Source organism: Oryx dammah, unplaced genomic scaffold, assembly GCF_014754425.2.
Source record: "Oryx dammah isolate SB20612 unplaced genomic scaffold, SCBI_Odam_1.1 HiC_scaffold_23, whole genome shotgun sequence".
Lineage (NCBI taxonomy): Eukaryota > Metazoa > Chordata > Mammalia > Artiodactyla > Bovidae > Oryx > Oryx dammah.
The window spans coordinates 53,705,366-53,837,171 of NW_024070207.1; the positions used below are offsets into that span (position 1 = coordinate 53,705,366).

A 131,806-nucleotide genomic window follows, 5' to 3' on the forward strand; every position below is an offset into this window, starting at 1 on the left:
GTGATGGTGTTTGGAGGTGAAGCCTTTGGGAAGTAATTAAGACTAGATGACATCATGAAGGTGGAACCTCATGAATGGGACCCTTATAAGAGTCATGAGGGGCTTCCCTGGTGGCTCAGCAGTAGGAATCTGCCTGCCAATGCAAGAGACCTGGGTTCCCTCCGTGGGTCAGGAAGATCCCCTGGAGGAGGAAATGGCAACCCACTCCAGTATTGCGCCTGGCAAATACCATGGACAGAGGAGTCTGGCCAAGGTAGGGAGAGGTCAAGAGGCTTAGTTAGCATCATTTGCCTTCTTCCAGAGGCATCAGGAAATACCCTGGAGCCTCCCCTGCAGCAAGTACAGGGGCCGTGGGGAGAGGTGAATAGACCCATGGCACCACTGGGAGGTGGGAGAAGGAGGTTCTCCTAGTCCAGCTCTCCCAACACTGTATGATCCTAAGTACACTATGAAGGTCTCCATGCCCAGCTCAATGCCTCTATGATAGTGGGTGCCCGACAGAGACATGTCACACGTGTAAGAGGATGGGTGGATGCAGAGATGGGGAGAGAACACAGGTGATATGAAGCAGGCTGGGCAAGGGTAGGGGTACCTACAGAAAAAGTGGGCTTTCACTCGGAAAGGGTCCTCAGAATGCAGGGAGGAGTGCCAGGCAGCCTCCCTGAGCACACCAAGCAATGCTCACAAAAATCCCTGGAGGCAAAGACTCTCCCCGCTCTCCCCTTCCCATCTAGTTACAGATGGTCCATCAGAGGCTTAGGAAGCCAAGGCCACTTTCTCAGGGCACCAAATGACTAAGTGGCAGAGATGAGATTCGAGCACAGGCTGAGAGCCTCAGGGTCCATGGAGCATGAGATGGGGAGCTGAGAAGGCAGAGCTCTTGTCCCCAACTCCCAGCTATAGCAAGTCCTGTCATTCATTTTTCTACAGGGACGCACCTAAGATTTCCCTGGAAAGAGGGCCCTGCAGCTTCGGTACTGCACTGCACTCTGACTTGGGCCCCAGAGTTGCCACCCCTCAGGCAGCGGCCCCTCTGTCTGAAACCCCAACCCATCGCCCTCTGGGAATCTGGGTGATGACTCTTATATCACTGCACATCTGGGAAGAGATGCAGGGACTGGCACAGGCACGTTTAACATGACCCTGGAGTATTATTCATAACCAGAGGGCGCCAGTGCATGTCAAATTCAGAGGGTGACACAAGGACAGGCTGGAGAAGGAGGGGTGAGGTCTGTGGCCAGGAAAGGCCAGTCTGAGAGAGGGGGGAATGGGTCAGACCTGGTGTGGGCCCAGCTACTAAAAGGAGCCACACCAACCCGACCTCTGGTCACCCAGGGCTCCCTGTGGCTGCAGCTCAGGACTTCCAGATGGGAGGATAGTGCTAGGGACTTTAAGCTGCTGCACGCACTCACACACAGGCACATTCCACTTCAACTCTGGCTTCTGCACACCCCCACTCCTTCCTAGCCCCAGTATTCTACCCACCCAGCCACTCACTTATCCTCTCCTTCATTCAGCAAATAATACAAAGCAGCTCTTCTGGGGCAGGCCCTAGGGCCCCAGAGCATTGGAGCAAGCCCCCACCTCTGGGTCTCATCATCCCAGAGAGAAAGTGAGAAAAAACCTCCATGAACAGACAGTGGCAGCAGTGCTGTGATAAGGTAGCCCAGTGACTGGGGGAGCCCCAAGAAGAGAAGGCCTGACTCAGCCCAGGGCTGGGTAGGGGCCTGGCCACATCTGCAGTTGGGAAGTTCAGGTGAAAAGCGGGAACCTAGATTCAAGCCAAATGGCACATGGCATTTCCTTCCAAAACAGTCATTGATCCAGGTGTGAGCCTGTGAACTAAGCAGGCCCATCAGAACCTTTATTGGCTCTTTCATCCATGGATGCAAACAAGACATCACAGAGCCAGAGCTGCTATCTGCTGCCATATGAGGGACCCTGGGGGAGTCAGCCTTTGGATGAATGCTACGGCTGACAGCGAAGAAGGGCAGAAAAATCTGAATGCTTGTGGGGCCTGCCCTATGTTTGGACTTCCTGTTATGAGTTAATAACTTTCCTTATTGTTTACATTTTTTCAAGTGGGTGTAATGACATTTTAAGTTTAGGTGGTAGACAAAGGCCAGGAAGCCATGGTCGGGGATGCTTCATGGCCCTGAGCTGTTAGTAGGGTTACAGGGCCTGGGTGGACTCTTATGCCAAAGCCTAGTGATTCCTGGCATGAAGCTGCCTACCATTTTCATACCTTTGCCTGAAACTGAACCCTGATGTGGACTTGCCATCCTGAGAACAAAGGGGCATTGGGTAGAGAATTTGCTTTTTTAAAAATTCATGACATAAAATCCACAATTTAAAACAAATCAGTGGCATGTAGTATATTCACCATATTATTCAACTAACATCTCTTCCCATTTTCAAAACATTTCCGTCATCCCAAAAGGAAACCCTGTGCCTATCAAACCATTAGTCCACATCCCACTCCCAGTCCTTGGCAGCCAGTAATCTACTTCCTGTCTGTTTAATTGCCTGTTTTGAATATTTCACTTAAAGAGAATTATAGAATATGTGGCCTTTTATATCTGATTTCTTTCACATAGCATAATGCTTTTAAGGTTCATCCATGGTGAACCGAAATAGTCTAGTGGTTTTCCCTACTTTCTTCAATTTAAGTCTGAATCTGGCAATAAGGAGTTCATGATCTGAGCCACAGTCAGCTCCTGGTCTTGTTTTTGCTGACTGTATAGAGCTTCTTCATCTTTGGCTGCAAAGAATATAATCAATCTGATTTCAGTGTTGACCATCTGGTGATGTCCATGTGTAGAGTCTTCTCTTGTGTTGTTGGAAGAGGGTGTTTGCTATGACCAGTGCGTTCTCTTGGCAAAAGTCTATTTGCCTTTGCCCTGCTTCATTCTGTACTCCAAGGCCAAATTTGCCTGTTACCCCGGGTGTTTCTTGACTTCCTACTTTTGCATTCCTGTCCCCTATAATGAAAAGGACAGCTTTTTTGGGTGTTAGTTCTCAAAGGTCTTGTAGGTCTTCATAGAACCGTTCCAGTTTAGCTTCTTCAGCGTTACTGGTTGGGGCATAGACTTGGATTAGGGTGATATTGAATGGTTTGCCTTGGAAACGGACAGAGATCATTCTGTCATTTTTGAGATTGCATCCAAGTACTGCATTTCAGACTCTTTTGTTGACCATGATGGCTACTTTATTTCTTCTAAGGGATTCCTGCCCACAGTAGTAGATATAATGGTCATCTGAGTTGAATTCACCCATTCCAGTCCATTTTAGTTTGCTGATTCCTAGAATGTCGATGTTCACTCTTGCCATCTCCTGTTTGACCACTTCCAATTTGCCTTGATTCATGGACCTAACATTCCAGGTTCCTATGCAATATTGCTCTTTACAGCATCGGACCTTGTTTCTATCACCAGTCACATCCACAGCTGGGTATTGTTTTTGCTTTGGGTCCATCCCTTCATTCTTTCTGGAGTTATTTCTCCACTGATCTCTAGTAGCATATTGGGCACCTACTGACCTGGGGAGTTCCTCTTTCAGTATCCTATCATTTTGCCTTTTCATACTTTTCATGGGGTTCTCAAGGCAAGAATACTGAAGTGGTTTGCCATTCCCTTCTCCAGTGGACCACATTCTGTCAGACCTCTCCACCATGACCCACCCATCTTGGGTGGCCCCGCAGGGCATGGCTTAGTTTCACTGAGTTAGACAAGGCTGTGGTCCATGTGATTAGATTGACTAGTTTTCTGTGATTATGGTTTCAGTGATTGGTTTCTGTGATTATGGTTTCCTTATTGCCAAATTCAGACTTAAATTGAAGAAAGTAGGGAAAGCCACTAGACCATTCAGGTGTGACCTAAATCAAATCCCTTATGATTATACAGTGGAAGTGAGAAATAGATTAAGGGCCTGGATCTGATAGATAGAGTGCCTGATGAACTATGGAATGAGGTTCGTGACATTGTACAGGAGACAGGGATCAAGACCATCCCCATGGAAAAGAAATGCAAAAAAGCAAAATGGCTGTCTGGGGAGGCCTTACAAATAGCTGTGAAAAGAAGAGAAGTGAAAAGCAATGGAGAAAAGGAAAGATATAAGCATCTGAATGTAGGGTTCCAAAGAATAGCAAGGAGAGATAAGAAAGCCTTCCTCAGTGATCAATGCAAAGAAATAGAGGGAAACAACAGAATGGGAAAGACTAGAGATCTCTTCCAGAAAATTAGAGATACCAAGGGAACATTTCATGCAAAGATGGGCTCGATAAAGGGCAGAAATGGTATGGACCTAATGGAAGCAGAAGATATTAAGAAGAGGTGGCAAGAATACACAGAAAAACTGTACAAAAAAGATCTTTATGACCCAGATAATTACGATGGTGTGATCACTCACCTAGAGCCAGACATCTTGGAATGTGAAGTCAAGTGGGCCTTAGAAAGCATCACTATGAACAAAGCTAGTAGAGGTGATAGAATTCCAGTTGAGCTATTTCAAATCCTGAAAGATGATGCTGTGAAAGTGCTGCACTCAATATGCCAGCAAATTTGGAAAACTCAGCAGTGGCCACAGGACTCAAAAAGGGCAGTTTTCATTCCAATCCCAAAGAAAGGCAACGCCAAAGAAAGCTCAAACTACCGCACAATTGCACTCATCTCACAAACTGGTAAAATAATGCTCAAAATTCTCCAAGACAGGCTTCAGCAATACATGAACCGTGAACTTCCAGATGTTCAAGCTGGTTTTAGAAAAGGCAGAGGAACCACAGATGAAATTGCCAACATCTGCTGGATCATGGAATAAGCAAGAGAATTCCAGAGAAACATCTATTTCTGCTTTATTGACTATGCCAAAGCCTTTGACTGTTTGGATCACAATAAACTGTGGAAAATTCTGAAAGAGATGAGAATACCAGACCACCTGACCTCTTGAGAAACCTATATGCAGGTCAGGAAGCAACAGTTAGAACTGAACATGGAACAACAGACTGGTTCCAAATAGGAAAAGGAGTAGGTCAAGGCTGTATATTGTCACCCTGCTTATTTAACTTTTATGCAGAGTATATCATGAGAAACGCTGGGCTGGTAGAAGCACAAGCTGGAATCAAGATTGCTGGGAGAAATATCAATAAAGTCAGATATGCAGACGACACCACCCTTATGGCAGAAAGTGAAGAGGAACTAAAAAGCCTCTTGAAAGTGAAAGAGGAGAGTGAAAAAGTTGGCTTAAAACTCAACATTCAGAAAACGAAGATCATGGCATCTGTTCCCATCACTTTATGGCAAATAGACGGGGAAACAGTAGAAACAGTGTCAGACTTTATTTTGGGTACTCCAAAATCACTGCAGATAGTGATTGCAGTCATGAAATTAAAAGACGCTTACTCCTTGGAAGAAAAGTTATGACCAAATTAGATAGCATATTCAAAAGCAGAGACATTACTTTGCCAACAAAGGTCCATCTAGTCGAGGCTATGATTTTTCCAGTGGTCATGTATGGATGTGAGAGTTGGACTGTGAAGAAAACTGAGCACCAAAGAATTTATGCTTTTGAACTGTGGTGTTGGAGAAGACTCTTGAGAGTCCCTTGGACTGTAAGGAGATACAACCAGTCCATTCAAAAGGAGATCAGTCCTGGGTGTTCATTGGAAGGAATGATGCTAAAGCTGAAACTCCAGTACTTTGGCCACCTCATGAGAAGAGTTGACTCATTGGAAAAGACTCTGATGCTGGGAGGGATTGGAGGCAGGAGGAGAAGGGGATGACAGAGGACGAGATGGCTGGATGGCATCACCGACTCGATGGGTGTGAGTTTGAGTGAACTTCGGGAGTTGGTGATGGACAGGGAGGCCTGGCGTGCTGTGATTCATGGGGTCACAAAGAGTCGTACATGACTGAGTGACTGAACTGAACTGATGGTGAACCTTGAAATAAAGTAATTCTTTATTGTATGTGTGTGCTTAGCCGGTCAGTCATGGTCAACCCTTTGCAACCCCATGGAATGTAGCCTGCCATGTTCCTCTATCCATGCAATTCTCCGGGACAAGAATACTGGAGTGGGTGGCCATTCCCTTCTCTAGGTTATCTTCCCGACCCAGGGATTTAACCTAGTTCTCCTCCATTGCAGGCAGATTCTTTACTGTCTGAGCCACCATGGAAGCCAGATACTTTACTACTTTTTTAAAATTTAGATAAAATTGACATATAACATTATATTGGTTTCAAGTGTACAACATACTGTTGTATTTATAAAAGAATTCATTCTTCTTCTATATTAAAAAGAGAGGGAGTAGGGTTGGTTGTTGCAGACTTCTCAGTGTCAGAATCCTTTGTTCTTGCAGCTGTCAAGGTAGGTCAAGTCATGATGTTCCTATAAGCCTCCAGCAAATATTATTCTCTGTTCCAAAACTTTTTATCTCTATATGAATGGGTAAGTGTTATACTCTTAAAGGTCAGAGCCCTGAGGATGGGCCATTCTGTATATCTCAAGCTATAGACAACATTCTTAACTTGTAGCAAAAGCAATAGAATACAAAGGTTAAAGTAAAAGAAGCAGATCCAATATGGAGTCACATTTGTTCTTCCCTATTACACCTCCCCTACCAGGCAGTGAGAGGAGTTCCCCATCCCTGTGGTTGCAACTGAGAGATAATTACCAGAAGCTCCAGCTAAAGAGATGCAGTCTCCCCAGGCTGTTAGCCCAGAGTCTGGCCTCCAAATCCCAAAGGGCAACATGAGATGGGGAAGCCTGGCCAGAAGTAACATTCCAAGGGGCTGCTACAAGCAGAGTTATGAAGAGGGACTTCCCCTTGTGAACCAGTGCTTCTGGGGGTGCTGCAGCCTTGTTTACTCTTGTTCACCTCTCTGAAATCTGTCACTTGGAACAGGGATCTTTGTCATGGACTGAGCCCCTACTCCAGTCCCCGCCTTGTTACTCCAGGTCCCATGGGGGCAGGACCACCACTCTGAGCCCCAACCAACAAGGCTGGGATCCTTCCCTTTGGGTGGTCCTCACAAGCCCCTTCTCCCAGGGGCCAAACCACATCACAGGGCCACTGCATCAGGACAAAAACACACAGCCACTGCTGGCCTTCTCTATGCCAGGCCCTGTGAGTGGAGGATTCAGCGAGAAAAATTTTACTCATGCAATGACTTGACCTCTGGGTGCTAAGAACCTTCCTTGTGCCAGGGCCAGGAGCTGGGTATAGCAAAAGACAGGCCAGATGTGACCCTTGGCCTCGTGAATCCCACATTTGGGAGGGAAGCACAGAAGAAATTTAAAAATACCACAATGATCTACTACTTCACACCCATAAGGATGGCTATAATCAAAAAGACAAATAATAACAATTGTTGGCAAGGATGTAGAGAAATTGCAACCCCTGTGCATTTCTGCTGGGAATGTAAAGGAGTGCAGCCACTTGGGAAAACAATTTGGCAGTTGTTCAAAAAGTTAAAGATTGAGTCATGGTTTGACCCAGCAACTCCACTCCTTGCTAAAGACCTAAAATAATTTAAAACAGATGTTTACACAAAAACCTGTGCACTAACGTTCATAACAGTAAATTTCACAATAGCCAAAAGGTGAACACAACCCAAAGTCCATCTGCTTGTGACTAGGAAAAACAAAATGTGTTAGATACATGCAGTGGAATATAATACAGCCATGAAAAGGAATGGAGTACTGGAGGCTACTATAATATGCCAGAATCTTGAAAACACTGTGCCGAGTGAAAGGAGCCAAACAAAAATGTCACATAATATATGATGTCATTTATGTGTATTGTCCAGAAGAGGCTAATCCCTAGAGACAGGACAGCAGATAGTGGTTGCCAGGGGCCGGGGACAGGGTAAAGGAGTGTGATTGCTAATGGGGATGAGGTTTCCTTTTCGGGTGATGAGAATATTTTGGAACTAGTAGAGTGATGATTGCATAGCATTGTAAATATACCAACTGTCACTCAACTGTCCAGGTTAAGATGGTTATGTGAATTTTACCTCCATGAAAACAAACACATGCCTTGATTTCAGTAATAGCTAGTACTATGTAGACATTGAAAGAGAACAACCAGGGTGGGGTGGGCATTAGCCAGGGAGGTCAATAAAGGCTTCTTGGAGGAGATGATATTTAAGCTAAGACTTGAAGGAACACAAGTTCTTGTGCCCGATGCACGGTGAGGCCAAACAAATTGAAATGCTAGAGTTTGGAAGAGAGAAAGGTCAAGCAAGGAGGTGGGTGACTCATGCACCCCAAACTCTGACATTCTCAAAGGGTTTCAGCAAAGCATTGTTAAAGGCCAGGGGAGGGATGGGCGAGTTTGGTTGTTGCAAACTTCTTGGTGTCTGAATCAGGTCAGGATGTTCCTATAAACTTCCAACAAGAATAATAAATGTTCTTCTCTGTACTGCAACTTTTTGTCTCTATAGGCATGGACTGTTAAAGGTCAGAGTCCCAAGAAAGGACTATCCCATATATTTCAGGATATGGGCAACATTCTTTTATGAAAGGTGCTATAGGGGGTGGGGAGTTACTGGCTAATTTTTGCAATATGAATGTTTGTCAGTCTTTTTGCTCTAAGACTGTTATGGAGATTAAATAAATAGTCTCATTTAGGATTCAGAGACAATGCAGAGCAGGCCTTTGACCTTGCTTCTAACCTGCTTGCTGTGAATGCAAGACTTGCAGCACCTTAGATAAGATGGGGGAGGAATCTTGAGATTGTTGAGCCCCTGAAGGGGACCTGGCCAACAAGGGACCTGGCAAATCAAGCCCCAGGCTTAACAACATTCCAAGTTTTACAAGCTTCCCTTGTGGCTCAGCTGGTAAAGAATCTGCCTGTAATGCAGGAGACCTAGGTTCGATCCCCTAGAGCATCAAATAAGTCAATCCTAAAGGAAATCAACCCTGAATATTCATTGGAAGGAGCGATGCTGAAGCTGAAGCTGCTATACTTTGGCCACCTGTTTGGGAAGATGCTCTGGAGAAAGAAAAAGCTACCCACTCCAGTATTCTGGCCTGGAGAATTCCATGGACTGTATAGTCCATGGGGTTGCAAAGAGTCAGGCATGACTGAACCACTTTCACTTTCACTTTCAAGCTTTACAAGACAAAACAAACAGCATTAACAGGAAACCAGGCTTGCATTTTGGTCACAGATTGATGATGATATCAGTTCGCATCCGTCCTGGGATTATAAGCAGGAACCCAAACTGCAAACTTTGAAGTCTCACCCATGGAGAGGATGTGCTGCCTGGGACCCTCTTCCCAACTGGGACCCCAGATGTGCTGTGACACGGGACTTCCCAGCGCTGATTAAGACTGGATGTTGGTCAAAACCCAATTTGGTGATGTATCTTCTCTCTTTGTATTTCTCTTTTCTTTTAATGTTAGTATGTTGAAAGTAAGCTAGATAATTATCTAATAAATAACTGTATTATTTATTTGTATATAATGAGTGGCTTATTTTGTTAACAAATCCCTTGAACCTGAGACGAAAGTGAAAACTTTCAGCAAAACAAAGACAAAGGACAACAACCTCAGAAGTCTTTTCCAGCAACATTTGTTGTTCAGTCGCTAAATCATGCCCCATTTTTGTGACCTCATAGACCATCAGACTCTATCCTCCAATATCTCCCAAAATTTGATTTGACTCATGTCTGTTGAGTCAGTGATGCTATCTAACCATCTCATCTTTTGCTGCCCCCTTCTCCTTTTGCCTTCAATCTTTTCCATCATCAGAGTCTTTATCAGTGAGTCAGCTCTTAGCATCAGGTGGCCAAAGTATAGCAGCTTCAGCTTCAGCATCGCTCCTTCCAATGAATATTCAGGGTTGATTTCCTTTAGGATTGACTTATTGGATCTTCTTGCAGTCCAAGGGACTTTCAAGAATCTTCTACAGCACCACAATTCAAAAGCATCAGTTCTTTGGCACTCAGCCTTCTTTATGATCCAGCTCTCACATACATACATGACTACTAGAAAAACCATAGCTTTGACAATATGCACCTTGGTTGGTAAAGTGATGCCTCTGCTTTTTAGTATTCTGTCTAGGTTTCTCGTAGCTTTCCTTCCAAGGAGCAAGCATCTTTTAATTTCATGGCTGTAGTCACCATCCTCAGTGGTTTTGGAGCCCAAGAAAAGAAAATATGTCACTGCTTCCACTTTTCCCCCCTTCTACTTGCCACGATGTGATGGAACCAGATGCCATGATCTTAGTTTTTTTAATGTTGGGTTTTAAGCCAAGCAACTAGCAAATGCATGAAAATGGTAAGTGAAAGACAATCTTTGCAAAGACGTCAAGAATCACTTCATCTGCCCCCCCCCCATCATTTACTAAATAGGGAAACCAAGGCCTGGAGCATGGATTCAGAAAGCTGGTGGGCACAAGGGTCACAGAGCAGGGTGATGGATGGGGTAGAGTTTGGGTGCTGGATTCAGAGAGAACAAAGTCTGAACCACAGCTATACCTCTCACTTCCTATATGACCCCACACAAGGCTTTTTTCTTGAGGGGCCTCAGTTTCCCCATCTGTCAAATGGGAATGATGGCATGGCCTCTCAGAGTTGTGACGATTAGAACTTGTGTGATATAAAAGGCCTGATGCTTCAGAGGTGCTCGGGAAATTGAACTACCCTTCTTTGTTTTATAATATCTGTTCCTGAGCCTGCCAATCAGGCCACTTGACCAAGTAAGTGGTCTTTGTACTTGGAGCATCCGAATAGCTCAGCAGAACAGGGACCTGTGGAGAGGCAAATGGCCACTGCACATCCCATCCCGAGCATATTCCAAACGGGCCACGGGGTGGTGGGCACCAACCCTAAGAAGGCGAGGTGCAGAGAAAGATGAAAGAGCCACTTGTCTAAGAGTCAATATCCCTTTCAGAGTCTAGGCATGTTCTGGGTCAACATCAGTCGAGCAAGGCAGAGCTGCAATCCACCACTCTGTTTTCTTTCTGAGTGACATGGAATGCTCTTTTTCTATACAAAGAAAAACAGAACAACCCCTGCCATTGTTCTGACATCAATTCAAAGTGCCTTGGGTGGGAGCCGTCCCTTCCCTCTCCACCCCCCCACCCCCGCCCCAAAATTGAATCCCTTCCAGTCCCCAGCGTCTGGACAAGCTCCAGCTAAGTTTGCCAGGGAAAATGCAGGGAGTCCAGTTACATGAGATTTGCAGAGAAACAATAAATAATGTCGTAGTGTAAGTACATCCCAAAGATGGAATGGACCATACTTACCCTACAAAACTATTCCTTGTTTATCTGACATTTAAATTAAACTGGGCATCTCGTATTTTTATTTGCTAAAACTGGAAACCCTGGATCCAGCCAAACCAGCCAGGAGTGAGACCGGCACCTGGCCACAAATCTAGGTCACTAGGAAAATAGCAGGAGGGTTTCAAGGCTGCCTGAGCTCCAGCCCCATCTGCTCAGCCCTCCAGAAGCAGCCATCTTGTGGATGTCACTGAACTAGGGGGATGGCCAAGCATGCTGATTCCTGTCTGTGGGTTCAGCACCCAGGAAAGGAGTTCTCCACACTCAGCTCTAAAAAAGACCCAAACTAGGCTCAGTGGTGGGGACTTTTGGAAATACTACCCTACATGGATGAGCCTCCCTTCTTTCCTCAGCCCCAGCTGCAGCCTGCAAGCTCAGCCCTGCCCAGTTTGGGAACCGCAGCTGGCCAGGCAAGGCAGAACTGCCACAGCTCACTCAACACCTTTCCAGGGAGTGCCCATGAGGCCTTGGAGCACCACAGGGCAGTGAGTGAAGAAGATCCAGCTCCTGCCCTCCAGCAGCCCTCAGACTGCCATTTGCCGAGGCCTGTTTCTGTACCAGATATTTTGTAGGAGTCACTGCGTTCAGACCTTGTCATGATCCTAGTGCTATTATGAACATCCCATCTTACAGGTGCAGGTACATCTGTGCCCAGTCCCTCCAGGCATGTCCGACTCTGTGTGACCCCATGGACTGTAGCCCATCAAGCTCTTCTGTCCATGGGATTCTCCAGGTAAGGATACTGGAGCAGGTTGCTATGCATCTCCTCCAGGGGATCTGACGGACTCAGAGATGGGACCTGCGTCTCTTAGATTTCTCGCATTGATAGGTGGGTTCTTTACTGGTAGCACCACCTAGGCCCACAGGTGCAGATGAAGAGGCTCAAAAACAGAAGCTAGGAAGCGGGGATGCCAGGATGTCAACCCAGGTTTCTTAGATTCTAGGTGATGGGACATACCCAGGGAGTGGCACCAAGACATAAAGTGCAGGAGGTCCAGGGGAGGGAGGGGTCCTCGCTTCTGGTGGAAGGAGGAGGCTCCCACAGTTGATTTGCTGAACTGGGGGACCCCTAAAGTGTGGCTGTGTGGACCCCATGAGTGTCCCTGCCTGGGAACAGTGGTGCTGGAAGAAGCGGACATTAGGACAAAAGGGAGAGGTATCATCATCACATTGTTCAGACTTGCGATGTCCCCCCAGAGTGGGCACTGTGGCTATTTGGCTCGAGGTCATCCCTTTAGGGAACAAGAGAATGGCAGCTTCCTCTCACTGCAGAATGCTCACAGCCCCTCAGACCCAGACACTCGTGATGACCCATAGCATCCCCCCAAGAGGCCAGCCCTCAGCCTCTGCAACAATTGCCAGGCCTCATTCATTCAATCAACCCGTGTTTCTTTCAGCAACACACACTTGGGTCCACGCACACCTACCTACTAGGCGCTAGGTGTGAGGTGTGGGCAAAGTGATCCAGCCCGCCCTGCCCACAGGGAAAGGTCAGGGGTGTCCCTTCAAGAACCATCGGGTACCTCTCTTCCATTCTTTCAGGCTCCAGGTATGTGAGACAGGTAGGAGGGGACCCTCAGAAGCTGTCCCCCAGCACAGCAGACGGGGGTCCCAGGAGGGACGGCAAGCCTGCTCCTGAGAGGCCGCCTCCTGGTCGGGCCGCCCTGGGAGTCGCGTTCCCAGCGGACTCCGCTCGACCGGTAGTCCCAGCCCCATCCCGGGCAGCCCCTCCCCTGCCCACCCCCTCCTCCCCGCGGCGCTGCCACGGAAAGCCCGGCCCTTCCACGCCTTGCCGCCCCCACGCCCCATGCCCTTGACAGCGGATCTCCTTGCCTCCCTATTGGCCGGCGGGTCACGTGACCAGGCCCAGCGGGCGACAGAGCGGCCGCAGAGCGGGGTTCTCTGAGTCCCAGGCGCGCTGCCGCCCCGTTCCTGCCTTTCGGGGCCCCAGCCTCGCTCCGCGGCCTGCTCGCTGCTCGCGCCCGCGCCCCCGCCCCCCCCGCCACGTGCGCTCCTCGGCCTTCCTCCCGCTGCCCTCTAGCCCGCGGACTCACAGCCGATCACTGTCAACTCAGTTCCTCCAGGGGCGATGGAGACCAGGCAGCTCTGACATGTTAGCGGAGGTGGGTAGGAGACCCGGTGGGCCAAGTGTGTCTACGGAGCACCTGCTGGGTGTTGGACACCTACTGGGGGGCAGAGATAGAGTAGGGTTGGAGACAGGTGAGAATCTTGCCCTTAGGGACCTGCCATTTTAGTGGATAAAAGGGGCCCACGGGCCTTTCATTACAGCCCTTTGTATTGAGATGCCATCAGAGGGTCTTTTATCTCTGTGGGTGTTCTTTTGAGCTGTTCCCAGCCTGAGTTCTGAATTCTGCCGGGCACTTTATGGGGGACTGGCTGGAGAGAGTGAAGGGCTGGAGTCAAGATGAATCAGTCCCAGCCCTCAAGAAGCTCTGAAAACCCAGTGAAGACTAAAAGGAGAAAACCCCTAATTATACTGGAAGCCAGTCCAAACGCAGTGTGAGTGGGCCTGGGTTTTCTACGGAGAGTGAAGCAGAATTGTTTACTGAGAACTCTGGGGAACTCCCAACTCCATCACTAACACCAGTCATTTCAGGCTCCAGCATGAGCTACCAGCCAAAATTGCTGCCCTGTGCAAACCCCAGCAAGGGGTGTGAGTCATTGGGCTGCCGGGCTCAAAGTGTCTGGTTAAAAACAGGACACCCAGGTACATTTGAGATATAGATAAACAAACAAACAGGGGAGGAGGGATCACTCTGGTATAAGTATATCCCCAATATTTTATGGAATGTACTTATACTAAAAATAGTCATGGTTTACATGAAATTCAAATGTAAATGGGGGATCTCTTTTTATTTTCTAAATCTGGAAACTTTGCGAGGGTGGGGATGTGGGAATGGCCCAAAGGGACACTGTCTGGGAAGAGCAGGGGGTGAGGCATTGACTAGAGTCCCCAGTCTGGAACTCCCCCTAGAATGAAACTGTGTCAGGAGCAACTTGGAGTGACTGGTGATTGGTACCCAGTAGTTCCCTGGACCCTGTGTGATAAGCAGGGACAGCCCCAAGTGGGGAAAAGGGGAGAAAAGCATTAGGATGAGTCCCACCCGAGGAATAAAGGCCTAAAGGCTAGAGGCTTCCTGGAGACGATTTTTAGAAGGGACTCCAACCTCCACGCCAGGCACGATGCCCAGAGAGCCTGAGAAGCTGTGGAATTCATCATCTCCCCCTGCAGGGCTTGGGTTCAAGTCGGGGAAGGGCTACCAGGGTGCCGGGGTGGCCCCCAGGAACTGCAACAGCTCTCTAAACCCAGAGAAGCACTGAACATGGACAAAAGGGGTATCCAGCCTCATCAGTCGGCATCGATGTTGTCTGGATGTGGGTTATACAAGGCCTGGAACACACAAAATGAACACAGCCTACAGAAAACCAGAACTTATTGTGGCCTAGAATAAAGATACAAACAGGAAGAAGTTGAAAACTAGCAATAATTTTGTTTGCTTTTGCACACGTTAGAAATACTTTAGAGGTGGATGGTATTTTAAAGGTCTAGATCACTCCTGAAACAGGCACAACCCCCCCAGGAAGGTAGGGGCGTTTTTTCTAGTTCCCATAAATTTATTATAGGAATTGGAGGCCTTGGGAAGTAGTGCATCCATCTTAGAAGGGACTGCTAAACAACCACAATGAACACACAAATGGGGCAGCCACCCAGGGTAGGTTGGGGTGCCAAGCTTGCGCCCCAACCTGCCCTGTCCACAACAGGATGGAGGGTACACACGTGGGCTCTAGATGGGGTCATCATGGCTACAAATCACTCTGTGTGCCACTTAAGAGCCATATGACCTTAAGATGGTCCCCGAACCTCTCTGAACCTCTGTTTCCTCATCTCTATAACGGGTCTAGTAATCATCCAGACCTTGCAGGGTGTTTGTGAGGGTTTCATAAGGTACTATATGGGAAGCTATATTCAGGGCTCAAGAAATGGACACTCGGAGTCAGAGCAAATAAATGGCCTTCAGACAGGAAGCTGTGGGCCGCGGGCTGGGGACACTGTGTTTGCACCATGACTATTCACTCTGCACGTCTCACCGAGACAGATTTCTCAAAAGGTGTTTCCCAACAACAGCTCCCACAGTTAGAGCACTCTGACCCACCTGGCCTGGGCCTGACTGCCCCCCTCCTTCCTGTCAGCCTCCTGGATGCTGTGAGGAGGAGAGTACAGGAAGGATGGGTTGGTGGGGGGAGAGAGGGGTGGGGCTGTGCTGGTTAGTGTTTGGCCACCCTAGGTTGGTTGGGCCAGGGTATGCAGAGGGCACCGTGAGCAAGACGTGTTTGCCCTAAGGAGGGAGGTGGGGGAGTGGAAGTGATCCAGACCTCCCTCCCTCACCCTCATGTAGACTTCTCCCCACTGCCTTCTGGAGCCCAGGGGCCCCCCAGCACTCTGACCATGCATGGTACATGGATCAGCTGTGGTCCGTCCCTCTATTTTTGAGAGAAGTCTAAATAAGGGGTCTGCAGAGACCTGCTGGAAGGCCTTCCTAGAGCTGCCAACACGAATCTTTATTAGCTATCATTAATAGTTATGAAAATATTTTTAATTGACAAAGTGTGCTTCAAAGTGGCTTCCATTATCACCAAAGTGCCCTCTAACAGCATTACCTCAGAAACATACCCTGACCACTGCTGCATGCTACGCCCCTTCACTTCAGTCACTCAGTCATGTCTAATTCTTTGCGACTCCATGGACTGCAGCACGCCAGGCTTCCCTGTCCATCACCAACTCCCGGAGCTTACTCAAACTCATATCCACTGAGTCAGTGATGCCATCCAACCATTTCATCCTCTGTCTTCCCCTTCTCCTCCTGCCTTCAATCTTTCCTAGCATCAGGGTCTTTTCCAATGAGTCAGTTCTTTGCATCAGGTGGCCAAAGTACTGGAGTTTCAGCTTCAGCATCAGTCCTTCCAATGAATATGCAGGACTGATTTCCTTTAGGATTGACTAAAGGTATACAGTAGTTGATTAATAAACGTTTGCCAGATGAATAAATTTAATAAAATTCATTTAATAGACCAAAGGACTTGCCCTTCGGCTGAGAGAAGCCAGTCATGGGCACAAAGTCCCAAGTTTGCCCGGTTTCTAGCAAAAGAGTACAAGGAATTTTTTTCAGACAAATCTGACAAGTATAAAAGGGTCCAAGATGAGCCCTTCCTGGGCACCAGGAGCCATGTGGAAACCCTGGTCATGGGACTTCCCTGGTGGTCTAGTGGCTAAGACTCCACACTCCCAGTGCAGGAGGCCTGGGTTCAATCCATGGTGAGGGAACTAGATCCCACCTGGCACAACTAAAAGATTCTGCATACCACAAGGAAGAGCAAAGATCCCAAGTGCAGCCAAATAAATAAATAAATAAAGGCGAAACAACTCTGGCCTAAGTCAGGAATCAAAGGCAGATGAGATTTTTCAGTGCTAGTTACTACATCACACACAGCACCAAGGCATTGACAACTAGCACTAAAATTCACCCTGTAAAATGACACAGCTTTTTATTCTACAATCCCCGCCCCCACTAGCATTCACAGAGTTGGCCTACACCTGTACTTTAACAGAGGGGGCAACTGTTATTTTGCAAGGCAGGTGGTGAAGATGGTTGGTGAGTGAGGAACTACCCTTTTTCTTTTAGATTTTTTTTCATGTGGACCATTTTTAAAGTCTTTATTGAATTTGTTACAATGCTGCTTCTCTTTTATGTTTTGTTTTTTTTGGTTTCCAGGCATGTGGGATCTTAGCTCCCCCACCAGGGATCAAACTCAGACACCTTGCATTGGAATGCGAAGCCAGGAAAGCCCCAGGAATTACCCTTTCTATTAAAGGGATCCTGTTTTTTTTCAGGATGCATTTTTTGCTTTCTTTGATTTCCCAAAGGAAAGTGCAATACGGCAAAAAGGTATTTTTATGGATGTGAGGATAATAACGATAAAAAAAAAAGCCTCAAACGCATTGTCTAACTCTAATTGGACTAAATTGAAGGGCTGGGCTGCCAGGGTGACTGTTCTGAAATGGACTGTGCTACATGCCAGCTTACCAACTGGTAGTAATTCCCTATGACCTTCGGGATGGCCTAGACTCTTTAGTGTGGCATTTTCACAGCTGTTGCCATCTTCTGCCTCACTGTTAACGACTTAATTGTGTTTTCCCCCAAAGATGTTGCAATTCTGATCCCTAGTGCCTGGAATGTGACCTCATTTGTATCTTCACAGAGGTAACACGATGAGGTCTTTGGAAAGCAGCTCTTCACCCAATGACTGGTGTCCTCATGAAAAAGGGGATGTTTGAACACAGAGACAGACACACATAGGTAGAATGCCGTGTGGAGGTCTGAGTGATGCTGCCAAAACACGCCAAGGGACCCCCAGAATCTGGGAGAAAGGCCTGGAACATATCCTTCCATGGCACCTGCAGAGGGAGCACAGCCCCACCAACAGCTTGATCTCAGACTTCTGGCCTCCAGGGCTGAGAGGATACATTTCTGTTGCTTAAGCCACTCAGTTTGTTGTATTAATATTTGGACCCAAAGCCTTAACCTGGTAATGCGCTTGCCTTCCCCAGATCCACCCCTCACCCCCAAGCCCACACTCTGATTCAGGGGTCCCCAGCCTCTGGGCAGCAGACCAGTGCGGCTGTGAGATCAATGCTGGTATTAGGTTAGAAATCAAGTGCACAATAAATATAGTGTGCTTGAAGCCATCTGCCCCACCCCCAGTCCGTGGAAAAATTGTCTTCCATGAAACCAGTTCCTGGTGCCATAAATGTTGGGGACTGCTGCTTTAACGGCTCTGTTGCCTACATGCTCCCAGCACCCTGACCACTGCCATCGTGTGCTTTGGCTTGGAGGAATCACGTATCTGGGTTTCTGAGGACAGTTCCAGCTTATACCCATCATGGCAGCATAACAGTGAACACTGCCCCCTTTCAAAGGCATCCATATTTGTACCCTGTATCTGTGGTCATGCTAGCATTCCTCTGTTCTCACTCCAGCCTCCTGTCATTCTCTACCTGGTAAACTTCTCCTGGTTGGTAGAAGCCCACGTCCAACATCACTGCTCCTGTGAAATGTACCCAACCTCAGTCAAGTTCTCATTAGTTTGTCCTCTGGGTCCCCAGGGAAGTTTGTACATTTCCAGTGCACAATACTTGTCACTATGTCATGTCAGCTCATATAAGCTCTTCTCAGGGGTACCCCCCTGATGTCCTGACTGGCCCTGGCCATTGCTTTCATGGCCCCACGGGCTCCCCTCCGTTCATGGTCTGTACCCTGTGCTGTAATGAGATATTTAGCTGGGTATTATCATAATGGTAATTCAGTACTTGCTCCAACCCAGTGGTGGCAGGGACCAGGTCTGTGTCCTGCACACAATTTGAATGAAGAAACATCACAAGTGATTCCATTCCTGTCCTGCCTGTAAAGCTGTCATCTTTTGCTGATCTTGGCTGTGTCTTCATCCTCTCTCTCCCCTTTAGCACCTGCTACTGTGTCTAGAACATCCAAGGGCTCAATGACTGCTCATTGAAATCATGTTTAATTTAAGAACATAACTCAGTGGCTGAACAATACTAGGAGTCATAAAAGGATATTGTATGTTCTTCTTTCCCTGAAGGAATACCATGTGATGCTGGGGGCTTCCTGAACAATAAACACAACTGGAACAATTGTAGGTCTCAGATTATCTGTTCTGCTGAGATGGACAAGTGAAGTAGTGACAGTAGCCTGCTGTCCAGCAATAGCTGCAGTGAGGGGGAAGGTGCAGGAAATGGCCCATTTTGATCCCTGATCCAGATGATTTCAGGCAACAGGCATTGTAGAAACCCAAGACTAGTGACTCCCCATGTGTATTTTAGTCCTTGAGAGTTTATAAAATGTTTTCACTTAAATGAGCTACATTGACTATCCCACCTGTATAAATGAGCCAGAACAGCGAAAGGAGCTGTGGAAGCTGCATTTATTTCGAAGGGTCAAATAGCATGTCTTTAAAGTCTCACCATTTAAAGAGAGCTGGGCTGTCCAGGAGAGAGCTTGAGTTTATAGTCAAAAACTGGTTTGTGGTCCCAGCTCTGCCGTCTACCTGCACAGTTACCTTGAGCTACCTATAGCCTCTCTGAGCCTTGGTTTCTTCATTTGTAAAAGAGGGATAATCACCTAATTTATTTGTCTTTGTGTGCTGTTGTGTGGACCAGAGAAGAAGGTTTGAGAGGGCCTGGGGAAATTGAAAGCACTGGGTATATTAGGTGCCATCCAAGGTGGCCTTCCCAGTGATCCTAGAAAGAAAAGAGAAAGAAAGAAGTATGCTACTGGCATTAGGCTAGACATGCAGATCAATGGACTAGAATTAAGTATCCAGAATGAAACACATACTCAAGATCAAGTGTCATTGATTTTCAACAAGGGTGCCAAAACCATTCGGTGGGTAAGAATAGTCTTTTCAACAAATGTTGGTGAAGCCACTGGATATACACAAGAAAAAGTATGAAGTTGGACCCCTCCCTCACATCAAACACAAGTTAATTAAGAGTGCCTCACAGAGCTACATGTGAGAACTAAAACTCTTCTAAGAAACCATAATGGTAAATCCTCATAACTTTGGATGTGACAATGATTTCTTAAATATGGAACCAAAAGCATAAGGGACAAAAGAAAAAATAGACAGATTAGACTTCAAAATGAAAAACATTTTTGTTTCAACAGAAGCCTTGCAGAAAGTGAAAATACAACTCACAGAATGGGAGAAAAAATTTGCAAATCATGTATCTGATAATGGACCTGTACCCAGAATATATAAAGAATTCTTGCAACTCAACAATAGAAAAGTGAATAATTCCATTTTTTACTTTTATTTTTTAAATTTTTTGATATAAATTTATTTATTTTAATTGGAGGTTAATTACTTTACAATATTGTATTGGTTTTGCCATACATCAACATGAATTCACCATGGGTCTACACGTGTTCCCCATCCTGAATCCCCCTCCCACCTCCCTCCCCATCCCATCCCTCTGGGTCACCCCAGTGCACCAGCCCCGAGCATCCTGTATCCTGCATTGAACCTGGACTGGTGATTCGTTTCACATATGATATTATACATGTTTCAATGCCATTCTCCCAAATCATCCCACAGAGCCCTCTCCCACAGAGTCCAAAAGACTGTTCTATACATCTGTGTCTCTTTTGCTGTCTTGCATACAGGTTATCATTACCATCTTTCTAAATTCCATATATATGTGTTAGTATACTGTATTGGTGTTTTTCTTTCTGGCTTACTTCACTCTGTATAATCGGCTCCAGTTTCATCCACCTCGTTAGAACTGATTCAAATGTATTCTTTTTAATGGCTGAGTAATATTCCATTGTGTATATGTACCACATCTTTCTTATCCATTCATCTGCTGATGGACATCTAGGTTGCTTCCATGTCCTGGCTGTTATAAACAGTGCTGCAACAAATATTGGGGTACATGAGTCTCTTTCAATTCTGGTTTCCTCAGTGTGTATGCCCAGCAGTGTATGCCCAGAAGTGGGATTGCTGGGTCATATGGCAGTTCTATTTGCAGTTTTGTAAGGAATCTCCACACTGTTCTCCATAGTGGCTGTACTAGTTTGCATTCCCACCAATAGTGTAAGAGGGTTCCCTTTTCTCCACACCCTCTCCAGCATTTGTTGTTTGTAGACTTTTGGATAGCAGCCATTCTGACTGGCGTGAAATGGTACCTCATTGTGGTCTTGATTTGCATTTCTCTGATAATGAGTAATGTTGAGCATCTTTTCATGTGTTTGTTAGCCATCTGTATGTCTTCTTTGGAGAAATGTCTGTTTAGTTCTTTGGCCCATTTTTTGATTGGGTCATTTATTTTTCTGGAGTTGAGCTGCAGGAGTTACTTGCATATTTTTGAGACTAATTCTTTGTCAGTTGCTTCATTTGCTATTATTTCATTTTTTTTAGTGGGCAGTAGATCTAAATAGACATTGCTCCATAAATGATGTGCAAATGGCCAGTGGCTAATGAAAATATGGTAAATATAATTAGTCACCAGGAAGTGCAAATCAAAACCACCATGAGATACCATTTCACACCCACTAGGAGGTCTAGAACAAAAAAAGATGGACAATGACAAGTGTTGGTGGGGATATGGAGACACTGGAATGCTAATGCATTGCTGGTGGGGATGGAAAATGGTCCAGCCACTTAGGGAGACTGTAAGTCCCTCTAAATGCTTAACATGAGAGTTATCATATGACCTAGAAATTCCAATCCTAAGTGTGTATATCCAAGATAAATGAAAATGTAAGTTCACACAAAAAACTGTGCGCAAGTATTCACAGCAGTGCTATTCATAAGAACTAAAAAATGGAAACAACCCAAATGTCCACTGATGGATGAATGAATAAGCAAAATAAGGTAGGTATGTATATGCAATGGAACATATTTAGCCATGAAAAGAAATCATGTACATACCTGAAACTAATATAATATTCTAAATCAACTGTTTCAATTTTAAAAAGTACTGATTTATATTGCAACATGGATGAAACTTATAGTAGGTCAAAGAGGCCAGAGACAAAAGGTCACAGATTGTATGATTTCATTTCTATGAAATGTACAGAACAGGCAAATCTGTATATAGATAAAATTGATTGGTGGTTTCCCCGGGATGGTTCAGTTCAGTTCAGTCGCTCAGTTGCGTCCGACTTTGTGATGCCATGAATCACAGCACGCCAGGCCTCCCTGTCCATCACCAACTCCCAGAGTTTACCCAAACTCATGTCCATCGAGTCGGTGATGCCATCCAGCCATCTCACCCTCTGTCATCCCCTTCTCCTGCCCCCAATCCCTCCCAGCATCCCTCCCAGTCTTTTCCCATGTGTCAACTCTTTGCATGAGGTGGCCAAACTATTGGAGTTTCAGCTTCAGCATTAGTCCTTCCAATGAACACCCAGGACTGATCTCCTTTAGAATGGACTGGTTGGATCTCCTTGCAGTCCAAGGGACTCTCAAGAGTCTTCTCCAACACCACAGTTCAAAAGCAGCAGTTCTTCAGTGCTCAGCTTTCTTCACAGTCCAACCCTCACATCCGTACATGACCACTGGAAAAACCATAGCCTTGACTAGATGGACCTTTGTTGGCAAAGTAATGTCTCTGCTTTTCAATATACTATCTAGATTGGTCAAAACTTTCCTTCCAAGGAGTAAGCATCTTTTAATTTCATGGCTGCAATCACCATCTGCAGTGATTTTGGAGCCCCCCAAAATAAAGTCTGACACTGTTTCTACTGTTTCCCCATCTATTTGCCATGAAGTGATGGGACCAGATGCCATGATCTTGGTTTTCTGAATGTTGAGCTTTAAGCCAACTTTTTCATTCTCCTTTTTCTCTTTCATCAAGAGGCTTTTTAGTTCCTCTTCACTTTCTGCCATAAGGGTGGTGTCATCTGCATATCTGAGGTTATGGATATTTCTCCTGGCAATCTTGATTTCAGTTTGTGCTTCCTCCAGCCCAGTGTTTCTCATGACGTACTCTGCATATAAGTTAAATAAGCAGGGTGACAATATATAGCCTTGACGTACTCCTTTTCCTATTTGGAACCAGTCTGTTGTTCCATAATGGGGAGGGAGAAATGGGGAGTAAATGCTCATGGATATGGGGATTCTTTGGGGGATGATGAAATATTCTGTACTTACTGGTGATGACTGAACAGCTTTGTGACTACTCTAAAAACCATTTGATTGTACCTTTTACATGGGGCTTCCCTGATAGCTCAGTTGGTAAAGAATCTGCCTGCAATGCAGGAGACCCTGGTTCAATTCCTGGGTCAGGAAGATCCCCTGGAGAAGAGATAGGCTACCCACTCCTTCTTGGGCTTTCCCTTGTGGCTCAGCTATTAAAGAATCCGCTTGCAATGTGGGAGACCCGGGTTCAATCCCTGGGTTGGGAAGATCCCCTGGAGAAGGGAAAGGCTACCCACTCCAGTATTCTGGTCTGGAGAATTCCATGGAGTATCCATGGGGTCACAAAGAGTCGAGCACGACTGAGTGACTTCACTTCACTTTACGTGGGTGAATTTTATCATGTATAAATCTCAGCTTATATCTTAAGCTGTTACTAGACAGAGAGCCTGCTCCGTGTTCTGCGTTGGTGGCAGTAGTGAGGGTTGGGAGAGGGTGCTTAGCCCAGGCAGGTTCCCATGTGCAGCCCTGAGGCCGGGGCTTTCCTGGTGCTCCCTTAGCAGTCTGAAAAGTTGTCAGCCCTCTCATTCCCCAGCATGTCGGCCTAGTTCACAGCCCTATGGTGTGAGGAAGGGCAGGTGGGTGGTCTGCAGCTGTCACTAGAAACACCCCGTGTTTTACTCCCTCCAGGCCCCACAGGGACAGCTGTAGGACTGAGACAGCAGGGGCTCCATCCTGCTCACAAAGAGCTAGCCCCAGAGGCCTCGGCTTGAAGACTCAGGGCTAACAGTCTCCTTTGGGGGGATGCACATTCCCCGCCCACCCCCCTTGGCTGATGATGTCTTAGAAGTGATCCCTGGAAGCTCTAACTGGAAATGGAGCGCCTCTCTCAGACTCTCAGAGGCACTTTCCCAAAGAACTCCCTCAGTTCCCCACCCGTGATGGGTGTGATCCTTAGGAAGCCACTCTAGGGCCGTTCCATTGTATCCTGCCCACCCCAGCCTTCTCCCTGGTGTTTTTCCTCCGGAGTGGAGAAGAAGAGTCCAGAAGACACTCTGGGAAAGGATCTCCCTCTACAACTCCCACGAGTTTTTGGCAGTGACACAAAGAAGAGGTGGTAGTATTTATTTTGGAAAGGACCTATGTGCTTGCTTCCCTCATCCTTCCAGTCGCCTGGGACCGGGGCTCTTGGTTAATTCTGGCTCCCTGTGGGAGGCTTTGTTTCTGAAGCAGGACATGGGACCTCCGGTCCTGGGTGGAAGCTGATCTTGGAAGTATGCAATCCCATCTGAGATGGACCACAGAGGACCTTGTCAACAAGTCTAGGTTTCTGGTCCCTTGAGCTCAGGCTACTGTGAAGGTTTAATTAATCTTTAAATAAATTGTGTCATAATACTCATAACATCAAATTTACCATCTCAACCATTTTTAAGTGTACAGTTCAGTAATGTTAAGTACATGCACATTGTTGTGCAACCAATCTCCAGAACACTTCATCTTGAAAAACTGAAACTGTACTCATTAAGCAATAACTCTTCATCCCCCTCCCCCCAGCTCCTGGTAATCACCATTTCAACTTTGTCTCTGTGAATTGGATTACTCTACGTAGGTACCTCACATAACTGGAATCATGCAATACTTGTCCTTTTGTATATGACTTATTTTCCTTAGTATAATGTTCTCAAGGTTCATCCGTGATGTAACAGATGTCAGAATTTCCCTCCTTTTTAAGACTGAATAGTACTCTGTAGTGGGTATAAACCATATTTTGCTTGTCCATTCATCCATGGATGGGCACTTCAGTTGCTTCTACCTCTGGCTATTGTGGGCTTCCCTGATAGCACAGTTGGTAAAGAGTCCTCCTGCAATGAGGGAGATCTGGGCTTGATCCCTGGGTTGGTAAGATCCCCTGGAGAAGGGAAAGGATACCCACTCCAGTATTCTGGCCTGGAGAATTCCATGGACTGTATAGTCCATGGGGTCTCAAAGAGTCAGACATGGCTTTCACTTTCACTTTTCACTGGCTATTGTGAAAAATGTTACTATGGGCATTGGTATACAAAACTCTATTTGTAATTCTGTTTTCAATTCTTTTGAGTATTTACCCTGAGAGGTGGAATTGCTGCATCATATAACAATTCTGTGTTTAACTTTTTGAGGAGTCACCATACAATTATATACTTTTCCTTAGTAGCTGTACCACTTTACATTCCTACTGACAGTGCCCAAGGGTTCCATTTCTCCACATCCTCACCAACACTGGTCATTTTCTGGAGTTTTGTTTGTCTGGTTGCTTTTTTTTTTTTTGATAGTAGTCTAATGGGTGTGATGTGAGATCTCATTGTGATTTAGATTTGCATTTCCCTGATGATTAACGACCTTGAGCATCTTTTCCTTTGCTTATTGGTCTTTTGTATATCTCCTTGGGAGAAATGTCAATTCAAGTTCTTTGCCCATTTTTTTATTGGGTTGACTTTTTTCTTGTTGAGTTGTAGGGGTCCTTTGTGCATTCAGCATATTACTCCTTCACCAGATATGCTATTTGTAAATACTTCCTCCCTTACCATAGGTTACCTGTTCACTCTGTTGATTGAGTCCTTTGATGCACAGAAGTTTTAAATTTTGATGTAGTCTAATGGGCTTCCATGGTGTCTCAGAGGTTAAAGCATCTGCCTCCAATGCGGGAGACCCGGGTTTGATCCCTGGGTTGGGAAGATCCCCTGGAGAAGGAAATGGTAACCCACTCCAGTATTCCTGCCTGGAGAATCCCATGGATGGAGAAGCCTGGTAGACTACAGTCCACCAGGTCACAAAGAGTCGGACATGACTGAACAACTTCACCTTCACCTTCACTTTTGTTTCCTGTGATCTTGTTGTCACATCTAAGAAATCATTACTAAATCCAATGTCAAGATTTCCCTCTGTTGTCTTCTAAGAGTTTTATAGTTTTAACTCTAACATTTAGGCCTTTAATCCACTTTGAGTTAATTTTTTTGTGTGGTGTAAGATAAGGGTCCAACTTCATTGTTTTGCATGTGGATATCCAGTTTTCCCTGCACCATTTATTGAAAAGATTGACCTTTCCCCATTGAATGATCTTTGTACCCTTGTTAATAATCATTTGACCTTATATGTGAGGATTTGTTTCTGGGTTTTCTATTCTCTCTCTTGGACTATATGTCTCTCTTTATGCCAATGCTACATTGTTTTGATTACTGTTTTAAAATCAGGAAGTGTGTGTCTTCCAACTTTATTTTACTTTTTCAAGATTGTTTTGGCTATTTGGGGGTCCCTTGAAATTCCATATGAATTTTAGGACTGATTTTTCTATTTCTTCAAAAAGAATGCCATTGGGATTTCAATAGAGATTGCATTAAATCTGTATATTGCTTTGGGTACTATTGATATCTTAATAATATTCAATCTTCAAATCCATGAACACAGATGTCTTTGCATTTATTAGTATCTTTAATTTTTTCAGCAATGTTCTGTGGTTTTCACTGTATAAGTCTCTCATCTCCTTGGTTAAATTTATTCATAAGTTTTAAAAATTCTTTTTGATTAATTCATCTTCACTAACAAAATTTTATTCAGGTTCAGTGGCTAATTGCTGAGATTCATGTTCTTCGTCTGTCGTTTCTCCCTCTCATATATTCTCGCTCAATTTTGATCTTGGATCTCTAAATTTCTCAGTGTTTGGAAGGTAGCATGCTATTTTCCTCAACATAAATCAGCCCAGCCCCTTTAAATAAAAAGATAAAGCTCTTTTTAAACATCTGTTTTGAATAAAACACACTTTAATGTATCATGAAACAATTCCTCATGGGACTTACTTCCTCAAAAAATTTTTAGTGTACGAAACTGAGATTTGTAAACAAAATTCATAATTGGGGGCCGAGGGAGGGTATCTTGTGAGTTGACCTTTCTTCTGAATGGCTTTGTTTGGCTGTGTGATCTCACTGGGGCCTGGGGCAATTTTCTCACCAGGCTGCTTGTGGACTAACCTCAAAGCCATTCCTGAACACCCTCTATTTGCCTAGTGATGATGAGGGAGACAAACAGGGCTGGCCCATGGAAACATTGTGATGTCATAATCCCTGCATGTCTGGTCCCTGTATCCAAAACGCCCTGGGGAAAAGAAGTCTGAGTTTCTCTCTGTGTGTAAGTGTTTTCCTGTTCCATTCCTTGGCTCAGACTCCACCCAGCACCTGGGAAAATAGACACTGTGGACCAGCGGGGCTTCTCTAAGGAGGCCCCGACTCAGCACTGAGTTAGGTGGGAAACTGGAAGGGAAACAGCAGCACTAGCGCTCTGGTCTACAGATGAACACAGGTTCTGGGTGGACTCCACAGTGCCCTGGAGTCCCGTGTGCACCCCAGCTCACTGGTAAGAAAGAAAGCACTGCAAACTTCCTGTCCCTGAGCCCACGAACATCATGTCTATTTCTCCAGGCTCAGCTCTCCGGCCTCCTCCATCCAGGTAAGCACTCCCCATCCCACACCTGCAGAGCTGGGCCATCATCCTCTCCTGGTGATGGCTGTTCCCTAGCCTCACCCAAGCTTTTGCCTTACAGCTCACCCTTGGTATGTGTAGGGCAAGCTTCACCACCCGTTCCCCTTCAAGGCCCTGGGCCTTTTGAAAACAACCAGCCAACCAACCAAACAAAAACAGATGAACAGTTGTGGACAGCTTCAGGAACCTTAACTGAGGCTACTTCCTCCCACTCCTTAAACTTCAACTTTACTGAAGTATAATTTCTCTACAATGAAATTTACCTAGTTCATGTTTAGAGTTTAATGAGTTTGGGGCAATTATATACAATCATGTAATCACCATCTCGGTCAAAGCATAAAACATGTCCACCACCCCCAAGACTCCCTTCTTTGCCCTTTCACAGTCAATCCCCTTCTCATATCTCTGGCCCCACAAATCTGCTTTCTGTTAGTATAGTTTTGCCTTTCCCTAAATGTAACATATGTGGAATCATACAGTATATTACATTTTGTATATTATTTATTCTACTTAGCATAACATTTTTGAGATTCATTTCTATTGTAGCATGTTTCAGTGGTTCTTCCTTTTTGTTGCTGAGTAGTATTACATTGTGTGGACCTGTCTTTGTTTAGTCATGCATCAGTTGGGAATCTGAGATGTTTACCTCTGGACAATTATTTTTAAAGGCTACTATGAATATTTGAATACAAGTCTTTTTAGGAACATAAGATTCCATGTGTCTTGGATAAATACAGGAGTGATATTGCTTGGTTGTGCATACATTTAACTTTATAAATCACTGCCAAACTTTTCCAAAGTGCCTGGACCATTCTCCTGAGGCTACTTTTTAAATAAAGGGCAGGGGTGGGGAGGAGGAGACAGAAGGACCTCGTGGTTCTTTTAGAAGCAGAAGTTAGTCCTAGGCACTCATGTGTTTATACTGCTCAATAATCTTATGAAGTAAACATTAATATCCCCATTTCACAGATGAGGAAATCCAGGTTTAGAGAGATGTACTTGCCCAAAGTTACACACTCAACAAATGGAAGAGCTAGAATGAGCCCAGGGGCCTTCATGCGGATGCCCAGGGGCCTGCCTCCTCCCTCTTCTGCCTCTTGCCAGCAGCCACCTGGCAGCTTGGGCATGCTGCTGCCTCAACACTGTACAACACCCTCACCTCTGTCTTTGATGAACTAGAACACAGCAATCCTGGGAAATGGCCTTCAACTCCCTTTTTCAGAGGAAGCAGCTAACAATCGGAGAGGTGAGGTGACATTGCCAAGGCTAACAGCTTGTCTATAAAATTTCTGGGACTGGGATCCAAATTTCCAGACTCTAGGCACTCTCTGCCAGAGCCCAGGGCCCTGCAGCTACACTGAAAAGTATTCATTTCTAACCACTTCCATCTTGAACTTTCTCGTTTATAAGGATGTCTTTCCCTTTCCTCCACCTTCCACCACTTCAGGCCCAATATAGGGAACCTGGCAGAATAAGGTGGTCACAGTCCCCAGCCTGCATCAGGCCGAGGCAGGGTGGGGACTGGAGGGGGTCAGAGCACCAGCACCAGGGACCTTGGGATGAGTGTGCTGAGGGAGAGAGGTAGGAAACAGGCCATTTCCTCTCTCAGGACTGCTTCTCCCCAGGAGGCTGGAGGTGGGGAGGGGCACACCTAGTCAGCCCAAGGGTGTGGGCCCCTCCTGGTCCTGCCTGCTTTACTTCTCCCAACTTGGGAGAACAGGATGGAGCCCCAGGGCATAGGCAGCTCTGTGTCTTAGCAAAAGCAGGCAGCCTTTGGTAAGGATGGACGTGGGATGTTATGCTCCACCCAGAAAGGTTCCGATGGAGCAGCCTCTGTCAAGTCTATGGCTGCCCCTCCCTCTCCACAGGGCCCTGGATTAGAGATGTGTGCCCCTGTGAAACAGAAGGAAGCCTGAAGAACCCCCAATACACACACACACATACACACACACACACACACACACACACACACACGTTTGAACTGACCAAAAAATTCTTTCGCGTTTCCCATACCAGCGTACAGAAAAACTCGAACAAACTTTTTGGCCATCCCAATACTTTGGCCTGTGAGTTGCCACCCCAACCTGAGCCAGGGCAGATCTTGGTCAAGAATACCACCAGCTCACCAAGGGCACGGTGGGAACTCCTCTGCAGGGCTCCAACTTGGCAATTTTCAAAGTGCTTTCACCTCTCTCCCCTAGTGATCCTGCACCAAGGCCATGAGGTGGGAAGGCAGGAAGGAGTCCCCGCTTCCATTTCACAGGCCAGAGACTGTCCTTCTCTATCGGGCTGCCTCCTTCTCCAGCTGAGGCTAGGTCAGGGCTGGGCCCAGGCTGGAGGTGGTGGTGAAATCTTCAGTCACCACCTCCTTAGGACAAGGAGTGTCTTTGCTCTGTACCCTGACCCCTCCTTCCCACCTCCCCATCCCCAGTGAGCAAAGGGCTTCAGCCTCATCCTGGGGTGCAGTGCTTACAATAGGCAAGGCTTCCCACCCAGCTGCTGCCCTCACTCCACCCAACCACAGGGTCCTTCTCCCTCTGCTCCAAGACTCACAGATTTGGGAATCTGGTTACTTGGTGGCCTGCCAGGGAGCCTGTGGGGCATGCAATACATGCAGTCAAGAAGCTTTTACTGAGCTTCCTTTGATATCTGGTACAAAAATGAATGTGCTTCAAAGAAGTTCACAGTCTGGGGAGGGGAGTTGACGGGGCAGACTGGTAAGCAAATAGTAACATCAGTGCTATGAGAAGGGCCCTGGGAGGAGCTTCTAGTTCTGCCTGTCCTGGAGCAAGCGCTGTTCTGCTGCCTTTCTAGGAGTATGGCCAATCCAGGAGAAAGGAAGACAAGTGGAAGGGGCTGGAGGGAGGAAAGAAGAGCGGTGCATTCAGAGAAGAGAAAGAAGTTGGCTGTGATTAGACCAGAAGTTGGAGTGGATAGGAAAGAGACACACTGGGAGAAGTGGCTGATGAGTAGGTGGGGTTAGGGTTTGAAGGGCCTTGTTATTCAGATGAGAAGTCTTGAATCTTCAATAGGGTTAATATGTGTGTGTATATATATATTGATATAATGATATATGCTTATTTACACACACACAGTGGTATCATGTTTTTGATGCTGGAGTAGTAAGAAAGAGGCAAAAAGTTCGTGTTAAACTAATCCTATTTACCGTCACTTACCTGAGCTGTTTAGTATAATTATAGTTTAACCCAAGGACTATTGCAGTAATAATAATACTCTTTTACTATTTTTTTGTTACACACTGAATTCTCTTCCTGAAGTTGTCATTTTTTCTTTTCCTTTCTTTTTGCTGAATTAATGATCGCCTTTCCTGGACCTCAAAAAAGTAGAGGGAACTTTGTCCTGAAATGTTTCCTTTCACTATGTCTCTAGAGAGATCTTGGAAAGGTGCTGGCGTGGCATGAAGTCAGTGAATTTTTTTTCCTTTATAGGATCTCAGCTTCACACAGCCAACCCTGAGTCCCCAAAAAGCTCAGTTTAGCGACGCCCAATGAAGTTTTATCTAGAGAAGTTTTCCCTCTGAATTTCCCCTTTACTGGGGAAAAACAGCGAGACGCAGAGAAAAATTCTGGGACTACACTACCCAACAGCCTCCGCTCGGAGTCTAGCCCAACTTCTTTCAACAGGGTGGCCCCTAGCATCTTGGTCCCGCCCATTCCCGGTACTGTATTTAGAACTACAACTCCCAGCTGCTTCCACGCACCGGGCCCCTCAAAGAGGGTTTCCCAGCAGCCTCCTGGGCGAACAGGAGCTGCTCCCCGGGCTTAGCCGGCTCCCTTTACTGGCCCCGCCCCTGGCACGTGACACACACCCACCAACCCGCTCGCGGAGGAGGGCGGCGGGCGGTGGCCAAGGGCGGGGAGGCCGCAGGGGGCGGGGCCTGGAGGGGGCGGAGCAGGGCCCGGGAGCCGAGCAGCCTGGCAACGGCGGTGGCGCCTGGACCCCAAGGTGGGTGCACGCTCGCGGCTAGCCTGGCTCGGAGCCGGGTACTGCGGGAAGCCGTGGTGGTGGGACAGGGAGAACGAAGTTGTGACTCCTGGGGCCGGCAGGTCCCATGGGGCCTTGAAGCACCCTCAGGAGTATGCGGAGGGGGGCGGTTAGCCCGAGTGCCTTCGCTGTCCCGGCCAGCCAGGGCTGGGGCCGGGGAGCAGCAGGCAGGTGCCTCTGGCTTCTCTTGTTCTCCCTGCCCAAGGGCCGGCAGCGGGCGAAGGTCGGGACAGGAATCGGGCGGGCGGGCCGGGAGGGTGGGGAAGTGGGGGCGTCGCGGCCGCTGCCCGGACTTTGCTTCCCCGTCCCGGGGCGGCAAACGGGCTGGGCAGCCGCCCTGCCTCCCCCGCGCTGCGCCGCGGCTGGTCCTCGCCCTGACCCTCCGGGCGGGGCGGATGCCTGCCTGCCTCATCCCCCGTGGGTCCGGCGGAGGGGCCGCCGGCCGGCACTGTCCGCGAAGCCTTGATCGGCGCTCCCGACTGGTGTTTCTATGTCACACACGGGAGCTTTATCTGCTTTTGCAACAGTTGACGGGAGATTTGAGGAGCAAACGGTTAGTTCCTTGATACGCAGTCGGAAGTATATACAGGCACGATTGCAAGCGCCCTTTGCTGAGTGGCCTCCCTTAACTGTCTTGCTGCGCTCAGGAAGTGAAAACTAATTTTAGTTTTTGCCTAAGCAAATATGAAATCAGTTTGCTGCAAAAACTAAATCACAGGCTTTATAGAGGCATGCAAAGTATGAAGCGAAGTGGATTGGGACGGTTTTTAAACAGACATAGTAGACCTGCACAAGAATGGAATCAGGGTATATTAGAATTGACTGGGACCTTTAGGTGTGTATAGTTCACTTGTTTGCTCGATAGGGAAGCTAAAGCCCAGAGAGGTTAACTAACGTGGCAAAGTTAATGGCAAAGTTTATATCACAAGTCAGGTTTCTGGGGGCAACATAGCATCCCTCTAGCCTGGGTGGCTTTTATCACAGCTCAGTTTTGTTCTTTGTAAAGTATCCACCCTAGAGTCTATGGAGACTGAGCTAGCGACTTTGCTGTAGTTCAAATCATTTTTTTGAATTGCCTTCAAAACCAGTTTACTAGACTCTTAAGGCTTCTTTTATAGACACATTTTCCTTTCACCCAACATATATATTGGGCATGATCACTTGTTCACTAGATTTGACTCTGAATGACTTTTTGACTTTCACAAAACCCAGCCAAGAGATTCCACAGCATGGAGTAAGTTCAAACCAGAGATCCTGCCAGTGTGTAACAGTTTCTTGAGGTACTTGAAAGTGGAGAGCATTCGAAGAGGCTTTTAGAGTCTAGTATGGTCAAGTCTGGGGCTTCCCAGGTGGCACTAGTGGTATAGAACCCGCTGCCAATGCAGGAGACATGAGATGCAAGTTCAGTCCCTGTGTCAGGAAGATCCCCTGGAAGAGGGCATGGCAACCCACTCCAATGTTCTTGCCTGGAGAACTCCATGAGGTCACAGAGTTGGACACGACTGAGATGACTTAGCTGACCATGCATGCATGGTCAAGTCTAGTATGACTTACTAGAGTCTACTAAGTCCAGTAACCATTGGTCTCCTTACCTTAGAGTTCTAAGTTGTATTGATTATCAAGTTGTCATTGGTTTCATGCATTAAACCCAGATTGCCCATGCAGTGCCTGTAGAGTGCTGAGTGCTAGGAAAATAACAGACAGCACCACTGACAAGGTCCCTGCCTTCTAGAGCTTCTGTGTGGGGAAGCAGACAATAAAAAAATAAACAGTGATATATTTTCCTCCAGAGATGAGCACTGTGAGGAAGAACAGAGCTCTGAAACTCTGAGATGACCATTTAGCAGGCCAGCATGCTTGTGAGGGGGTTGGGTGTTACTTAGCATCGCTAGCGTTAGATGGTCAGCTGCTGCTCCATTAAAGCAAATCACCATATCTAAAAGTAAATCTGTCTGAACCCAGAAGATCCTTTGGGAGGTCATCATTTCTCCAGTGATTGCCTCTTGGATGGCAAGTTTGTCACAGCCTCATTTTTACTTGCATTCCCTCTGCCCCACCCCAGGCAAATAGTAAGTGGTTTCAAACACCCAGGGAAGTGAGCTTCTAATCCTTCATTGTCTCAGTAGCTGCCTTACTCCTGCTACGAAAGGCCCTGCTGACTGAGGTAAGGGTTGGGTGTTAACCCTATGCCAGTGTCTGCTGGTTGGGAGCTACCTGACACAGCTGTCTCTTCCTGCATACTGGTTTGTACTGGGAACCTACCTTGGGAAGGAGACCTCAATCCTTGTGTTGTGCTTAGTAAAGAAACTAGTTCATTTTGAAATTAGCTCTGGAGTCAAGAGGCACCCAACTTCCTCAGAAGAAGAGTGCCAATAAAATGGTAACTTAACAAAGTTCATCTGCTTAGTACCCTCTCAGTTCTTTCCTTTTCTGTATGTTCAGTGGCGTCAAAGAAAAGGTTTTCATTTTTACAGGTTCCAAAAAATCATTAAAGTTACCAAAAAATACGCCAATATTCTTTGTTCCTAAATGAAAGGATTAACAAAATGTAGTTACTTTAAAAACCACTGAAAGAACATGGGGTTCTCACTCTTATTGAGGACTGCAAAATAAGGAGAAAGCAGAGCCTCTTCAAGGCTTCTGCAACAATCTGAAGTGGTGGCCAAGGATTTCAAAAGGCCAGAGTTTCTCGTTATTTCTAAAGTTTTTTCAACTTTATAAAAGAATAAGAAGTTGTTTTCATTACTAGCTAGTAATTGCCCTTCCCTGTTTCTGACCTCTTTGAAGTTCTGCTTTCTTTATTTTCTAGTTTCTCGGTTCATTATTCCTTTTTGGCAGATAGGGGACAGCCCCTGTTGTTCGCCTTTAAGGTGTTGACTCAGGATTTGGGTCCTGGCTGTACTATTGGCTTTGTAACTTCAAGTGAGCTCCTTACCTCTGTGCCTCAGCTTCCCTATCTGTAAAATGAAGATAGTAACAGTAGTCCCTTCCTCCCAGGGTTGTTGGCAGCCCTGCAGGATAAGATATATGAGATGCTTATAATAGCATCTTACACATAGTAGGCACTTAAGAAATGTTAACTGTTACTGGCGTGAGCTACATGGGACTTCTTTATTTTTATTTAATTTTTTTAAAATTTTACTTTATTTTACTTTACAATACTGTATTGGTTTTTCCATACATCAACATGAATCTGCCACGGGTATAAAGAAGAAAAATATTAGCCATGTCTCATTAAATGTTTGGAAATCCGATGTGCATGATTTTCTAGACATTTTTCTGCATTTCATTGTTGACCCCAGCATTGAGTTTAAGGTGACATTGTCAGCAGCACACACAGTTCTTGCCCACCTAAGTTCTGTTTACTATTTGGACTCAGAAATTACTTGAGCCCATATTTTGTTTGTTGCTATAGACAAGAATAAGAGAGGTTTCCTTTCCATTCCTCTGCTTTGAGAGCCAGAGAGGACCAGGAGACCCAGTTGGCATTAGTCAGGTGAGATCCAGTTGCCATCCTGTAGTCAGAGGATAGTTTTTTATATTAAATGTTTATAGTGGATTTATCCACGGGACCACCAGGAGGGTGGCATCCTTTTCAAGAATGTGGCAGGCATCTCTTTAGAAAATTGGCATCATGCATTAGTGCTTTCTATTTCTACCCAAGGAGCAAGGAAGAGTAAAGGAGCCTTGTGTCTGTGGAAGATGGTAGAAAGCCCCTTCTTAGCCCTGTGACACTGGACAAGTCTTTTCTCCTCGCTGCTGTTGGCTCATCTTTGTAAGATAGAGCTAAGGCCGCCTGCACCACCAAGATCCCAGAGCTCTTCAGGGGAGCCAGTGTGCATCAGCATCCTTCGCTGACTGTAGGGCATTATTATTATGGCATCCATGTGTTATGTAAGCCATCACTATTTGGAGAACTGGTGTGAGAGGGCAGCATCCTTCCGGTTCTTGGTGCATCCTCGCTGGGGGTATGATCTCTTTGCCCAACCCCACTTCTGTCAGCATGGAAACATGCATGTGTTTTGTTGACTCTCTCAGATGGACCTGAAGCCACTGGTACACCGTGTGAGCTTCCATTTTGTTGATTCCTAAAATGATAGTGCTGTGTCACCAACAATCCCAGGGCAATAGTGAGGTCATCTCTGCACCAGGGAATATTGCCTGCCTCTTCTGTCTTAGAATGGAAGGCTTTCATTTTTCAAATCAACGGCTTACCTCAGCTTCTCAATGCAGCTTGATGCCCTGCCGAGATCCTCCACTCCTGGGGCTGAGGTTGGAAGCAATCCAGGGACTCATTGCTCTCCAGGTCCACCGCACCTTCCCTTCCAACAGGATGGGGGCCAAGTACTCTTTGAATGTTTCTCAGTATCTTGAGATGACTCCATAAGCTGAGGTTGGAGAGAGTTTTCTGGGCAAGAGAACCCTAACATGCTCCATGCATGAAGGAGATCTTTAGTGAACATTCTTTGACTTGAACTGGACAAGGGCACATAGCTTAGAATTGTTGGGGTGTGTTCATTTCAACAAATTCTGTTGTTGGTCTAAAGATCCTGTTCCTTGGTACTAGACGAAAGGGAGCTCCTGCTTAGTCTTTCTTTCCATGATCAACTAACCAATGAATAAGAAAGCTCTGAGTCCTCTTTGGGGAGAGGTCCCATGGGTTGTTTGCCCACCCATTTCTTTGGGGACTGTTGTCACTGGCAGTTTGAGTTTAGGTTTGTTTTTTTGCTTTGCTTGCTGATGTCTTGTGGGGGTGGGGGGCGGGTAGGGAGGAGTAAGGGAAGTTGAAGGGTAATAATTGAAAGTAAAAATAAAAGTAACTCATTCAGCTCTTGTTCCCTGCCTTCAGACCTTGGCTGCACAGGATGCCTTTCTTCAGCTTGTGATAACTGTTACATGTTGCTATCTTGTCCTTGGGTGTTTTGTGAGAAGGAGGCCACTGTGTGCTTCCCAGAGCCTCTCCCAGTGGAATGGGCTAACCCTCGGGCTGTCCTGCTTTCACCTTCAGGGGGTGGGGTGGGTCATAAAGGGGGATTCTTAGCATCAGGCGGTGGGGCTTGAAATGCCCTTGTGTGACCCTCAAGTTCCTTGTGGCCCTGGGATGACTTAGGTGGGGGCAGAGCTGTCAGGGTTCATTCCAGCAGGCCTGGAATCAGCAAGCTGTTTGACTGGAAGAGGAAATGTCCCTACTGTGCAGCAGTGCCCCTGGCAGAGATGGGTCAGTACCATCCATGCATCACCATGAGAAGAAAGAAAGATTTGCACTTGGTTTCAGTGCACCCAGGAGGGTGCGATCCTTGTTGCTGTGGCAGGAAGGATAGAAGAGCCCTCAGTTGGAGTTCCATTTTGAGCTTCCCGGTCCTGTGTTGCCTCATACAAGGCAGTGCTGCTGGGTCTGTCGGAGCGAGTGGGAGTCCCAGATGGAGGGCAGTCAGAGCTGGCCCTCACCTCTCTGTAGCCCTTGGTGTGAGGCTTAACAACTGATTTTTTCAAGTTGAGGCTGAGTGTGACCCTGATGGCCATTTCCTTTCTTCGCTATTATCAACTCTGAAGTGACGTGATCCTTTCTCCAGAGCCTCCCATCAGGCCTGCTCCACAAAACAGTTTTTCCTTGTTGATAAAATTGTTCTGATGCCCCTGCCCCTGGGAACTTAGGAGATATGCAAACTCTTAGGCCCCCCGCAGACCTGCACAACCAGAATCTGCAGGTGAAGAAGATCCCCAGCTGATCTGTATGTAAATTACAGTTCGAGAAGTGTGGTCTGAGTAGCAGTTCACATCCCGGCTTGCTTCCTGATCCTTTGGGACTGACCACACTGTTCATTTGAAAAATAACTCAAGCCACATGTGTCATCCATTTTCTTAGTAGCCACATCAAAAAAAGACAGATGAAGTCAATTTTATAATGTATGTTATTCAGCCCAATATGTCCAAAATATTATTTCAACATGTAATCAGTATGACAGTGAGATGCTCACCTCGTCTTATTTGCATGAATTTGTCGAAATCCAGCATGTATTTTACATCTGCAGCAGGCCTCAGTTTGGACTAGCCATGTTTCAAGCTCCGCTTGCCAGTGGCTCCAGCTTTGGACAGCGCAGCTTTGAGAGATACATTTTGGCCTTGATTTGCTGATGATGTCATCAGATTTGCTGTCGAGCCTGGAAGAGCAGTTGGAGCCTCCGCTGCCTGGGTAGTAAGTTGCATTGAGGGTCGCTGTACTCAGTGCGGAGCCCTCTGCCTGGTGTGCTCTTCAATCTCATTTGGATCCTCACAACATCCCCACTTCTTTACCGAGACTTCCTCTCTGGGCCTCAGCTTGGTAAGCTATACTGAGAAGTTGTGGTTGGCAGAGGTGAGGAATGCAAACCTCTTTTTTGGGGGCATCTTCAAAGGACTCAAGGGACACTTCTTCTCTGGCTCAGCGGAGCCCCCAGATGGATGCTCCCTTTTGCTGTGGGCCTGCCACCCCATGGTTTGTCCCCCTGGCTGCTTATTAGAATCACTTAGAGAGCCTTAAGGGCCTGATGCCCCAGCCCCACACAGACATTCAGATTTATTTGATGGGGCTGGCAGCAAGGGGTGATAGAGATCAGACCTCCTCATTTTTAAAAAAGTCTTCTGGGAGATTCTGGCGGGCCACTCAGCTCCAGAGCAGCTGTCCCCAGCATCTCTAGCGCCGAAAACCAGCGGCCTTGGGGCTGAAGTGCAGATTCTGACTCTGAGGGACAGGGACGGGCTTCCTCTCGCAGGCAGGTGACAAGGATGCTGGCAGCCGTGCTGGGACTCCTAGGAGCCTGTGCTCCAGAATCACTGGAGGGTGGTTCCCAAACTCCACCACGTTCCCTGGCAGCCAACCTGGAGATTCTGATTCAATAGGTTTGAGGTGGGGCCCAGGATTTGTAGTCGAGAAGGCACGATGTTTTCTGAATTTCACCACAAAGTGTTATGTTGACTTTAGGGTTTGCGTAGGCACATTTCTAGTGCCATTTTTTTCACGAGGGGGGAGGGTGTTTGCTGCAAATGGATGTTGAGTTTTATCAGCCCATTTCTGCCTTTATGGAGATTTGTCCCGACCCTTTAAACCAGTTGATGCGATGGGCTATCTTAAGGGATTTTCTCATATAACTTGGTAGCATTAACCAGGTTTGCATGGCTGGCATAGACGTTATTTCTTACTGCTGGGTTGGTTTGATAATGTTTTCTTCAGGATTTTTATGTCTGTATTTGTGAGTGAGATTGTGCTTTAATTTTGCTTTACTGTCTTTGCCTAGTTTAGTACCTTTTTGCTAGCCTTATAAAGTGAATGAGAGCATTCCCTTTTCTGGTCTCTGGAAAACTGTATAAAATTGGAGTTGTTTGTTCCTTGAATATTTAGTAGAACTTGCCTCAGTGCCAGCCGTGCCTGGTGCTTTGGTGTGGAAATGCTTCAAACTACCACTTACTAGCTGCCATGTCTGTAGTTACATCTGTCTTTTCATTCTTAAATCTTCATTTTGTTTACTTGTGCCTTCTTTTTTTCTTGATGAGTCTTAGCAAAGGTTTATCGGTTGTGGTTATGCAGTATGAGGTTTGTCACTGTGTAGAAAAGAATGAGCATAATTATATTCTCAAGCTTCTTTCTGATTAACTTTAATGAAACTGCATAATCTGAAAGTCAAATTTATATCAAGGTATATTCTGAAAAGCTTTCCTTTCACTCATGTCTCCTGCCAGGCATGCTGTTTCTCCTAGCCACTCTAATCAATGTTATTAGTTTTTAGTTCATTCTTCTATGTTTCTTTTGCAAATTTGAGCTGGTGTGCATGCGTATACATACACACAGACACACACTCATTGCACTTCCTCCTTTTCTTACACCAAAAAAAGCATACAACATACACTCTTCAGCCTCTTGCTTTCTTCACTTAAACCCTGGAAATCTCTTACCTCTACATTTTCTCCTTTCTTCTTTCTTTGGATTTATTTTGCTGCTTGGATGTTTCAAAACATAGTCTTTTTACTATTATTTAGTTCTAATATATTCTGATTTCCATTGTGATTATTTCATTCACCTGTGAGTTGTTTAGAAGTTTGTGTTTAAATTTACAAATACGTTTTCTAGGTAAATTTTTAAAAGTGATTTCTAAGTTAGCTGCATGATGGTCAGAGAATGTGGTCTGAATACTAGTAGTTCTTTTAAGTGTGTCAAGGGTGGGTTTATATAGATAGCACTGTGTGGCTGGCTTCTTCCATTTAGTGTAAAGCTTTTTATATTCATCTATGTTTTGTCATTCGTTGTGTATCAGCAGTTTTGACTTTCTTTTGCCAAGTACTAGTACTATTCCATAGTATGGCTATAACAATATGTCTGTTCACTAGTTCATGAACGTGTGAGTTAGTTCAGCGTTTTTGGCAATTATGAATGTAAAGTTGCCATGAGCATTTGCTTACAAGTCTTTGTGTGGATTCATGTTTTCATTTGTCTTGTGTAAACACTTAAATGTGGCATTGCTGGGCCATATGCTTAGGGTACTTTCTTGTACTTTACAGGAAACTGTCACCCTGTTCTCCAAAGTGTCTATGCCAATTTGCATTCCCATGCCAGTCGCAGAGTCAAGTATGAGAGTTCTGCTTGGGTCACATTTTCACTAACATTTGTTATTGTCTGTTCTGTTAAACTGCAGCCATTCCAGTGGGTGTGTAATAGTAGCTCACTGAGGTTTTATTTTGCATATTCCTAATGACTAATGATGGTGAGTATGTCTTCATGTGCTTTTTGACCATTTGTATATCTTCTTTGATGAAGTGTCTGCTGAGATCTTTTGTCTGTTTCTTATTGGATTGTCCGTTAGTTCTCTATGTATTTTGGATACAAGGCCTTAATTAGGTAATTTGCAGGTATTTTCTCCTGGACTGTGGTTTACTGTTCCATTTTCTTAGCTGTGCCTTTGAAAGAGCAAAGATTTTTAATTTTGATGAAGTCCAGTTATTGGGTTTTTTCTTTTATGGTTTATGCTTTTTGTGTTCTCTAAAAAACTTTTGCCTAACATAAGTTCACAAAGATTTCCCCCTGTGTCTCCCTCTAGACTTTTGCGCTTTTAGCTCTTTGTTTAGACCTGTTTTGGTAGGTTGACCTAAAGGTGGTCCCGCGATTGCTGCCCCACCATGTTTATACCCTGTGTATGCTTCCCTTGAGTATGCAGCCTTCTGAGACTTGAGCAGAGGATGAAGTTAAGACATGCCTGGACTTCTGACCCACCACCCATACAAACCATGAGAAAATTAACATGTTGTTTACAGCTACTAAGTTTGTATGCAACAGTATAAAACTAATACTTATGTGCTTCAAGTTAATTTTGTATGTTGTGTCAAGTAAGGGTCAAGATTCACTTATTTCCATATGAATGTCAAATTGTTCCAGCATCATTTGTGTAAAAGACTAGACCATTGACCATTCCTAGGACCTCCAAAAGATGGACCTAATTCTGGACTCCATTCTGTTCCGTTCATCTCTATGTCTAATATTAGGCTGGAACTACACAGTCTTGATTATTGAAGTATTGCAAGTCTGGAAATTGGGTAGTGGAAGTACTCCAAGTTTGTTCTTTTTTTATTTCCCATCCATCAAGATTATTTTGGCCATTCTTGGTCCTTTGTTTTTTCATATAAATTTAAGAATCATCTTGTCGGTTTCTATGACAAAGCCTATTGGGAATTGATAGAGATTGTGTTGAATCTATGGATCAATATTGATGACATAACAATATTGAGTCTTCCCATCTGTGAGCATGATATGTTTGTCCGTGTATTTAGGCCTTTAATTTCTCTCAGCAGTGCTTTATAGTTTTCAGTGTATGGATCTCGTGTACATTTTGTTAAATATATCCCTAAATATTTCATTTTTATTTATGCAGATGATATTTTTATACTTCAGTGTTCATTTGTTCATTGCTAATGATACAAATGGGGCTTCCTTGGTGGCTAAGATGAAAAAGAAACTGTCTGCAGTGCGGAGACCTGGGTTCAATCCCTGGATCGGGAAGAAGCCCTGGAGAAGGGAATGGCTACCCACTCCAGTGTTCTTGCCTGGAGAATTCCATGGACAGAGGAGCCTGGTAGGCTACAGTACATGGAGTCTCAAAGAGTTGGACATGACTGAGTGACTAACACTTTCACTTTTCAGTGATACAAATATAGTTTTTAATGTTGAAAATGTATATCATGCATACTTACTTATATCATGCAGACTTACTTACTTTACTGATGCTGCTGCTAAGTCGCTTCAGTCGTGTCCGACTCTATGTGACCCCATAGATGGCAGCCCACCAGGCTCTGCCGTCCCTGGGATTCTCCAGGCAAGAATACTGGAGTGGGTTGCCATTTCCTTCTCCAATGCATGAAAGTGAAAAGTGAAAGTGAAGTCGCTCAGTCATGCCCGACTCTTAGTGACCCCATGGACTGCAGCCTACCAGGCACCACCATCCATGGGATTTTCCAGGCAAGAGTACTGGAGTGGAGTGCCATTGCCTTCTCCATTACTTACTTTACTTACTAGTAAATTTACTAGTTCTGGTAGTTTTTCTGTAGTGTTCTTAGGATTTTTTATATGAATGATCATGTTGTCTGCAAACACAATTTCAATTCTTCCTTCTAGTGTTTTATATCTTTTATTTCTTTCTCTTGTCTTATTAAAGTTGCTAGGATCTCTAAAATATATTGAATGCAAGCAATAAGAGCAACTAACCTTGCCTTGTTCCCACACTTAGTGGGAAAACATTGCATCTTTCACCATTAAGTAGAATTAGTTATAGATTTTCCATAGGTTACTTTATCTATTCCTAGTTTGCTGAGATTTAAAAAAATAATTATTAGATGCTGAATTATGTTTGTAGAAGCTATGTCTCAGATATAATCTTCAGGAAGATAGTATACCTCAAGAATAGCCCTGTTGACTACATATCATCACATTCATACTTTTATCAACTACCAGTACCCAGCTTTTTATCCTTGTGTTGATAGTAGAATTTCCAACTAGAGCTTGGGAATTCTTTTTTTTTTCTATACAGCAGCATATGCAATCATTCCTCAGTATTCACAGGGGTTTGATTCCAGGACCTGTTGTAAATATCAGAATCCATGGATGCTCAAGTTGCATAATCAGCCCTCCATATCTGTGGGTTATGCATCCACAGGTATGGAGGGCCAACTATATTGCTCCTTCAAAAGCCATGGCAATTCTGTATCAGATTCATATGTGTCATTTTTAGGGTACTGGAATTTCTTTACCTTCTTTCTTTACCATTCTCTTGACACTGCTTTTGGTTCCTGTTCATCTCCTTGCCTTATTTCTGCCTTTTTTTCTTAGATTATTTCTTCTATATCTAAGCTTTCTACCTGCTAATAGTGCCAAGTTCTTGATGTGTGTGTGTGTGTAGAACAGGGATGGATAGCCGCTTGTATTTGTGGCTGGAATAATAGGTAATTGCCCCTAGTAGGAAGATACCATTGTCCATGCTCTGAGTCACCGCAGGTCTCTTATTTATTTATTTTAATTGGAGGCTAACATTCACATGAATCAGCCATGGGTGTACATGTGTTCCCCATCCTGAGCTCCCCTCCCACCTCCCTCCCCATCCCATCCCTCTGGGTCATCCCAGTGCACCAGCCCCGAGCACCCTGTCTCATGCATCGAACCTGGACTGGCGATCTGTTTTACATATGATAGTATACAACCGCAGGTCTCTCTTTCTGAAATTCCAAGGCTTTTTAATAAAGCCAGTCTTTGTAGATTCCCTTTAGACACTCCTTTAACTACTATGACAAAGGGCCTGTTGCCCAGGCTACTAGTCCTGCTGCTGATCTCTGTTAACTTTCAAGGTCAACCTGCCCTTGTATTGATAAATTAGGACTAATTAAGGAGTATGAAGCCCAGCATTTTTAACAATTGGGAGACCCTAGGCAACATTGGAAAACCCAACTTGCGGCTTTTTCTTCTAGCCCTTGTAGAGAAGGGACAGGTAGCTCCAAATCAAAATTATCCAACCCATTTGGAACTCTTCTTTGGAATTGCCTTCAGAGACCGTGACAACTTTTACAAAATATCCTGTGAGTAAAGACTTGGCATTTGGCTTCAAGATAAAATCATTTTGTGCCTCCTCTATTAAAAGAGAATGGCACTCATGCTGTGGGAAGCATTGTTTTTTGTTTAAAAATTGAGATATGGTAAAAGTTCACGAGATGATGTCTTATGTAGCTTTAAGCTCTAAAAGCAATTTCAAAAGAATTGGAAGAATATTTTTCATAGTGACTGTGTTGCTGGAATAAGTGCATACCATCCAAAGGGACAACTTCATAGAATAACTCATCTAGCTACATGTGCTCTGATAGACATTTTGAACCCTCATTAAACTTTGTCTTTCTTTTTAAATATAGTTTGAAAAGACTCTTTCATGATACAGAGTACTACTGCAGTTAAACAAGAGGGGATATACTGCCTCAGGATCTCACAACATGGATTTGTGTGTGTGGAGGGGAGTTGCTCTTTGGTTAATCATGCTTAAAATGAAGGCTAATGTTCTTTTTTGTGACCATCAAATTTTATTACATAGAAATGGAATTCCAAAAAAATTTTTTATTCAGCTATGTAAGCAGGAGGCATAACATTTTCATTTTTTAATTTGATCATCAATTAGGGAATTTAGAGCAACAGACATCTGTTAGTGGGTATAGTGGGGATGAGGACCAGGCTGCCTAGGTTTGATTTCCAACTGCAGATGTTTTTAGTGGACACATTTAACCTTCCTATTCTCAGGGTTGGGTGTTTTCATATGAAGGAATATTAGTAGTTGGCTTATGAGGTTGTTGGCAGTATCGAAGGAGTTCATCTGTGCTTAGAACAGTGCCTGGCACATAGCAGATAATCAGTAAATGGAAACCAGTTTGCTTTGTGTATTTAACTTATACCTATTCATTGTCTTTATTGCTGTTTAACTTGTCTTATATTTATTCATCTTCCTACCTCAGTTGCTAGCTCCTTGAAGACTTATCTCCATTTTTTTTTTAGAATTTCTCACCATGCTCTGGAGTTGTTTTTGTTGTTGTTGTTCAGTTGCTAAGTCATGTCCAACTCTTTGTGACCCTATGGACTGCAATACACCAGGCTTTCCTGTCCTTCACTATCTTCTGGAGTTCACTCAAACTCATGTCTATTGAGTCAGTGATGCCATCCAACCATCTCATCCTCTGTCACCCCCTTCTCCTCATGCCCTCAATCTTTCCCAGCATGAAAGTCTTTCCAAAGAGTCAGCTCTTCACATCAAGTAGCCAGAGTATTGGAGCTTCAGTTTTACCATCAGTCCTTCCAATGAATATTCAGGGTTGATTTCCTTTAGGATTGACTGGTTTGATCTCCTCGCAGTCCAAGGGACTCTCGAGAGTTTTATCCAGCACCACAGTTCAAAAGATGGGGAACACATGTACACCCGTGGCAGATTCATGTCAATGTATGGCAAAACCAATACAATATTGTAAAGTAATTAGCCTCCAAAAAATTAATTAATTAATTAAAAAAAGAAATTAAAAAAAGAAAAAAAAAAGCATCAATAATTCTTCAGTTCTCAGCCTTCTTAATGGTCCAGCTCTCACATCCGTACATGACTATTGGAAAAACCATAGTTTTGACTAGATGTACCTTTGTTGGCAAAGTGATATCTCTGCTTTTTAATACACTGTCTAGGTTGATCATAGCTTTCTTTCCAAGGAGCAAGAATCTTTTAATTTCATGGCTGCAGTCTCCATCCACAATGATTTTAGAGACCAAGAAAATACAGTCTGTCACTGTTTCCGTTGTTTCCCCATCTATTTGCCATGAAGTGATGGGACCAGATGCCATGATCTTAGTTTTTTGAATGTTGAGCTTTAGGCCAGCTTTTTCACTGTCTTCTTTTACCCTCATCAAGAAGCTCTTTAGTTCCTCTTCGCTTTCTACCATTAGAGTGGTATCATCTGTATATCTGGGGTTGTTGATATTTCTCCCAGCAATCTTGATTATATAAAACAATTCTCCAGATTACCAGCAACCAGCAGAAGCTAGAGGGGACAAAGAAGTTTCCTCTCTGCCTTAGAGCCTTCCAGGGGTTGGGTTGGGTGGGGGGCATGGTCCTGCCAATGTCCTGATTGCAGACTTGTAGCCTCCAGAACCGTGCAGGAAGAAATTTCTGTTTTAAGCATCCAGTTTGTGGTACTTTGTTTCAGCAGCCCCAGATACCCATCCATTATTTTGTCTTTTCCCCGCTTGCTGCTTGAATTAGAGTGTTGACAACCCTGGGAGTTCATTTCATCTCAAATGGTAGCATTGCCTCCATTTCCATCCATTATCCATCTTCTCCACATATTTTAAAACTCTGATCTACCAGAGAGATGCAAAATGTCATCAAATAGGTAAATACTGTACAGCACAAGAAGTGAAATGTTAGGAATTTATGCAGTATACAGAGAAATGAAACATGTGTGTGTTGTGGGTGTACGTGTGTACATGGGCAGACCCGTCCTCTGTCATGAAGCGGGTACCTAAAGACCCGGTGCCAACACAGCTCTTGCTTCTCTTCCCAGTGAACATGCTTGAAAGGAATTGGGCCAAATGGCAGATTGTCATCTCCAACCTTCTCTCCTCTCTTTGTTTTTCTAGAAATTGCACATCTGCTCTTCAGTTTCTTTCTGATCCTTCCCCTCTAGTGCTAATTCCCGTTGGATTCATTGTCAGTGATGCCCTGTCTGGGAAGGTCCGTGGGAAGTTCAGTGTTCTGAACTGGCACCTTCATCACTGATATAGCTGTGGCTCTTCATATGGTTTTTACCTTCAACAATTACCATTTTAACTTTTGCGTAAGAAGGTCCTTTTCAATTATAAATTGAAAATATACTTTTGGGGAATAGTTTCTCCTAGGGGAAAATAGTTTGACCAAATACAGTTCTGTCATGGAGCAGATGGATCAGCTGGGTTCCTGCACGAGTTTGGGAATTGGCAGGTGGATGGGGAACTTGATCTTGTTCCTATTTTAAAACTTTGTTTACAGGCAGGTATTTGGTGGTTACAAAATCCATTGGTGAATTTAATGATCTGTTTAAATGTATGTGTGTTTTACTAGGTTGCCTTTTTATGTTAAAAAAAAGTTAACCTGATGGTAACTGGCTTTCCTAATAGTTGCTTCAGCATACCAATTTCAAGTTATGAAGTGTTTCTAAAGTTACTCTGTTCCCTGGCCACCACACATGCCACTGGAGCCAGTCAGCTGTCTTGAAGATGTGCCATTTGTCATGAGGGGACCAAGAAGTAGGCTGAATGGATCAGCTCAGATCTATCACTAACCACTGGAAAAATGATTCAAAATGCATTCTCACTGATTCTGAATTGTGTATTTTTTTAGCCAAAAGGTCTTTGAAACATTTAAAGAAGTGGAAGTAAGTGTATTGTGATCTTTAAAATGAATAGTAAATATCAAAATGACACAAAGAGTGAGTTTCTAAATGAAATATGATTTAACATTTTGTAATTTCCAAAGAAGAGTCATGAAAACAATACCCCTTGAGTCCTGAAACAAACCGAGAGGCACTAACACATGTATTGCAGGTGTCTATTTGGACAATAAGCCACTTACAATTGATGGGGGTACTCTTTTGGAATAACTGTAGTTGGACCTACTCTGATACCTCTAGTGTATTTCTGTATCCTTGAGTCCGAATAGAAGGTAAACAGGCAAGATCTCCACGTAGGGATCCCTGGGCTAGGAGTCAAGTGTTTTTTTTTTTTAATGGAAGTAGGCATGCTTTGAGAGTAACCTGATTTAAAGCTGTCCAGAGCTTTGTCAAGATTAGATGGATTATCTTAGAAAGCAAATGTGTGTACAGAATGGTTAGGCAGTGTTAGATAGCATATATTTTATGGAAAATCCAGCCTAGTGTGTTAGCACCACTTTGAGAAATGGCTTCAAAGCATCTCTTTCTACGAGGAAGGGACCTGGTGTTTGAGTGCCTCTGCTTTGCCATCTACTGTTCCAGCATTTTACACACTCCTTATCACGACTCCATGAAGGTAGGTAGTATCACCCCACATACAGAGAACTGCAGTCTGTCCAAGATTGAATGACTGTTATTAATTGAGTGACAAAATTGGGATTTGAAAGCCAAACTGGTCTGAACACAGAATCCCTTCCTCTTTTCAACTGTGTCACACAAATTTTGCAGCTGGTCATAGTATGTTTTTGCAAGGTATAAGCTGTGAATGGTGGGGTTAATGTTTAAAAGGGCATGATTATTATTTACTTTGGCTGAAGAAAGTTCATTTGGAAATACTTTAATAGTTGAAGACAGAGTGGCAGCCCATTTTTGTAAATAAAATCATGCTGGAATACAGCCACACACCTGTATTTCCGTATTGCCTGTGGCTGCCATAAAGCCTAAAATAGTTTCTGGCCCTTCACAGAAAAAAGTTTGCAACCCTTGTTCCAAGAAAAATGTATAAAGGGATTTCCCTAGCAGTCCAGTGGTTAAGACTTTACCTCCCAGTGCAGGGACTGTGGGTTTTATCCCTGGTCAGGGGGCTAAGATCTCACATGCCTCATGGCCAAAAAAGTATAACATGAAAACAACAGAAATGATATTGTAAAAAAAATTCAATAAAGACCTTAAAAATGATCCATATCAAAAGAAATCTGTAAAAAATGTATAAGATGAAATAAACTCCTACTTTTGCAGATCATCGTTTGTCTTCATGTGGGATGAACAAGTATAGAGGTTGAATTGATTGTACCTGGTCTCTAAATGGCTGGGGCGTGAACAATTGTCTTTGGTTCAGGGTGGTTTGTTTGAGGGCATCTCAACACATCTTTTTCATTTCTTGCTCTGAGGTGGCCTACAGTCAGAGCAACTTTAATGCAAAAGTCAGCATAACTTAGTCTTGTAAAGCCTATCCTGCATTCAGGTGCAGAACAGAAGTCTGCTAGTGGTTCTCACTGGGGGTGAAACTCCCCCTAGAGGCCAAATTGGAAACGAGGGAGCAGTGTTTTTGTTTCTAGGGTAATTTGTATTTTAAAGTTAAGTTATTATCACTGTCATTTTATTTCTCCTTTATCCTGGAGGTCAGACATTATATTGATGATTTTTTAAAATTGTGGCTTTTTAAAAAAAATTATGGCTGGGTTGATAATATCCATGACTTTCATTACAGGCTAGCCAAAGGGGCTATACAGAAATTGGAGCATTGGGTCTAGGAGTATTGAACAGCTCTGCCCTAAGTATTTAGTGTTTTTTTTTTTTTCAAAATGGACTTCCAAGTCAAGAACGCTCTCTTCAAAAAACCTGGAATTCTGGCCTCAGTAGCTGCTCACACATGACTTCTTGCTCTCTGGCAGCCTTTTGAAGTTGGTTTGCAGACTAGGTAGGTTTCCAAAGCTTTCAAGGGAGCCTCCAGAGAGAGATCATCCTTTAACTTTATTTAAACAGCAATATAGAGTAAGAAAGCACAGCGAATAAGATCCAAAGATGGTGGCCTGCGTGCCTTTCCTCACGGTTTGTACATGGCGAGTGCAGGAAAATCCCTAATCAAGGGCCATTGATGGCAAATTGGTGACCATGGCAACTGAGCTCCCCTTGGAGTTTAGATTTTGCTTACAGAAACCCAATGAGGTGAAGGTCAAATTTATTTTCCAATTCTACTGCTTTGAGATGTTTCCAGTAAGGGTAAAACTGGCCCTCATTTATTTGAGAGTGTTTGTAGTTACATCTGCCACAGGTGTTTTGTGAAATCCTATTTTTCATATGCAACAGAGAGGGGAGCAGTTTCTTAGTCTGGAAGAAGGACGTGGGGGAAGAGGTCTTTGTATCTTAATTTGAAATACTGGGTTGGCCCAAAAGTGCATTCAGGTTTTTTGACACCAGTTTATGAAAATCCCAAACGAACTTTTTGGCCAACCCAATATCTCTTCCAACACAAAGTCTGTAGTGCAGAATGTTAGTTCTTTTTGGTGTAAGTTCTTTATGGTGCTTCAGAGTGTGAGAAGTCAGTGCTGCCGTTTTGATGTGCAGAGCCATGGAGCCTCGAGCATCTTGGTTAACTGAGGGTTGGCTCTACCCCTTTTTTAAGCTTGCATACATTTCTGACTTAAAGGAAATATTACGCAAACAACAGTTCGTTCATTCATGTAACGAATACCTATTGAGTACCTACTGGCTGCCAGGCACTGTACCAGGTACTGTAACTGCTTTGTTGTTTAGTCACTCAGTTGTGTCTGACTCTTTGTGACCCTATGGACTGTGGCCTGCCAGGCTCCTCCATCCATGGGATTCTCCAGGCACCAATACTGGAATGGGTTGCCATTTCCTTCTCCAGGGTATCTTTCCAACCCAGGGATCGAACCCACGTCTCTTGCATCTCCTGCATTGCAGGCGGATTCTTTACCTCTGAGCCACTTGGGTTGGAACTGCAGCATTAAATAAAACAGACCATAATCCTTCTCTTCTGGGGGCTTGTGTTCTGGTATGCAAGAGGTGGAGAGTAATAACAGATTATCTGAAAGGGGGTAAGTGGTAGGGAAAGGAGATGGGGGTGTGTGTGTGTGGAAAGAGCAGAGAGACAGAGGGACAGGGGGAAGAGAGGTGAAGGGACACAGAGGGAGGGGCAGAGGGAGATACCATGAGACCATTGAGGTTAGTTGTCTTAAATTTAAAGAGACACAACTGAGGCCATGTGACTTTCAGGCTTCCTTGATAGGTCAGTTGGTAAAGAATCTGCCTGCAATGCAGGAGACTCTGGTTCGATTCCTGGGTTGGGAAGATCTGCTGGAGAAGGGATAGGCTACCCACTCCAGTATTTGTATTCTTGGGCTTCCCTTGTGGCTCAGGTGGTAAAGAACCTGCCTGCAATGCGGGAAACCTGTGGTTCGATCTCTGGATTGGGAAGATCCCCTGGAGAGGGAAAGGCTACCCACTCTGGTATCCTGGCTTAGAGAATTCCATGGACTGCCGTCCATGGGTTCACAAAGAGTTGGACACAACTGAGTGACTTTTTCACTTTGTGACTTTCAAAGGTTTTTAAATGATGCCACCTTTATGTAGCTTTATTTGAAGGGGTTGGGGGTGGGTCCCAAAGATTGCTTGCCTAGATAAGTTTTCTTAAGTGTTTTTTAGTCAAAAACTCCTTCTCTCCTGAGATTGGGACCAGTCTCATTAACCTGCTTTCTTTAGAAATAGAAATCACTTGGACACACTTGTCTGTGGGTGGAAAGGATACTGCCATGTTAGGAGACCTGTCTGGAGCTCGTCCTGCCTCAGACTCACGCCAGAGCCTTGTTGCACCCCTTCTAGGCTTTGCTGTCATCTTCTCTGTAATGGGAGAGATGCTTAGTTGTTCAGCTGTGTTTGACTCTTATGACCTCATGGAGTCTAGCCCACTAGGCTCCTCTATCCATGGGCATTCTCCGGGCAAGACTATGGGAGTGGGTTGCCATGACCTCCTCCAGGAGATCTTCCCAACCCACAGATCAAACCCAGTCTCCTGCATTGCAGGTAGATTCTTTACCATCTGAGCCACCAGGGAAGCCCAAGAATACTGGAGTGGGTAGCCTATCCCTTCTTCAGGGGATCTTCTCGACCTTGGAATTGAACCGGGGTCTCCTGTATTGCAGGAGGATTCTTTACTAGTTGAGCTACCAGGGAAGCCCAATGGGAGAGGACTGGGCTTAAATCATCAGAAGTTTTTTTCAGGATCAAAAAGGATAGAAATCTACCTTTGGTTAGATTCCTGAAATTAGCATATATATAGGGAATTAAGTGTCAATTTTCACTTTAAAGCCAGGGTAGCTCAGATTCAATGTTTTTTAAAATAAAAAGGATTAAAGCTGATCTTTAGAGGTTTGGGGCAAAATACACTATAACCAAAAGGGTACCTGGCCTTTGTAAACTTTGCTGTAGCTTTTAATTATTATTGAACTCCATTTAGAGCAACAGATATTTTATAGATAAAGATATGGATGCTTGATAAGTTCCATGCTTGATAAGTTAGAGCCAGCGCAGGGCCTGTGCTCATCTGTCTAGCACATTTTCCACAGTACTGCTCTGCTTCCCAGGCTCCTAATGAGACAGTATTTTCATGTACTTTTTGAAGAGAAGCTTTACAGCTAGATCACCACCAGCCATGGCACTATCCTTGTAGTAGTGAGCTTTCTTCCTAGTATTTCCGGGGTCAAGACTAATGTGTAGAAGAATCGCTTATGGCATCAGTATTCAGTTATTATCCTCTCATTATTTAAAAGGATGCTAATAATTTGTTAACAAATATACCAGGCACTGTTCTAAGCCCTTCAGTATATTGCTTCATTTTGCCCAACTGTGCTGTAGTAAGATAGAGGTAATAGCAACCAAAGCCCAGAAAAGTGAAATAATCTGCTCAAGGTCAAATATATGAATTGCAGAGTTGGGATTTGAACGGAGTCAGCTCAATACCCATGCTGTCCAGCATCACGCTGCTCCAGCTTGTGTACATTTCAGAGGTCCATTGGAACCGGTTCCTTCAACAAAGAGAGGTTCACTGATGAGATCTGAAAGCAGATATCATCATGGAACTAACCCATGTTACTCAGACCCTTGGATTTCTCAGTTCTGCACTCAGTTCAGCTTTTAATAGTAGCAGTTTCTAGGATAATGCTACATATGAAGGCTTTAGACATAAAGACAGTACATTATTTGATTCCGTTTATATGAAATGTCCAGAATGGGCAAACCTGTAGAGATACAAAGCAAATTTGTGATCGAGGCCAGGGGAATGGGGAGTGACAGTGACTATTAATGGGTATGGGGTTTTGGGTGGCGGTGGTGAAAATGTTCTAAAATTGATTGTGGTGGTGGTTGTGCAATCCCATTAAGTTGTTCACTTGAAACGGGAGTGTTGTATGGTATATGAGTTATAGCTCAATTAGGTAGTTAAAAATAAAGAAAAAAGGAAGACTTTCCTCTGTTATATTTAGTTCATTTTAAATTGAGGGTTTGTTTTTTTTTTAATGAGGATTGAAGAAAACAGGAAGATTTATCTTTCTTTTATGGTTTAGAAACAGACTGGTGAAGGCTGAGTCGATTATATAGCCCAGCGTTTGAAATGTCTTATATTTACTTGACAGTAATAATTTAACATGTGTTTGAAAATGCTGACTTATAAAAATGTTAGACCATATGATTACTAAAAGTAATTTTATATCTTAATTAAAAAATCCCTGAAATATGTAATATTGTTTAGTTGATAGAAAAATTTCAGGGCAGAAACATCTGACTTTATCTATCCAGTCCATCTCATCGACTCTGCTGTCTCAGAGAATAATGGGTTATTTTGATTGGATTTGAATTTATGGTTAGAGTGGTTTTTCAAGGCTATTTTGTCTGAACTTAATTCATTCTAGAGTTATTCATTAATCTTTTTAAAAAACTTATTTCTAATTTTATATTGTGCTCCCTCTTAATAGTATCAGGTTTTTTAAGCTGAGGATTCCTTTGTATAAAGACATATTTTATTTTCCCCAACTGTTCATGTTTCAGCCTCAACAGTTTTCTAGTTCCAGTGTTCTGGGATTTGGTGAACCAGTATACAAGGTCACAGTGTAGTGATGTTTCACAGTAGTATGTATTTTGCACATAATCAGTCACTCATTCACCAATTAGCTATGTATGTCATTGTGTGCCAGGAGATAGCCATGACCCAAATGGACTCCCACCCTTGCCCTTGGAAAGCTGAGCTCTGGTGGTGGAAGCCCAGAGTCACTAATCTTGAAAGATTGTTCTCACTTGGCTGTCTCGCTGCATCTTTGCCCTGATGGGTATCTTCAGCTGCATCTTTTGTCACCTTTCTCAGGCATTTCTTTAGGACACTGACCAGAAGCACACAGCTATCAAATTTCCAAGTTTTGTGCCAAGTGGTAGTAGTGTTCTCCATGCCAGATTTTGTTAGTTGGTCTTTTAATGAGCCTAGCAAAAAAACTATAAATATTCACAACTGTCTTGCTAAATTGAGTATGGTTTAACCACCAGTGACTTCATATGTATCTCTCTGTCATTAACTTTGATAAATAAAATAGCCAAAGCATTGCTTAGTTTCCTGTTGTTGCTATCATCTTCAAAAGTAACCCTTGGGTTAACAAGGTAATTGTATGTGTTCTGCATATGATGGTTTCGTTTATGTCTAAAAGAAGGAAAGAAAGTGAAGTTGCTCAGTCGTGTCCGACTCTTTGTGACCCCATGGACTGTAGCCCACCAGGCTCCTCTGTCCATGGGATTTCCCAGGCAAGAATACAGGAGTGGGTTGCCATTTCCTTCTCCAGGGGATCTTCCCAACCCAGGGATTGAACCCGGGTCTCCAGCATTGTAGGCACATGCTTTACCATCTGAGCCACTAGGGAAGTCATTTATGTCTGAACTGGGATGAATACGCTTTATTTAAATGAAATATATACATTCCCTAGAAAATGCTGATTAAATCAAATCCTACTAACTTGATTTCCATCAAATCCATGCCACTTTAACTTGCCTTAATTGAGAGAAGACAGAATTATGAAAGGGGAAGGAAGTGTAAGTTCAATGGTCTGTCCTTTTTATCTCTCTGCTTGGCTGTCTGTTAATTGTCTTTACAAATTAAGAAGTATGGATGTTTGAAGCCTGTTGCATAATTAATCAGAGAAGGCAATGGCACCCCACTCCAGTACTCTTGCCTGGAAAATCCCATGGACAGAGGAGCCTGGAAGGCTGCAGTCCATGGGGTCACTAAGAGTCGGACACGACTGAGAGACTTCACTTTCACTTTTCACTTTCGTGTGTTGGAGAAGGAAATGGCAACCCACTCCAGTGTTCTTGCCTGGAGAATCCGAGGGACGGGGGAGCCTGGTGGGCTGCCGTTTATGGGGTCGCCCAGAGTCAGACACGACTGAAGCGACTTAGCAGCAGCATAATTAATAAACATTAAGTTTTCTCTGATGACAGAAACATGTGTGGTGTCTTCTGCTGAACTCCCCCTTCTCTGTTTCTTCACGGTTCCCTGCACCTTCATTGGAGCTCTTTCCCATGAGCTGTGCTGTGGTTGGTCCTTCATGTGTCTCATTCCTATGAGGGAAACAGGGCCTTTCAAGTGTCCTCCTGTTTGTACTCAATTGTAGTATGTTTGAAATTGCATACAATTTTGTTGATTTCTTGAATTCATTGTCTTTCTTGGTAGAGTTTCCAGGATGGCCTCAGCACCAACTTCCAAATATAATTCACACTCCTTGGAGAATGAGTCTATTAAGAGGGTAAGTTGAGTGTTCAGATTTATTTATACCTCTTTCTCTGCATTTCTCTTTTCATATTTGAATATTAGCTGCTCATTCTGGGTTTCTTGAATTATTCATTTCATTATTCATTCACATAATGCAAATTCTTTGATACACATAGTTTTATTTGTTAACCCATCTTGTTCCACAAAAGACAGACTACCTTAGGTGTGTTCAGTGAGCTTTGTTTGTAAATCCTTTTATATAACTTCATTTTTGAGAACCTCTGACTTGTGAACCACTGCCAGACATTACATTTAAGATACTAGGGAATCTCTTGCCCCTGAAAGCTTTCTGAAGATGAGTTCGGAAGACCAGGGCCCACCAAGCAGGATATTAACACCTTCCTCGATATTGAAGGAGGCATTCCTGCCTAAGAACAGTCTGCCTTGCCCTCCTAGGTATAAAATGCTCAACTTGCAGGCACTAAAGCATATTGAAAATTAGCTAGGAATTTTTATTTTGTACCTGAACAAAAAGGGATAAAACCACTAAAAATCCAACAAAGCCCCCCTCTTTGACAGCTTATCCCTCACCTAAATTCACAAGCCGAACTTCCCCTGTTTCATACTACTTTACATTTGCATAACCCCTGATAATTCTCAGAAGTGTGCTTGTGCAGTTTCTTTCACTTAATATTCACAAAACTCCTTTGAGGCAAGGATCACTAGCTTCACACATGAAATGATTGCAGCGTGACTTTGGGAAACAGCTTTAAAAAAAATGAATGAAAAATAGCAGTTTAAAAAACCCTTTTCCCAAACAGATGTTAGTGATGTGTCTGGCACGTCCTAGAGTGGACACAGGCAGCACGTCATTTGCACTTACCCGCTGGGGCAGCTGAATAGATTGAAAGACTCCTTTCCCAGGCATCCAAGTCACAGGGTAAATTAGCCTCGCAGAACTCACCTTGGCTTTAGTGGTTTATACTGCCTGGTTGGCAGAGTGGCTGCAGTTATTGAATGAGGACACCTCTAAAGGCAGAAGGCCTAGACATATAGTAGAGTCACATGAAGAATTTGTGTGTAGATGGCTTCCAAGGCTCTGGTTGGCTCAAAAGTTCAATGACAGGCCTCCTCGTCCTCTTATCTAGTTACTTACATGAGAAAAGATGTTAGTGAAATAGGAAACCCAGTGTGTAGTAACTGTTATTTTCTGACATGTGAGAAGATGCTGTAATTACTGTTGCTTAGCTAAGGCCCCATTGAAATGAAGTTTTCATTCCTTCTCTCAACAAAATAGGACTAAATAATATGGAAGAAAAGCTGCCACAATATATGTGATCTATAGAATATACTCAGTGAATTCTGTCTCTTAGTGGGAGATAGTGAAGGACAGGGAAGCCTGGTGTGCTGCAGTCCATGGGGTCTCAAAAAGTCAGACACAACTTAGTGACTAAACAACAACATAGAATACACTTAATATTTACTTTATCACTTTCCTGAACACTGTTAACTGTAAAGCACTTGGAAGGGGTGTTTAATTAATATCACTAAAAGTGTGCTAATGTTTTTACAGACTAAAAGTTAACACAGCTAATGAATGTTGAATGCTAAGTTGTATATTTTAGTTGTTTTGATTTTCTGTGCCAATTTTCTATAATGATCACTATGTCTCTAACTTTTTTTATTTGCAAACAATATTTCTGGTTAGTTGCTTAACATCCTGTGCAAATGTCATGTCCTTCTTTCTGATGACACCGTTTTGTTTCCAGACTTCTAGGGATGGAGTTAATCGGGACGTGGGAGAAACTCTTCCTCGACTGCCAGGAGAGATTCGCATTACTGGTAAGGCCTGTGAGGTTAGGATGTTCATAGATTCATGAGAGTTCTAGGAGGGCCAGGTGGCTTCAATCCCTCTGACTCTTTCGAAGTCACATTTAGACAAATAGGCTAGCTTTGTTTAAAAGTGTTAATATAGTGAGAACTCTCTGCGTTTGTTTCTTGGTCAAAGAGTTCTCTTGAGCTTCGTGCTCTCCATGACAGTGATATTTTTTTTCCTCTGTACCAGGTCAGAATTATTTTGGGAAAAAAAATGTGGATTATATCTTTCAAGTCTCTCACTGGAGCTATAAGCTCTTATGGTTTAAGGTTATAAGAACAAACTGGTATTAAGATTTTCCAGCCTATCGTGTATCCTTAAAAACGATCAACTTCGAGGCTTAAAGTCCAAGTACTCTCTTCTTTGAAATATAAGGAGACATATTGGTTAAAAATATCTTTTATTTGCCAGATAGCTAAAATTAGAAATGTTGATGTAACATTCTGATTTTTGTTTTACTTTATTCATTATAAGTTCATATTAAGAGGAAGGTATCTACTTTGGAAAGACTAGGTCATTCTGGCTTAATCCAGAAGCACCTGACAGCTTCTAAGCAAAGTGCTAAGATTGTGAGCATTAACATTTTTTTTTATTAGAGTTGACATCCCCATTTCAGATTCCCATTTGGTGATGATACAGTTACCACTGCTTCAGAGAACCTTTTGGTTTATTTACTAAAATCTGGGTTGTTTAGCTTAAATGACTGAGACCATGGTGCTAATCAGATTAAGGTTATAGATATAATACCTGTATGAATGAGTTAGCCATGCACAACGAGGAACTACTCCATGTCCACAGGCTTGCACACATGGTCCTAGTCTAGAAAAGGAAATGGGTGGCATGTTTCCATCCTAATTTGTGGATAAGAACAAAGAGAATATCTTACTTTTGATCATCTTCACATATGAAGTTTTAGTTCTGTATCAGTGTTAAAACCTTCACAGAGGTAGTAACTGATTGAATTAGCGTGAAGTAGACTTACTGGATATTTTTCATTTAGCACCTGAGGAGAAAGGGGTTTCAAAAATTATTGTAAATAAACAAACAAATGCTGTTAACACATTCAAAGACATCCTTGAAAAATAAGACAAAGATACATTTTATTATAATAATTCTCCTGATTTAGTTTCTCCTTATGTTTGATTCTACCAAAGATATACTAATTTCTTGGCCATCTGTTTCATATCACTTAAATGTGTGACATGAATCTAGCTCCACTCTTCTCTGGACTATTAAAAGAGAAAAGAATAGAGTATAGCAACATTTCTGCTGCTGACTTATTAAAAACATCACAATGTTTTGTGTGATTAGAGGTTGGCAAACCTCAAACCCAATCTGGGGGAGAGTCTGTGAGACTGTCCTGTGTGAATTGCCATCCTCTGGTTGAAGCCTGCAGTTCATGAGTTACCTTGACAACCACCAGAGGTAGCAGCACCAGTACCCTTATTCACTTCTGCTCTCTAGCTGTTAGGGTCTTGTCCTTAGGTAGTGGCAGCATGGTGGGTAAGCTCAGGTGATATGTGCCCCGCCCCACCGTTCTCTCTCAGCTCCATTCTACCTAGCATGGTAATGTAGAAACATTGCCAGTGCTTGCTTTAGACATTTTCAGTGATTTTTTTAAATTGTAGTTATTCTTAGCCAAATAGTTTATATTAAAGTAGTGCCATTTGTTGTGTATCTTGGTATATATTTCCATTATTTTAGGGTACTTTTTTTATCTTAATAGACAAAGAAGTTATTTACATATGTCCTTTCAATGGCCCCATTAAGGGAAGAGTTTACATCACAAATTATCGTCTTTATTTAAGAAGTTTGGAAACGGTAAGTAAAATCTAAGACCATAAAGATGACCCTAACTGTTAAAGATAATGCTAAACTGTTTCTCTTCTACCTTGCAAGATTGACTGTGGATCAGATTAACATGGGGGATATATTTGCTTCTCAACTCTTAATTTTTGGCTTATGCAAAGCTCATGTAACACTAACACCTGTAAATGTAGGAATAGAGTGAATTAAAATAAGTTTTGTCCTTCATAATATGGGGAGGGGGATTTCGTAACTGTACCTGTTTGCTCGTTTGGAGAGATTCCTTAGGTGGAGAACAGTGGTTCTTTACCAGAAGCACCATTGAGAACCACTTGTGGCACTTAGCAGCCATTACAGATGCTGTGAGATACTGCATCCAAATGTCCAGGTCTGTGGTCTAAGCACAGTGCGCATTTCTTTTTAAAACATCACAGACAAGGATGCTGATGTGAGTCCCTTGTGTAGGCCCACTGGTCTAGAACTTTCCAAGTGTTCAATTACAGAACACTAGGTACTAGTTTAGAATTAGGGTGTCTGTGGTGTGGCTGAGTACCACTCTCCCTTTTATTGCATGGCATTTCAAGGAATGGTCCACTGATGGAACAATGAATTGGACATGAGATGCTCCAGAAGGGAAAGAGTGACTGCACAGCTGCTACGGCTGTCCCAGAAGGGCCTATGGTGGATGTGGTGGGTCCCCGTCACCCAGGCCAGCCCGAAGGGCAGCTGTATTTTGATGAGGTGGACCAAGCCAAGGATGAATAGGTCTGGGGCACATGAAAGAGGAGCCGAACATCAGCTTATAAACAGGAGATATTGAGACTGTTGGGGGGGAATCTAGCTTTTGTTTTACTGCTTTTACCCCACAGCTTCTTTTGAACAGTTCTAATCTGGATTCGTTTGCATCTTTTGATTTTTAAAAATATTATTTTCATTTTTGTGTCCAGATTCTGAAAAATGCTGTTTATTACTCTTATTGCCTTTGCTGTGGGAGCCCACTTCTGTCGTGTTTCTAGGTCCACATGGTCCTGAGATTTGGTCTTTTATTTTTGTGAATCTATTCAGACCTCTAAGTAAGAGTGGAGCTGAGCACATGTTCTAGTTTTCCAGAATGTGAAAGATTCTGAAACGTAACAGAGCAGTAAGCTGAATGTGGGTAGCCGTTCCCTTCTCCAAGGGATCTTCCTGACCCAGGGACTGAACCCAGGTCTCCCGCATTGCAGGCACATTCTTTGCCCTCTGAGCCACCAGGGATGCCCTCAACCCTTGGCAGCAGTTGTATTATAGAATTAATCATTTGAATGGGTAATTAAGTACCAGGAAAGAAAGAAACCCATTGGGAGTACTACTGACACATTGTCTTGATTGAATCAAAGCATATGCCTGACCCTGACAAAGAAACATGGTGGCAGTACACTTCGGTGGAGCTATAGACTCTGTAACTGGCATCAAGCCTTTGACTCAGAAGGTGGTTAAAGGGAAGGGGAAGGGGTTTGAAGTAGTTTTAATCTAAGATATTGGAGTCAAACTACTAATGTAAAATTTAGTGTAGGTAACATTTAGTTCATAAAAACCAGTAGTATCAGTGAAGGACGGAAGAGGTCTGTCTTTACAGGGGCTCAAGCTTATCTGAGCCAGTAATCAGGTGGGATGGATAAAAAAGTTAATAGACATATAGGCTGAACTAACTATAATACAGTACAATACAGTACAATACTGTATTATACTACACAATATAATATGGCTAACCAAAGTGAGACTCATTCTGTATAGCTCCCAAGTGTCAAACTGGGACACACTGAGAGATTTTATGCTAATTTAATGTATGCAATAATCATCAAAAATGAAATTTGAGCAGGTTGTTGACCAGCCACACAGGCCTGATTCCATTTCGTAATGTCACTGTTGATGAACTGGGGAAATTATTTAAACTGCAGTGCTGTGACAGGATTGTGTCTGTTCTGTGATCTCAACTGTGGAAAACAAACAAAAACTATGTCAAAAAGAGAGCAGAAAGAAATGCACCAAGAGTGTTAATACTTGGGATATTTGGACATGCTTGTTTCCCTCCTCCCACTTGGAGGGAGCAGGCATTACTTTTGTAATTGGATGAGCTCTTAGCTGGCATTATTTATTTTGTCATTATATGGCACTCCAGAGGCCAGGGATTAGCACGCCGTGGGTGAAGAAAAGACCCACTTGACACCAACTGCTTATCTTTTTCTTCTTCCACCAAGTTTTACATAAACATTTTGACCAATTGGCCACAGCATTTAGCCCAAGTATAAAAGCAAGCAGCTAATGGCAGAAAACATAGTATAAAGCAATCCATTTGGGGGATTATGCAGAGGCCTCAAAACATAGTCATCATAGTGTCTCTTAAAGTCCTAAATACGAACATTAATTGTGGATTCTGCTGCAAAATGTGAATGTTTCGTGTATATTTGACAAAGAGCCGTCATGTCCTTGGCCTTTGGAAGCGGACACCTGTGTGGTTCAGGTATGTAAACACTGCAGTGGGAGCATGGCCAGACTCGGGAGTCAGGTGTCTTGTTTCATCAGGTGATGTCCTGGGCTGGTGGACACAGTGGTCTTTGGGCTGCCACTCGGCCTTCTTCCCCTGGGCCTCCTCTGGGGTCTCCCTACTCTACTCTGACTGGCTTACTGGAAATTCTTGTTGGATCTCTGTTGCCTACAGAATAAAATCCACTCTCCTTCATGGGAAAGAAAAATCCTTCTGAGTTCTCTTCCCTCAACTCATAGGGCTTCTCCCTGTGCCATCGTCTCTTCCCTGCCTGTGAGGCCCTTCTGGGCTGTTCTTGCTGTGCCTGGATGCCCTCTTGTCCCTCAGAACCCACTGAAAAATCATGTCCTCCCTAGAGCCTTTACCAGCTTCCATCATAGCCCTCACTCCCTCTCTGTGTGCCTGTTCCCATGTTAAGACTTACTACTGGGTACCTCCCCTGCCCACTCTGAACGTCTAACATCCCTCCCCCTCCTCCTCTCCCCCTTTCATGTTTATTCGTTTCTTCACTGTCTCCTACTTTATATATTTTACTGCTTAGCCTCATTCCGGTCAATCTGAGGCCAGGGATGCCTTGTGTCTTTTCACTGCTGTGCTCTTGAGACCTAGGACAGAGCATGGCGTGTGGCAGTGAAGGATTTCAGCTGTATCTATGTGCCAGTGTCTCTGTGGCCATCAGTAATGGGGAGTCCTCCTGGTCCTCCATGTAGACAGGAGGTACTCAATAGCATTGTGCTCTAAGTAATGGGGAGGCAGCAGGCAGCGTGGACGGCACTCAGTCATGGCATCCTGAACACCACCATTGCTTTTGAGTTGAGAAATCCCGTTGCCTCCTTTTGACCTTGAGGGTGCTCGAGGTTGGGCTTGGCTTCGATCTCGTGACTCCAGTAGGGCTGGTTAGGCCGGTAATACTCTTGTCATCTGCGGACTCCTGGAGCAGCACCACTTCCAGTTTCCCTCCCAGGAATACTTCAGCTCAGGTGCTCAGGTTCATGAACAAAACAGATTAACCCTATGTTCATTCAGGCGGCTGTATCCTCATTCCAGAGACAGCACCAGGGTGAATCTGCCATGGTGCTGGGTGCATAACACAGAGATGAGCAGGTGTGGTGTCAGGTGGCAGAGCCCACAATGGGTGCATCATGCTGTTAGATTACAGGACAGAAGCAGGGTAACTGTGTGCTGAGTCATGGAATGCCTTCTAGAGGAGGTGATGTGGGAACCAAGTCTTGGTGAATGGAGACCATTACCTGAACAGGAGGGAGAAAGAGAGGAGCCTCCACAGGGTGCATGTACAGTGCTATGGAGGAGCCCGGTGTCTGGTGACAGTGGCTGAGGGCTGTGCTAGAGCGGGAGCATGGATGGGGAGGGGAGAGATGAAACTGGAAGCATTGCCAGCCTTGAGCGGCTCGTAAATCACCAGTGTCTGTGTCACGTGGGGAACAACACAGCCCATGTGTGTTTCAGGAAGGGAAGTCAGGTCTCAGCGTGTGTGACAGATTAGGGGAGGGAAGACTGGAGGCAGAGAGACCATCCAGGAAGTTATCTTTGTTTTCTAGGCGAGCTTATCCTAATCGAGTCTGGGTTGTAGTAGAAAGGAGGGAACCACTGTGAGCAAGGCAGGAGGATCTGGGTAGCATTTGGAGCTGGGAGCCAAAGAGAAGAGTAGAATTAAGGATGATCCTTGTGGTCTTGGGCTTGAGTGGTCGGAGCTGCTCCCATCCATGGAAATAGACATCAGAGGAGAAGGAGGGGCTTGAAGCCTCGGCTGTGGGAGACATGTGTGCGTATGCAGACTGACAGCTGTGCGAGTACAAGCTGTAAATAAGTGGCTCAGGAGCCTTGAGAACAGGAGTCTGAAGCCGCGGAAGTCCAGGCATACGGGTGTCACAGTAGTAGCGGGTGCACATACAGGATTTCCTGGGGGGGCCATGAGACCAGCGGATATGCAGCTGTGGAGGGAGCCTGAGGGCAGGGACCGCATCTGTGGGGGTGGGGTGGGCAAGAGCAGAAGCCACAGTCAGAACAGAGGACTGGCTCAGACAGGGAGTGGGCGCTTGGGAGGAGAGAGAAATATCTAGAAGGAAGGGAGTGGATCACAGAGTGAAACGTTGCAAGGTTCAGTGAGATAAAAAAGGAACAGGGGCTCTGGGGAGGTTTGGGGGAGGTCACCGGCAGCCCCGGGGAGAACACAGGCCTTGGACACGGGACCATCGTTGGCCTCTCACTTGGTCCTCCTTCCACCAGCCCCTGGCCTTGGCACCCTTCTCTCTATTCATTCTCTGAGAGGCTTCCTCCACTCCCTGGCTGCACTCAGTTCTCCCCAGATAACATTGTCAGTGAAGCTCCTCGCCGCCTGGTGAGCCTTGGCTCTCACACTCAGCCCATCTGACGGCAGCTGCCCGGCCCCTTCCCTCACGCCCTGGTTTTCTAGCGCTGACCTTTCTTCCGCCCCCAGCTTCTCATTTCTCACCACCTGATAGAGACCCTAGGCGCCTGGCTGGGCCAAAACTCTCCTGGATTAAATTCAAGGAGACATTTTTGTTAGGGTTTCCTCTAAAAGATAGGACCACAGTGATTTTATTGTTTTGGCAGAGTATTCGCTACAGATTCATGAATACCGTCCAAGACCCTCTTTAAGGACAGAACACATGTTAACTTTTACTGGGTAAAAGTACTTCTGGGAGAGACTACCAAGACGGAGTCTGTTGACTTTGCTTTTTGATGGTTTACCAGTATGCACACAGGACTTGGGGGGATCAAGGTGGATGGGCAGCGCTCATGTCCATCAGACTCAGCTTCTCAAATATCTGGTTCTGAAATGTGCATTGGCCAGGTGTGAGGTATTGTGCCACCGAGGAGCTGGGTATCTTGCAAGAGTGGCAGCAAGTAGGTTCCACAGTCTCTATAATTGGAGCTGTAAGTGTTGGGCGCCACCCAGAAGGGAGGCAAAGTTTACCTCCCATTGTGCACATTTCAAAGCCAGGCGTGTATTCCCTTGCAGAGAGAAGGCATAGCCACTTCATTACAAGCATGGACAAAAGGGTTCCTGTAGTATTTTTCTTTAAAAAAAAAAAGTTGGAAACTTTTCAAGATTGTCCTTTTTTCGTTCCTTCTGTCTAATGGATTTTACACCTTTTTTCATTTTAAAGGAGATGAAATAATGCTAAGAAAACTGTAATAATAAAACATCCTAGTGTGTTTGTAAGTAGGAACGTCAATGGGAATGCAGGATCTGAACTATAGTTTTTCTTTTAAATTTTTGTCTTAAATCGTCTCTTTATTTTGCTGCTGCAAAAGGAATGAGGTTTTCAGGTTAAAACAATCCCTGCTGATACCCCAAATCCTCCTGCCCCTTGTTGCCATCCATTCTCAATCTGTTAGTCCTCAAGCTGGAGAGGCTGTGTCCTACTGCATCATCCTGTTGCAGGTCACTCAGTGGATTTAAGGAATGAACTCCACTATGAGTTTGCAGTTTCATACCCTAGAAGGGGCTCGTGGCTGCTTTGGCAGTTCTCTCCATCTCAGATCAGTGTATCACATCCCACATCACCTCAGTGATGGACCCCTCCAAGCTCCTTTGCTGACCTCATCTCGTGCTCTGTTGCAAGTTAAAAGTTGTCTTCCCTAGCTCCCGTAAATCTCCCTTATCGTCTATCATCAGCTTTCACCTGTCCTTTGCACCTCCTCCCCATCTCCAAGGAAGGAATAGGAGGTCTTGTTTTACAAAGTGAGCCTTGCTCCTTCTAGTCTCTCTGGTGCTGTGGTGCCCCACAGTTCGGTGTCTTATGCACGTGGTTTTCACTGGCTCCCCGACCTGCAGACCTGCTCAAGTCTCTGTTTTAAAACAACTTGCCTCCCTGCCACCCCAATACTACTATCCTCTTTCTGCCCCTTCCTTGCTGGGATTTTTAAAGAATGAGTCCCTACATGCTGCTGCTGCTTCAAGATTAGGAACTCCTTCACTTCTTGGTCTGGCCCGTGCTTCATGTTGAAGCTCCTCTTTTCTTGCTCAGATCTGCAGACCCTGGTGGACTCTTTGCTCTTCACCTTCTCTGCAGTGAAAAGTTGGTAGTGTGTTGGTTAATTCCACCTTCTTTGTCCTTTTCTGCATGCGTCCTTGACTCTTCTCTTGCTCCTGCCTTTTGCGTTTATTGCAGTTCATTTCTCCTTCCTACCCCCTAACTGTATTTCTGTCCTTATCGTCTTCTTTCTCACTTGTCAGTTGCTTTCCAACTCGATAGTGCCAGACCCGATCTTTCATTCTTTATTCACTACTTGAGAGTCTGCTGTGTGACAGACACAAGAAGGATTGAAGAAGTCAACCTGGAGATTGGATTAAGCTAATGGAGAAGGGAATGTGAAGGGTGACCGGTAGGTTTCCAGCTTTTGTCACAGGGTGGATGGAGTGCCAGCCATTGACAGAGGAAGGTGTAGTTTGGAGAGAGAAACATCGTGTGCTTTAATTCTGGGCATTTGGAGTTCGAGGGGCCCTTGGGATTTTCCACTTCTGCATTTCCGGCTGCCTCCTGGATATCTGTACTTGATTATCAGTCAACCTCCCTGTGTGCTAAAATTGACAGTGTTAATCTTTCTCTCAGCCCAACCCCCGTGCCCTTCACATCTCTTGGTGGGACCACCATTGTCCCAGACATGTGGGCCTGCTCTGTGATTTGTCCCTCTGATTCGTCTCTTCCTCTTGCTTTCCAGCTCGGTTGCTCTTTGCTCTCAGATCCTCATGGCGATCATGTCACTTGCCCAGCATTAGCATGTGGCAGCATTGGCAGCATTAGCTTCCAAGATTGCAGAGCACGGGCATCCCCTCCCGTGGCTTGTGCGGGGCGTTCAGGGCTGCTGGGTGCATCTGCATGCAGCAACATTCTGCCATTGCAGGCTGCTTCCCAAGACACATTTCCTGGATCCCAGTCACCCTGATCCAAGCTCTGGGATACTCCACAGGGGATTCCCCTGCTACCTGATCTTAAACCCAGCCCACTTGTTTTTGTTTTTTTTGTAAACAAAGTTCCCATGCTTTCCCACATGCATAGCCACTGTCACCATGACCTGTTTTTGGAAGGCCAACCTTCACCTGCTTTTATTCCACCCTTTAAGGATTGTCTATAACTTTGCCATCACAGCAGGACCTTGCTGTGACCCAATCAGGAAGAAGTCATCCTGCCATCTTGGACCTCTCATCCCACTTCATCTGGATTTTTAAAATGCCTCTTGGCACTTCGTTTCCGTTCAGTTGCTCAGTCACGTCCAACTCTTTGTGACCCCATGGACTGCAGCACGCCAGCCTCCCCTGTCCTTCACTATTTCTTGGAGTTTGTTTAAACTCATGTCCATTGAGTCAGTGATGCCATCCAACCATCTCATCCTCTGTCGTACCCTTCTCCTAGCTTCATTCTTTCCCAGTATCAGGGTTTTTTCCAACAAGTCAGTTCTTTGCATCAGGTGGCCAAAGTATTGGAGTTTCAGCTTTAGCATCAATCCTTCTAATGAATATTCAGGACTGATTTCCTTGAGGATTGACTGGTTTGATCTCCTTGTGGTCCAAGGGACTCTCAAGAGTCTTCTCTAACACCACAGCTCAAAAGCATCAGTTCTTCAGTGCTCAGCTTTCTTTATGGTCCAACTGTCACATCCATACATGACCACTGGAAAAATCATAGCCTTGATTAGATGGACCTTTGTAGGCAAAGTAATGTCTCTGCTTTTTAATACTGTCTAGGTTTGTTGGCACTTACAACCGGGCATTTTGGCTGTTTGGGTGCATGTGTCTCATTTCCCAGACTGGGCCCTGAGCTTTGTGAGGATGACGTGTATATCTTATTTCTCTCCGTGGTCCCAAGCATCCAGTACAGCTTCTGACAGTCAGTATGCACTTGAGAGAGAAGGCAGAGAATTGCATCTTTTAGACTGTTTGTTACGTGTACTTCTCAATTAGTTTAGATACTTACAGGTACAGAGGCATAGAATTTAGCGTTCGAATGGACCTTTGAGAATCATTAAATATTTAATGATATTCAGATAGTAGTGACTCAGGTTTCTAGAGACTTAAGCTGATTTTCCTATTCCTAGATCTTCCAGTTGGGCCTGCTGAGTTATTTGATCTTGAACCTGTCATTTGGGGAGACCATGGTAGGTAGCCTCATTAGACTGTGGGTGTCTTTGGTCAGGAGCTGGCTGGTTCTCCTCGGTGTCCAATTTTCTGCTTTGTGTTGGGTCAAGGTAATCAGAAGTGTAGAATTTTCTTGATACAGTGGCAAAGAACAGTATGGTCTCACTCACTTCTAATCCTTCTGTTTTTAAAATTTGCTTTCTTGCTTCCATCTTGATATTAGAATATCAGACTTTTATTTAGTGTCTCTGTGTTTTTTTTTAGGTACAAGTTTGATATTTAGGAGTGCAGTGGAATAGACTGTATAAATTGCATAACTCATAAATTTCAATATAATCTAAGTGTAGTAACAGTGCTTGATAGTTAAACTACATGATATTGAGAAGAAAAAACATTATCATATGCAGTTACATATGTACATGGTTACTGAGAAGTGTCTTTTTTCTGTAAGCATTTAGAATTCAGTTATGGAGTGAGGGGTCTCACCCCATGGTGCCAGCTAAAAAAATGCCTCCTTTCCAAGAGGAAAGCCCTGTAACAAAGCCCTGTAGCTGCTTGCTGGAGCACGGATTCACTGTTTTTGCAGAGCACAGTTATGTCTTTCATATACTAGGATATTCTTTATAATAATAATAATAATAACTTCCTTTGTTATCTAGCTACCATGTGCCAGGCACCATGCCAGGTACTTTTAAGTCCATTATCTCTAATCACATCTATTTTACAGGTAAATGTAGCTGAGAGATACAGTAACTTGCCAGAGTCATCCAGCTAATAAACGTTAAAACTCAAATTTGACACTTCTTTTTGTCCAACTTTCGAGTTTGTGCTCTTTTTTCTACACCATGCTAGCCATACCGTCACACTTTTTTTAAAAAAAAATTTATTTATTTTAATTGGAAGCTAATTACTTTTCAATATTGTATTGGTTTTGCCATATATCAACATGAATCCACCATGGGTGTACACGTGTTCCCCATCCTGAACCCCCCTCCCACTTCCCTCCCCGTACCATCCCTCTGGGTCATCCCAGTGCACCAGCCCCGAGCATCCTGTATCCTGCATTGAACCTGGACTGGCGATTCGTTTCATATATGATAATACACATTTTTCAATGCCATTCTCCCAAATCATCCCACCCTCGCCCTCTCCACAGAGTCCAAAAGACTGTTCTATACATCTCTCATACAGGGTTACCGTTACCATCTTTCTAAATTCTATATATATGTGTTAGTATACTATATTGGTGTTTTTCTATCTGGCTTACTTCACTGTGTATAATAGGCTCCAGGTTCATCCACCTCATTAGAACTGATTCAAATGTATTCTTCTTAATGGCTGAGTAATACTCCGTTGTGTATATGTACTGCAGCTTTCTTATACATTCATCTGCTGATGGACATCTAGGTTGCTTCCATGTCCTGGCTATTACAAACAGTGCTACGATAGCCATACTGTCATACTTTTTAAACTTTATTTTGAAATACGACCTCTCAAGAACTTGGAAGAAGAGTCCCTGAGAGGTCCTAGGTACCCATCACTCAGCTTCTCCACTAACTGTACTGCTTTATCCAACCCAGAACATCCAGGGGCACAATAACATTAACTAAGACTCTGACTGTGCTTGAATTTCAACGGGTTTTGCACACACTCATTTTTGCCATGTTTTTGCATAGAGTTTGATGACATTTGATGCCATGTGTCAGTTCATGTTCCCACCACCAACAGTCAAAATATGCAGCTCCTCTGTGGATGCAGAACTCCGTTTATAGCCACGCCCTACTTCCCCTCAGCCCTGGTGGCCACTTCTCTGTTCTCTAGCTCTACAACTTTGTTGTGTCAAGAAATGTATGAATGGAACCATAGAGCACATGAGCTTTTGAGAGTGGTTTTATCCAGTCAGCATGATGGCCTCAAGATTCTTCTAGGTGGTTGCATGTATCTGTAGTTCATTCATCTTTGTAGCTGAGCAGTAGTCCATGGCATGAACACACCACACTCTTAGACTTTTTAAATTTCTAGAATACCCACAAGTGGTATTTATATTTTGTGAAGAAATGATTACTTTCTTGTATTTTGTTTTAAAGAGATTTAAGGTAAAAAGCAAAATTCCCTTTATTTGTATTCTACTGCAAAGGACATCTTTTAAAGAACAAAGACCCAATAGGCAGCTTTAAAAATTTTTGTTATCAAAGTCATCTAACACAGCATTAAAGAAAATATTGGATTACTGAAACTTTCTGTAGCCCTTTCTACCTTTGTCCATATGAATATATATTTTCCATTTTTGGAGTCACAGTGTATTTTGTTTGCTGCTGCTTTTCTACTTCAGCTTATTTTTCCATGTACCATAATTATTCTAGTAGCTTGTGCTCTTCTATCAAGTTAACTATAATACTCTTTGTCCTGATGGCCACCTTTGGCTCCATCTTCACACATGTAGCTTTCCCTCCTGTTGCTCCATAGCTGTAAGATAATGTCAGAGGAGTGTCATTGTGGGCTCAAAGAGTTAGGACCATTTTTATGGTTCTTTTGATGTATGTTCCAAGACTTTGGCTTGAATCGCAACCTTTCCCTGTAGTTAGCCAAAGTTTTTTAAAGCCTTGGTGATGACATCAGGCAATGGGAATACTTCACCTGTGTCCAGAGTGGTTGTCAGGACAATGCAGTCAAAGGCCCTGTTGTGGTTCCTGGTCCAGATGACATATTCTGAACATGGCAGCTGCTGTTCTCTTGGTGTGATGATCTTGGTGTGGCTTTACTGACGTTATTCCATCTTTAATGCCAGCAGTCCTCTGGACTTGTGTCCAGTAATGGGTAAGGAATGATGGAGAAGCATGGTATGCACTCAGGCCCTTCTTTGGGAAAAACACCTGTGCCTAAGATACACACTGTTTCTGGATGCCTGGCTTCTAGTGAGGGAATACAGACATGGAAGTTCATGGTGACGAGACTAGAAGCAAGTGGTGTAATAACATCCAAACTGAGTGCTGTAGAACTGAAGAGAAGGCAGTGGTCAACTCTGTGATCAGATGGGAAGCAGGGCATTGTTAGAGGTGATGCTGGCTGAGCCAGGTCTGAAGCCAGGGCAGAATGTTGGTAGTTGGGAAAGCCAGATCATGTGAGGCAAAGAGAACACTGTGCACAGAGCCTGTAGGCCTGACTGTAGACAAAATATTTGGAGAACTATGAAGGCATCTACTTAGTTGCAGTGTAGAACATTGTGGGACAGCAGCCTGCAGAGACAGGCTGGGAGCCACATCCTGGGGCCCCCGAGTTGTGTACCTGTGAGTTTAGTCTTTATTCTGCAGGCAGTGCACAATGGCACATCTTTAGTGTAAGTCGCTCAGTCGTGTCCAACTCTTTGTGACCCCATGGACTGTAGCCCACCAGGCTCCTCTGTCCATGGAATGCTCCAGGCAAGAATACTAGAGTGGGTTGCAATTCTATTCTCCAGGGGATCTTCCCAACCCAGGGATTGAACCCACATCTCCTGCACAGGAGGCAGATTCTTTACATTCTGAGCCACTAGGGAAGCCCATATAGGGGATGCATTTTGATTGCATAACTGACTATTCTCATGCTTGCTTTTTCCTGTGTGATCACTATCATATTTTTATTCATAAAAGGTGGTAAAAGGACCAAGGTAAAAATGCCCTGAAAGCACGTGGGTTTTTTAAAAGTATGTTTTTGATTGTTTAATTGTACTGACAGAAATATTGACTTGTGTCTTTTTGTCCATTACAGGATTCTGCTCTAATACTTGATGTTCCTCTGGGTGTGATCTCAAGAATTGAAAAAATGGGAGGCGCCACAAGTAGAGGAGAGAACTCCTATGGGCTAGATATTACTTGTAAAGTAAGAGATTCAGTACTTTCTTATGGGAAAAAAAGTCACATTAGTGTTGAATGATAAAAAAGTGAATGTATGTTTAAAAGAAAACTCAAAGACCGTTGTTCATCCAAGGCCCTGGAGTGGTTCTCCCTTCATGATCAAGTGTTCCAGAATCTTCTAGGGAAAGAGTTCCTATGAAAGAAACCTGCTGTTGTCACCAAGCGTGAGGACCTAAGCCAGTCCGTTTTTGCCCAAGTCTGCTCCTGGTGTCCCTTTGTGTGATGTGTCTCCAGCCAGACACCTCCACACCATGTCAGGCATGGGGAATGGCAGAGATTTAATGATAATAACATTCAGTCAGCTATAGTAGTGACTGTTTATTGAGCATCTCTGTCATTCTAAACACATGCTAGGGCCTTTGCATTAAAGCCTCAGGGCAGCCTTCTGAGATGAACAGTGATGTCCCCATTTTATAGATGGGGAGCCTGAGGCTAAGAAGAGTTTGGTGACTTAGCTAAGATGACCCAACTAATGGCAGAGTTGGGATCCAAATCCAGTGAGATAATAATTTTGCAAATGACAGAATAAACCTTCTTACCAGAAAACTTCTTTCTTGGGTATCCCATATTAGAAGACTATAGTACCCAGTCCTAGAAAGATCTAGAAGGGGTTTGGAGGTCATCTGTCCAGGTGGTTCCCACAGCTAGATATGCATGAGGGGCACCTGGGAAGCCCTCTTTGGGTTGACAAAGGCAAAGCTTTGGGTTCTACCTAAGGTACTACTGTAAGATAATTGGTGAAGGCTATGTCCCAGAGGCTGGGACTCTTTCAAGTGTCCCTGACCCTTAGTCTAGTACAGGGATCAGTGAAGGGCCAGAAAGCACATAGTTTAGGTTTTGTGGGCCAGTAGGATCTGTCATACATTCTTCATTGTATTTTATTTTTTTCAACAAAATACAATGTCTTTTATTTTTATTTTTAAAATATAAAAAACAATCTTAGCTTGAAGACCACGCCAAGACTGACCTGGGCTGAAGTGTGCTGACCCCTGGCCAGTCCGAGTCCTTCATTCTGTGGATGAGAAAGGAGGTGTTTGCTCAATGGGCTTCCTTGCCTACAGGTGCCTGAGGGAGCTGACAGAGGAGCCACAGTCCTGGCCCATGTCTCCTTTTCTTGGTCTTGTGCACTGTGGTTTCTTAAAGCCAATCTCCTGTACCTTGTTTTGGATTTTGAAGATAATAAGTTTTTGTCTCCAGTTTGTAAAAGATCAAGACTAGTACACTCTATCAGAAAGTGAAGGATTGTGTCATAATGAGACTTGAACTGAAATGCTCCCTCAGTCCCCACGTTGGCAGCCTTTTATTGATTTTGGTAGAATTCACACTCCCTTAATACCTCATCTATAATCCTAGCTACTTTCTACCCTTTGGGGCCTAGAAATTGGGGGTTTACTTTTGAGGAAGGTTTTTCTCTTTTGCATAGAAGAATCTGTGGGGGGAGAGTAGTTATATTACAGCACTTCATGGAAAATGAGGTTGCTCTTCCTATGATTTCAAAGTGACTCTCATTCTAATTGAATTGAAAAAATCCAATTTGTTGCCTTGTCAATGGGCAAAACTTGTATTAAAATATGAATCACCCAAATCAACAACACAAAGCACATTCTTACCCTCTGACTGTGTATTGTAAGAACATGGGGCTGAGGAACAAGTTGGCAGGCATAATTCTCAAATGTTCCATATGTATATTTCATGGAATTAGTATTAAGCCCAAAGACAGTGGCCTAGAACCATGTTGTAATACAACCTTTTAATTCTGTTATCTCCCTGGAAACACAGGACATTGTGAGAGTCGAATTCCGTTTTCTCAGGAACAGACCTGAGGGTGACAGAAAGAGAATCTGCTCCAGTGGTACAGGGCTCGCCCCTGTCTCCCGCAGGTCCCCTTTCATCTGCAGTCACTAACCACAGTCCCACTGCGCTGCTTTCTCAAAATGAGAATGTGGAACCCCTACAGATTGTCTCCACCAGGGCCGCACCTGGGGATTTCTGCTTACCAGTGGTAGCTTGCTCATGCTGGACAGAAGTCCCAGTGGTTGTCATCTACAAACAAAAGAGAAGGCAGCTCCAAATATAGGAATTCTTACCTTCTAAGCACATGCCAGCCCCTGCTAACAACTTGGAGCTTAAAAAACTTAAAAAAGCAGAGCCAGACCATCTCATCAGGGCTGTTGCAGCAGGCTGTTTACTGTTATCTCGAGGCTTGGTGCAGCACCATGTGTCCCAGTTGCTGAACACCAAGGGTCTTATGGCGAGACTTTTCTGCCACGTGGCTCTTCCCCAGGTGTCCTTCCCATCTGGGTCAGGCTCTAGGAGACCAGGTTGAAGTTACTCCTCAGTATATGCCCATAGTCCTGTCACAGATTTGGTGATCAGCCCCCTGTGACTCACTTGCCTTTTCCACTTCAGTTTTCTCATTGGCAAGACAAGGTAGTGATTCTCCCTGTCTTTGAATTCCACCTGAATCAGATGGCCACACCAAGGCACTTAAATCACTTGTGCTTTGGCACATTGAAAGTCATGGTTTGAATCACCAATGGACCAGAATAAAGATTTACTTAGAAATGGTCTAGTTTCTGGTTGAGAGGTTAAGGGCATCATGTTATCATTGGAACCAAGGCTGATGTTGATCCTTCATGCCTCTGTGAGCCCTGGGGATCCTCAGCTAGCCACTGCTGTATTTCAGGCTCTTTGTAAACCCCTTAAAAGCACATCATCTTATTGAAGTGATTTTTTTTCCTTCTACTTGACTAGTGCTTTGCATCACGAGACAACAACTTGTGTCTCAATGTTCTTGGAAGATGTTGTGAATCAGTTTGGGGATATTATAAAGTTTGTTGTTGTTATTCAGTCACTAAGTTGTGTCTGACTCTTTGTGATGCCATGGACTGGAGCTGGCGAGGCCCAGTAGATAACCATGTGTATAGAGAGATGGGTGTGGGGTCGTTGATGAAAGGCCTGAGAGCCTGGTTCCTTACATTCCCTTCACTGCCCCTTGCATTTGGGGATGTGTATAGCAAGGCTTTTGTCTCCTGCATGTTGAAGACTTAGGAAGCTTCAAGAGTGCTCTTGAGATAACAAGTGAAAAAGCACTTAGGAAAACATGAAGATGGTGACATCTGAGAGGGCAGGGGCTGGATCTGTCTCACTCCTAAAGTATTGAAAGTGCAATGCAGAAGGTGATGGCCATCACTCAGCCACAGAACCATGAGTGATTTAAGAGACAACCTTAAAAACTGCCAGCTTCAAAAATATGATAGAATGTTATATCTTTTGCTGGGTAATACAAACTGATTTTTAAGGGAGGTTATTTTATTTTACTTACTTTACTGAATTCAGTTTGAAAGAAGGTTTCCCTACTTATTGAAGAGATATGTATTGGAAACTATCTCTAAAATCTGGTTTTGAGCATTAATTCTTAGTTCCTAGAAGCATAGTCATTCCTACTATGGTAGATCTTAAGGTGGTCTTTATAGAAGTCTGTAAAAGTAAAATTCTGATTGTACAGTCCTAAAGAAACTGGCTGTTTGTTTTCAGCCTGGTTCCTATTTGCTGATAGCAGATATTTTAGCTCTTATACTTTTTATCTAAGTTACACCATATTGTTCTAATGAAATGTGATTTTCTTTAAACAAAAAAAGTAAAATAGTATAACAAAATAATATTACGTTACTTATATGAGAGCTTAAAATGCCAGTCATTTCCTAATTTTTAAAAGGGAGACTTTAAAGTGAAAAGCATGAGGGGAGAGGGAGAGAGCTTCTGTATTTTAATGACATGTTTGACAATTTTGAAATAATATTTTTGGCAGATACACATTTGATAAAAGTCCTATGAATAAAATTTTTATAATTAAAATACCTCAGAAAGCAGTCAGACAGACACTGAAGTGATACACTGGGCAAAGTTTGGTTTTGCTTTTTAACAAATGAACTTTAACTCCATCTTCTCTTTAACGTGAGTTGTCTTTACAATCATGATGATGATGGGAATATTTTCAGGGGTTCTTAAAACCAGATATTTCAAGATATGGTGCAAAACAAAGTAATTTTCTTAGTGGTCTAGTTTTGTTGCCTCTTCAGGTAAGTCGATCTTCTTCCAGAATAGAAGGTTTTTTGCTAACGAACGTGACTCAGTTTGCAGACTGAACTGGCACGTTTGTCCTTTGCCCCCAGGACTTGAGAAACCTGAGGTTCGCGCTGAAACAGGAGGGTCACAGCAGAAGAGACATGTTTGAAATCCTCACAAGATACGCCTTCCCACTGGCCCACAGTTTGGTAGGTTCCCGGGTTCTCCTTTGCTTCCTCTGCTGCGTTCCCCAGTGGGGTGTGTGTGCGAGGCTGTTTACTACAGAAGCTTGACCTGTTCCCAGAGGCCACAAGCCTCTCCTCTGCCAGTCTGTATGGGGTGGCTCAGTGCAAGTGACCCCTGCCACCCCCGAACCTGCTCTCTACCTGGGCCAGCCCTCTTCCAAAGGCCAAAGGTGGCAAGGTGACCACAGGCATGTCCGTGAAGTGCTGTGACATCACATCCCAGAGCTCATCGCCCTCAGCTTGGGAACTGAGAGTGAGGCGGGTCAGGCTTCTGTGGTTCCAGTTATATGTGGAAGCAAGTGCTCTGAGCCCAAGGGCCGTTGTAGTTCTCAAATCCGGATTTGTGGTTTAGGCGCAGATTATTTTTAAGGACTGACACTTTAAATGTCATTTCATGGGGTTCACTATATATTTGCAGGACAGACTTATTATGCATTTGTTGCTTATAACCTATGACTTAGTGCATAACAAGTTTTGGGCTGTGTATATCTGGAACTTTTCTTTCCTATTTAGCAGACTTAGTAATCTCACCTTGTTTTACAAGGGGCTGAAATAAGCTTTCCATGCATCTTGTTCTTCAAACCATCTTTCTTTGTATTCTGCCTTGATCTTGCCTTTTTTTTTTCTTTTTACCTGGCTTGTGTCCTCTTAACGCCTCCTTCACTTCTGCTGCTTGAGTTTTTTTTTTTTTTTTTTGTCGTTGTTGTTGTTTTATTTGAAACTTAAATTTCAAAAGATTTATTGATTTTAATTTTGATAGTGTTCTCAGCATTTTTTCTAAATGTCTTTTTAAAAAAATTTGTTGAAGTTTAGTTGATTTAATAGTGTCGTGTTAATTTCTGCTGTACAGCAAAGTGATTCAATTATATATATATATGTATATACACTTTTTCATATTCGTTTCCATTTTGGTTTATAACAGGATCCTCTGCTTGACTTTAAACAAACTTGAAGGCAAACATCTATCAAGGGGAGAGCAGGGGAATAATTCTTTAAATAAATATATGCCTTTAAGTATAGAATAAATAGTGCTCCAGCTAGACTGAAGGTGATGAAAGAGATCATTAAATAGAACTGCTTTGTGATGGAACTCTTCTTCCTATGCCTATCTTATTTATTTGTTTTGGGGCAATAGGGGCCTGACTTTTTTTTCTAACAAGACATGGCTTCTTTCTTCCTGAATTTCATCAGCAGTTTTTCCATCAAAGGAAATTTATGACCAATGGAAAGGGCAATTATACAAAGACTGGTGGTCTAGGGGGATCTGGAGTACTCATTGTGAGTCATGTGTTGATTGGAGATTCAAATGTGATACTTACAGCAAATATAATGATATCAAAGAGTTGAATACATGTTAAGCCTTTTGTCAGTTATTGGTAAAATATGTGATTTAAAAGATATTTTAATATTAACATTTTTAAATGACTAGAATAAAATGTTTAATGGGAATACATCTTTGTAATTACTGTGAAAGTGAGAATGTACATCTAATCCAGGAAAACTAATTGAGGGGATGGGTTCTGTCCTGAGTTTTACATATCTGACCTTACATAATCAGAGATGTAAAGATGGTTCACACAGCAGGTGTGAAGGAGCTGAGGCCCCAGTCCATCTCCTGTGTGATCTTGCTTGATCAGTCATCTCCTTTCTCTGGGATTTTCTGTCTCCTTTTTGTTTTACTTGACGGTAAAGAATCCACCTGCAATGCAGGAGACCTGGGTTTGATCCCTGGGTTGGAAAGAGACCCTGGAGAAGGGAACGGCTACCCACTCCAGTATTCTGGCCTGGAGAATTCCATGGACTGTTTCATCTCTGGTGTCGCAGAGTCTGACATGATTGAACAATTTTTACTTCACTTCACTTCACCCTAAAAACGGCTTAAAGTGTTGAACCAGCTTTCCCCTAAACTACTATCCCATTTCTTACTTCAGTCCAAACTTCTGGAAAGAACATTCTAGTCTCTCCACATCTCTGGTTCATTCATTCCCCCAGACCATTCTAGTATCCAGTTTTATTGAAGGTCCCTCCTTGGAACTGAGACCTCTCTCTGGCTGAATCTAGTGACTCATTTCAGTCTTCATTGTTTTTGATCTCCCCCAAGCATTCAATAATTTTGACCACTCTCTTTTTGTGAGTCTTTGTTTCTGTGTTGCTGTATCATCTTGACTGTTCCTTCCTAGTGTCCACTGCCTCTGTTTTTTCCTGAAGTGTAGACATCTTGTTGGTGGTTCCCTATCAACCCTCTTGTCTTGTTACTCACTTTGCCTTGATGATTTTGTTTAATCCATAGCTTAAGCTGTCATTGCTATATGGGTAATTTCTAAATCTAGTTTTGACATTGGCCTTGAGTGAATCTAAATGAACCTCTCAAACACCTTCCTCTGAAAGTCTGTGAGAATCACAAGCTCACCATCTCCCTAACCTCTTTGCAGTTCACCAGAACTATTCTTCAGCCTACATATCCCTCAATTTGGATGATCCTCAGTTTCTCAGGTTCAAGAACTGGAAGTCAAGTGCCCTGCCCCAATAAGGCATAAAACTTATTTATTGTATTGAAGTATGGTTGATTTACAATGTTATATTTGTTTTAGGTATAAAATATAGTGATTTAGTATTTTTACCGATTATACTCCATTATTATAAATATTGTTTATATTCCTTATGCTGTACATTACATCCATGTATTTTATTTACGAAGTCAGCTTTCTCATTCCCCTGCCTTGTGTCTCTAGCTGCATCAATTTCAAATCCTGTAGGTTCTGCTTATTGTGTGTTAGTCGCTCAGTTGTATCCGACTCTTTGCGACTCCATGGACTGTAGCCCGCCAGGCTCTTCTGTCCATGGAATTCTCCAGACAAGAATACTGGAGTGGGTAGCCATTCCCTTCTCCAGGGGATCTTCCTGACCCAGGGATCGAACCTGTGTCTCCTTGCAGACGGGTTCTTTACCATCTGAGCCACAAGAGAAGAAGCCCAGGTTCTGCTTATCAGTAACTCTCAAATATTTCTTCCCATCTACCTGTGCTTCCCAACTCACTTCCCTTCCAACTTATCCTCCACAGTGCTGCTGTCTTTTTTTTTAAAGTACTGTATGATCATGTCACTCTATGTCCCTCCCTTCACGCAAAAAATGTTCAGTGACTTCCCATGGCTTTGGGAAGACTCCAACCACCTAGGATGGCCCTGTGCCCCTCTGGTATACATAGAACTTTCTCAACTCAGTCTTTGGCTTCCCCGTCCCCTCTACCTGAGGTCCCCTCTACCTGAGGTCCCCTCATCTCTCTAGAGCCCATCCCTCATGATTTTGCTCAGTCCTAGATCCTTTTCCACACCATGTGTGATCCCTGGTGGGAGTTCATCACACCTGTCACTTGTTTGGACTTTGTAGGTCCTGCTACTGGAGCACTTACCTCCCTCAGTCTGCCTTCTCTTAATTATGTAGTAATTGCCCATCCCCCTCCTATTCTGTGAGCTTATCAAGGCGGGATCAGCCTTTATCTACCTCTCTAACCTCAGCATAATCACTTCTTCATGGGAGATGTACAATGGTGGCTTTTTTAAATGAATACAGGTTTAGAGGAAAGTGAAGGAAAATTTCATTCTATGGAGACACTTGGGCTGGATTTCTGGATATTGTGGGTGTGTTATCAGAGGATATAGGATTCTGGGTTGCTGTCATTGGAGTGGTCCACAGAGGGGTGCTTTGCCTTATTTTTTGTGTCTGTGCTAGGCATCCCTACTTTTTTGTTTAGGAGGACAATAAAGTGAAAAACTAGAGGAAAAAACGGGAACTGAATATCTCATACAAAGTTGTGGAAAATTAAATTCTCTTAAGTTTTAACCACTCAAAGTCATCTTAAAAAAGAAAACCAAACTATTCACCAAAACAATACAAAATACAGATAAAAACAGATCAGCTATTGACATAGCTTTTGGAATATTAGCCCCTGCTATTCCATTCAATGTGTGCAGGTATTTCATCCGTCAAATTCATTTCAGGGTCGTGGGGGGGGGGGTGGGTAGCCATGAAGGTGGATGACAAGAAGTTATAGTAGGATGAATGTGACCTGGTTACATTTGGGGATGTGACAGAAGTGATGTGATAAACGCGTATGGCTCTGATACAGGTTGGTCGACAGCCAGTGCCCTAAGAGGCCAAGGAAGCCGGCTGGGGATTCCCAGGAAAAAGGGAACAGGTCCAGCTGGAAAAGCCTGCATGGAATTGATAGTCATTTGGGTTGGGCCTTGAGGATGGTTGTCATTTCCTGTGGACAAGGATGGTGGAGGAGGTGGTTTTTTAGGCAAAGGCAAGATCCTGACCCTCAGCACTAGGGAGGGTAAGTTGGCAGCATGGAGAGTGCTTATTAGGGTCGCCAGAAAGCATGGGATGGGAGGAGGGGGCAAGAGCTGGGTGCATCAGGTGGAGGAATCTGCTGACTCAGGAGCTTGTACCTTGGGAAGTAGTGGAGACTTAGTGAAGGTTTTGAAATAAATGAAGCCAGCAGTGGGGTCAGAGGGAGGACCAAGCAAGACGCTGGTGATGTAGGTGGAGACAACATGCTTGGGCTGTAGTTTGATCTTGGAGAACTGGGAGGAAGGCTGAGTCATCCTTCCTTCTAAGGTCTGCGGCATGACCCTGCAGGGCAGGGAAGTAAAAAACGGATTTCATTTGGGGAAGCAGGTAGGAGATGGGGCGAGGAAGGAGGGATGGGGAATTCTGTTTTGCTCGCAAGGCCAGTTAGTACCTTTTGCTAAGAGTTTCCAGCAGCAATTGCAGGCCCACCTCTTAGAAGAGAGTCCAGAGGTATAGACCTGAAATTGTGGTGCTCCATCTGTTTGGAGTCATGGATTCCTTTGGTAACATGGTGCAAGTTAGGGTTTCTCCACTGACAGACACACTTAGGTACAAAACTGGATGTAAATTTTTAGGGGACTTGGAGCCCCTGGGAAGCTCACTTGTAGGTCCTGGGTTGAGGAGCTCTGGTGTGTACCAGAGAAGCCAGCAAGGAGAATGATGGTGAGAGAGGTGATGGGGAGAGCCTGCAGGCTGGGATCTGTGAAAGCCAAAGGCAGAGCGAGCTCTGAGAAGGTGGTGATGGATGTGCGAGGTTGTGGGGGTGGGGAGGACGCTCAGGAAGAGGTCCTCGGGGACTGGACCCCCTAACTGTGGACTGCTTGAGGCTGGGACACTCTTTCCTCATCCTGCCCCTGCAGTGTCCAGTATAGGCATACACTGGTTAAACTTTTTTGAATCGCAGGAGGTGGTCTGAGTGGTGGGGATGGGAGCCAGTTGATGGAGGTTTAAAGAGAGAGCAAAGGGTGTTTCAAAACACAAAGTAGCGGTAGCAGTCAGCTGGAGGGAAGACGTGTTTCCCTGAGAATCCAAAAAAGGTGAATGAAGATGGTGGGCAGGGGAAAGAAGAGAGAAGAGGGTTTCTTTCCTGAGCAGAAAACGGGGTGGGGTGGGGGCATGGGATGAAGCCCATTTTGCAGGGCAGGTTGGGAAAGGAGAAGGGACAATTATTCCTCTGAGACAGGAGGGGAAGAAAAGTTTCCAAACTGCCACAGTGGGGAATGCAAGAGTGTGCCAGAAAGGGATTTCCTGGAAGCATAATCTAAGCCTGATTGCATGGAACAATACAAAAGGCCCCTGCTTGAAAAATAGCACTTTGTTAATATTACTGAAACTGTTAAAGCAGCTGCAGATTATCTCAGTGATTGTTATTGGCACTGGATGCCAGAAGTAACGTAGCACTTGTGTCGGTGAAATGGTGTCTGGAGGCCAAGAGAGCTGGGTTCCAAATCGAGCCATGAGGCAAGTGGCATGTGAGTGAGATTTTTTCTTTCACACCAGCCCTGGCTCTCTTGCGTTCTTCCCCATTAGTATTTTCACCACTCAGTGTGTTCAGTTAGGACTGAAACTTTGAATTGACCTTGAGCTGTTTAGCCACACACAGTGGATCCCAAACCATTACCTTGATTGGTTCTATATTAGGTCAATCCATTAAGACTTGAAAATTGTTTAGACTGCACTTTCTATTTGAACTGGGACATTTATTTTCTTGTTTTATTTTTGCTTTGCTTTTCAAACAGTAGAAATCGTACCATTTTTTCAAACGATATTCCAAGTCAATACTAGTTCTAAGGAAATGATACATTTTTATGATAAGAAATGTGACAATGCCTCTGATATCATGGTTGTTTTTTAAAGGCAGGTGTACATATGAACAGGGCCTGATACTGCTACAGAAAAATAGTTTAATTGTTGGAGTGGTATGTTCAATGCTAAAGATCCTCTTTCATTGATTTCCTTTATTGTTTGCTCATTGTTTTACTCAGATGGAATAATCAGAGATAATACAAATTTTAGATGGGAGTTTTTCTTTTTTAAACTCTGAATTCCAATCTGTTATTGAGTCATGAAAATATTAAGAACATCTCTATCTGTTATCTGTGTGTGTCTAGATCATGGTATAAAGTCTTTGGCTTTCTGTTACTCATAGTCTAGAACATTTGATAATGATAGAATATGTAGAATAAATTGTGTTTTAAGTTTATTTATGCACTAATACAGGAGAAGACAATGGCACCCCACTCCAGTACTCTTGCCTGGAAAATCCCATGGACAGAGGAGCCTGGTAGGCTGCAGTCCTTGGGGTCACTAAGAGTCGGACACGACTGAGCGACTTCCCTTTCACTTTTCACTTTCATGCACTGGAGAAGGAAATGGCAACCCACTCTAGTGTTTTTGCCTGGAGAATCCCAGGGACAGGGGATCCTGGTGGGCTGCTGTCTATGGGGTCTCATAGAGTCAGACACGACTGAAGCAACTTAGCAGTATCAGCAGCAGCATGCACTAATACAGTCGCTTAAATGTATCTTTAGGTCTGTGTGGATTTTCTTGACATTTGTTTAAATGAAGGGCTTGAGTGTATGATTAAACTCATGGTCTGTGGATTCACATAAGGGAAATGTAGAGCTAGAAGAAATGGAGCCCAAGACCCAGCTGCCAAGCTCCCGGTGGCCTGGATCGGGGAGGCTCAGTGGGAGGAGTCATTCACAGGTCCCTTCTGCAGGGTGGTTGCCAGCATGGGGCCCAGGCATCCAGAGGTCCGTGTCTGAATCCAACTCAGTCCTTTATCTGCTTCACAACTTTGAAAATCATGTAATATTTCTGTGCTTCAGCATTTTCATCTCCAATGGGGATAATAACAGTCTCCACCCCACAGGGGTTTTGTGAGGATTAAATTAAAAGTACTTACAAGAGCTCCTGGCACGCAGTAAGTGCCCAATAAATGTCAGTGCTTCTGTTCTTAGCGCCCCGTGTTTCCCAGCAGGTGGAGAGAATAAGGATGATTACTCTGACCCACTCTTCCCAAGTATATGAAAAAAGTCATTGTGATCATATGTGGGACACTTTAAGCCCTTTAAAAGAAAGGTGCTCCACAGGTAACAGTTAGTAGTCTCATTAACCAACTGAGGCTTGTACCTTGCCAAAGGATTAGTTGAAAGTCTTCTATTTGAGAGCATGAAAGCCAAAAAGCATCTTAAGTAGAAATGGGATGTATGAGCAGCGGTGCCAGGTAATACACAGAGCTCTTCAGAAGTTGTTTTCTGTTCTTTCCACCTGTGACCCTGCTTGCGGAGTAGCATGGCTCACTCAGGTTTGTGTCTCTGCACTTGCCCCTTTTCTGGATTCAGCTCTGCAGTATTGCCGTATTTCCTGCTTTTTGTTCTCCTGTGACCTGATTGGCAGTCAGAGACTTGCAAAGTCTTCTGGTGTTTGCTTTAGTAAATTTGACCATATTCTAGGCCCAGGGGAGAAGATCCACTGGCTCTGACCCCAAAGGAGATGCTGCGGGTTCCAAGGCCTTTTCTGTGGAGAGCAGCGAGCAGGGCCCTTGTCTTTCTTCCTGGCTTCACTGAACCCCAGCCTGCCCTGCCATGTGGTCTGAGCAGTGCCATTTCCCCTTGTGTTCTCATGGCACGTCTCATGGTGCTTGCCTTCCGAAATAATTCCATAAAGGATACGACACGGGGCTGGGAGGATACACCTCTTTTTTGATCCTACAAACCGAGAATGAATGACCTGGGGTACTTTTTCTGTGCTTTGAGGTTGTAAACCAGACTGAAATGGAGCAGACTCTTTGTTTCTAGGCTGATTACAGATTAATAGCCAACAACCAGAAGCTCATTTTCACCCGGGAATTGAATGAGAAGCTACACATGTGCACTCGCCTCTCAGCCTGGATGCGGCCTGAGACCCAAGGGTGGCTTAGTTCTCCATCTCTTTTTCTAACCAGGACATTTTTTTTTTCTTAAATAAATAGTAAACTTGGCTCATAGAGGGTCTAATCATGCTTTTAAAGCTCCTCCCTTCCTGCCTCCTGCAAGACTTGGCCCTCTGTCTTCTTTCTGTCTCTCTCCGCTGCCCTCTCCCCTGGTCTCGAGACATGCCCAGCCATCCTCCCTGTGCCCATCTCTTGGGACTGTGGTCCCAGCTGGACTGTCCCTCCCCTTCCCCGTGCCACCCTCCATGTCCAGAAGCACAATGGTCACCGCTGGTCCTCACATCCTCCCTTCCACTCCCTGCCTTGCAACTTGGGGGAACTGTTGGGTTTTTGTTGGGGGGGAGGGTTGTTTTCTTTTAATTAATTTATTTTTAATTAGCGGATAATTGCTTTACATGCCGTGTTGAGACAGTATGGTACTGGCACAAAGACAAACATAGATCAGTGGAACAAAATAGAAAGCCCAGAGATAAATCCATGTACCTATGGACACCCTATCTTTGACAAAGGAGGCAAGAATATACAATGGAGAAAAGACAATCTCTTTAACAAGTGGTGCTGGGAAAACTGGTCAACCACTTGTAAAAGAATGAAACTAGAACACTTTCTAACACCATACACAAAAATAAACTCAAAATGGATTAAAGATCTAAATGTAAGACCAGAAACTATAAAACTCCTAGAGGAAAGCATAGGCAAAACACTCTCTGACATAAATCATAGCAGGATTGTCTATGACCCACCTTCCAGAGTAATGGAAATAAAAGCAAAAATAAACAAATGGGACCTAATTAAACTTAAAAGCTTTTGCACAATGAAGGAAACTATAAGCAAGGTGAAAAGACAGCCTTCAGAATGGGAGAAAATAATAGCAAATGAAGCAACTGACAAAGAATTAGTCTCAAAAATATACAAGCAACTCCTGCAGCTCAATTCCAGAAAAATAAATGACCCAATCAAAAAATGGGCCAAAGAACTAAACAGACAGTTCTCCAAAGAAGACATACAGATGGGTAACAAACACATGAAAAGATGTTCAACATTACTCATTATCAGGAAAATGCAAATCAAAACTACAATGAGGTACCATCTCACACTAGTCAGAATGGCTGCTATCAAAAAGTCTACAAACAACAAATACTGGAGAGGGTGCAGAGAAAAGGGAACCCTCTTACACTGTTGGTGGGAATCCAAACTAGTACAGCCACTATGCAGAACAGTGTGGAGATTCCTTTAAAACTGGAAATAGAACTGCCTTATGACACAGCAATCCCACTGCTGGGCATACACACCAAGGAAACCAGAATTGAGGAGATACATGTACCCCAATGTTCATTGCAGCACTGTTTATAATAGCCAGGACATGGAAGCAACCTAGATGTCCATCAGCAGACACATGGATAAGAAAGCTGTGGTATATATATACAATGGAATATTACTCAGCTATAAATAATGCATTTGAATCAGTTGTAATGAGGTGGATGAAACTGGAGCCTATTATACAGAATGAAGTAAGTCAGAAAGAAAAACACCAATACAGTATATTAATGCATATATATGGAATTTAGAAAGATGGTAATGATGACCCTATATGCGAGACGGCAAAAGAGACACAGATGTAAAGAACAGTCTGTTGGACTCTGTGGGAGAAGGCAAGGGTGGGATGATTTGAGAGAATAGCATTGAAACATGTATATTACCATATGTGAAATAGATCTCCAGTCCAGGTTCAATGCATGAGGCAGGGTGCTCAGGGCTGGTACACTGGGAATACCCTGAGGGATGGGATGGGGAGAGAGGTGGGAGGGAGGGTCAGGATGGGGAACACATGTACACCCATGGCTGATTCATGTGAATGTATGGCAGAAACCGCCACAATATTGTAATTAGCCTCCAATTAAAATTAAAAAAATTTTAATGCCATGTTGGTTTCCACCATACATCAACATGAGTCAGCCATAGGTATACATATATCCCCTCCATCTTGAACCTTCCTCCTGCCTCCTACCACATCCCACCCCTCTAGGTTGTCACAGAGCACTGGTCTGAGTTCCCTGAGTCATACAGCAAATTCCCACTGGCTATCTATTTTATATTTGGTAATGTATATCTTTCGATGCTACTCTCTCCAGTTGTCCCTCTCTCTCCTTTACCCACTGTGCCCACAAGTCTGTTCTCTATGTCTGCATCTCCATTGCTGCTCTGCAAATAAGTTCATCGAAACTGTTGTTTTGAAAGTGATTCCAGGCCCTACAAGTTTTCCTGCTTGGTAGACTGTAAGACCTTGGCCTCTTCCACTGCACCGTCATTCAAAGGTTTTTTTTTTTTTTTTAATTGAATAGCTGCAATAGATGTTTATAAAATATCCACCAGATGTCCCAAGTTAGAATTGACAGAGCATCCCTTTGTGTTGGGGCTGCTGGGTCTTCCACTTCATTCACCACCTCTCTCTTCAGCCAGGCCTGGTCTCCTGGCTTGTGGGGCCTACTTTCTTGGGCTATTGGTGATGATTGCCTGTGGACTCATTCCTTGGGCCTTTATCTGTGGGAAGACTCCAGGGCCAGGATTGAAGGCAGTCTTACATTTTCTTCTGCCAGGCATTTGGGGGGCACTCCCAGCCTGGGGCACTCACAGATTAAATTCTCTGCAGGATATTTTTGGGACCATGAAAGTTATGAGTTTTGGCAGCCCTGTACTGTAGGCTCCCTTGCTCAGCACAGGTCACCTAGACAGGTAAGTTCCCTCTGAGTCTCAGGAACTTGTTTCCTGTTTGTCCTTGCCCTAAGGGTACAGGGTTATTGAAGGAAGTTTCCAGTTTGACACCCATCTTGGCCAGCCCAGGGCATTACATCTTATCTCCTGGAGCCTAAGAGGCCACAGAAACCAGTCCTGCCCACTCTTCTTGTTGTCTGCATTCCATTCACAGTTTGGCTTGGGCTTCTGAGAGTCTCTTCTTCCCTCGTAGGCTCATGAGTGCATTTTTAAAAAGGGTTTCTGTCCAGCAGTTTTAGATGTTGTCAGCAGAAATATCAATTAGAGCATCTAGATCATCACGCTGGCAGACACCTCTCCTGTGGCTTCTGAGGTGTCAATCTCCTGGCCCTCCTTTTCCAGTTCCTCAGCTTGCTTCTGGCGTCTAAATATGGGTTTTCTAGAAAAGTCCATCCTTGCTCTGTGCTATCCCCAGTCTTTTTTGTTCTTGTGTTGACCAGCATTGCCTTCATGGCTTTGTGTTTCCCATTAGCTGCTCCATGACTTCAGCTGATGCCTAAACCTTTGTTTAAAATTAATCTCTCATTTTCCCCTCAAGCTTCCTTTGAGCTGCCAGTTTCTCTATTGCTGTCATTTCCTTCTCCCCATCTTCCTTCTCCTCCAAAATCAGGGTCAGTGGGAGATTTCCCTTTTCTGTAACATTTACTAAATCCAAGTGTTCTTCGTGTCCAGCCCGACTTAGTTCAGGTTTCCATCTCTTCTTTTCTGGCTGTGGGGATGGTGCTTTTGCTGATTTTTGTACTTTTGTTTCTGATCCAGCCCATCTACACGTGCTGTCTGTCAGGTTGCTGCCCTTGGGAGGCAGCTCAGACTATCTCACCCCTTCACCTCTGAAACTTCAGGCCCTCGTCCCTCCCTCTCAGTGTAAATGCAAACCTCTGTTCTGTCCACCATGTGGCCACATCTCTCCATGGTCTCCTGTTTTTCTACCCACCTGCGGGCTGGCTGCCAGACCGAGGTGTTTGCTAATGGCCTCGTGTTTTCTTCCATTTTTGACTTTTTTTAGTCCTCATAGTTACCATGTCCAAAGTCATCTTACTTACCCTTCCAGATGATCTCCCATGCCACTAGCACCCCTCCATGCCTGTCTGTCCAGAAGTAACTCTGGCATTCCCTGGCATCCCATGGCACTTAATCTGTACCTTTCAAGGCACTTAACCTGCTCCTCTTTACGTGAACAGTAGCTGCTCCTTCCTCATCTCTCTCCTTCAGAGGATTTCTAACTCTAAAGACAGTAGTGGTGTCTTGCTCTCTTTTTATCTATTTAATACCTTGTTCATAAGAGATAGTGTCTGCTAAGTAAATGTTTCTTGAATGTATCTAATAATGTCAGTGGAATGAATGAACAGGAGCTAGCAGCCACCAAGTGACCTATAAGAATATCCTGTTTAGAAAGGGCTTTGATTCAGCAAGCATTTACGTTGAATTTTTTTAAAATGACTAATGTATGCATGGTTGAAAAGTAAGGAAAGATTAAAGGACTGAATGTTTGTCCCCACAAATTTTCTGTTGAAGCTCTAACCCTCAGGGCAATGGGAGGTGATTAGCTTTAGATGCAGTCATGGGGGTGGTGTCCCATGATGGGATTAGTGCCCTTTTAAAAAGAGGCCAGACTTCACATCTTCACTGTGTGCAGTACAGCAAGAAGGCCATCCTCTATAAACCAGGAGGTGGATCTCAACAGAATTAGACCATGCTGGCTCCTTGACCTCAGACTTCTCAGCCTCCAGAACTGTGAGAGATAGTTTGTTCTTCTAAGCCAGGTATCTTCTTATAGTAGAGTGAACTAACTACAGCAGTAAAAATAGTAAAAATATCTCCCTCCCAGCACCCTTTAGCCAACATTCTCAGCGTATTGCTATCCACCCAGTGATAGTAACCTATGCAGGTAGTTCATTATTTATATTCCTTCCTCCTTTGACCCTAATGAAGCATGCTACATATACACCTCCATAGCTTGCTTTCTAAATTTTCCAATACATACTGCCTACCAAGTGGGCTTCTTCACTCTGTTAATACTCTGTTTACTGTCTCATACTTTATTTAATCCTCTGTTGATGGATGTTGACATCATTTCTAATCGTTTGCCCCTCGGTATGTGATAATGAGTCCTTAAAATGGGACAGTGGAGAGGGATAGTAGAGAACGGATTTGAGAAAGATCAAGAAGATCAGATCAGTAGAATTGGTTGATTGACCAGTTATAGTTATGAGGGGAAATGGGATGATAGGGATGAATCCATCCTGGATAAACAGGTTGATGGTGGGGCCAGTGGTCAAGATGGGCAACATAGGAACAGAATGAAGAAGAGAAGACAAGTTCGTTTTGGTTGTGCTGAGTCACAGGTTCTAGGGGACAACCAGATGTGGGTATGTGGGAGGCCAGTGGCTGCATAGATCTGAAGCTTTGGCCTGGGGAGAGGCTTATTTGGTAGGCCTGGATTTGATCATTGGCATTTTCATTGACATGGCCAAAGTTATCAGGAGAGAGAATTACAGTGAAAAGTGATGTCACATATGAACCCTGAGAAATGTCAGCCTTAAATGATTATGATTTTGACAAATAGTAAAGAATGTTCTTTTTCTAAAATGATTGAAATGACATTTCAAGTGCACTTTTGTAGTCCTTTCCTGAATAAGTGAATATATGACTCAAGAATATTAAAGCCATTTTCTCCAGGGAAAAGGATAGTGGTAGAACTAGGAGAATTATTTATGCAAACAGAAGTAGCAATGGTAATTCATGCACAGGTTGCTTTTTGACCTATGAGACTTTCATCAGACTTTTGGATGAAATTACTTTTGATGCAGTTGTACAAATTCTTACTATGTCTAGTCATAGTAAAAGGCTGAAAGCTGTATCAAGCATGAAGCCATTGCTTAGAATTATAAACTTTTGCCAAGTTTCAGCACCTCCTATCATTCTTCCTTAAAATTTTAGACTTTTCCTCCTAACTTGAATGAAAGCATTATTGTTCTTATACGAAGTGGTCTTGTTTCTTGAGATAATTTTACCTTGCTGCACCCTTCAGTGGTAGATGAAAAGTTTGAAAAAGGCTAATATCTTCAATTTTGAAATCAAATTAGGAAAAAACACCTCAGATTCTTGTTCAAACATTGCAGAATTCTATCCCGAAAGAGTTAGTGACTGGTTTCCTGAATTTTTAAAGCTAGGTCTCAGAGATGCAGTGAATTGTGTCCACTGATGACCATGCTTTGTGTGGTAACAGCATCATTTGAAAGCACTATTATATCTTACAGAGCTTATCGATTTACTTCCTTGAATACTGTGAAAATTGTTTTCTTCTGTAACTGTCTCCCTCTTCAGTGGTATTTAATTTTTCTAAATCTGACACTCAAAAATCCAGTTCTGAGAGACAGCACGACAAGGCTTTGGCTGTCTGTGAGGGCCCTTTGTGAGATCTAGGAATCCTAACTCAGTGACACAGTTCTCCCTCCGCAAAGAAGGAAGCTCATGAATCACTTCGTATTTATAGAATCTACTCAAAAACAATAAATCCAATCTAGATGTTTAAAGCGAGTTGGTGCATCTTTATATAAGTGCCATTTTAAAATGATGGCTAATTAAGTGAAAGCTAAAATCTGCTGTCATTTCAGATTTTTGTTCCCACAAGACACAACAGTGATAAACGGAGCTAAATTAAAAAGACAAGTTACATTCTCTTTGTCAGAGTTGTCTTCCCTAGTGTGAAATTGGAGATTTTCATCTCAACTTTGTCCTTTAACATTTTTCAAATGTTACATTGTACTATTTTTAATCCTGGAAAAATGCACAAGATTGTTATTTTTTTTTAAGTCTCCATGCCTGGTATTTCTTGACTAGTAGGAATCTGAGTTGGTGAAATGCCCAAATATTCATACAGAGCTGAATAAAGGAAGACATGCTCATATGAAGCCAGGGTGAGCACTTGAGTCTGTTTTCTGATGTCAGTTGCCCAACTTTGATACTGGGCTCTGGTTATGCAGGATGCTCACGTGTGAAGGCTGGGTAAAGGGCACATGGGCCTTCCCTGTACCTTTCTCTGCTACTTCTTGTCAATCTATAATTATTTCAAAAATCACTTAAAAAAAGAAAAAAGTCAAGCAGCCCCTCAAATAGGCTGAGCACACAGACCCCTCAAGAAGATTCCTAGTGTTCTGGTGTATCCATGGCTCTTCAGGATCAGGGCATTACCACCCTCCCCCAGAGGGTCTTAATTCAGCAAGGTGAGCTGGGGCCAAAGCAGTGCCTGGCACATTGGGGAAACCCCAACCCCATCTCTGAACCCCCTGCCCACTCCCTGAGCTGAGATTGAATCCTTCTTGGGAAGCAAGATGATGGGTGCAGGGACAGGGTCACCGAGGGCACATCATCACCAACCTTGAACCTGACTCCCTGTGCGTTCCCACGAGGGACAGTCTCTAGAAGTGGTTCCCTCCATGGAACTCGTGTTTCCCAAACAGTGTCCCCACCTGACCCAGGGCTGTAGGTAGGAATCACTGTGGAAAATGGCAACCTGCAAATCAAATTCTCAGAGACTCAAAGCCTTAAAAAGTACATGTCTATAAGGGAAAATAAATGACAGGTAAAATCCTCAAGAAATGTAAGCTGCTAACTTTAGGTTTTAGCATTTTCATGCAGGAGCTGTAATTAGCCTTGTAAAAAGTAATCACTTGTAGGGAATTCTGTACTTTTTGATAATGAGGTAAAGATGAATGGGTGATGTTGTCCTTGCTTTAATGCTTAGTAGTCTTAGTTTTTTGGTAATAATCCACCTTTATGTTACTCGACTGAGAGCTTGTGTTTTTAAACTCTTGCTTTGTTCTCTTATCTTAATCTTTAAGAGGGGAAAAGGGTAGAAATTAAAATATCTGGGAAGTAATTCCTGTACATTCAACTTTAGAAAATGTCAGCGTTGCTTCTTATAGAATGCTTACTTCAGTAGAGCCAAAGAGTTAGTGACAGCTCAGTGTTCACATTGTATTTTCCTATTTAAACTAGCAAGTTATACTTTGAAAAAGTATTTTCTTGTAATTGTAAGCTAATTTATTTGGATAGTTAAAATATTGGCTTGAACATCTGTTCTTTTCCACCTTAAGCTCCAGTTCAGTGTTAGATGTGTTGCTTTGTATTTCATGGCAATAAATATCTGGCTGTTATTTGATTCATAAACTTGCCTGAAATGTTTGAGGTCCAAGTGTGGCTCTTAGCATCAAGTATCATCACAGAGTTCCCATAGGCATGTTTCCTGAGTCAAGGATGCCAGTCATGGACTCGTCCTGTATATCTAGACATCACTCAGAGTGTGACGTGTTATTCTAGAGCTATTTCGTGAAAGGCCACCTGATAGGTTGTGCTACCTTGAGGACACTGTATCATTCCCATGTGACACAGACAGTTCTCTTAAAATAGCTTCTGATGATAACAATTTTGTCTACTTACCTTACACTTATCATTAATTTTAATATAGGATGCAAGAGGATATTGGAAGCAAAGAAAGAGTTGGTTTATTTTTAGTGGTTGAGAAGTAGTAAGTTACATTGAAAATGCTGCTGGCAAGTCAGAGGACACTCTTGGCATTAATACACATGATTTTTCTGGAGAGAAAGCTTTATCTGGCCTTTTTGAGTGAGCAATTTTATTCTTCTTGAATGGCCACCATATTTGCTTAAGCTTCATGGGAAAAATGCAAGTAACTAAAAACCAGGAAAAAAATGAACAAAAACCATGTTGAAATTAGGAACTTATTTCAAGAAAGCAGATTCTAGGTTTTCTTCTAAAGCGAGTGATAGTACAGCCTCACGTCATCTACATGCAGCCCACTGGCACAAGGTTCAGCAGTCTTGAGTATTTACCCAGGCCAGGTCCTGACAGGTGCAGTATCTGGTGCTCAAATGATGTCACCAAAAGGATGCTTGGGCATCTTCTGTAGATGCTGTGTATGGAAAAAGACGTGTGCTATGCATTTTAGTGCTCGTCTCACCAAAGGTCCCTCTGTCTTCGATTTAAACTTCAGTTAACAGAAATCACTTTTTCCCCAAGGGTACTGAATAATCAAGTATTGCTGTGGATTCACTATCATCCTAAAGCCTCAATAATCGTACAGCTAGATCAGTGTCATTGCTAATAGACAGCACTGGGGCCTAGAGCAGAGTTGAGACCTGCTGAGGGGGCCACATGCTTTGGAAAGTTCAAGAAGATCTTCTGAAGATCATGGTCCTGATCTGCTTTCACCTTAAACCTCTTGCCACTTAAATACAGAAAACCAATGCTGCTAAGTGATGATTTTCCAGAAATTCTCTATAGTTCTCTATAACGGGGTCAGGGGCACCTGAGGCCTTAGGCTGATGGATGGAAGGAAGAGACTTAGAGGAAAAGTGCCCCCAGAGAAAGTGCTTGTGCAGGGGCTGTGTAAAGCTTTCCATCTTCATTTGATCAAGAAATATGTATTCTACCTATGTGGGCCAGATACTGTTCAGTTACTGGGGATTGAAGATGGGAAGAAAGCAAGTGTCTGCCTTCATGGAGCCCATGGTCTAGAGGATGGTAGGGGTCCAGCAGTAACAAACAAGTAAATACATGTCAAATGGTCACAAGTGATGGAAATAAAATGGGAAGGAGGATGAGGGGTGCTGTTGATGGAGGGTGTGTGTTGTTTTTCTGTAGGGTGTTAGAGAAAGGCTCGTTGATTAGGGTTACATTTGAGCAGAGATGTGAAAGAAATCAGGGAGGAAACCATGAAGGCAAAGATTCCAGACAACTGAAACAGCAGGTACAAAGGCCCTGAGATTGGTGTGTGCTTAGTGCTCTTGGGGAGCAGCACTAAAAGCCAGCATGGCTGGAGCAGACTGACGAAGCAGAGGAGCAGAGACATTGTGGGAGATGTGGCCAGATGGCGAAGGCCACGGGGGCCGTTGCAAGTACTTCCACTTTTACCCAAAGTGAGATGAAAAGCTCCCACAGGAGGATTTGGGGGCAGGGGAAGGATTTGAGCTGACTTAAGGTTGTTCCACTACTACTCTGACTTTAGGTGTAAAGATGAAAGCAGAGTTAGGAGGCGTTATTATAATAATCCAAGTGGAAGTGGCAGAGCCTTAAACCAGGGTGCTAGCAGTGAAGTGATAAGGATAAGCCAAGGTGCAAAGGATGGGGCTGGCATCTGCTGAAATGGGGAGACTGGGAGGAGCAGGATTGGGTGGGAGTTGTGAACATCCCAGTCCTCTAGCTGTGGTGCACTCACTTGTGTGGCCAAGTCTGAAGATCACAGTGGGGCTGCAGAGTGATAGATATTTAGGAATCACCAGGGTATGGATGGTATTTGAAGCCATGAAATTCCTTAATGTCACCTTGAGAATGAGCATAGAGGAGATGAGTGTCGTTTCAGAGATCAGGGCATTGATTCAGAACTCACAGAGAAGTTAATTAAGAATTTTCCTAATGTTCTGTCTCTTTTTAAATAGATTAATGCATCACTGGTCTCTTGAGACAGTGGCACTGTTTACTAATCATTGCTGGATTTTCTTTTTCTTTCTTTTTTTTTAAAGTGTCTTTTACCTGATTGATTGCTAATACTGCTTAAAATTGATGGGCATTTTTGGGTCTGGAAGTCTGATTTTTGTGCAATAGCACTTTGAAAACAAACCACCAAAAGTCATGTTTATTGTAAAGTAATTAGCCTCCAATTAAAATAAATAAATTAATTTACAAAAAAAAACTAAAGAAAAAGTCATGTTTTAGTCATAGAAAACTGTTGTCTCAAAAGTAATGGTTAATCAAGATAGAGGGTAGCATAAGTCTAGCATGAATTTGACACTGTTATTTCTGGCTTAATGGGCAATTCATATTGATGTATGGCAAAAACCATCACAATATTGTAATTATCCTCCAATTAAATAAATGTTTAAAAGAACTAAGAAGAAAAAGTATTAGGTTGTTATTTCATTGTAGGCAAATCTGGTAAAAAATAAAATAAAAATCTAAGGTTGTGGTATTAGTAGAATATTAATTCCTTTACACGAAAGTTGACATTCTGGGTTTTTTTTTTTTTTTGTCTCTTGCCTTTTCTAGCCGATATTTGCATTTTTGAATGAAGAAAAGTTTAACGTGGATGGATGGACCGTTTATAATCCAGTTGAAGAATACAGAAGGCAGGTAAGTCAGTAGATACTGTACCACATGAGGAATCTCAAATGTGCTTGCTGAGGATATATGCCTTTGGTCATGCTCTTTGAGAATCAGTAACACCCTTGCTAAATACTTTTTTCCTAGCAGTAGTATAACATGGCTTATTCTGTCTGTCTAGTACTGTGAAGCCTACAAGCTCTTACAGGGCCATGTTGAAGCTGCATTGACAGTTGCATGGCTAAGTTCGTTTTCTTCCCACTACACGAAGAACATCCATTATATGTTGTCCATGAAATGAATCAAATACTCAGAGTCTAGAAAAGCCAAGCTTCTATATCTTACTACTCAGGAATTGATGTCACAATGTATTTATGTGTTTGGGAGCTTAACTATTACTGGCAGTTAGATTTCAGTTATATTCATTTTGGCTTAGAGATTCAAATGAATTAGAACTGTAATGATGACTTTTCCAGGCAAGCTTTGATGACTGTGTATGAGAATTGTCTTTACTGCTCTCTTAGTAAACTTTACCCATGTGCATGTTTATTTGCAACAATAAAGTAGGAGGCTTCGAGTATTGTTGCTGTTCAGAGGTGAAGGTCTCCTGGCATTTTTAAGAAGATTCCCATGCCTTTTATGGAATAAGAGCTGCACTTTGACCTCTGCTATAACTAAATCATGGGACAGCTAGGAGTTTTGTGATGAGATTTTTCCTAAATCTCATTCTATAAAGCTTATAAAATAATTGGGAAGTTTTGTCAAATTAGGTTTGAGAATCAAATCAAGCCCAGTGAGTGTAAAGTCAAATTACAAAACACTAGACTTGAGAACCTTTAAGCCACCACTTCCACTATGAGGCCTCTTGGCTGAGTTCCCTGTTTAGTCTTGATCAGACATGCAGGTATGGAAATTTATCTCTGGAGCACACATATGAAGTAGTATGCCCTGTTGCTAGCTTTAGACTATTTCATTTTCAAAGGCTGTGTATACCTCTTGTTAATAACCTGTCTTCTGGGTTATATATGGAGGCAGAAGAAGGACCATTGAAACATCTTGCATGTTTTGGAGACCTCTGTAGTGTTATGCATTAAACTATTTGCACCTTAATTTTGGAGTATTATTGACAGTATTAAGACTTATTTTGTAGGTCAAAGCTTCTAGCTTGAAGCAAAACAATTCCTGTTTTTAAGCTTGCATGCATATATGAACTATTGAAGGTATTTTGTTCTAGACTGCCATTATATTCCATCTTTTTTTCTTATACCTTTCTGATGGGACTTGTAACTCTCTAATTGGACTTGACTTCAGACTCATCTGCTTGGTCTGGACTCTATGGGGCCAGACCCAAAGACAAGGTACAATGCTTGTTCCCAAAACAGGCACCCACATGGCTCACTTTTGTGTGTGTACTTCTGTATTTGTGAGTGTGGGGAGGGAGTTATTCCAGCACCTCTGGACTTTGTCCCCACTAGATCCAATTTTGTGAGTAGGCGGTAGGATGGAAGATGTCTTCCGTGTGTCCCTGTCACACTAGCAGGCCGCCTCAAATGCAGATGACTCTATTTGTCACACAAGCCACAGGGCAATCACCCATCCCCCAAAAATGAGCCTCCCCAGAGGGGTTTTCCTTACTTCCCTTCAATGAATTTATTTTTTAAATTAATTAATTAATTTTAATTTGAGGCTGATTACTTTACAACCTTGTAGTGGTTTTTGCCATACATTGACAATGACATACATTGTGAATTTCTTTACAAGCTTAGCTCCTTTCTACTTTGGAGCAGGTTGAAGTATTCTCCCTGTTTTGAGTAGGGGGTAGAAGTTGCCTGATAGCTTTTCTACCCTCAATTAGCCACACATGAAGATTACACAATGTACTTTTCTTTAAGGTGTGTGAGTGGGTGGAGGGGAGCTTGAGTTTCTCTGTACAAGAAGTAGAGAAGAGTTTGGCATGAAATGAAGGAAGATCTCAAGTTGAACAGAATTTGCATTTATCAATGACAGTTTAAAATTTTGGAGCCCACCTGTGTTTTGTTTTGTGTTCTGTTGTCTGGATTACCGATCTGGTTCCCTTGTTGGGAATCAGTAGAGTGTTATCACTCTGCTGTCAGACGCACGTTTGCCTTCTGCTTGAAAGGAGAAAGGAGACCCAGCGATGGCCAGACCCAGAGAGGAGTCCTCCGTGTTGACACGAACTTCCTTTTCTCCTGCAGGGCTTGCCCAATCACCATTGGAGAATCACTTTTATTAATAAGTGCTACAAACTGTGTGACACTTACCCAGCTCTCTTGGTGGTTCCATATCGTGCCTCTGATGAAGATCTTAGGAGAGTTGCAACTTTTCGATCCCGAAACCGAATTCCAGTGAGTACTGCAATTCATGTCTTTTGTAAAGAGTGCCATGAGAATGGCAGTCAAGTAATTCAGAGAAACGCTGTTTTGGAATTTCAGTCCCACAAGTTATTATCAAATGTCTTCTGAGTGCAAAGCAGCAGGCCAAATAGGGAAAGAAGTAAGATGTCACCTGCCCCCCCAGAAGCTTGCAGTCAAGGACAGAGCATGAACTCAAGTAGTTTTTATATAGGAGAGGGAACAGGTAACACCAGGTGAAAAGGGAGAGGGGAGGACAGGGTCTCTGTGGCTTCTCTCTTTGTAGCACAGTGATTAACAGATGTGAGGCTCTTGCTCAGTGTCAGTTGACACGTTAGAAACAACACTAGAAATACCCTATGTTATGGAGCCTGTAATTACAGGCTTTTACTTAGCACCTTTATTAGGATTCATCTATCTGCATCACGTTTGTAAGCTGCATTCAAACCATTAGCAATCTTGAGACAAGTGCGGATTATCCTAAACAGTATGTTACAGTATCACTGGACCTAGTTCATAAAGTAGTATTTCGGTTCTTAAATATTTATGGATGAGTTGCACTATAAATCTTATCGACTAAAGTGTCTATAAATTGACTAAAAATTTAGAGAATATTTCCCCTCTGTTAGTTTTCAGGGCATCTCATAATAAGTATATTGTTTTTGATTTTGAAAAAAAAGAGGTTGAGGAAATTAAACTTTAATGTTATGTCACCTTTGACTTCCAAGTCTAGACATTTTTGTCCTTAAAAGAATATTTGTGTGAAACTTTTGTGTAGTATCAACATAATATGCGGAAAAGGCAATGGCAACCCACTCCAGTACTCTTGCCTGGAAAATCCCATGGATGGAGGAGCCTGGTAGGCTGCAGTCCATGGGGTCACTAAGAGTTGGACACGACTGAGTGACTTCACTTTCACTTTTTACTTTCATGCATTGGAGAAGGAAATGGCAACCCACTCCAATGTTCTTGCCTGGAGAATCCCAGGGATGAGGGAGCCTGTTGGGCTGTCATCTATAGGGTTGCACAGAGTCGGACATGACCTAACCGACTTAGCAGCAGCAGCAGCAGCAGCAGCAGCATCATAATATGAATTGTAACTTAAAATGCACTTGGTTCGCTAAGGGCAAGTGTCTGTTCATATCTTCATGAGGCATATATTATACTTGGAAGTATGGTCTTTAGCTCATTTTGCTAGAATGCTGTGCTAATGAAGCAGAGATACCAGTGCGCTCCTCTTCTGCTCTGCTGAAACATACTTTTCTGTGCCATAGCCACAGACTCCACCCCTCTCCTGGCCAGCTGTGTAGCTAAGACATGCCTTGCCCACAGGAGAAAGGGTTAGGATAGTGTGGGTTCATTTTGTTCACTCCTTCATTCAATGAGTATTTATTGAACATCTACTGTGTCAAAAGTACGTGTGAGTACACATGTACATGTGTGTGAATTTCATGCGATTAAGGGCAGAAGAGGAAATGAAACAACTGAGCCAAGTCCACTGTGCTCAGGCTGCCATGTTTATCCAGCAGTTCCCACAGTTTTGAGTGAATGGAAACCCACTGTAGAGCAAATAGAATGCTTAGCTTTTTACTTAGCCATTTTATTGATCCTCCTTACCTTGTGATGGGCACTGATTTGCATTTATTTTTCCTAAAAAAACTTAAGGCTAAACTCTCCATCCCCTCTCTATAGATTACAGTGCTTAATAATATCTAATAATAGATGATGTACTCTTTCTGATACAACTCCTAATCACCAGACTCTTGAATGTAACCCAGGAAATGTATTTCTTTTTTAATAATAAATCATTAATATTTGATATTCAGTTCTTTAGAAAAACTCATAAACATACAAAAAGAATTGATGAGAAAGCAGTCTTATTATGTTATCCATAAATAAGATGTATAGTGTTATAAAATATCACTGAATAATAAAATAACCCACATGCATTAATGTTCCCATTAAATGGGTACATTTCCCTTTGTTCTCCAACAGGTTGGTTTTAATGTTATTGAATTCTTTAACATAAGTAACATATATTTATTTATTTTAGACATTTTAAAAAATACTGTTAAAGATCAAGGAGACTGCCATCTAGTGAGCACCACACTTAACATTTTGATATATGTCATTCCAGACTTTCTTCTATGCATACATATTTTTATTTGAAAAAAAAAATGAAATTACTCTGTGGTTTGTGTCTCAATCTGCTTTTTCTACCTAGCATTTATCTTGGAAAGAACCTTCCACACTGTTGACTCTGCTCATGTGCCAGTATATGGAGTCAATCAGTTTTCTATTGTGAGACATTTAGCTTCTTTCTAACCTTTTGCTATTATAAACAGTGTTTTGGTGGCTAAATCTTTGCGTACATTGTTAATTATTTATGGCTTCTACATATTAACTTCAATAAGAATAACCTAATATAATAGCATATACTTTTAAAGCACTCATGGTAGTTGATGTTGTGAAGTTTATATTATTTGTGCCTGGTCCAGCTATATAGCAAGCATCCTTTTTATAAAGGTAGAAAAGAAGAAGAAAAAGCAAGAGGTGAAACAACTCATAAGAATAGCATTTCTTAACATGGCCTGTTGATTCCAGTCTTAAATCTCCCAAGCAGAGAGAAGTGGGGAAGAAGAGCAGAGAGCACTGGGGAATGAGGGTCTTTATCAAATAATAAATGTCTTGTATATGCAGCAATTTGCTCTTTTAAAAGTGATCTCATTTGGGGAATTGCCTGGTGGTCCAGTGGTTAGGACTCTGCATTTCCACTGCTGAGAGCCCAGGTTTGATCCCTGGTTAAAGAACTAGGATCTCACAAGCCACCTAGTGTGGCCGGGAAAAAAAAAAAAAAAAAAGTGATCTTGTATCAAATCAACATATTGTACACCTTAAATTTACCTATTGTTGTCGGTCAAGTGTATCTCAGTAAACCTGAAAAAATTAAATTAAAAGTATATAGATACATAAAAGTAATCTCACATCTTTTCTCTCTTGGAGGCCAAGCCATGGGAGGTGGGTGGGCACGTCTCACTTCCACACTGTAGATTAGAAAATGGAGCTTGTACCCAGGCTTGCAGTCCTGAGCCTTTGGACTCTCAGTCAAGGCCACAGTGGTATTTTGACTGGGCCCTGGCAGGTGCAGAGACTCAGTTGAATGAGTATTCATTCATATTACCATATAATCTCTTCTCACTAACCTGTTATATTATTATACACTGCAATTTTTATGGACATCAATGCCTGTAATTTGGCAGAGTGGGGAGGTGACTTCAAAGATGACAGCGTACTTGGCTTTGTATTAAGTGAGCTCGAACACTTCTGTGGTGTTTGTGCCTGATTTTCATGGGTTTTTATACCCTGTGCTGGGTCCATGCATTCTCCATTTGTCCTCCCAACAGTGCCACACCATCACGTGGCTCCATATTTTATAAAAGAGGGAAAGGAAGTGACAAGAGGCCGTGAGCTCAGTACCCAGGTCAGAGCCACCACAAGAGGTGTGCCTGTCCCAGAGCTCATGCTGTCACCCACCATGCTTATCTCCCAGCTCCTGTATTTTTTTTTCTTTTAACAGCTTTATTGAGATAGAGTTCACCTGCCAAACTATTCAGTCATTGAAAGTGGACAGTTCTGTACCTTTGGCTATGTTACATTGTTAGCTTCCTTTTACAGATCTTGTTTCTTAGGTGCTATGAGCTGAGATACCAGGTAGCAAAGTGTGCTGGGCTTGTGTGTAAAATTAGAGAAGGTTGATTCTGAGAAAAAGCTTGAAGAGCTCTCCCAGGAGGCAGATGTCCAAGCTTCGTTATGGAGACCCTGGCAGCTCTATGGCTGTCCTGAGGTTCTGTTTGCTTCCTTTGGGTTTTCCATGTTAGATTCTAGAATCGAGACTATTGGGAAAATGACTTGCAGACATGAGATTATAGAGACAGGACCAGGGCTGGTTTCCTTTTCCTCTTACCTTTTACTGAAGTTGTTTCTGGGGGATGACAAATCCGGTGCAAGCTGCAAGACTAAAATAAAATGTCTGAAGCTTTCTATTTCAAGTGATGTAACTATTTTTAGGTTAGCATTTAACATTTTTAGATGTGGTGCAAATTGAGAAAAGACTAGTCAAGCAATTAGTTGTTCTCATTGGCTCTGAATCGTCCTAACGGTTAAACATGTGTTTCTGGGCACAGAGGGAAATCAGAGGTGAACAAACATCCTATTTTGGCAAAATCAGTTTCACTTCATCATGATTGTTAGGGCTCTCTTTTTTTATGGTTTTAATTGAGATTTAGTTGTTTTCCTGATGGTTTAAAATTTCTGAACCAACCGTAGGTGCTGTCGTGGATCCATCCGGAAAACAAGACCGTCATTGTACGTTGCAGTCAGCCTCTTGTTGGTATGAGTGGTAAACGAAATAAAGAGGATGAGAGATATCTCGACGTCATCAGGGAGACAAACAGACAAGTTAACAAACTCACGATCTATGATGCAAGACCCAATGTCAATGCAGTGGCCAACAAGGTGAGTGTATTTCGTGACATGTTTCTACCTTATATACAGAGTGCAGTGTTTTACATGAGTGTTGTTGTCATGAGCTGTCAACATGTGGATTTAAATTCATTAAACTTTGCTTAGATCAGGAAATGAGTTCACTAAGGTAGAAAGTAGTTTTAATCATAACATATCTGAAAAGTTGATTTCCTTAAAATCAAATGAAGGGGGCTGCCCTGGTGGTCCAGTGGTTGAGACTTCGCCTTCCAATGCAGAGGGTGTGGGTTTGATCCCTAGTCAGGGACCTGGGATCTCATATGCCTCATGGCCAAAAACCAAAACATAAAATAGAAACAATACTGTAACAAATTCAAAAAAGACCTTAAAAATGGTACACATAAAGAAAAATCCAAAAAAAAAAACCCATCAAATGAAAGTCAACTTTTGATAAACTAGGCAAGTCTAGAGCTGTAATGAACTTGGGTTTTGGCCAAGATGTCAGGCATGTGTTAGAATCTCTTTGGTGCCCTTTAGGCTTTTGATGGTCATCCTCAATGTCAACACTATGTCATTCTCAGTGTATACACTAGGGAGGCATCTGTGGGGATTGTGAGAAGCTGTAATTGTTAAAATCCTAAATTTGTAGCTTTATCTAAGCAGTCTTGTCTCTATACTCAGAAATGTGTGTTCTCAATTATATGAGATAATCCAAGAAATGAGGAGCTCCATGTATATGAATTTTACAGTTATTTGTGCATGCGTGCCAAGTCACTTCAGTCGTGTCCGACTCTTTGTGACTGTATGGACTCTAGCCTGCCAGGCTCCTCTGTCCATGGGATTCGCCAGGTGAGATTACTGAAGTGGGTCGCTGTGCCCTGCTCCAGGGGATCTTCCCAACCCAGGGATGGAACCCTGGGTCTTTTATGTCTCCTGCATTGGCAGGCAGGTTCTTTACCACTAGTGCCATCTGGGAAGCCCTGGTGTCAGTGTTTTCAGAGAACTCTTTCTCTGGGGTTTCCTTGGCCTTCTTAACGCAGAGTATGCTAAGTGCACCTACAGTAAAGTGATAAGGCAGTGTTGCCTGCAGGGGCCCCTCAGTAGCTGCTGCGAAGGCTGTTTGCCCCTGCACGACATGGTCCCAGACTCAGAAATACCTTTGACATTCAGTTTCAACTTTGTGTTTTTTTTTTTTCCCTTTTCTCATTGCCAGTTGTCACTTACACATGTTCACAGTGGGCCTGCCCCATCCCAACTTTCAGATTTATTGCTGCTGGTCAGATGTAGGCTTACATTTCATCATCTTGGATATTTTGCTTATCCCGAAGTCATTTACCTGGCATCTTGCATTATTGAAAGCACAAGGCAAGAGCCTGAAAGCAAGACAAGTCCTGAAGCAACTCACCTAGATGTGGTAGTTTCCTAAACAAACCCTGTAATGTCTCTCTACATGGGCGTGTGTATGGAGCTCCATTCACAATTATTTGCTCACAGATCATGCACCTGACACCTTTACTCCTGGGGAGCCCCTTGCCCCTCGTGTATTTTTGGACCAGCTATTTGTTACTGCAGTTGATTTGGGTTTAGGTAATGAAAATGACTTTGAAATTATCCATAAAGCAATCATTCAGTGAAATCAATCAATAGATTAGGAATTAGAAGAAAATGTTTAGTAAATTCAGCCCACATATGAATATCTTTTTGTATTATCCTTACCTTTATATTTCTGCTATCCTTCATGTATCATTCAGAGTTGAATACATGCATAAAATGAAGTATTTCCATGTATACATTTAGCCTGAAACAGATATGATATAACATTAAAATGAGGTATTTAGAACAGATATTTTACGGTATATAAAATGCATAAAATGAATACCTTTATCATATTAACTCTAAAGCTCATTTTTGTAGCAGTAGAATTATTGAGTGCCTTTTTAAGACTCAGGAAATTTGCCTGCGTGTCTAGTCTGTTTAGGAACGAAAGGAAGGAAAATATTCTGGGGAAAAAAAAACCTAGGCTTGAAAAATCTGTGTATCAGTCTTTAAAAAACACATTCAGGGTCCCCTCCTCTCTCAGCTGTGTCTTTCTAGCCATCTGTATCCATGGCAACAGTCTGTATGTTGTACTAGGTAACTTGGGTTGTTCTTTTCTGTTGAGGAGAACTGAAAAGAAAACTTCAAAACTAATCCGAATTGGAGATTTTCAACTTTTGGTAACTCAATCTGTGCTTGACTAATAGATTTTTACCCTTCTGACTTCTCTTTGAACCTAATTGTTCTGCCCTTATGGATATTTAGAAATTTACAACCCCAGATGTAACAAGCATTTTAAATTAAACAAACAAACAAAACCCAGAGGCAGACAAGATCCAGCACCCTGTGATGAATTAAAGTGGGGCTGTATTAATATCTGTTTTGGCAGAAACTTTGGTAATGAATTATTACTTTTTCTGTGTATGATCTTCAGTTATTTAAAAAAGGAACTCCAGCATTCGGAATGTCTTTGAAAAATCAATAAGTGTTTACAAACCACATGTCACGTGTCCATGGGAAGGTGATGTGTGTTGTTGTGTGAGAGGCTTGCAGAGCTAGTTCACAGTGGAACAGGCACACTCCTGTTGTGACCTCTGATTGCAGCTGCAAGGTGTTATTCCCTGAAATGTGACCCATGTGCGTGTATATTCGTTACTGATAGCTATTTAAAAACAACAAAGTGAATATTTGTCGTCTACTACTGATGCTATTTGTAGCAAGCTTTAAAAACACATTACTGTTTAAATAAATAACAATTTCTCACCAGGAGTCTGTGGAGATCAAGGCCTCTTGGCTTGTACATAGGTCTCCAGATTTGAAGTTCAAGTGGTAGGTAGCCTTACTTCTACTGCAGGAAACCTTCTCTGTGACTAACCCTGGGAAAGAACTGTAGGATGTATTGGCCCTTCTATCCCGAGCTACAGATTGTTGTAAATAAATAGAGAAGAGGTTTTCTGTGGCAGTGGCAGGCATGTGGTTTGTCTGTCCTTGGCTTTGACTGTTTACTTACCTTGTGAGTTTACATATTCATATGTTTTTATGATGTTAATTGGCATCCTTCCATTTCTTCTTGCTTTCTTCGCAGGTTCCTGAATAATTTAACCTTTTCTTAAAAGGCCAGGGGCCATGTGTTCCATGGCATTTTCAAACATTAAGCAGATATCAGCCCAGTTCCTAAACAAAATCGTAGCATTTCTTTTTGTCTTTTGTGGAAAACAGGCATCTTCACGACCCTGTGAAGGGGAAGTGATGCCCACCCTGGCAGGTTGATGCTGGCAGGCACCATGGCAGGTGGCGGCCATCTCATCTCCTCTTGAAACCTTTTGTCCTTCAAGGGCCAACCACATGCAGCACTGTCCGTGGTGTTTTTGCATAGCACCTGGACAGTCACAGGGCACTAGAAAAGGTTCAGGCTTTGAAATCAGATGACTTAAATTCTACTGCTTACCTCTGACTTTGGGGGTAGTTAAATAGCATCTGTTCTCATTTGCAAAATTGAGATAGTAATACCTGTCTTGTAGCATTGTTGTAAGAATTAGATACAATGATGTAAAGCAAGAATCACCATATCTGGGATGTCAGAGAGGCTCATTAAATGGTGGGTGGTATTAGCTGTTATAGAGCCCAGCTCCTTTTAATCTTAGGAGACCTCAGTAGTAGTCCTCTCCTGTTCTTCAAGAGACAACATTGAGGCTCAGAGAGGTTAAGTGCTTTGCCACAGGTTGCACAGCGAAGAGGGGCTGAAGCTGAGTTATCAACCTGGGTCTGTCTCTAAAGCCTGTCTTTTTCCTCTAGCTCATCGTGTCCCATGTGAGCCTGCCCTTGGAGTACTGTTAAAATCAGATAGAAGATGAGAACCATTCAGAACCAGCTCTTGCCTTTCCAGATCCAGAAAAAGAGCTAGTAATTAGGGAACATTTTGAAAATGATTTTTTCTTGCAAATACAGATTCCCAAGAAATTGCCAGCTCCCCCATCATTTTTTTCCAGCTCAGAGTGTGACTAATATTGTTGAGGCCTAGTGTCAGATAGGAAGTTGAGTCACATCAATTATTAAATCAAAGTTACAAAGTTTTAGGTTAAGATTTGGAGGACTAATAACCTTTGAAATATTTGTGTAAGTAATGGAAGAAATAGAAAACCCAACTTACTGTTTTGTGTATCTTGTTTCTTAGGCAACAGGAGGAGGATATGAAAGTGATGATGTGTATCATAACGCCGAACTTTTCTTCTTAGACATTCATAATATTCATGTTATGCGGGAATCTTTGAAAAAAGTCAAAGACATTGTTTATCCTAATGTGGAAGAATCTCATTGGTTGTCCAGTTTGGAATCTACTCATTGGCTGGAACATATCAAGGCAAGTATAAGTTTTGAAAAAAAGATGTATATATATAAAAAGAAAATAATTGTTCAGTGAAACAGGAAATTGTTTTAATTCCTTAAATTGAAAAAAAAAATTGAACAGTGAGAAAAAGAATATTTGTTGTATAGGGCCGACAGTTTGTGTTTCTTTACAATTTGATTACCTAAAGTAAAGATATTCTTGAGAGTTTGTGGAGTTGTCACTTTCCAACTCATCAATAGCGAGTAGTTGAGCCTTTCCCCCAGGTTTATGTAACCATTACTGCATATGACCTTCAAGAACCTGGAGCAATTGTTTGTATTGAAACTAATCTCAATGGACTTAATTTAAAGAATGAGTTTCGTGTTTTTATTATAGTCAATCCTTCGTCTTGATAGAGGCATCAAAAACCTCCATTTTTTTAAAAGTACTTGAAACTATGTGAGGAAACTAACAACTTTAGAAACTTCAATTTATTTTTGTAAACAAACAAGGGACTTCGCTTGTGGTCCAGTGGTTAGGGGGTCTGTGCTTCCACTGCAGAGGGTGCGGGTTTGATCCCTGGTTGGGGAGCTTATATATGCGTTTGTGTTCTCCCAGAGTTTATATGTTGATACCCTGACCCCCAGTACCTTAGGGTGTGACCTTATTTGGAAAGAGGGTCATTGTAGATGTGATTGGTTATGACAGGTTCATACTGGGGTAGTGTGGACCCTTAATTCGATAAGGCTGGTGTCCTTATGAAAAGGGGAGATTCGACACAGAGACATGCTCAGAAAGATACCATCTGAAGATTGGAATTATGCTGCCAGAAGGCAGGAACTACCAGAAACTTTGAGACAAGCCTGGAACAGGTCCTTTCCTAGAGCCTTCAGAGGGAGCATGACCCTGCCCACACCTTGATCTTGGACTTCTAGCTTCCAGACCTAAGAGATGATACATTTCTGTCATTTAAGCCCCCAGTCTGTGTAACACTATTACAATAGCCCTAGTGAACTCATATAATCACTTATGTGAAAGAAGGTTTGATATGTAGTTTGGCTTTGTGTCTGTCTGTCTTGTTTTTTAATACCTACTTACCTCAGTTTCCCTGGTGGTAAAGAATATGCCTGTAGTGTGGGAGACGTGGGTTCGATCCCAGGGTCAGGAAGATCCCCTGGAGAAGGGAATGGCAACCCATTCCAGTAGTCTTGCCTAGAGAATTCATGGACAGGGCAGCCTGGCGGGCTATAGGCCATGGGGTCACAAAGAGTTGGACACGACTGAGTGACTAACACTTTTCACTTTCACTTTGTCTTTGAAATCAGTTTCTGCAGAGGAAAAGCAAAGGCCTTCCGTTTTCAGAACCTTTTCCGTTCTAGACATTAAGAGTATTTTGGAGCAGGACTTTTTACTAGGGCTAAAGGCTTTAAGTTCAAATTTAAGCAGTCCCTTCCAGCTGGCCATTTACTCGCATGTTTTTCTTTGCCAGCTTGTTTTGACAGGAGCCATCCAGGTGGCAGACAGGGTTTCCTCGGGGAAGAGCTCGGTGGTGGTGCACTGCAGTGATGGTTGGGACAGGACGGCCCAGCTGACGTCCCTGGCCATGCTGATGTTGGACAGCTTCTACCGGAGCATCGAGGGCTTCGAAATATTGGTCCAAAAAGAATGGATCAGTTTTGGACATAAATTTGCATCTGTAAGTAAACAAAACTAATTTTTAAATTATCTGGTCATTACCACCTGGGATTTAAAAAAAATAGTTTGTGAAACCTCTGATTTCCTTTTAAAAAGAAAATCTGAGTAGTAGTATAAAAAAAACACTCTGCAGGTTTGAAAATGTGTGGCGCTTTGGGTTTAGCCAGTCTTTTCAGGAGACGTGTTCATCCATCTGTGCCATTTACAGTTTCACTTGAAAGTGATATGGAAAGTGTTTCAGTTGAAATTGTACAAAAGAAGGAAGATACTCCTTTCTCAACTAATGTTATAGCTACTAGAGCCAAATATTTGTAAATATGCTAGACTTTTTGTTGAGGCTTTTGCTATTTTCTGATAGATATTTTGAAGACCAAGAGAACCTATTAAAATGTCTGTTTGCAGGCCTGGTTTCCAGACACCTTTTGAATAAGCATTTTGAGCAAGTTCCATGGATGGTTCTCCTGAAGTGAACCCATAAACCATTTTAGAAACACTGCTGTGTAGCCTTGTAGCCTGCATCTAAATTTCATAAGTACTGTGAACAGCATTGTCAAGTAGAAAGAATCATTGTTAATGGTGAAGTTTTTGACTTGTTTTCGAGAAAGAACTTTCTTAAAAGAATTTTTTAATTATAATAATCACACCCTTTTGGATATGGTTTCAAGATTTGAAACTTTCAGATTGGTCCCTTAGCAACTGGTAACAGTTTGCAGGGTGATCTGCTCCAGTCTACTTGCAGCTGCACAGAATTCTGATCGGATAAAATAGCTGTAATGCTCACGTAGGATCATGATGCTTTCTCAGTTTGTATTGATATTTTATAGAAATTTATCTCCCTCATTTCCATTGTTTTGAAACCTTACATTATTTTCTTTATTGCCATGGGGAAAAATACTATTCACTCTCTGAGAAACTTGGTGTTTGGAAGGCAGATTACTGAGTTGTGACTGTCACATTTTGTGGGTTATACCTTTCTCAGTTTTAAAAACAAATCATCAATTCCTTTCAGAGAATAGGTCATGGTGATAAAAACCACGCTGACGCTGACCGATCTCCTATTTTTCTCCAATTTATTGATTGTGTATGGCAGATGTCAAAGCAGGTAAGAGATATATTGGATGAAAATACATTTGACTTCATCTTTAAATATCTTGATACAATATCTGGGATTTGTGTCAGAGTAACACGGGGTAGAGTTAGAGATACAACAAGTTTGGCCATGTGCAAATAATTCTGGACACCAGGTGATGGGTACATGGGGTTCACTTTTTAAATCCTCACTACTATTTATATTGACTGGAATTTTTCATAATAAAGTTTTTAAAATTTAATATTTAACTACACTCTCTCTGCTAATGGAAGAGCAGTGTAATTGATACCACCAGCCATCTTTTCCAATTTATCCTATGCTGGTGTTTGAGTACGGGCATGTCTGCTCCCTTAGACCTCTGTAAATAACTAAATCACCTCAAATATCCTGTATGCTCAGGAGAACCCAGAAAATGGGCTTGTTTTCCCTTTTTGACTCATTATTCCTTTACTTGATGCTCATTTATACTCTCCAGCCCTGGGCAGAGCACCAACAGATGAGCCGTAGGGCGCTGCAGACCTCAGCCTCAGCTGTCCCCCCAGAACAATTATGCACCTCTTCTGAGCTCTATGAGATCAGCCTCAGGTTTTCATGTGTTCCTTACCCATTTGTTTCTGTCTAGTTCCCTACAGCTTTCGAATTCAATGAACGGTTTTTGATTACAATTTTGGATCATCTGTATAGCTGCCGCTTTGGTACGTTCTTATACAACTGTGAATCTGCTCGCGAGAAACAGGTGAGTGAAAAATGCTCATCTTTTTAGTTAAAGGGTCACCAAAATGTGTCTAGTCTGCCATGTAATACAAAGAATTTGATAGCTTGGCTTGTGGTGAATGCAGAGTGTCTCATTTTGTACCCCACGCTTTTTCACTTCAACCAGAGGTTATTGAGTTTGTAGTGTGGCCTTCATGAGTAAGATGTTGACTTTTCCCTCAGAGAGTAAGAATGATTTTTTTGTTGAGGTATAGATGATTTATAATACTATGTAAGTTTCAGTATATAACACAGTGATTCAATAGTTTTATAGATTATACTCCATTTAAAGTTCAGTTCAGTTCAGTCGCTCAGTCGTATCTGACTCTTTGCGACCCCATGGACTGCAGCATGGGGTCCACCAGGCTTCCCTGTCCATCACCAACTCCCAGAGCTTACTCAACCTCATGTCCATTGAGTTGGTGATGCCATCCAACCATCTCATCCTCAGTTGTCCCCTTCTCCTCCCGCCTTCAGTCTTTCCCAACATCAGGGTCTTTTCAAATGAGTCAGTTCTTTGTATCAGGTGGCCAAAGTATTGATATTTCAGCTTCATCTCATTAAAGTTATTATGAAATAATGGCCATATTTCCCAATGCTATATATCCTTGTAGCTTATTTCGTTTGTACCTGTTACTTCCCTGCCCCTCTACTGCCCCTCCCACCTTCCCTCTCCCCACTAGTAATCACTAGTATGTTCTCAATATTGGTGAGTCTGTTTCTGTGTTACTACATTTCTTCACTTGTATTATAGATTCTTCGTATAAGTGAAAACATACAGTATTTCTCTTTCTCTGACTTATTTCACTAAACATAATCATCCCCTCCAGGTTCAGCCATGTTGCTGCAATTGACAGCACTTGATTCTCTATGGCTGAGTAGTAGTCCATTGTATATACATGGCACATCTTATTTGCCCATTCACCTGTTGATAGACACTTAGGTTGCTTACATATCTTGGCTATTGGAGTAAGCATGGCTGTTAAAGGCATGCAAGGTCACCCTCCCAAAACACCATAAAAATGTCAGTAAGGGAAAATTTTTTAAAGGTATTAACCCACAAGAACAGGGGGAAATAAGAAAGGAGACACAGCAACAAACTTGGAAGCTGGAAAGATAGTACATAAGTGGGAAATAACTTCACTTGAGAATCTCATACCAGCAGTTGAGAAGGCAAGAACCAGTCCACTTTGCATCGCAGGAACCCCAGATGACTCAGGGCTTCTGGGGCAAAGGGGGAGGGATGAGATACCCTGAAGGTGTGTTTAGAATAAGCAGGCAGCTTTCCTGGATCACCCCCACCCATCTCTGGAGTTGAGGACAGAGGTTTCTTCTCAAAAAAGAGTGGTAGGTCTCCAGGTGTCATCAGGGGTTGAGTGAATGGAACAGCTGGCCTGCGAGGGCCTCCGCCCGTGTCCCCGGCTACCTCCTTACATCCTGGCAGCAGGTCCTTACCTTTCAGGTAGGAGCCTTCTCTGTTGGCAAGGAAGGAGAGAGAAGGGAACCCTTGGATGTTGCTGGTAGGGGTGTAAAATATCATGAGAGCCAGCATTTCTACTCCCGGGTATGTACCCAAGAGGGAGGAAAACAGGGGTAAGGCAAAAACTTAGTGCAGGGTAGCCCTCCTCATAATAACTAAAAGGCCTCAACAACCCCATCATCCGTCAGCTGATGAACAGACAAACTAAATGTGGTCTCTCCATTCAATGGAATATTATCCAGCCATCAGAAGGAATGGAGTTCTCACCCACATCACAAAAGGATGACCCTTGAAAATATGCTTACTGAAAGGAGTCAGACATAAAAAGGCACATACGATATGATTACATTTATCTGAAATGTCTAGAAAATTAAGTCCATAGAAACAGAAAGCAGACTAGTGGTTGACAGGGGGCTGAGGGAGGGGAGCATGGGGAGTCCCTTCTTAGTGTGTACTGGCGTTCCTTTGGGGATGATGAAAATGTCTTAGCACTTGACAGAGGTGGTGGTTGCACACCACAGAGAAAGTACTAAAAGCATTTTAGTACTAAAAGTCTACCACTGTAGACTAAAATGATGAATTTTATGGTATATGAACTACACTGAACTTTTAAAAAACAGGAAGAATCTTCTCTGGAGAAGGTGACTAGCCCAAGAAGAAGGACCTCAGGATTTGCTGAGTCATAGCAATCTAAACCCTAAACATGGATCTCATCAAAGCTACGCTATATACTGGGGGTTCCCAGGCAGGGTAGAGGGTGTGAGCACAGCAGCGGTTCTCCCTGTGACAGGGTCAAGAGTTAATGCCTGTAAATGTGTAGTCAAAAAATAGCAAGAGGATGATGTTTCTCCAAGATGTGGAGGTAAGTACCAAATAACCAGATACATTTAAAAAGTCAAACACAGTTGTTTGGAGGAGAAAGGTGAGAGACTGCTTTTTCCATAACAAACCTTGTCTAGCTGTTTGACTTTAAGTCAACTGTGTGCATGTATAAAAATAAAAACAAGCATGCAAATAAAGACAAGGCAGTATAGATTGTGGTGGAGAAGGCAATGGCACCCCACTCCTTTACTCTTGCCTGGAAAATCCCATGGACGGATGAGCCTGGTAGGCTTCAGTCCATGGGGTTGCTAAGAGTTGGACATGACTGAGCAACTTCACTTTCACTTTTCACTTTCATGCATTGGAGAAGGAAATGGCAACCCACTCCAGTGTTCTTGCCTTGAGAATCCCAGGGACAGGGGATCCTGGTGGGCTGCCGTCTATGGGGTCGCACAGAGTCAGACACAACTGAAGCGACTTAGCAGCAGCAGCAGCAGCAGAGTAGATTGTGGCATCCAAAAGGGTCAAAAGATAGGTGGATCTCAAGAAGAAAAAATTATGCTGCTGTTATTACTATTCACATTCACAAAATCTCTATGTTCAAGGGATTTCTTCAGTCATTTATTTCAAGCTGTTCTTTTCAGCTTCCACTTTTATCTTATTGGTCCTTTCTTTTTGATTTTTTAAAAAATTTACATATTTGTTAATTGAAGGATAACTGCTTTACAGAATTGTGTTGTTCTCTGTCAAATATCACCATGAATCAGCCATAGGGTACATATGTCCCTTCCCTCTTGAACCTCTCATCACCAGGAAGAGTTTCCAGTTGTGCCTTCAATAATTTTAATACTTGCCTTTTTATTTCCCAAGTTTTTATTTTCCTCTATTTATGGTCAGAATGTAAAAAAAAAAACCCTATAATTGAAAATCAGTGAAGATATGAACATCTGTATGAAATGATGGGTACCAGGTGGAAAAAGTGAAGCTTCACTGAAGTTGGGTATCCAGGTGTTTCAAATATCTGGATATTGGCATGATGCATTAAACCTCTGGATGTTTCATTAACCAGTTAACTATCTAGATGCAAACTGTCAAGTAGACCCAGGTTAAGATTTTGTAGTTTGAACAAACACAAAAATGGAAAAAGTCAGTGAGATCTTGTGATAATTTTTCCTTGCTGCTGAATTCAAAAGAGCATGGTGCCCATCTGTTCGTGAATGTTTTCCCAGCCAGGAATAGTTTTCTTAGGTCAGTGAATTGCATTTAATGTTACAGCATCCTGCCCCTCTCTCTTCTGGCAGAAACAGAGGCTCTTGAGCCATTATGTATGCAAATATCAGGAAGTGGTGCTCAGCACTCTGGGCACAGGAGGCTTTTTGAGCTATTATGGGGATAATGTACGTGTGTGATTCAAGTTGACGCTCAGCTGTATCACCGCAGCCTGAAAAATGGTTTGTGTCCTGGGGTGTGTTTTTACTTAGGCTTTCCACTTTCTCTTTCATCTAGAAAGTTACAGAAAGAACCGTTTCTTTATGGTCACTGATCAACAGTAATAAAGACAAATTCAAAAATCCCTTCTACACTAAGGAAATCAACCGAGTGTTATATCCAGTTGCCAGTATGCGTCACTTGGAACTTTGGGTGAATTACTATATTCGATGGAACCCCAGAATCAAGCAACAAGTAAGTGAAGTAGCATTGTGAATATAGTGATGTCAAATGAGTACTAGCTCGGGACTTTGATAATGTTATGTAGCAGTTATTTAAAAATATTATGAAAGGAAAAATAGAGTAAAAAAATGACACTTGCTTTTAATCCCAACTTCAGTTAAAAACTGTTTTTAATGCCTAAACCATTTATTTTGATTGCTGTTGAACTAATATTTTCCTGCCAATATGAGTAATGCAGTTTTTAAAAACTAAAATCTAAGCTAATTTTTTATTGGAGTATAGTTGCTTTACAATGTTGTGTTAGTTTCTCTGTACAGCAAAGTGATTCAGCTATGTGTATACATGTGCTGTGCTTAGAAGCTCAGTCATGTGTGACTCTTTGCAGCCCCATGGACTGCAGTCCACCAGGCTCCTCTGTCCATGGGGATTCTCTCGGCAAGAATAGTAGAGTGGGTTGCCATGCCCTCCTCCAGGGGATCTTCCTGACCCAGGGATCAAACCCAGGTCTCCCACATTGCAGTCAGCTTCTTTACTGTCTGAGCCACCAGGGAAGACCAAGAATACTGGAGTGGGTAGCCTGTCCCTTCTCCAGGGGATCTTCCTGACTCAGGAATAGAACTGGGGTCTCCTGCATTGCAGGCGGATTCTTTACCACCTGAGGTACCAGGAAGCCCATATGTATACATATATCTCCTATTTTTTGGATTTCCTTCCCATTCAGGTCACCACAGAGCATTGAGTAGAGTTCCCTGTGCTATACAGTCAGTTCTCATTAGTTATCTATTTTGTACATAGTAGTATATACATGTCAGTCCCAATCTCACAATCCATTCCACCCCTGTCCCCCACCTTGGTATCCATAAGTTTGTTCTCTGCATCTGTGTCTCTATTTCTGCTTTGCATATAAGTTCATTTATGCCATAATATGTAAACTAATTTAAATCTCTGGAAAATTTCTGAGTTTTCATAGTCAAGGATTTCTTTTAATGACTAAAAGTTGTTACACCTCATAAGAAGGTTCTTTCCAGAAACTAGACTGAGATAATCCTTCAAGGAAAAGAAATATTTTCTATTATCTATTCACATGTATGTTACTTGTCAACTAATATCAGAATGCTTTTTACCGAAAGTCTTTACTTCTAAAATAAAGATAATTGATCTGTCAAGGATAGTACAGTCAATTGGCCATTTATCAGTCAAACATGGAAACGGTGATTTTTGAAGCAAAAGACTCCACATTTTATTAAAGGTACAGTCAGGCTTTCTCCCACTCCTACTGCATCCAAGATCAGAAGGAAAGTCCAGCCTATTTCTGAGGGCTCAGCAGTATATCCATTGAGCGATTTGTTCTAAGCACTGTAAATATTAAGTATTTGTGATCACTCTTTCTAAAGGTTTGCACACTTTCCCGTGGTTAGGATGGTTGAATACCTGTTCTCCCAGGCCAGTCTTACATAAGTGTCAGCTTTAATCTCACTACACATAGTCAGGCAATAAAAGGGCCTGGTGCTCAGTCTGACTCTGGATTGTTTATTCCACTCAGGCAGCTGGCTACACGCCAGCGTGTGTACCCTTTTCCCACCAGGGAGATGCACGTTTAAGCTGGCCCTCTTGTTTCAAGGTCTCTGCTTGCTTGCCTGAAAGCCTTTTGCAGTTTCATGACGGTTGAAATGTATGATCTTTTGGAAAGTGACAGATTCCAGGGCTTGAGAACATTCACTTGTTTAGTTTAGGATTTGAGAAGTACACAGAGGGAGTGTATTTAGCTGTAGTTCGAGCATTTGGAACATCAAATAAGGAGGAAATAGAAATTTTCCCAAGATTCTAAGCACTGTTACATGGGACATATTTCTTTGCTGGTTAAAAAATACTATATAGATGAGCCCTGTTTGTCCTATAAATTTTACCTTTTCTGTATTTATCATGGCTTTAAAAAAATAACTGTTGGTGATTAGAAAATGTTGATAGTTTCTATACAGATTCTGTAGAGTTTCTATACAGATTCTGTAGTCTCTTCTCCTCATCCACCTGTACTTGGAGAAGCTCTTGAAATTCCATGCATTTAGAGCAATTCAGTTATGACATACAAAGGTAATGACAATTGTGTGACAAGTCAGGTTTTCAGCGACATCACTGGAAGAACTTACTGTGATGTGTCTCTCCCCCTTACTCTCCCATAACTGAGCCAAATGGAACTGAGCCAGGTAGGAGTGAACATTTCTTTGATTGAGGTTTTTATTTTGAGACAGTGATTGGTCTGTATTATGCTCTGTGAGATTTACTCCAAGAAAATAACTCACCCTTCCTATATAGATTTTCTGAATGTCAAGGGTCCTATACACATCTTTATGTCATTCGGCATCTTGGATTTTCATCTGCCAAATACCATGCATCAGGCACTGGGGGGACCCAGAGATTAAGAAGAGCTGGTCTCTGTCCACAAGGAGCTCCCAGACTGCAGGGGCACCCAGGAGCAGAAGTTGATGATCAAGCTCAAGGAGAAATGTGAACTAAGTGCATCACATTTCCCAAAAGATCTTATGCAGAACATTATTTCATACAGAAATAGATTACAATCCAATCACACAGGACTTTTCAAATTCTATAATGTAAACCTAAAAGAATATACTTAACTACTGAAATTGTTCTTCAGTTATGTGGCCCAGTTGGTATACAGGCAGTTGTTGAATGCCAGGGGCATTCACAGTACTAGGGTAAACTATCGGTATGGAAAAATGTAGAAACATATCCAGCCTCTCCCCATAGTGAGCTATTCCCCGAGAAGAAGGCAGGGCTAATGTGCTTTTTTAAAAGCGGAATCCACTGGCCTTTGCTACAACCTCAAAACTGAGAGTTGATGGCAAGACCAATTCTTATATTTGACAAACTGTGAAGAAGCAAATTTGGTACTTTTATTTAATATGAGGAAGTTTCTCAGGCCAAAAGCCAACGGAGAATTTAGTCCCGTAAACCTAAGTGAGACCTTCAGCTGCCGGTGTGTTGCATATTGTCCTTTGGGGACGTCTGCACTCCACGTGGCTCTGAACCAGGGTTGCCCCAGGCAGATCCTGTTTTACTTAGGATGACAACAAGGACAGATCTTCACAGGCTTACCTGGGTGGGGTTTAAGTCATTTCTGATAGAAAAGTTAGAAAGGAATATGAATATGAAAATCATTTGAAGCCTAAAATACCCTGTGTAGCCACTGACTGCCTGTGCCTGGTATGCTCCTTACGTCATACTTCATTCCCCGAGGGACATGTCGAGGGGTGGGATTTACAGTCACTTCACTATGATTTTCATTTCTCGCTGTTCTGTTCTGTGATATGCTGTCACAAATGGACTCTTTCCTTCTATTATATCCCTAAATTGGTTCTCTTTGTCTCTAGGCTAATGACTGCTAGACATCTTTTGTACCCACTACCAGACTGAATGATCTTTTTATTTCTAATAGTTTTCTAACTCTATAGCCTTGTCCATCATTGACAAAAATGATTGTTTTACGTCTCACTTCTTTTTCTTGTCTTGCTGGTACAATAAGAAATAGATTCTAATAGTCATATGGAAAAGAGAAGTTTTAAAAATAGCCAAGAGCATTTTGGAGGACAGTGTTGAGGAAACCCTTGCCCCGCCACATGTTAGGACTTATCTGAAGCAGAACAGAACCCAGAAACAGAGACCGGAGATGTGGAGGCTGGGGAGGGGGAAGAATGGACCATTGATGGCAAATGTTTAGTGGTCCATGGTCCTGGCCCAGCAAACGGAGTGCACATGGAGTCCTCTTCCCCAAACCTGCTGCTCCTACCAGCTTCTGCATCTCAGTGCTTGGCAGCTCCATCCTACACGCCCTGGCCAGAAACCTGAATGTCATCCTTTTCCCCCACTTTAAAAACCAGCCTTATTGAGGTATAATTGATTCATAATAATCTGCACGTGTTCAAAGTGTGCAGTGCGGTAGGTGTTCATATGTGTCTGTACACGTGAGACTCTGACCACATTAGAGGTCGTGCACACACCCATCCCCAGCAAACACTCCTGTCCCTGTAGGTGAGCTTCCATTTACCACACAGTCATCCTCGCTTTCCCTGCTCGCTTTCCCTGCAGTGTCCAGTGCCACTTGTCCCAGGCTGTCAGGAGAGCTTGCAGGGCTTCCAGCCTCCTCACTGATGCCTCTTTCTCACACACCCTGCTTTGGCCACGCTGGGCTCCTTGCTCGGCCTCGAGACCCTCAGCCGTCTGCCTGGCCACCTCCCTCCCCTCCCCGCAGCCCCGCCAAGAGCCGCCTTGTCAAGGTGCCTCACCCCGACCACCCTGATGAGAGTGTCACCCACCCCCATGTGTCCCTGTCCCTCCTGCCATGCTTTACTTTTCCACATCCTGTGGACCCCCCAGGGTCATCGTTGTCTTTGCTGTTTGTCTCCCCCTGCTGGAAGAGAAACACCACAGAAGTGGACGTTTGGGCCTCCTTTAGGTGGCGCTAGTGGTAAACAACCCACCTGGGAATGCAGGAGACATAAGAGACCTGGGTTTGATCCCTGGGTCAGGAAGATGCCCTGGAGGAGGGCATGGCAACCTACTCCAGTATTCTTGCTTGGAGAATCTCATGGACAGAGGAGCCTGGTGGGCTATACAGTCCCTGGGGTCACAAAGAGTCAGACACGACTGAGCACACGCATTCACTGCTGAATCCTGAGCCCCTGGAGCAGTGTCCAGCTCTCAGTGGAGCCTATACAGAGAAAAACAGGCAAAGGATATTAAGGGGCAGTACACAGCACTTACTGGGCATCAGTCACTCTACATGCATTCCTGTTCGAACAGAGCCATACAGTAAAAAGAACAGGGGCTCACAGGAAGGACGGGGCTAGGAGGGAAGAGGAGACTTCTTCAAACCCTGCCCCTTTGTAAGCAGAGTGCTGAGGAGAGCACCAGTCAGGTCTTAGCAGGCTGTAGTAGGTTGAATGGGGGCCTCCAAAACACACATCCACTTGGAACCTGTGAATGTGACCTTGGAAAAAGGGTCTTTACAGATGCACTTGAGTTCAGAAGATCAAGATGAGATCCTCCTATATTTATTCAGGCCATAAATCCAAGGATAGGTGTCCTCATAAGAGAAAAGAGAGGAAGATTTGAAAGCCAGACACATACATGAGATGAGGCTGTGTAAAAACAGAATGATTGCATTGCTGCGGCCATAAGCCAAGGAAGCCTGGAGCAGCTGGTAGAGGCAATGAAGTCTCCTCCCCTAGAGTCTGGAAGCCACAGGAAATGAATACAGTCTTAGCTCCTGCTGTCTTCTCTGATGCAAGTCCGAAAGAGCATTACAAGTCAGATCTAGGGTGTAGCCTTCTTCATCAGCATAGTGTCTTTATGGCTTCCTCATTGGTACTTGCAGCATCAGCACGCAGCTTGAAGTGCACTCAGTCGTGTCCAACTCTTTGCAACCCCGCGGACTATACAGTCCATAGAATTCTCGAGGCCAGAATACTGGAGTGGGTAGCCTTTCCCTTCTCCAGGGTATCTTCCCAACCTAGGGATCGAACCCAGGCCTCCCACATTGCAGGCGGGTTCTTTACCATCTGAGCCACCAGGGAAGCCCAAGAATACTGGAGTGGGTAGCCTATCCTTTCTTCAGGGGATCTTCCCGACCCAGGAATCGAACTGGGGTCTCCTATATTGCAGGCAGATTCTTTACCAACTGAGCTATAATGCAGTGGAAAGCAGGATAGTTCTAGAAGCCACTAGCCATAAAGAAAGGCACTTCAGTAGACTTTTGGCAGACTGGAGATTCACACTAGGCTGCCCGTTGGGGCCAATGTTCTCTGCTATACATTAATATGGACAGTAGAATGTTAAAAGTTGTGTTAGGGCACAGCAATACAAACTAAACCTACCATGAGATACCAAGTTATACTCATCAAATTGGCAAAAACTATTTCTCTTACATTGCCAAGCACTGGTGACCAGGAACTGCCGGGCACCACTAGTAAGACGGTAAGATCATCTCCCCCCCTCAGAGAACAGTCGGACTGCATGTGGTCAAGTGGAACCGATCATACTGTCCTCTTCAGCAGTTCCTTCCCCACCCACCAGAACAATTCATTCAGGTAACATTCATATACTTGCCTGAGGAGACGCGATGGCCCAGCATCACCTGTAATACTGGTGATGCTATCCCCCTGTGGGGGATGGATAGAGCAGCCGTGGTTTATGTATTCCATGGAACTCAGCTGAGATCCAGTTCAGAAACATAGTGGCAGATCAAAATGTAGATTGAGAACTAGAGAAAACTGTTGAGGTCCAGTTTTACCAAGTAGAAAAGAATGGTGTATTTTGTTTCTGAATACTCAGAGAAAAACGGTTGCAAGTCTGCACAGGAAGGAAGCCTCCACCCCAGCCTGAGAAGGGTTGTTGCCTCTCAGAGCGCAGCGGGGACAGGTGACACAGCAGCCTGGACCTATGCCTGGATAGATGCATTTTAAAAAGATGGTGACACATGTGTGTGGAACTGTGTGTGTGAGTTATTTTTTGGTGGCAGATAGCTGGATATCTTTTTATTATCATGAATCTTTGTGCTTTTCCGTATTTGCAAATTATGCAGTATTGAAGGAAATGATGTCTATTAACCCCCAATGACAGGGTTTGTTCAGAAAGCAGCAGCTGCAGCAGATGGGGGCACAGGTGTGTCTTGGTGGCAGAAAGCACTCACATCTTTCCTTCTGTCCAGCAGCCAAACCCAGTGGAGCAGCGTTACATGGAACTCTTGGCCCTACGCGATGAGTACATCAAGCGCCTTGACGAATTGCAGCTTGCCAACTCTGCCAAGCTTTCCGATCCCTCAGCCTCACCTTCTAGCCCTTCACAAATGATGCCCCATGTGCAGACTCACTTCTAATAAAGAAAAAAGCAGACTTTTCATTTGGGGCCTCTGTACAAAGTAGGTTAAACTATTTGCCTCCATTTAGAACTTGAACTAACATAATCTTAAACTCTTGAATATGTGCCTTCTAGAATACATATTGCAAGAAAACTACACGGCAATCGGAAGAAAGGAGCCCAGATGGGGTTTTGGAAAATCCTGATACCTTCCAAAAGTGGTTTTTGAAAGATAATATTTAAATCATATTTACCTCTTCAACCTCTTCAGAAATATTATGTGTACAATATGTACTTTGTGGGCCTCATTGGAACAACGACATTTTTAACTAAAGGGGGAAAATGTATGTTTATGAGATGGATTTTCCTCAGACTGCTTATAATAGTTGCTTTGGGTGATCTAAAGTGAACCTAAATGTGAAAGATGTGTGTTCCTGCCCAAACCAAATTGAGCTCAGCTTCCGAGGCATGATCCAAAAACAAGGTGTTTAAATAATTGCCAAATTTCACACCATCATATGTGTGATGACTTGAGAAATAGCTGTGTAGGTGAGTTTTCCATTATTTTGAAATTTTGGAATATGAAGTATTTTCCCCTAATTTCCAAGAGAAACATATTTTTATATTAAAAAAAAGATAGGGCCCAGTTAAATATGATTTGATTATTTTTAACATTGCCACTTCTGTTTCCTAAGTTCTTTCATGAGCTTGCCTAGAATTCTGACCTGTTTTCAGGTGGCGGAAAGCCCTTCTCTAGCACTGTTTGAAGATGTTGGATGCATTATGCTGCTTACGTGAATGTTTTCGCAAATGTTGCTCTAGTCAAACTAGCTTATCTGCCAAAGTGTCGGGTTGACCATCTTGGATGTGTGAGCTGTCCCTAGAGCAGCAGCCTCTGAAATAAAAGCCGCAGATGTACATTTGTTGAGCGTATTCTTGAAAGTATGGTGTTTATGAATTTCAATGGTGTTTGACACCCTTTCCCACCCAGGAGTGCATAAAAACTGGTTCTACAGATTTTTACTTGAAGTACCCAGTGGTTTGCTTTTTCAGGTTTTTTTTTTCTTTTTTTGTAGCATTAAATGCAATTTCAAATGCAGTTCTATTTGATATTTGAACTAATGCATTTAGTCAGTATATTTGTAAAAGTTAAGGCTAGAGTTAAAAAGCAATTAATGTGTTTTGCAATGATTTGTAAAGGTCTATTTATAGCTAATATGGTTTTGTTTTCAATGAATTAAGAGAGATTAAATATATCTTTGTAAATTATTTTATGTCATAGCTTAATGGTTTACCAAATAAGACATCTCAAATGCAGTAGTATAAATGTATAAATTTTGTATGTATAAGAAATTTTATTAGAACAGTTTCTTGCTTTTTGTAAACGCTGTAAATATTTCATAAATTAACAAAGTGTCACTCCATAAAAAGAAAAAAAAAGCTAATACTAATAGCTGAAAGGATTTTGTGAAATTTCATGACAACTGTTTCATGGCAATAATGACTAAAGACCTGCTGTAATAAATATATTAACTAAACATTGCACTCTATTCCTGGGGCTGTAACTTTGTAGTGTATGTGTCTTAAATGTGCATGTTGCCCATCTTATTTGCTTTTCCTGAATCTACTTCACATGCTCTTTATCTTACTAGCAACCTTGTGTAGGGCTCTCCCCAAATCCCAACAATATTGGAAATTTAAGTACATTAACAATGCAGATTTTAAGCCACAAGTGCCTTTATTTTGGGCTTCCCTGGTGGCTCAGACAGTAAAGAATCTGCCTGCAATGCAGGAGACCTGGGTTCGATCCCTGTGTTGGGAAGATCCCCTGGAGGAGGGCATGGCAACCCACTCCAGTATTCTTGCCTGGAGAATCCCCATGGACAGAGGAGCCTGACAGGCTCCACGGGGTCACAAAGAGTTGGACACAACTGAGCAACTAAGCACAGCACAACACAATAACCTGTGTTTTTTAAAATTTATTTTGTTAAGTATAGTTGATTTACAACGTTGTATTAATTTCTTCTGTATGGCAAAGTGATTCAGTTATACATATATATTTTTCCTATTCTTTTGCATTATGGTGTATTATGGATATTGAATATAGTTTCCTGTGCTATACAATAGGACCTTGTTTATCCCTTCTATATATAGCAGTTTGCATCTGCAAATCCCAAACTCCCACTCCCATCTCTCCCCCACTCCCCTGCCCCTTGGCCACCACAAGTCTGTTCTCTGTGTCAAACCACAGCTGTCTTTATTAACATAAGGATAGCTTTCACAAAAGTGCTAGGTTGCAGAGACGTGACACTGTAGACTCTGGATGGAGAATGTAGCAGTCGATATTAAGGGAGATTGAGAGACTGAAATAAGTCATACTCGAAGTCTCTTTAGGTAAGAAATATGAAAATTCTTCAGATGCTGCCAACTGGAAATTGTTTATGTATGCATATGCTAAGAATACTAAATAGTTATACTAGTTCACTTACCATTTAAAAAAATCTGAATAGGACTCTTAAAAGAGTAAGTATCTCACTTAAAACTACGAGTAGGTTTACTCATAGAACTCTGCAGGCTCTTCTTCAGGCACAGCTGTGTTTCACCCTCACTGTGCCCTCACGGCCATCAGTGTTCTCTTGTCCCTGTTGTTCAGCCGAGGAGAGCACCGTGGATGCAGGGCTTCACCCACGTGCCCAAAGTTCCAGAACACTGAAACAGATGTATGCAGGCACCAAACTGAACGCTACCTCTCTTGGATTCCCACTGAATAGCTTTAGCTCTGCCTTCTGGAATGAAATAGAATAAACTCTTCTGGGGCAGACCTTCAAGTAATTGGAATCATACATATTTTTGATAACAGGTTTTATCTAACTATAGTCATGGTATTTCTGATTTATTTGTGATAAGACAGCAAAGCTCCTCCTTATGCGTTTGGGATAGAATGATACTCAAAAGTTGGAAAATCCATTGACCAATATCTCCTTACTTGCAGTCCTCTCTACAGAATGCAGCTGTCACTCATGTGCACAGCTCATGTGGCTTTTGGGAGCTTTAGGCAAAGGGGTGTGTGTGTGTGCTAAATCACTTCAGTTGTGTCTGATTCTGTGCGATCCCATGGACTGTAGCTCACCAGGCTCCTCTGTCCATGGAATTCTCCAGGCAAGAATACTGAAGTGGGTAGCCATTTCCTTCTCCAGAGGAATCTTCCTGACCCAGGGATCAAACCCATGTCTCTTACATCTCCTGCGTTGGCAGGTGGGTTCTTTACCACTAGGGCCATCTGGCAGGACTATTATAAAGGGAATGTTCTTAAAATACAGGGATTTATTAGAGTATATACACCTAGGACTAGAGGATATAGTTACTGATGGCTATTAAAGTAAATTCTGGGGACACTCAAAGGAAAGAAATGTATGTAGCAAATAAGAACATGAGGATTAGTACATTCAAGGGAAAACCTAATGGTTGAAATAGACTGCAGTTGAATTCTTTTAGGTTTACAGAATCCCTAAAGCATACTGCTGGACAGAATACCAGTTTTTGAAATAAGAGTCTGATACTCTGACACTTATTGGTAGATTTATAACTTAAAGAATTATTAATAAAGTCTTTTGTATTCAATGAATCCAGAAGATGAAAGGTCAGCAAAACAAAGTATTTTCATTTTCTTATGAGGCTTAGATTCAGATATGGATTATTCCTTATTAGCAATAATTTGTCCTTTAAAAGCAAAGGTGATAATGTTTTAAACCACATAGGGTAGCTAAAATGTTTAATATTTAAATTATGTAGGGTAGCCAAAATGTTTAGACATGACCATTAAGACATAGCAGTTTGTTTTCCTAGTAGCTGCAGACAACATGACTTATTCCTTTACAATGGTCATTATGTATGTGCTTTTGAAATGGACTGTTCCACAGTGCAGCCCACATAAATTACAAAAGAAGGTTGTTCATCTCATTTCGGGTGCTTTATGCCACAAACATGTATTAGAAAGAACCCAGGTCGGGCCATGTGGGGACCTGGGTTTCCGTCTGGGCTGTGGACCTGCTTCTTGGAGAGAAGATGTGAGGTCCTACCAGCTCCCAGATGCCATGGATCTGGAGGCCTGCAAGGAGGCCTTAGCGTCCATCTGCTCAGTGAGGGTAGGGACTGCTCATGCTAGAAGATTCCTCACAAGGCTGCTGCTGCTGCTAAGTCACTTCAGTCATGTCCGACTCTGTGCGACCCCATAGACAGCAGCCCACCAGGCTCTCCCATCCCTGGGATTCTCCAGGCAAGAACACCGGAGTGGGTTGCCATTTCCTTCTCCAATGCATGAAAGTGAAAAGTGAAGGTGAAGTCACTCAGTCGTGTCCGACTCTTGGTGACCCCATGGACTGCAGCCTACCATGCATGGGATCCATCCATGGGATTTTCCAGGCAAGAGTACTGGAGTGGGGTGTCACTGCCTTCTCCTTACAAGGCACATAGCCCTTTTCAGAAACACACTTTCATCACCTAGCACATACAATATTTATGGCACAGGATGGCATTGGCCCCATGTATTAGTTTCCCATTTCCACTGTGAGAAATCACCACAAACTTAGTGGTGATTTATTATCTTCCACACACATTTCTTCTCTTACAGTTCTGGAGGTCAGAGGGCTGAAGTTAGCCTCCCTGGCCTAAAGTCAAGGTGTCAGCAGGGCTGCGTTCCTCTGGCCACTCTAGGGGAGAGTCCTTGCCTTGCCTCTTCCAGCCTCTAGTGGCCACCTTCCTCCGGCGACTAATGCCCAGTGCCTTCAAATCTCTCAACTCTGACTCTTCTGCCTCACTTGTTGACATGTAAAGGACCCCGGTGGTTTTATTAGGCCTCTCTGGATGACCTAGGCTGCTCTTTCCGCCTCAGAGTCAGAGAGTCGGCAATCTTTATGCCCCCTTGCTGCATAAGGTAACATGGACAAGGTTCTAGGTATTAGGAAGCTGTGATACTGCTACACAGCCCAGTCCCTGGTGGCAGGTGGCAGGTGGGTCTGCAAGCCTTGAGAAGTCAGACACACTCTACTGTTACTAGCTCCACAGTGATTCACAGTTGGGTAAATGAGTAGTTCAATTCATTTAGTTACGTTATAGGCAAAATTTAGACTTTGAGTTGCCTCTGACTTTATTCCCTATTTCTATCGTCAAGTCTCTCCAACTCCCTTGGCCCCTGAATGGGAGAAAGGGAGCTAAGTATCAGGGGCATATGTGCCAAACTTGGTACTATCTAGCCTCCCCATAACATAAAATTGATAGGGTTGGTTTTTAAGGGTTTTTTTTAAAAAATCATTTTAGAGATGCGACAGAGAACCAGAAGTGTTTTTGTTTTTTTTTTAAGACAATATTTTATTTTTTGGCTGCACCACACAGCATGCAGGATCTTAGTTCCCCAACCAGGGATTGAACCCATGGCCCTTGCAGTGAAAGCATGGAGTCTTAGCCATTGGACCACCAGGAAAGTCCAAGACAATATTTTAGATAGTATTTATCAACAAATACTGTCTCCTATGACCCAGACCTGTGTCAGCTGACCTTTGTTGGGAAACAAAAATGAATAAAACAGTGGCCTCCTTCCAGGAATGTCTGGCCTAGTGGGAAGACAGTCCAGTTAACTGGTAATTCCCAGGCAGGGTGCAACTTGCTTCAATAGAGGCAGATGGGGGGGAGCAGCTTTCGGGCCAAGATAGGGGGTCAAGGAGGAATTTCTTGGGAATGCAGTCAAGAACTGAGTCTTCTTAGTTAAGTAGGAGTTTGGTCATATCTCATCAGGGAAATGTACATTTGAACCACAGTGATACCACCCCACACCCATGTGTTAGCAAAACTTTGAAAAGTCTGGCAATCCCAAGCATTGACCAGATGGGCCAATAGGAACTCTCATAGACTGCTTTGAAGATGATTGGCATTATCTGGTAAATATTAATATCTAGTAACACACTTTTGTCCTAGGCTTCTTTAGGAACTCTCAAAAATAACTTTAAAAATAAAATGAACACACAGTTTAAAAAAAGCAAAGATAGAAAGCCCTCGGTGGGAACCAATAGAAACAACAGACAGCAGGAGAGGACCTGTCAGGCTGCAGATCACTCAGGTCGTCAGGTACAAGCAGTGGTGTGCTGAATGGATTCCTCTTTGGCCTGATTCTCCTTGAAGAGTATGAGACTTAGGATATGTTTAAAATGTCGCCATTTTCTTCCTGACAAAAAGCTCAGAGCAGATAGGATAGGATGCCCATACCTCCTTTAAACAAAGTACTGGACTGAAAGTGGGTGTCTTAGCTCAGGCTGCCATAACAAAATACCAGAGACTGGGTGCCTTAAACAACGAGCATTTATTTTCTTACAGTTCTGGAGCCTGGAAAGTCCCAAGATCAAGATTCTGGCAAGGTTGAGATAATTGGGACAGCTTTTTTCCTGGCTTTCAGAGAGCTGCCTTCATGCTATGTTCTCAAATGGCCTTTCCTCAGTGCATCCTTGCAGGGAGAGTCCAAGCTCTCTGGCCTCTTTCCTTAGAAAGGCACAATCCAAACATTTTAGGGCACCAGCCTTATGACCTAATCACCTCCCAAAGGCCTCATCTCCAAATACCTCAATACCAGTTTGATGGTTAGGGCTTCAACATATAAATGGTGGAGGTAGGGGGAGAGACAAACATTCCATCTGTAATACTTAAGCATTTGATTTAATAATTTTGGAAAACCAGAAGCCAGCAAAAGGTGGGTCTCCAGTATATCTGGAAATCTGCCCTTCCTTCCTCCTAACTCTTCTCACCCTGCCACCCTTTCACCCAAGTCTCATCCCCTCTTGGGTTGTTAGGGTTTCAAGCATCACATTATCACAGTTCAGTTGGAAGTTATCAACGTGAGAGGGCAAGATGGGTTTGGGATGGGAACTAATAACTCCCTGTCTACAGGTCTACCTTTTATCAGAATGCAAACTATTGCCTTTATATTTCACTGGCCAGACCTTGGTCAGAAGTCATACCCAGGACAATCACAGGCAAGGGGCAGTAGCCATCATTCCCACCTCCAACTAAATCAGGGGTGGGTAACAGGCGGTGAGCCCATTGGATATGCAAACCCTAATAGAATGGTCAGGAAAATAAATATAAAGTAGGAATCAAATATCCTAAATGCCTTTATCATCAGATATGGACTTGATTTCCGCAAGCGGTGATTTAGCTGACAGAAATTACACGTTGCTGATAATATAAACTAAGGGCGGATGTTCCGAGGGCGGCATCAGAACACTTGGTTGCCCTACAGATGGCGGGGAGGTGGCTTTGTGGGTGCGTGGAAGGGCGGCTAAGTACGGAGTGAGGGGAGGTTGCTAAAATGTATGGGATTGCTCGGGGTTGGAGATGTCAAGAGCAGGGAGGCCCACGGGCGTTGGGGCTTCTCCCACCGCAAAACTTTTCTAAGGAAGGAAAACTGATGGAAAACAAATCGTACTGAATACTAGAATTACTTTAAACTTTTTTTCTTCTTTAACCCTGCATCTAGGAGTTTCCCGAGCTAAGCGCGTTCTGCCTAAGTCGTGGGTCGATTTTGACCCCAAGTGGCTTGGGACGTGTCCAGGTCGCCCGGGCTTCACCCCGCCGGCTGGCAGGCCGGCGGCCCAGGTGGGGCTCTGGCGAGGCTGGGGGTAGGGGGCTGGGGACCGGGCTCCGGGTCGCGCACCGCCCTCCCCGCCCCCCATCCCCACGCGCGCGGCCTTGTGGGTAACGCGGGGCGCCAGGTGACAGCTAATGGCGGCGGCCGTCTGAGCCGGGCGGGCGGCAGATCGGGGCCGCCGGAGGCGCGCTGCCGGACCTTCCGGGGCGCCGCTCCCCTCCCGATTGCGGCTTCCCCGCGGCGGCGGGCTCGACGCGCCATGGACAGGCCGGCGGCAGCGGCAGCGGCGGCGGCGGCAGCGGCGGCGGCGGCGGCGGCGGGCTGCGAGAGCGGCGGGGGCCTGGGCCTGGGACCGGCGGGCGGCAGGAGGCCCCCTCGGGTCGCGGGGGGTCCCGCCGTCGGCTCCCGGCAGCCCAGCGTGGAGACTCTGGACAGGTAAGCGGGGCCCTGCCGCCCCCACCCCACGTCCCGACTCCCGAGGGCCCCGCGCGAGGCCCGGCCGCCCCTTCCCCGCTCGCCGGCCTGAAGCCGAGCCGGGGAGTCCGCCTCCCGTCTCCCCTCCCTGTCCCCTCCGGAGCCCCGCGAACCCCTGCCTGGTCGCTGGTCTCGCACCTGGCTCGTTTTTGCAGCTCGCCGAAGCTTCCCCGCACCTCGAGGGGCTTCGCAGCTGTCAAACCGCGGCCCAGGCCGCCTCCTACTGCACCTGGGAGCCGCCTCGGCGGCCGGTACCCTGGCCACAAATCGTTGGGAGGCATTTTCATCACGGCACCCCCTTTTTCGCATGACCTTGCCTCGAGTGATCTCAAGATCCAAATCCCGCCGCCGCTGCTTGGGGGCTTTGACGTGGGGATTGTGCGGGGGTACTGGGGGGTGGAACCCCGTGGGTGTCAGAGCTGGTACAGATGGAGGCAAAGATACCCTCATTTCGATGGAAAACTTCCAAACTGCTCCTGATGCAAGAACACATCAGCGTTTACTTTCAGTTCTTCACACTTTGAAGGGACCAGTTCATTGTTTTCACAAACACGTAAGCCCACAGCCAGAGAACTAAGATCAAGCAGTTAGAAGCTTAAACCGACCAGATCTAAGTGGGAGGGCCACCCTGACCCTCTGAGGACAAGAGTTGGGTGATCCCATCTCCTGGAGTATGTAGCTTTCCCTCATTTTGGGCATTTCACTGACACTAGAGTGAGTTAAGGCATTCCGGTCCTAAAGCCCCTAGGACAGTTTTAGATGTTGGTTCCTGCCCTAGTCACTCCAGTGAGCTAAACTTTGGGGAGTTTCCAAAGGCATAGGAACAACAAGAAACACTCTCTTTGTGTAATTACAGTATGTTTTAATAAAGTCATTACCCAAGTGGTCAGCTTCTCTGAAAACTAATCACAGCTAAGATATTGTGCAGAATGGTCAGGGTTGCACTATCTGTAGATATTCTATGATGTATGAGTGCTTGGAGAATTAGAGAGTAATGGCAGACGGCTTTTGCACTCTGGCTTAACATCTAGTGGAGAATACAAATAAAACAGCCTTTGAAACCAAATGTGATAAGTGCCAGGGCGGAGGTGTGCTTGGAATCGCTCTGGATGACATGTGCATGGGAATCATCTGAGAAGCTATTTAAGAACTCCAGACCCCACTTCTGAGGCTTCTCATTCAGGAGATTTGGGTGAGGCCTAGGTGTTAGAATTTTTCAAAAAGGGCTCTACCACCTCAGTTGTGATCCACTGCACTATGGTACCCAGAGGTAGGGTATTCACTTCATTTTTAGTGGTAGGGATGGACAGGGTGTGCTGTTTGGCCACTGGAGTGGAATGTGTGTCATATCCTGGCTGGATGCTAGATGTGGGGAATGGGTAGTAAAGGCCTGTAGGAAGGCAGGGGCTAGATCCTGATGGGGCCTGTGTGCCTTCCAAGGAGCCATGCCTTTGTCTTCTGGGCCAGTGCTTCTCCACACAGCTCTGTAGAGCCTGAGTCAGAATCACCTCTAGTGCTTGACTCAAATACAGACTCTTGGGTCCCACCCTAAATCTGATCCACCACCTCCTAGGTAGAGCCTGAAGTTCTCCATTTTTAATAACCACCCTAGCTACAAGTAGACTGGACTGTGTGGTCTCTTTGGCCCCAGATGGTACAGGGTACTGGTTGGGCCAGTGAGATTATCAGTAGTGTCCTTCTGCAACTCACACTGGTGTCCTGGTTTGGAAAAGGAATTATATGGTCACCTAGTTATGGGGGTCACAAGAGGAGTTCCATCAGGGGAGCTACAGGGTGGCCTCTGCATTTGAGAACAAGTGCCATGCAGTAGTGTTGTGAAGGGACTGGAGGCAGGGTGGTCTCATTGAGTTAGGTTAAATAGGTTCTGGAAATGCTTCTCTCTCAGTCATTTATTCTGTGACTATGAGAGCCTGCTCTGTGTCTGGCACTGTGCTAGGCCTGAGGATATAGCTAGGAACACACACACACAAATCCCTGTCCTCGTGGGTCACCATTAGTGGGAGAGAGAAACCAAAGACCAAGTCACATGTGTTCTGTGTTAGATGGTGATAGGTGTGGGGGGACAAGAGTCATCCGGGAGGGATAGGAAGTGGCTGGGGTGTGCACTCTGGGCAGTGCTGGGAGTGTTGTGTAGGGTGGTCAGGGAAAGCCTTTCGGAGAGAAGTGGCATTTCAGTAGTGCCCCTGAAGAGGGGCCTAGTCATGCGCATAGCTGGGTGACAGCACTCTAGGCTGAGGCCTGTGTTCAAGAGTCAACTTGGAGAGCCGTGTCACCAGCACAGAGGACGTTGGGGAGATGCAGCAGAGGACAAAGTCATGTCACAGGGGCCACAGACAGTGGAGTGGGTGGCGTGGAGCAGAGGAGGGACAACACCTGGTGTAGATTTCAGTAAGCTCTCCATGGCTGCTGTGCGGATGATAGACCGGAAGGGGAAGGAGTTGAATCAGAGAGTCTAGCAGGTGGGAGGCTGTTGCAGTCGTCAGAATGAGAGAGGATGGTGGCTTCAAGTGGAGCCGTGGACTGGAGGAAAGGAGAAGTGGTCAGGCTTAAGATATCATCTGAAGGACATCTGCAGGGTAGAGCCAGCAGGGTTTGCTGCAGGGTGGCAATTGGCTAGGAGAGGGGGAGAATTGAGGACAGTTTCAGTGTCTTTAGCTTGTGGAAGATGGTGTGGCCGAGATGGAGAAGCTCCTAAGTGGAACAGGGTTAGGAAGTTAGCAGGCACTCACCCTGGATAGAACAGCAATGAGATGTCAGTTGGATGTCCCAGAGCAAATATCAAAGAGGCAGTTGGTTTGTTTAGGCCTGGAGTTCAGAGGTGGTGTCTGGTTTGGAGAACTGAATTTGGGAGTCACTGGCATAGAGGTGGAGCTTAAATTCATGAGGCAGGAGAACCCAGACAAATGATGGGTGTCTCTCTGGAAAAGGGAGTTGGAATAGGAGTGGGCAAGGTGCCTTCTCATGATACTTAGCAGGTAAGAGTGACAAGACTTGAGCATTCAGATGTGAGAGTGAAAAGGAGTATGGGCCCCAAGGTAAATGTCAGCCCTGGAGTCTGAGGTCCCTGGGTGAGGTTCTGCTTTTCCCGGGCTTAGGAAACATGAGGGTGGAGGAACAGGTTGCAGGCTGGGTGACTGAGGCTGGTTTAGACACGTGGAGCCGGCAGGGGTTCTGGGACTGACTAGTAGAGCTGTCCCATGGGATCCTGGGCCTCTGGATCAAGAGCATCCAGGCTGGAGAAGCAAAGCTGGGGACCCCCAGGCTGCAGCTGGCTGTTGTCACCAGGAGCGTGCAGGGAGATTGCGCTGAGCAAAGAGCAGAGACAGGAGAGGAAACGTGGCCTTCTCAGTCCTGTCCTCGTGCCCAGAGTAGACCCTGGCTCTGCAGGTGTGGCTCAGCCGTGGACTGTGGGCCCTCCTCTCTCTTCTGAATACTGTACTTCTCTAAATGCTGACAAAGCTGTGGGCCTGCAAAAGGATGTGGCTTGCTCAAGCTGGTGACAGAAACAGGACCCGGATCCAGGCCTCCTGTCTACCAGTCCACCATACCACACTG

At 43.6% G+C, this 131,806-nt stretch overlaps 2 protein-coding genes across 5 annotated transcripts in view; both read left to right on the top strand.

The window, feature by feature from the left end:
• Positions 1 to 31,434: 31,434 nt before the first annotated feature.
• Positions 31,435 to 121,673, top strand: MTM1 (myotubularin 1). 2 transcript variants are annotated; one of them, XM_040265426.1, is made up of 15 exons: positions 31,435 to 31,498; positions 54,765 to 54,837; positions 56,573 to 56,645; positions 58,406 to 58,500; positions 70,881 to 70,991; positions 75,202 to 75,303; positions 94,469 to 94,552; positions 96,739 to 96,888; positions 101,221 to 101,409; positions 105,587 to 105,772; positions 107,229 to 107,435; positions 108,444 to 108,536; positions 109,147 to 109,260; positions 113,086 to 113,262; positions 119,978 to 121,673. In XM_040265426.1, the coding sequence occupies exons 2-15, from the start codon at positions 54,775 to 54,777 to the stop codon at positions 120,140 to 120,142; spliced, it is 1,809 nt and encodes a 602-aa protein (XP_040121360.1). In that variant the 5' UTR covers positions 31,435 to 31,498; positions 54,765 to 54,774; the 3' UTR covers positions 120,143 to 121,673. The 2 variants fall into 2 exon arrangements, with proteins under 2 accessions (XP_040121360.1, XP_040121359.1); XM_040265425.1 differs by having other exon boundaries at positions 31,437 to 31,498; positions 119,975 to 121,673.
• A 6,398-nt stretch (positions 121,674 to 128,071) lies between these two features.
• The window catches only part of MTMR1 (myotubularin related protein 1), a 59,803-nt gene continuing 56,068 nt past the window's right edge, over positions 128,072 to 131,806 (top strand). For 2 of the 3 annotated variants that reach the window (XM_040265430.1, XM_040265431.1), the window contains exon 1: positions 128,089 to 128,191. The gene's annotated coding sequence lies outside the window, so the exon portion shown is untranslated. Of the gene's footprint in view, positions 128,192 to 131,806 lie in introns of all 3 variants that reach the window. The other variant, XM_040265427.1, reaches the window with a different exon arrangement.

Excerpts from the sequence above, each read along its gene's own strand:
- MTM1 (XM_040265425.1), top strand. The coding sequence starts at position 54,775 with ATGGCCTCAGCACCAACTTCCAAATATAATTCACACTCCTTGGAGAAT. Across the intron at positions 75,304-94,468 it reads TCCCACTGGCCCACAGTTTG|CCGATATTTGCATTTTTGAA; the intron begins GTAGGTTCCCGG and ends TGCCTTTTCTAG. Across the intron at positions 94,553-96,738 it reads TTGAAGAATACAGAAGGCAG|GGCTTGCCCAATCACCATTG; the intron begins GTAAGTCAGTAG and ends TTTCTCCTGCAG.